Raw genomic sequence first — 136495 nt, 5'->3', positions numbered from 1 at the left:
TCAACCATATTGCAGAACTTCTGCCTATCAGAATTCTTTCATTCCCCGAACTGCATCTCTCTGGAACTCGCTTCCCCAGAGTTGTTTTCCTCCAAATTTCAACCCACAACTGTTCAAGTCTAACTGTTACAGATATTTTATGAACAGAGGACACCAGTAATCTGGTGTATGGATTTTTTTTTTTACCCACTTGTTTTTCCTTCCTCCGTTCTGTTATTTAAAAAAAAATATATATTGGAGTAAGAGGGACAGAGAGGGAGGGGCCAGAGGAAGAAGGGAAGGTGGGTGGAGGGACGGATGATTGTGTTGTTGTGGAGTGATGGAGGGGAGATAGGGTAGAGAGAATGAAATGGGAAGTGGTGGTCACATTATTTTTTTATTTTCTTTCATTCAGGGCATCATACAAATGAGTTACGATTCGGCAGATAAAGTTGCATCTCACATTGTATAGCGGCATCAGATAACAAGCTTTGGATAGGAGGTGATATCAAGGACTGGCTCGTGAGAGAAATATACTGACGTGACAGATCAAATATTAATGCACAGCCATGGAGATTGTGTGGGACCAGATGGTCAACGCGTGAAAGCCAGAGAACGAGAGAACACGGGCCCGCCTCCTCCAGCACAGTAAGGACGAGTGGAAGCTGTTCAGACGAGACCAGCAAACCATCAGCAACATTGTTTCCCCGGTGCCGCGAAGCCTTCGTGAGGTTTTTAAGGCATGAAGCCACTGGACTACTTACTAAGGCTTTCTTGGTTGCTTTGGCTTGACCACTGTCGGTAAACATTGACGTAGACTTATTTTGGGAGTTTGGGTAGGATTTTATTTCATTTTCTCTCTAGTGAGAGATATCGTTATCATACTTACCATGAGCACAAACCAAATTTATTTACCTTTTATGCACAATTATTTTAAATAGGCTTTTTCATATAGAGATGTCATTAAATAATTATTGAATTGACATGATGGTGACTGTATAGAGGGAGTGTATACCGAAAGGATGATTATATTTACTGTGGACAGCCATGTCAAAGGTTGCATACTATATAATATTTAGTTCCAAAAATTAATTAAACACACATTATGGAAGTCAAAGCCATCCAGATTCCAATCTGCTTCTGAAGTCAAAATACACGGATAAACACAAATATATGGCTCCGTATTAATGTCTGATACGTCACGTCAGTATATTTCTCGCACGAGCCAGCCCTTGATATCACCACCTATCTAAAGCTTGTTATCTGAAGCCGCTATACAAGGTGTGATGCAGCTTTTTCTACCGAATATTAACTCCTTTACATGATGCCCTGAATGAAAGAAAATAGACAAATTATGTAGCCACAACTTCGCATTTCATTCTCCCTCCCCTACCTACCCTCCCTCCCCTTCCTCACTCCACCCCAGCACCATCACTCATCCTCCCACCCACCTTCCCTTCTCTCTCTGGCCCCTCCCTTTCAGCCCCTCTTACTCCAGTGTGACTTGCCGCGCATAAATGAGCCAGTCTGAGGCACGGGGCACAGGAAAACAGGTGATTATTTGTCGCCACGACTATATATATATATATATATATATATATATATATATATATATATATATATATATATATAATACTACCTCCCCCAAACTACCACAACCACCTCCATCAATAGTACTACTACCACTACCATTACTTCCACTACGACTACCACTACTACAACTTCTGTTCCTCCTAGTACTGTAATGTCTTGATGATGATGATAACTATATTAACTACAGCTCTCTAACCGGTCTGTGCCTGTGTTGGTTCATATCCAAGGGATAGTTGGAATTTATTGCTCCCTTCATGCCACTCAGGGATGAGTGAGGCTGGTCAGTTTCGTCTGTAATGCAGGACCAACTTTCCTAGCCCAGGGCTCCTACGTTCCTTATGGGGCAACACAGGTTAAGATGATGTATGTATGTCTGTACATGTGTACGTATTATTATTATTATTTTTATAATTATTATTATTATTATTACTATTATTATTAGTAGTAGTATCATTATTATTATTATTTTTTTTTTCATTATTATTATCATTACAACAGGAACAACAACAACAACAATTACTACCACTACTACTACTACTAATACCACCACCAATACTACCACCACACCCAGTACTACTACTACTACTAATACCACCACCAATACTACCACCACACCCAGTACTACTACTACTACTAATACCACCACCAATACTACCACCACACCCAGTACTACTACTACTGCCACTACCACACCAACTACTACTAATACCACCACCACCACACCAACAAATACTACTACCACCACCACCACACCAACCACTACTACCACCACCACCACACTAACTACTACTACCACCACCACCACCACCACCACCAACTACTACTACCAACACCACCACCACCACCACACCAACTACTACTACTACCACCACCATCACACCAACTACTACTACTACCACCACACCAACTACTACTACCACCACCACACCAACTACTACCACCACCATCACACCAACTACTACTACCACCACCACCACACCAACTACTGCTACTACCACCACCACACCAACTACTACTACTACCACCACCACCACCACACCAACTACAACTACTACTACCACCACCACCACACCAACTACTACTACTACTACTACCACCAACACCACCACACCAACTACCACCACCACCACCACCACCACCACCACCACACCAACTACCACCACCACCACCACCACCATACCAACTACTACTACCACCACCACCACCACCACCACACCTACTACCACCACCACCACCACCACACCTACTACCACCACCACCACCACCACACCTACTACCACCACCACCACCACCACACCTACTACCACCACCACCACCACCACCACCACCACCACCACACCAACTACTACCACCATCACCACACCAACTACTACCACCATCACCACCACCACACCAACTACCACCACCACCACCACCACCACACCAACTACTACTACCACCACCACCACCACCACACCAACTACTACTACCACCACCACCACCACCACCACCACCACGCCAACTACTACTACCACCACCACCAACACCACCACCACCACACCAACTACTACTACCACCACCACCACCACCACACCAACTACTACTACTACCACCACCACCACCACCACCACGCCAACTACTACTACCACCACCACCAACACCACCACCACCACACCAACTACTACTACCACCACCACCACCACACCAACTAGTACTACTACCACCACCATCATCACACCAACTACTACTACTGTCACCACCATCACCACACCAACTAGTACTACCACCACCATCACCACACCAACTAGTACTACCACCACCATCACCACACCAACTAGTACTACCACCACCACCACCACACCAATTAGTACTACCACCACCATCACCACACCAACTACTACTACTACTACTACTACCACCACCACACCAACTAGTACTACTACCACCACCATCACCACACCAACTAGTACTACCACCACCATCACCACACCAACTAGTACTACCACCACCATCACCACACCAACTAGTACTACCACCACCATCACCACACCAACTAGTACTACCACCACCACTACCACACCAACTACTACTACTACTACTACTACCACCACCACCACCACCACACCAACTACTACTACTACCACCACCATCACACCAACTACTACTACTACTATTACCACCACCACACTAACTACTACTACCACCACCACACCAGCTACTACTACTACTACTTCCACCACCACACCAACTACTACTACTACTACTACTACTACTACTACTACCACCACTCCAACTACTACTACTACTACTACTACTTCCACCACCACACCAACTACTACTACTACTACTACCACCACCACCACACCAACTACTACTACCACCACTCCAACTACTACTACTTCCACCACCGCACCAACTACTACTACTACTACTACTACTACCACCACTCCAACTACTACTACTACTACTACTTTCACCACCCCGCCAACTACTACTACTACTTCTACTACTACCACCACCACCACCACTACTACTACAATCCTGCGTCAAGTTACATAAAGCCACTATAATCTATTGGGTCAGTAAATTTACCTAACTTCTAACTCTCCATAAAAATATACAAAGTGGTCCGTGCATACTAAAACACAGCCGGGGATGTCTGATGTGCTGCGGGCACGGCTGAGTCTGCTGGTGTGGGCATGGGTGTGGCAGTGGGAGTATGTGAATATGATGTAGGATAGATGCTGATAACGCTGAATGGACCGTCCCCGCAACACAAAAGAAATAGCTGGGCGGATCTGAAGTGGAGCATATGAACATTCTCTCTCTCTCTCTCTCTCTCTCTCTCTCTCTCTCTCATACATCAAGATTCAAGACCCTTCCATCCTGCCCCACTCAATCACGTGCTCAGATTTAATTTCACATCAGCTACATGGCCAGTCGCTACGTCAGTGCATGCTTACCCCTCCTAACACTCACCGACCCTCTACACAGCCGTGAGTAGAGTGTGTGTGTGTGTGTGTGTGTGTGTGTGTGTGTGTGTGTGTGTGTGTGTGTGTGTGTGTGTTTTACATTCACGCAATCAGTAAATTATTTCATACCGCAACCTAATACTTGTCATTGCAAGCTGCACTCTGTAATGTGGGATGCAGGCTAATCCCACGTAACAACCATGTGTTCTATAAGTATCAGATACAAAATTAGTGACTTTGTCTTACCATTCCTAGCACCTTTACCTCAGCGACTTATTTTGCGCAGTGCATTTAAATAATTTCTTACAATTTAACTACCCACTACCGACATAATTTGTAGCCTAAATGTATAGGAGGATACTGTGGTGTAAAAAGCAGGATAAATAGCAAAGCAAAAGGTGTTACCATGCCTTCTATGCCACTTACAAAACAGCCCAGAGCTTCTTAAAAAAAAAAAAAAAAAAGTGCAACACAGGCTCTTTTTTGTTTATACAGAATTGCCTCTCTCTCTCTCTCTCTCTCTCTCTCTCTCTCTACGTGTGTGTGTGTGTGTGTGTGTGTGTGTGTGTGTGTGTGTGTGTGTATTTTAAGCGATTTAACGAAACTTAGTGGAAAGGTTGACAGATACGGTAGGCCTCATAGACACCAACTGTTTTTTAGAGCATTGTGTCAAAGTAGAGTATCACGGGCTAGCAAGATCAACTTATATATTTTTTATATAATTTCGAACAAACTTTGGGAAATAATTGACAGCAGGGTAAGAATGAAGTGATTAGACTCGAACAATCAGTGTAAGGGGCAGATCACAAGACAAGGTGTGACCCGTGTGAGAGTTTAGCATTACTTAAAACAGTTCTAATCCGGACCTGGAGCGGTGGCATCTTCGTCGTGGGTCTACCCCCCAGAGGCTGTCGAAGAGAAGAGGAGGACCAAACCACCGCAAACCTCCCCGGCCCCTCACGGGGCTCGAGTACCTGGGAGTGGCTTCGGTCGCCCAGGCAAGTACCACATCTCCCTACACAACACACACAACAACACCGTTTTTTCTACACCGAGAAATGTCTCCCCGGCTGTCATTTCTCGACGACTTCTTCTAGCCGGGGACATTGAGAGCAATCCAGGACCCACCAACAAATACATATGTCCAACATGCTCAAAACCTATCACGTCGAGCCAACAAAGGGTTCAGTTCAGTGCAACTCCTGCAAGAACTGGACCCATTACACCTGCACAACACCTGCATCCAGAAAACACTACACAAACACCTGGACCTTCTCCTTATGCTCCTTCCCCACACCCATCAACCCCCCTTCCAATCCTACCCCTACTTCCTTCACACCTCCACAGCCAAACCCACCGACCCGTCCCACACCATCCACTCCCCCAACTCCTCCCACTCCAAGCCATCCTAATCCACCTCAACCCTTACCTTCATCACAACCTCCTCCTACCCCTTCCCCTACAACCACACCACCTCCCCCCTGTGCTGCAGCAGCCAACACACATCGCACACACAACATAAACATCCTTCAGTTAAACATAGATGGGATAAACACCAAAAAACATGAACTCACACAATTCATCAAACAACAGAACATACACATTGCCATCTTACAAGAAACAAAACTACACAGAGCACAGAAAACACCGACATTTCATAACTTCACCACCATTCGACAAGACCAGGCCGATGGCGGTGGCGGTGGACTCATCACCCTGGTACACAAATCCATCAACTTTGCAGATACAAGTGCACACACAAAGTCACTTCTCCCCCCCATGACACCACAACAGAAATACAATCAATTAAAATACGCACTGGTAACAAATCACACAACAATAGCTAACACATACATTCCCCCCCAATCGTCCCCCACAGTACCACACAATTACTCTCCACAAATACACCACATCACTAACATACCCAACATCATCCTGGGTGGTGATTTCAACGCCAAGTCGTCGGCCTGGCATGTCAACAACCCTGACAGACAAAGGGCTGGTACTACAATCCCAGATAGATCATCTTTTCATACTAAACAGTCTAGACCAACATACCCATATCCCACACCAAGCCCTCTTCCTCCCATCATCTCCAGACATCACCTTCTGCTCCCCAAACCTCGACCCCACTACATCATGGAGAGTGGTCAAAACCCTAGGTTCTGATCACCTCCCAATCATCACCACCACCAAAGTCAAAATCACCCCAGCTGGCCACAAACACACATACACTAATTATAAGAGAGCCAACTGGGAGGCCTTTATAACTGAAACAGAACAACATCTCGAAACACTAAACAGTACACCCATCACAAACATCAACACCGCTGTGCACACTCTCAATAGAATCATACAAAATGCAGACAAAAGACACATCCCTAGAGGCAACAGAAAGAGACACAACCCCAACTTCACACCAGAAATTCAAGGCCTCATCAGACAACGGGACACACTGCGACACTCCCCAACACCCCATACACAAGACACCAGACAACAAATACAAGAACTCAACACTCAGATAAACAATGAAATATCAGAACAGCAAACACTAAACTGGAAAAATTACCTCCAAACACTCGACCACAAAACAAACATCAGCAAATTCTACAAAACACTAAACAGCATCACACTTTCCAACAGCAACACCACACAATCGCACGCTGCCATCACAACAACAGACACCATACCCTCAAGCAAACAACAAGCAAACACTCTCATCAATCACTTTCCACAAGTCAGCCATCTAAACCCCCATCCCGAAGACCGACGTATCATCCGACGTAAGAGACAGTTCTCACAGACCCAGACTACGCACCTTTCACTTACAACCAGACGAAGCACATCATTAACAACCTCAAGCACTCATCTGCCTGTGGACGAGACAACACAAGCAACATTCACCTTAAACACCTAGGACCACAAGGTATACAAGCACTCACCAACATATCAAACTACAGCTACTCACACAATATAATACCCAACATCTGGAAGCATGGCAACATCATCACCATCCCTAAACCCAACAAAGACCCAACGTTACCCTCCTCACATCGCCCCATCACACTCCTCTGCACCCCTCCAAAGTCACTGAACGACTGGTACTACAACTAGTCACACCTCACATTCCCTAGCCCAGTCACAACATGGCTTTAGGCCACTACACTCCACAAACACCCTTCTTACAGACCTTACACAGAGAGTTTTCGATGGCATGAATTCAGCTAGGCCACCACACAGAACACTCCTAATCACACTAGACATTAGCAAAGCTTTTGATGCCATCCCCCGCCACAACCTCACAAACAAAATACTCAACACAAACATACACAATAACACAAAAAGATGGCTGGCAAACTACTTAGCAGGCAGATGTGCACACGTAGCATTTGCTGGTCAGTGTTCTAACATCAGAAACTTCACAAACGGCGTCCCCCAAGGATCTGTTTTGTCCCCTACACTCTTTAAACCTATACATGCACGATGTACCCACACCCCACACACCACAGATACACATAGCTTCCTATGCAGATGATATAACACTTACATGTACACACCAAAACGCAAACACAGCTGCACACATCATTCAAGCTTACCTCAACACACTACACGAATGGTTCACCACAAACAGGCTCAAAATAGCCCCAGCCAAATTTACAGTGACTCTTCTCACAAACTGGACAGCAGAACACAGTCACATCCCACACCTCACCATAAACAACACTCCCCTACCCCCCCCCCAAAATCCTTGGTGTAACATACATCAATGTCATTTAAACAACACATCACAAACATTAAAAATAAAATAACACCAAGACTCAATGCTTTGAGGTCACTTGCCCATACAACATTCGGACACAACAAAGAAACCACCACCACAGTATACGAACAATACATACGTTCAGTGATGAATTATGCAAGCCCTGCCTGGGCTTCTAACCTCACCAAAACACTACAACACTCTACAGACCATACAGAACAAGGCCCTAAAAATAATCACAGGCTGCACAGCTACTACGCCCACAGACCACCTACATCAAGAAACCAAAGTCCTCAAAGTCAAGCATCACCTAGACATGAGAGGCATCCAGTTTCTTGCCGCAGCCTCCACAAACCCACAACATCCACTACATTAAATGGCAGCACATCCACCCACACCAAGGAACATCAAAACAACACCCTGCACACGATACCATACACAAATGCTGTCATCTCTCCCCCCTCGCCCACCTCAGACCAGCTTCCAGAAGCATATCCACATTCAGATCACTCGCCGCTCCATTCAATCACTTAAAGACAACACACAGCTGCATGGACGGCCTCCTGACATCCACCCTTCTGAATCCTATCTTCCTCGTGAGGACAGGGTCCACCTGGCCAGGCTGAGATGTGGGCATCATCCAGCCCTCTTAAGCTACCAGAAGAGACTGGATGACTCCGTTGCTGATTCATGTCCAGGATGCAACACAGCACCCCATGCTATTAAGCACATTATGGAAGACTGCATTGCACACAATCACCTACGCCAACAACACAACATACACTCTTTGAGAGCTCTGTGGGAAAGCCCAGTCTAGGCCATGGCCTTCCTAAGGGACTCGGGGCAGTTAGGCCAGACTGCCTAGGGAACAACAACTACTACTACTACTACAGTTCTAATCCAGTTTTAGCCAACTTGGTGGATGGGTTGACAACCGGCTAAGGAGGAGGCTTATTGCTTTTGAGAACAACAGGTCAAAGGTCAAGGAAGAACAAAAGGAAGAACAGAGAGATACAGTTTTGAGAACAATCAATCAAAGGTCAAGGTCACAGGAAAAGGTCAAAGCTCGAGCCACGTATCTGTAAGTGAATAAAATAAGTGAAACAGTTTTGATCTTATTTGGATCCAGCTTGGTGGATGAGTTGGGGATCACCCTGGAGTGTGATCTAGTGTTCTTGAGCGAGACAGGTGTCAAATACCCGCGACAAGATCAGCTTAAACAGAGTCTGTCTGATATCAGCTAAACCTTGTGGAAGTCTTCAGGTAAATACAAAAAGAGTGAAAGAGAAATTTATTTTTGAATGCAGTGAAACGGCGAGATAGCAGCGAAAGATTACATTTCAAGATCACTGGTAAAAGTCAGCTCAAACATTACTGATCTTATCTGAACGAACGTTAGTGGAATTATTAAAAGGTTAGGAGAGAATGAAGTAAACTGATTTTGAGAGTAATCTGCCGAAGGTCAGGGTCACAGGGAAAAGTCAAATAATTCCGTCAAATCAGTTGGTGGACGCGAGTGCTGAACTCTGTGACAGCTCTTATTGTTACTATTATTATTATTATTATTAATTATTATTATTATTATATTATTATTATTATTATTATTATTATTATTGTCATCATAACCATCATCATCATTATCTAATCCTGTGTTCCCCCATGAGAACCGCAAAAGCCCGGGGCTAGGCAAATTGGTCCTAACATTTAAGATGAGGGTGACCAGCCGCACTCATCCCTGGGTGGCATTACATGAGCAATAAACCCCAACCACCCCTTGGATAGAAATCTTCACCGACTCAATTCGATTGGAGGGCCTTAATTACCTACTAACTACCAGGCGCCATAATTTGGTTATATGGTTACCACCCAGCGTGGTAAATGGTTTCCTGGTGTACAGGAAACCATTTAGCTCTTCACTCAGTATAGAGCCACCTGTAGACAGAAGGAAGAGGAAACAAAGAAGGAAGGAAGGAAAGAAAGAAGAAAGAAAAGGGCAGTCGCTCGAGCGCAGCACTGCACTGAGTGGATGGTGAGCTCCCCCACCTGTTGTTGTTGTTGTTAATAATAATAATAATAATAATAATAATAATAATAATAACAAATAATAATAATAATAACAATATTATTATTATCATTTTTATTATTATTATTATTATTATTATTATTGTCCCCCCCCCCTGTGGCGGGGGGGAGGACAATCTGGCCGCACTATGGAGTGGTACTACTACTCTGCGGCCAGGTTGTGTTAGGAAGAATACTGCCACCGTATTCCCTGCGTGTCATAAAAGGCGACTAAAAGGGGCGGGGTGAGGGGACTAGGGACCCCCTCCTCTGGTTTTTAGTTCCTAAAAAGAGACAGGCCAGAGAAAGGGATGGGGGATGGAGTTACCCCCGTACCCTGAAGATTGGGTCTATGAATGTGCGTGGATGTAGTACGACTGAGGCTAAAAGGGAGGAGATTGGGAGAATGTTTGTGAGAAGAAAGTTGAATGTGTTAGCTTTGAGTGAAACAAAAATGAAAGTTTAAGATGAGTGTAAGTTTGGAAGTGTGAATGGAAGATTGTCAGGTGTCGATAGAGGAAGGGCAACAGAAGGTGTGGCCTTGTTAGTGAGTCCGGAAGTACAGCAGTGTGTGATTGAATGGAAGGAGGTGTCATCGAGACTGATGTGGGTGAAAGCGAAATTTGAACGTGAGTTGTGGGTGTTTGTGAGTGCATGTGGGCCTGGTAGTGAAAGTGATGAAGATAGGGAGTCTTTTTGGAATGATGTTGATGAGTGCCTGCAGAGTTTTGGAGCGAATGTAAATGTGGTAATGATGGGAGATCTGAATGCTAGAGTGGGAAATGTAGCAGTTGAAGGTGTATTTGGTATGCATGATCTGCCTGGAAGAAATGAAAGTGGGGGACGAATGATAGGCATGTGTGTTGAGTGAGAAATGGTGATTGGAAATACCTTGTTGAAGAAGAAAGATATTTATAAGTATACATGGGTGAGACAGGAGGGTGGAAGGGTTGTTGATAGAGCATTGATGGACTATATGGTTGTGTCCAGGGATGTAATACGAAGATTGTTCGATGTGAGAGTTCTGAGAGGGGAGGGTGGAGGTAGGTCTGACCACTACTTGGTGGAGGGAAACTTAGCAGTAGGTATGAGATAGGTGAGGGCTAGGAGAGTTAGGTGTGGCAGGGAGGTTTTGAAAGTGAGTAAGTTGGATAAAAGAGAGAAAATGATAGAGTATCAGGAAAAATTGAAAGATGGGTGGAACACAGTGAATGATCAGGAAAATGGCAGTGTGGAGGAGGAATGGCAGTTGTTTAAGAGTGCTGTGGTGGGGCATGCGGAAGAGGTGTGTGGTGTGAGACGAGTGGGTGGTGGTGTAAAAGGAAGTGAATGGTGGTGCGAGGAAATTAGTATGGCTGTGGCTAAGAGACGTTGTTACGGAACAGAGAAAGATAATGTAAACTTTAAGTAAGAATACTAAAAATCACTACTGTCCCGCAAAGTTCCAGGTTCAAAACAAAAGAGTTAGGTAAAATTACAAGTTAAAGTTTAATGCTCAAACTAACAACTAAACATTCAGGACTCATAAGGATAATGTAATGGCAAAAAACAGGTTAAATATATGGTTAACTGCAATAGCCTCTATTAACACGAAATTAGCAAGAGTAAATTTATCTAAGTCAGCCCTGATAAAATGAGAAAACCGGATAATACTCAGTGAATGCAAGATATATTATTACAGATACAAAATATTATCAATAATGGCTGACACTTAAAACACATGAATCACAAAAACCTCACCATGCCCACGAACCAACACCCCACGCTACATAGCACAATAAAAAAAATGTAACAACACTTATACTCAAATTACACAGCAGCTAGATGGTTGGATACTTCCTGAGCACTCACAATAATAACAACTGTACAGGGGAGGACAGAGATGCAATTAATGCAGAGACTGAGCTCATTATATAGGGGCCGGCAGAGCTTTATACAACTTGTAAGAAGGACGCGCAAATGAAGCCATAGGGGACAAAGAGTTGACAACCCTGCTCTGAACAACAGAAAGAACGACTTACTCTACTATAAGGAGAGAAGGGGGGACTGAGGTAGAACACGCTCTTGATCAAACATGCAGCATACTGTACGTTAGAATTACACAAAGGATGATGAAATCATAGGCTATGTAACACCTCCCCACAAAGAAAAAGAAATTTACAAAGGAAATTTCTTATTACTCTAAAACAATCTGTCTAAAGTCTAGATAAGCAATCAGCAATAACATTTTCTTTCCCCTTGACATGTTGTATGCCCAATGAATACTCCTGAAGAAGTAGACTCCATCTTGTCAATCTCTGATTTTTATCTTTAAACTTACTAAGGAATTTCAGTGGGTTATGATCGGTATAAATGACTATGGGGTCAAAACCAGAACACAAATAAAATGAAAAATGCTGTAAACCCAAAATCAAAGCCAAAAGCTCTTTCTCAATAGTTGAGTAGTTCTTTTGAGGTGGAGTGAACTTCTTACTGTAATAAGATACAGGGTGTTCAATACCCTGATCATCCTCTTGCAGCAAAACAGCCCCAGCTCCTGTATCACTTGCATCAACAGCCATCTTAAAAGGCTTAGCAAAATTTGGAGTAGCGATTACTGGCTGACTTAATAGGATAGCTTTAAGTTTGCTGAAAGAGGATTCACAGTTATCGGTCCAGACAAATTTAACTCCCTTTTCCAGTAGGTCTGTAAGTGGTGATACAAGAATTGAAAAGTTAAGAACAAATCTCCTGTAATAACCCACCATTCCCAAAAATCTTCGTAGCTCTTTCCTACTTTTAGGTCTGGGAAGATCACTTATAACCTGAACCTTAGCTCCTGGTTGTACAACGTGTCCATCACCAGTTACGTACCCAAGGTACTGAACTTTAGCTTGACCAAACTCACACTTTGATAAATTAGCTACAAGATTAGCCTGAACCAAACGCTCAAGAAATTTACTGACATGGCATAGGTGATCTTTCCAGTTGTCACTGAAGATTAATACATCATCAATATAAACAACACACCCTGCCAAACCCTCTGTTACAACATTCATGAGCTTCTGAAATGTGGCTGGTGCATTCTTCATACCATATGGCATTACAGAACATGCAAAAGTCTTTCTTAGTGTTACAAAACATGAGATATCCCTAGCACGTTCAGTCATAGGTACTTGCCAGTATCCCTTTAACAAATCAAACTTACTTATGTACCTAGCCTTTCCGATCTTGTCTATGCAATCTTCCACGCGAGGGACAGGGTAAGTGTCTGTTTTGGTTATCTGATTAACACGTCTGTAGTCAATGCAAAGCCGCTGTGACCCACCTGGCTTAAGGACTAGAGTGACAGGAGAACTCCACTCGCTCTGACAGGGCTCAATCATCTTGTGGTCCAACAGGTAGCCAAGCTCCTTCTGGATGAGAGGAACTTTCACTGGGTTCACACGGTAAGGAGGCAGTTTAATTGGCTTTGTGTCTCCAACATCGACATCATGCATCAACACAGTGGTTCTTCCTGGAGTGGCATGGAACACTTGCGGGTACTCCTGCAGTAATGCCGAAAACTCCTGCCTTTCCTTGGGAGGTAGATGAGAAAGCTTAGTCTGGAGATCATTCATGATATCAGGATTCTTCCCCAAACTATCATTCAGGCTCATACTGCATGGGAGAGCTTCACTTGCAGACTCGGGTGGAACAGCTACAGTGCAGACTGGGTTATTTTCGTCCCGCCTGTGATATAACTTTAGCATGTTGATGTGGCAAAGTTCCTTGTTCTTTCTATGATCTGGTGTGGCGATGACATAGTTGACATCACTGAGTTTCTTCTCCACGAAATAAGGACCACTAAACTTGGTTTGAAGAGGTTGCCCATGCACCGGTAGCAGAATCAAAACCTGATCTCCTGGCTGAAAGTGGCGTAACCTGGACTTCTTATCATACCTAGTCTTCATCTTCTCCTGAGCAGCTCCTAAATTCTCTCTCGGCAGCTGTAAAGCAGTGGACAGCCGTTCTTTGAACTTCATCACATACTCCAGCAGGTTGACGTCATCTTCCTCCGACAGCCAGCATTCCTTGAGTAACTTAAGGGGTCCTCTTACTTCATTGCCAGACAGTAGTTCAAAAGGTGAGAAGCCCAGTGATTCATTTGGAAATTCTCTTGCGGCAAATACAACGAATGGAAGACCTTTATTCCAGTCTTTCTGATGTTCCAAACAGTATTTCTTGAGCATCGATTTGAGTGTTTGATGATACCTCTCCAACGCTTCTTGAGTCTGGGGATGGTAAGCTGAAGACGTGATCTGGGTGATGCCCAACTCTTTCAAAGACTGCTTGAAAACATTTGACATGAAATTACTTCCCCGGTCTGACTGTACCTCCTTGGGCAGACCAAACTTTGTGAAGAACCCTAGCATTTCCTTAACCACGTTCTTTGCTGAGATATTTCTAAGTGGAATGGCTTCAGGATAATGAGTAGCCATATCAATCAGGGTCAACACATAAGAAAATCCTGAAGAAGTCTTAGGAAGAGGGCCCACAATATCCACCAACACACGGGTGAATGGCGCCTCAAAAGGAGGAATGGGAACTAGAGGTGCAACCTTTTCGGTCTGATTAAACTTCCCCACAACTTGACAAGTGTGACAAGACTTACAATACCAGGAAACATCCCTGAAGATACCTGGCCAGTAGAAGTGTTTCAAAATGCGTGCCACAGTCTTCCTCACTCCTAGGTGTCCTGCCAAACTGGAATCATGAGCCACTCTAATGATATCCTGCCTACAAACACGAGGGATGACAACTTGATGTACAACCTCCCATTCACAGTCGGCTGATGCTGTTGGGGGTCTCCACTTCCTCATAAGTACTCCTGATTTTATATAATAACAAGTAGAAGCACCAGCTGACTCTTCCTCACTGTAAGCAGAGTTAGCTAGACCTTTCAACTCAGGGTCAGCAACCTGCAACTCAACCAACTCTTGACGAGACAAATTATCAACACTATGGGGTACTGCCTCATCTGGTGAGTGGTCCAAATTAGCAAGAAAAGTGTCAGCTAGGATAACATCATCATCATCATTATCCTCCAAGTCACCAGTAACTTTAGACTTAGCCCTAGTGACAGCACATGCAGAGAACACATCAGGGACATCACAATCCTGAGTCGCAGCCACTGGCTCACTAGACAACTGAGGAGCTGGACACACTTGACTTCCACCAATATCATTTCTAAGTAAGAAAGTTACACCTGACATTGGGAGTGTCTCAACCAACCCAACCATAACGGAACCATTAACAAAACCAGACTCTAAATTCACTCTGCACAGAGGGACAGAGAAGTAATTATTCCCTACACCTTGTAAGATTACAGTTTCATCAGAGGAATTAACATTAGAGCCTAGAACACTGGTCAGCATAAGGGATTGGCAAGCACCTGTATCACGATATATTTTAACTGATTTCCTGTCATTACTGTCCAGAGGACTGACAAAACCATCAGACAGGAAATTAGCACATGAGCTCTTGAGAGTGTCACCCACGTTACTGCTCAAAAGAGAAGCTCCATCATGAGAATTTAATTTACCCCTCAAAGTAGGTTCAGTTAACTCGGTTAAAGAATTGTGGGAACTCTCAAGGGTGGACACTAGACCAATTGACTGAATATTTAAAGACTCCTTTTTGTTCACATCACGCTGTCTCCTGAAACATTTCTCCGTTGTATGACCAAGCTTACTACAATAAGTACATTTACTTTTCTGAAATCTAGAGGTGGAGCTGGTATTTACTTCCTGAGAAACATCATCTTTATTCTCTTTCCTGCTACCCGTACTCTGAGTAGAGGCAGCGTACTTACTCTCAGCTTTCCTTTTTTCTTTAGAATATCTCTTGTGAGTGAGAACATATTCATCAGCTAAAACTGCAGCATCAGACAAATTATCTATTCTTCTCTCATGAAGATATAGGCTTACATCATTATTAATACACCTTTTGAAGTCCTCCAGCAAAATCATCTGCTTAAATTTATCAAAATCAGAATCCACATTCTCAGAATTTAACCACTGCTCTAACAGATCTTTGATTTTTGCATACTCAACACGGGATTGCTTATCTTGCTTATAAGTTGTCCTAAATTTTACTCTATAGGCTTCAGGAACAAGCTCATAGGCCTTAAGAATCAAGCTCTTAACTACATCATAATTATCAGATTGATCCTGAGGCAAAGATGCATAAGTTACTTGAGCTTTACCGGTGAGAACAGTTTGAAGGAGTACTGGCCAATACTTTTTGGGCCAATTAAAACCTGTAGCTACCCTCTCAAACAACTGAAAATCCTTTGTTAAATCAGATTCATTAAAAGGAGGGACAAGTTTAACATTTTTAGCCACATCAAAATCATCAGAGCTAGATGATCCAGTTCCACCTTGTTTCATGCGATACTCATGGTCTGCCTGAATCCTAGCAAGTTCAATTTGTGCCTGAGCCTGTACCTGTGCCTCCTGAATACGAGCCTGAGATTCAGCCTCCTTAGCATTTGCCTGAAATTCAGCCTCCTTAGCACGAGCCTCCTGCAGGGCTAGCTGTAACTTAGCTATTTCAATCTGCGTTTGCTCATTTGGAGGAGTTACATTAAACAAGCTTTCATTAATCATGTCGACAATTTGATCTTTAGAATGATGAGAAAGAACAACAATTCCGAATTGTTGAGGAACAAGCTTAAGTTCATTCTTTGTTCTGTTTTCTACATCACACACTGTTTGCACATTTGACAAAAAATCTTTGGCTTCATCAAGCATAGTAATAGTAGACATCATGAATAAATCACAGTCACAAAATACCAAGCAATATCCTTATGATAATATCCTGAATATCCTGATAAGAGGTCGCCAAATTTATGTTACGGAACAGAGAAAGATAATGTACACTTTAAGTGAGAATACTAAAAATCACTACTGTCCCGCAAAGTTCCAGGTTCAAAACAAAAGAGTTAGGTAAAATTACAAGTTAAAGTTTAATGCTCAAACTAACAACTAAACATTCAGGACTCATAAGGATAATGTAATGGCAAAAAACAGGTTAAATATTTGGTTAACTGCAATAGCCTCTATTAACACGAAATTAGCAAGAGTAAATTTATCTAAGTCAGCCCTGATAAAATGAGAAAACCGGATAATGCTCCGTTAATGCAAGATATATTATTACAGATACAAAATATTATCAATAATGGCTGACACTTAAAACACATGAATCACAAAAACCTCACCATGCCCACGAACCAACACCCCACGCTACACAGCACAAGAAAAAAATGTAACAACACTTATACTCAAATTACACAGCAGCTAGATGGTTGAAGACTTCCTGAGCACTCACAATATTAACAACTGTACAGGGGAGGACAGAGATGTGAACAAAATGAGGAGTAGATCTAAGTGGCAATTAATGCAGAGACTGAGCTCATTATATAGGGGCCGGCAGAGCTTGATACAACTTGTAAGAAGGACGCGCAAATGAAGCCATAGGGGACAAAGAGTTGACAATCCTGCTCTGAACAACAGAAAGAACGACTTACTCTACTATAAGGGTAGAAGGAGGGAGTGAGGTAGAACACGCTCGTGATCAAACATGCAGCATACTGTACGTTAGAATTACACAAAGGATGATGAAATCATAGGCTATGTAACAACGTGCATATGAAGTGTGGCTGCAGAGGAAGGATGAGGTGTCATATGAAAGGTATAAGGAAAAGAGGAATAGGGCAAGAAGCGTGAATCTAAAGTGGCAACAAATGAGAGGTCGGGTAGGAGATTGACTGAGAATTTTCAACAGAATAAAAAAATGTTTTGGAAAGAAGTGAAAAGGGTGTGAAAGGAAGAGTCTGGGCAGGAAGAGTGAGTAAAAGCAGAGGATGGAATGATGTTAACTGGGATGGATGCAGTAAGGAAGAGATGGAAGGAGTACTGTATTCTGAAACACTGTTAAATGTAGAGGAGGAAAGGGAGGTTGAGACTGTGGCGGATGGAAGGGTGCAAAGAATAAATATGTTGGGAGAGTTGGATGATTCTTTGATCACGGAGGAGGAAGTGCAAGAGGCAGTGAAGGAGATGAAAACCAGGAAAGCTGCAGGTACGGATGGGTGTGCTGTGGAATGCCTGAAAGGTGGTGGAGTGACTACTGTTGACTGGTTAGTAAGATTGTTGAATGTGTGCTTTGTGAAAGGTATGGTGCCAGTTGACTGGGCAAGTGCTTGTGTGGTCCCGTTGTATAAAGGCAAGGGTGATAAGTATGAATGCACCACCTTTAGGGGTATAAGTCTGCTGAGTGTTGTAGTTAAGGTGTATGGCAGAGTGTTAATTAAGAAAGTTAGAGAGGGTAAAGAGGGAGTGATTGGTGATGAGCAGTGTGGCTTTAGGAGAGGGAGGGGATGCATGAATCCGGTGTTTGCTCTGAGACAGGTGTGTGAAAAGTATTTAGCAAAAGGTAAGGATGTGTTTTGGGTGTTCATGGATTTAGAGAAAGCATATGATAGAATTGATAGAGAGACTTTGTGGACTGTTTTAAGATTGTATGGACTTGATGGTAGGTTACTAAAAGGAGTGAAAAGATTTATGTAAATAGTAAAGAGTGTGTAAGATGGGAAATACTGTGAGTGATTGGTTTCCCGTGAGAGTGGGGCTTTTTTTTTTTTTTTTTTTTTTTATGTGACCGACTCTGAGCATAGGCTTCACAGCCTGATTTCAAGGCCCAGTAGTCCTCCTACGTACCGCACACCTCTGCATGTCACCACTTCGGTGCTAACACCCATCGTCCATACTGAATACATGCTAGGGCTGTCTCATACAGGACTGATGTATTGGTATTAGCGGGGGTATTTTTATGACATGTCGGCGGGTCTTCTGGTAGATCAGTAAAGTCTGATTTTATGAAATTCAAATCCTTAAACTGTTCCCTGCCTCAGCGGGATTTGAACCCGGGTCCGTCAGGACTGCAGGCCAACTCTCTACCGATTGAGCCACCGGGCTACGGCAAGGATGTGTGATGCCGCTTTGGTTGTTTAATAATTTTATGGATATTACTGTAAGGGAGGTGAATGCAGGAGTGCTAGGTGGAGGTCTGAGTCTGGTGAATGTTGATGGTAGAGAGTGGAATCTGAAGCAGTTGCTGTTTGCAGATGATACTGCACTGGTGGCTGATTCAGAGGAGAGATTGAGACAGCTGGTAGAGGAGTTTGGAAGGGTGTGTGAAAGGAGGAAATTGAATGTAAATGAGAATAAGAGTAAAGTGATGCAGTATACGAGGTTGGTAGATGGTAGGAGGATGAATATAATTTTGAATGGTGAGTTGCTTGAGGAGGTAGAGTGTTTTAAGTATTGAGGGTCACATGTTGCTGTGGATGGAAGAATAGATGCAGAAGTGAAGTTTAGAATGAATGAGGTAGGAAAGGTGCTGCCAGGAATGGAAAAACTTTTTAGATGTCATTCGCTTAGAATGGATGTAAAGAGAAGGCTGTATGAGGGTGTTGTGGTACCAACTGCATTATATGGGGCTGAAACATGGAATATGGGTGTAGTAGAGAGGAAAAGTTTGAATGTAAAGGAGATGAGGTGTTTGAGGAGTAAGTGTGGAGTGACGCGTATGGATCGAGTGAGAAAAGATGAAGTGTGAAGGAGAACTGGAGTTGTTCGGGAGATGGCTGATCGAGTTGAGCAGAGGGTGTTGCGATGGTTTGGGCATATGGAGAGAATGGATATTGAGTGATGGATGAAAAAGATAATTAGATCTGATGTGAGAGGTGTAGGGCTGAGAGGAAGACCACGAATAGGATGGATGGACAATGTGAAGGGAGCATTGGATGCGAGAGGGATGTCTGTAGAGCAAGGAAGAGTGGCTGTGCGTGATAGAAATGAATGGAGAAAAATTGTGAATGAATAAATGATGACGCAGCCCAGAGGGGATATTCTCCTGCATTTGTCTGATCAGCTGATCAGGTCAGGCGTGGGTAAGGGGATGGGTTTATCATGATGTGGCAGGGGTAAACCAGCTCTGCTGTCGGGCCCTGTTGCGGATGTCACTGATTGCACTGCGCAGTTGACCCTTGTGCGATGTGGTGTGGTGAGGATCTGTCCCTTCTCCCTTTTGGGGCTTAGATGCGAATGAATGTGTTAGTGGATGAGTAAATTGGGTGTGTCGTCCTGTCTCGGCTACCTCCCTATCCTTGGGGGAAGCAGCCTAGGTATATAGATAGATTTATTATTATTATTTTTATTATTATTATTATTATTAACCCCCTCCTCCTCCTCCTCCTCCTCCTCCTCCTCGTAGTAGTAGTAATAGCAGTAGCAGTAGTACTAGTAGTTGTAGCTAGTAGATGTGTTATTATTATTATATCTAACCTCATTAACGCAACCTAGCCTAACCTCACCTAACCTAACGTAATCTAACCCGACCTAACCTCACTAACACAATCTAACCTAACCTGACCTAAACTAACCTAATCTAACATCACCTAACCCACTAACGCAACCTAATCTGACCTAACCTCACTAACGAAACCTAATCTAATCTCACCTAAGCTAACTTAACCTAACCTCACTAACAACTTAATCTAACCTCACCTAAGCTAACCTGACCTAACCAAACAACCTAACCTAACCTGACCTAACCTCACTAACGCCACCTAACCTAACCTGACCTAACCTCACTAACGCAACCCAATCTAATCTCACCTAACGTTTCTGTCCATTCTGCAGCCTGTGCAAAAACAAGACCAATAGGGATGAACAAGCAACGCCTTCTATCTGGCCATGAGACCGAACTCCTGACCAATGAAGAGTTACGGAAGATCAACGAAGACCTGGTGATGCACAAAAGTGGTTTGGTCCGAATCCTGCCCGACGGCTGGTTGTACCCGGCCATTACCACACGATATCTGGACCGGATCTACAACATGGAGGTACCCTAACACATTTTCCTTAGCCATTTAATTCCCACGTCACAGCTCAGTGTTATAGGGATTGTCATACTCCAAGACACGAGGTGGAGATATGTGCTGCCTTGGAGATTCGGTAACGTATCTTCTTTAGCGATTTGTTTTCCATGATCCAGCTGCCCTTACACAACGATAATACTGATACGAATATTGATGAGGAGGATTACTGCAGCTGAGAATAATGTGAAGGACGATGAATAACTAATGACGATGATGGCAGTGCTAACGGTAATAATAAAATGAAGATAATGAAAAATTTGCTGATGATAATGATGATGATAGTGATGATGATGATGATAATGATAATGATGATGATAATGATAATGATGACGATGATGATAGTGAAGTTTATGTTATTAGTTATGACGATGACTATGATGACAGAGATGATGATGGTGGCGATGGTATTAAAGTTCATATTATTAATGATGATAATGATGATGATAATGATGATGATGATGATCATGACAGTAAAGTTTATATTAATAATAATGAAGATGATGGTGATGATGATGATGATGATGACAGTAAAGTTTATATTAATAATGATGATGATGATGATGACAATAAAGTTTAGATTATTAATAATGATGATGATGATGACAGTAAAGTTTATATTATTAATAATAATGATAATGATGATGATGATGATGATGATGATGATGATGACAGTAAGCTTATATTATTCATGTTGATGATGATGATGATGACGGAAGTTTGGAGGGTGAAGTGCTTGAAAGGGTACAACAAGGAAGAAAGGTTGCTGGTTCCTTGAAGGCAGTGACAAGCAACAGGGAACTGAGCACGGAAATGAAAAAGTTACTACATGACAGTATTGTGATACCAACTCTAACGTATGGAAGTGAAGCTTGGACGTTGTTGGAAGGACACATGTCAAGAGTGAGAGCAGTGGAAATGAGTTATTTGAGAGGAGCCTGTGGAGTCACATGGAGGGGCAGACTGACAAATGAGGATGTGAAGGAGCATTGTGGTATGGATGTGGATGTGATAGGAAGCGTTAGGAGATACACACTGAGGTAGTTTGAGAGGAGTAGGCTGTAGCACCAGTCGAGCAGGGCAGTACTCCCGAGGTGGATGGAAAGCTGATGACAGGGAGTGCTGGAGCTCCCGTTTCATCAGCCCTCAGGACTAGTTCCTGACCATCCCCCTTTGCTGAACTTTTTCAGTGTCTCAGTTACACAGAGAGTAGGCCAGCATGCTCTCCAGTACAAATTTCTCTAACTATCTTCACCAAACTACATGCACAGTACACACAACACTTCCTATTCAAAATTTACCAAAAATGGCGCCGTTTTATCAAGCCTCGGAGTCCCCAGGGGGGGGGACCATAAATGCCCCCACCATCTGCCCCTCTCCCGGTGACGACTCAAGGTGCCTGGAACCACTGTCTGACTCTCTTCTTCTTCATTTCTGCAACATTCGCGGCCTTTCCTCTAACTTTCGCTCTGTTCAGCACCACCTCTCCTCCTCTAAACCTCATCTTCTTTTTCTGACGGAGACTCAGCTGTCTGAGGCAACTGACAGCAAACCCTTTTCTGTATCCTCCTACTTTCTCTATACTCATTTCAAAGCCAAAGGTGGCTGTTGTGTATATATACGCAACAACTTATCTTGCTCTCGTGTTCCTGAACTTGATTCTTCTGAATTCTCCACACTCTGGCTTCAGCTTTCCTGTCATTCTCTGACTAAATATATCTGTGCTGTTTACTTATCCCCTAATTCTACCATCAAAAATTCTTCGACTATCTTACTTCTACGATGGAACACATTCTATCCATTTCTCCTTTCTCTGAAATCTCCATTCTTGGAGATTTCAATGTTCACCACCATCTTTGGCTCTCCTCTCCTTTCACGGATCCACCTGGTGGACAAGCCTACATCTTTTCTATCCTTAATGACCTAGAGCAGCTTGTACAGCACCCTACCCGTATCCCTGACCACCTTGGAGAGAGCTCCAACATACTTGACCTCTTCCTCACAACTAATCCTGCTTACTCTGTTAATCTTTTCTCTCCGTTGGGCTCCTCCAATCACAACCTTATTACCTTAACCCGTCCTATCACTCCGGTACGGCCTGTGGACCCTCCAGGGAAACGTCGTCTGTGGCATTTTGGAGCCACGGACTGGGAGGCCCTCAGGCAGTACTTCTTTGATTTTCCCTGGAATGATTATTGCTTCCATGGCCGTGAGCCATCTGAGTGTGCCTTGCGCATTACGGAGGTTATTCTCTCGGGCATGGAAGCATACATTCCTTTCTCATATCCTTTGACTAACGCAAGAAAGCCTTGGTTTAATCACGCTTGTTCTAATGCTGTCCGCAACAAGGAGAGGGCCTACAAAAGGTACCGGAGCCAACCCACCCCTGAATCACATCATCTTTATGTTTCTGCCCGGAATCGTGCTAAGTCTGTTCTTCACTCTACTAAAAATAATTTCATCCATACTAAATGCTCTCAACTCTCCAACTCGAATTCTTCCCGCTCCTTCTGGCATCTTGCCAAAAATCTTTCTAACAACTTTACCTCATCATCCTTCCCTCCTCTTTTCTACTCTGATGGTTCTGTAGCTATTTCTTCTACTGATAAAGCAGATCTCTTCACACAGACTTTCTCCTCCAATTCTACCTTAGACGATTCTGGTGCTGTTCCTCCATCACTTCCCCCCTCTGACTTCCTCATGGCTGACATTAAAATTTCTTCAGTTGATGTATTTTCTGCCATCACTGGCCTCAGTACTAACAAGGCATATGGGCCTGATGGGGTCCCTCCTGTTGTTCTCAAGAACTGTGCTTCTGTGCTTACACCCTGCCTAGGCAAACTCTTTTGCCTTTGTCTTTCAACTTGTACCTTTCCTTCTTGCTGGAAGTTTGCTCTCATTCAGCCAGTCCCAAAGAAGGGTGACCACTCCCAACCCTCCAACTATCGTCCAATTGCTTTAACGTCCTGTATTTCAAAAGTTTTCGAGTCAATTCTTAATAGAAAAATTTTAAGGCGTCTTTCCTATCACAACCTTCTTTCCGATCGTCAGTATGGGTTCCGTCAGGGACGCTCCACTGGCGATCTTCTCACCTACCTTTCAGACTCCTGGTCATCCTCCTTTCGGGACTTTGGCGAAAGCTTTGCCATTGCACTTGACATCTCAAAGGCTTTCGATCGAGTCTGGCATAAATCTTTAATTTCCAAACTGCCCTGCTACGGTTTCTATCCCTCTGTCTGTGCCTTCATCGCTAGCTTCCTTTCTGGTCGTTCTATAGCCGCCGTTGTAGACGGCCATCGTTCTTCTCCTAGATCTATCAACAGTGGTGTTCCTCAGGGCTCTGTCCTATCACCAACTCTCTTCCGATTATTCATCAATGATCTTCTAAGCTGTACATCTAACCCTATCCACTTATACGCTGATGACTCCACCCTTCACCTTTCCATTCGGTTCCCACAACCCCCATCTCAACATTTACTTCAACAAACAAGGGATGAGGCTATGGCACACCTAATGTCTGACTTGGCTCGTATCTCTGACTGGGGTAAAAATAATATGGTTGTCTTTAATGCATCTAAGACTCAGTTCTTACACCTATCAACCCGACAAAATCTTCCACAGGTATACCCACTAATGTTTAATAACATTCAGCTTAATCCTGCATCATCCTTGAACATGCTTGGGGTTTCATTTACTTGGGACTTATCTTGGAAAGATCATATTACATCTCTTGTAAAATCTGCTTCCAAGAGATTGGGTGTGCTAAGCCGACTCCGCTCTTTCTTTACCCCTGCGCAATTGTTGACTCTATACAGGGGTTTTTATCCGCCCCTGTGTGGAGTACAACTCTCATGTGTGGGGAGGCTCCCCACATACAGCTCTTCTCAATAGGGTGGAGTCAAAGTCTTTTCGTCACATTAACTCTCCTCCTCTTACTGACTCCCTTCAACCTCTGTCTCTTCGCCGCACTGTTGCATCTTTATCTCTTTTCTATCGCTACTTTAATGGTCACTGCTCCTCTGAACTGTCTGCTTGCATTCCTCCACCTCTACGACGGGCGCGTAGCACCCGTCTGGCAGCAAACTCTCATCCTTTTTCTGTCCAACTCTCTAATGCAAGAGTTAACCGTTACTCCCAGTCTTTCATTTATGCAACAGGTCAGCTCTGGAACTGTCTCCCTCTGTCTGTATTTCCTGCTGCCTATGATCTCCAGTCTTTCAAACGCAGTGTGTCCAGGCATCTCAAAATGATCGGATCTTGAATTTGGCTCTATATTGTATTTTGTTTTTCTCTTGGAGGGAACTGTTACTGCGGGCTCATGGCCTTTGGTTCCTTCTTCCTCGCATTAAAAAAAAAAAAATGTGGAGAGGATGGAGAGTGAGAGACTGACGAGGAGAGTGTATGAGAGTGAGGTGGAGGGGGAGAGAGGGAGGGGAAGGCCAAGGATGAGATGGAGGGATGGAGTGGAAAGATATATGAGAGAGGGGGGTGTGAATTGAGAGCGGGGCAGTGAAATGGCGGGGGACAGAGTGACGTGGAGGTGATTTGTTTGTGGCCATCTCGTATTATTCAGACGTCTGGCAATAGATAAATAGATAGATAGATGACATACACGTAGCCACTGGGGGGGCAGGGGCGGCAGTCTGCCCCCCCTGGGAAAATTTGGGGGAAATTCTGAAATTTTTTTTTGGCATAGTTCTTGTATGACAATACAGTATTCCTAACTTTTCCACTTGTATATTAAACAGTAGTATCTATTTAAAAAAATATTTATGTGGGAGCAATAATTTCCTTTGAAATCGAAAGCTAGACTAAATATAATAAAACCCTGGAGAAAAAATGACCATTTATAACTTAACAGTTTCCCTTATCACCTTAGATTATGTGGTTAATATTTGAGCTCAAATGATGTTTTGCAACTTGAATGCTGATGAGGTGTAAAAATGGCCTTGCTGTCCCCTCAGCCACATCCTGTCACCCTGCAGCCATATCCTCTCACCCTGTAGCCAGTTGCAAACAAACACTTCACAATTATTGTTACAAACAAACAAGCAGAATTTTTGAAGACTGCATGAAGTCATTTTGGTCACCTCAGACTACATTTTAGAAGGTAAGCAGATATAAATATGTGTGCCGGGGGCCTCGTTTGAGTGGGGCACAGGGGGACATGTCCCTCCTCCCCCCACTTTTTGGAGTCTGGGGGACAGAGTATCTTTTGTCTCCTCCCACTTTTCTAGGTGAGAATTTTCGGGAGGAATAGCTTTACGCCGTGTTTCTTTTTTTCCTTAATGGAAAAATCCTTTGTATGCAGTACGATACAGTTCAGGTGATATGAAAATCATTCCCTGCTGAGCAGGGCAGTTCGAGTTGTCGCCTCAGTCAAGGAGGTTAATCCCACCAGATGTATTTACTTAGGTCAGTCTTGACGTATGCACCACCCCTGATGCCTAAGCCAATGAGAATCAAACTAAAAGAATAAGTAGTAGAAAACAGAATTTCTATTGGCTAACACAACAGCAGTAGTACAAAACAAAATACAGAATACGGCAGAGAATTTTAATTTATGCAAATGTGCTAGGTGGAGAGAGAGAGAGAGAGAGAGAGAGAGAGAGAGAGAGAGAGAGAGAGAACGCAAAAGAAAATAGAGAAAAGCGATACGAATGTGGGAAAGTGTGAGTGTTCGGGACACGCACGCCAGAATTCGAGTTTTCATTGGCCTATCCATTCCGTCATTTTTCTTCCAGCAGCCAATCAAAATACAAGGTTTATTTCCGACTATAGACATTATATGGACGCCATTGCCTTTCGTATGGTAGGTGCTGTGCCGATGTGTGGTATATTTCATCATAATTTCGTAGATTATTACTCAAAATAACTGTACTTCCTTATATGTACAGAGAGATAAAGACAGCAGGTAAATGATGCACTAAGAGTATAGTGTTGACATTGCTTTATTCAGTACTAAAATTGCACAAGAAATTTGGGGTACCGAGAAAAAAAAAAATTGTTTTGAGGTAGAACGGAGGGAAGTCATCATGCATGTATCGATAATAATACCATCTACGAGAGTGACCATGATGACCAATGACACTAGTGACAAGGAGATGTCTTTGCTGTGGAAACTCCAGTGCCTTCTAATTTATTAACTGGCGTTTCCTTTCTCTCTCTAATGAAAGAGTAGACCTCTGGCAACATTATGTACTGAGTGTCTTACATACCTCTCCTCTGAAAGGATTATTAGCTATTAAAGTTACTCCAAGAAAGCTATGAATATGTGGTGAAAAGATAGTTTTTCTTTAAGACATTGGAACAAATGCGACAGTAATGATGTTAATTTATTTCTGATGACATAAAACATAAAATGTAGGAAGACTTGTGGTGACAGATATTGTGGGAAAATATTCCAAGTGTTTGCCCCCCCTTGGCAAAAATCCTGGATACGCCACTGATAGATGATGACAGTAAAGTTTATATTATTAATGATGATGGTGATTTTGATAATGATGATGATGATGATGATGATGATGATGACAGTAAAGCTTATATTATTAATGATGATGATGTGGTGATGCTGATGATGCTGATGCTGATGATGATGATGATGATGACAGTAAAGCTTATATTATTAATGATGATGATGATGATGATGATGATGATGATGATTTTCCAGCTCCGGCCAGACGACGTGTTCGTCAGTACGTTCCCCAAAAGCGGCACAACGTGGATGCAGGAAATTCTTTGGGTCATGTTAAGGAACCCGGATCTGGACCCCAATAACGAGGAGATGAAGGAGAAGCTGTGGGTCCGCTCAGTGGATGTTGGGTATTTATCTAGTTATGTGTGTGTGTGTGTGTGTGTGTGTGTGTGTGTGTGTGTGTGTGTGTGTGAATATTCAGGCTATATCTTTCTCCGTATCGGACTAATATAGAGCTGCCTCTGTGTGTGTGTGTGTGTGTGTGTGTGTGTGTGTGTGTGTGTGTGTGTGTGAATATTCCGGTTATATCTTTCTCTTTATCGGCCTGATTGTGTGTGTGTGTGTGTGTGTGTGTGTGTGTGTGTGTGTGTGTGTGTGTGTGTGAGAGAGAGAGAGAGAGAGAGAGAGAGAGAGAGAGAGAGAGAGAAACAATCTTATGGGCTTTTGACCTTTGTTTCCTTCTTCCTCGCATTAAAAAAAAAAAAAAGGTACATCATTCAGCAAGCACTTGATATTGTGTTAAAAGTATTTTCTCAGGGAAGTGAGTCATAGGAACCCGAGCGCTAACATATCTATCAAACTATCTACTGTATCTACAGTACAGTCAGATGCCTTAATCCCTGCACTTCACCATCAGGCTGTCCTCCCTCTGACCTACACCTTTGCAATTCCAGTTTTGGTATGCACTTGGACAACAACAAACTAGCTAAAACGGACCTGAAGTCGATCGCAGAGAAATTCAGCAGAGTCTGTCCTGGGAAGAAAGAGGAGGACGGTATGGGGATTCAGATAGTGGAGAGTCAGCCCTCGCCAAGAGTGATTAAATCGCACTTCCCTCTGGAGCTGCACAACAAGGACCTGCTCAAGAAATGCAAGGTTGGAGAGAGAGAGAGAGAGAGAGAGAGAGAGAGAGAGAGAGATGCAAATAAGTGAAAGGGTCTCACTGTTAGCCACTGATATTCTTCACATTACACCTCCCTGTCATCTATACTAATGACGCTAATTGTGTGGAACTATAAACAATACAGATAACGTACAAGGGAACGTGAAGGTGTAATATGCAAAATAAGTCGCCAAGGGAGAGGTGTTACGAAGAGCACACAGAGTAAACACACCTGCACCCTTCAGTCCTAAATTTTGACCGTGCCTTGTGACCCTGACCGATGCCTGATTATTCTTGAAAATCGAATAATTATTTTTTCCCTAACCCTCAACCTTCTCGCCAAGTCGTTTCTAACCTGTCTACGTTGACCTTCCCCTTTGTCCTTTCCCTATGACCTGTTGTCTCAAAATCGAATAATGTCATTCTTGGCTGACCCTTATTCATTCCACCAAATTCGGCCGAAATTGAATAAAATGTTTGAGTAATAGAGCCGGGTTAAGTTAGGTCAGGTTAGGTTAAGATATATAATTTTATTCTGTGACTAACTTTTTTGTTCTTAAAATATCTATCTATCTATATACCTAGGCTGCTTCCCCCACGGAAAGGGAGGTAGCCGAGACAGGACGACACACTCCCCATTTATTCATCCATTCAGACACATTCATTCGCATCTTAGCCCCAAAGGGGAGAAGGGACAGATCCTCTCCGCACCACATGGCACAAGGGTCAATTGCACAGTGCAATCAGTGACATCCGCAGCAGGGCCCGACAGCAGAGCTGATTTACCCCTGCCACATCATAATAGACCCATCCCCTTACCTGCACTTGACCTGACTAGCTGATCAGACCAAATGCGGTAGAATATCCCCTTAGGGCTGCGTCATCATTTATTCATTCACAATTTCTTTCCATTTATTTCTGTTATGCACAGCCACTCTTCCTTGCTCAACAGACATCCCTCTCACATCCAACGCTCTCTTCACGCTGTCCATCCATCCTATTTGTGGTCTCCCTCTCACCCTTACACCTCTCACATCAGATCTAGTTATCTTTTTCACCAATCGCTCATTATCCATTCTCTCCATATGCCCAAACCATCGCAACACTCTCTGCTCAACTCGATCAGGCATCTCCCGAACAACTCCAGTTCTCCTTCGCACTTCATCATTTCTCACTCGATCCATATGCGTCACTCCACACATACTCCTCAGACACCTCATCTCCATTACATTCAAAGTTTTCCTCTCTATTACACCCATATTCCATGTTTCAGCCTCATATAACGCAGTCGGTACCACAACACCCTCATACAGCCTTCTCTTTACATCCATTCTAAGCAAACAACATCTAAACATCTTTTTCATTACTCCCAGCACCTTTCCTCCTTCATTCATTCTAAACTTCACTTCTGCATCTATTCCTCCATCCACAGCAACATGTGACCCTAAATATTTAAAGCACTCTACCTCCTCAAGCAACTCACCATTCAAAACTATATTCATCCTCCTACCATCTACCAACCTCATACACTTCATCACTTTAATCTTATTCTCATTTACTTTCAATTTCCTACTTTCGCTCACCCTTCCAAACTCCTCTCCCAACACTCTCAATCTCTCCTCTGAATCAGCCACCAGTGCAGTATCATCTGCAAACAGCAGCTGCTTCAGATTCCACTCTCCACCATCAACATTCACCAGACTCAGACCTTCACTGAAAACTCTTGCATTCACCTCCCTTACAGCACCATCCATATAAATATAAAACAACCAAGGCGACATCACACATCCCTGTCGCAGCCCCACTCTCACAGGAAACCAATCAGCCACTGCATTTCCCACTCTTACACACGCTTTACTGTTTACATACAAACTCTTCACCCCTTTTAGTAACCTACCATCAAGTCCAAACAGTCTTAAAAGAATCTACAAAGCCTCCCTATCAATTTTATCATACGCTTTCTCTAAATCCATAAATGTCCAAAACACATCCTTGCCTTTCGCTAAATACTTTTCACACACTTGTCTCACAGTGCACACCTAATCCACGCATCCTCTCCCTCTCCTAAAGCCACACTGCTCATCACCAATCACTCCCTCTGTACCCTCTCTAACTCTCATAATTAACACTCTACCATACACCTTACAACACTAAGAGACTTATACCCCTAAAGCTAGTACATTCATATTTATCACCCTTGCCTTTATACAACGGGACCACACAAGCACTTGCCCAGCCAATTGGCACCATAACTTTCACAAAGCACACATTCAACAATCTTACTAACCAGTCAACAATAGTCACTCCACCACCCTTCAGGCATTCCACAGCACACCCATCCATACCTGCAGCTTTCTCTCTTTTCATCTCCTGTACTGCCTTCTCCACTTCCTCCTTCGAGATCAAAGAATCATTCAACTCTCCCAACACATTTATTTCTTGCACCCTTCCATCCGCCACAATCTCAGCCACCCTTTCCTCCTCTACATTTAACAATCTTTCAAAATACTCTGCCCATCTCTTCCTTACTGCATCCATCTCAATTAACATCCTTCCATCCTCTGCTTTTACTCCTTCTTCCTTCCTAGACTCTCCCTTTCGCACCCTTTTCACCTCCTTCCAAAACATTTTCTTATTCTGTTGATAATTCTCAGTCAGCCGCCTGCCCCACCTCTCATCTGCTGCCACTTTAGCATCACGCACAGCCCTTCTCGCCCTATTCCTCTTTTCCTTATACCTCTCATATGACACCTCATCCTTCCTTTGCAGCCACACTTCATATGCACGTCTCTTCTCAGCCACAGCCATACATACTTCCTCGCACCACCATTCACTTCCTTTTTCTTACACCACCACCCACACGTCTCACACCACACACCTCCTCTGCATGCCCCACCACAGCACTCTTAAACTACTGCCATTCCCCCTCCACACTGCCATTTTCCTAATCATTCACTGCGTTCCACTCATCTTTCAATTTCTCCTGATACCCTATTATTTCCTCTCTTTTATCCAACTCACTCACTTTCCAAACTTCCCTGCCACACCTAACCCTCCTAGCTCTCACCCATCTCTTACCTACTCTTAACTTTCCCTCCACCACGTAGTTGTCAGACATACCTCCACCCTCCCCTCTTAAGACTCTCACATCCAACAATCATCCTATTACATTCCTGGACACAGCCACATAGTCCATCAAAGCTCTATCAACAACCCTTCCACCCTCCTGTCTCACCCATGTATACCTATAAATATCTTTCTTCTCAAACAGGGTATTTCCAATCACCATCTCTCGCTCAACACACATCGCTATCATTCGTTCCTCATTTTCATTTATTCCAGGCACTCCATGCATACCAACTACACCTTCAACTGCTACATTTCCCACTCTAGCATTCAGATCTCCCATCATTACCACATTCACATTTGCTCCAAAACTCTGCAGACACTCACCAACATCATTCCAGAAAGACTCCCTCTCTTCCTCATCCCTTTCACTACCAGGCCCATATGCACTCACAAACACCCACAACTCACATTCAAATTTCGCTTTCACCCACATCAGTCCCGATGACACCTCCTTCCATTCAGTCACACACTGCAGTACTTCCGGACTCACTAACAAGGCCACACGTTCTCTTGCCCTTCCTCTATCAACACCTGACAATCCTCCATTCATACTTCCAAACATAGACTCACCCTTCCCCTTCATCTTCGTTTCACTCAAAGCTAACACATCCATTTCTACCTGTCTCTTAGTCCTTCCAACAACATTAGCTTTATCGGAGTGAAGCTTATTACTTGACCTTGCTTTTTATCCTTGGCCTTTGTACTATTGTTCTATAAAGCAACAGGTCAGCACCAATGCTTATCCTCAACCATTGCACTAAATTACTGTATGTTCACATAAATTAAAAACTGTTAGAATTATATTGTTCACACACACACACACACACACACACACACACACACACACACACACACACACACACACACACACACACACACACACACCGAGCAGTAAAGTACACTCGATCGTAAGGGTGTAATGAAAACAATGATGATGAAACCAATAGCAACAACAACAACAACAACAACGACAATAATAATAATAATAATAATAATAATAATAATAATAACTACAGCATTGGAAAATTGTCAAAGGACAATTTTGATAAAGAAAAACTCTCCTCAGACATTGTCTACAAGAAGCTGAGCTTTAATGGGATCTTGAGGTCAAGGTGCACATCACCTTAGGTCATCAAGATCTATAAGTCCACCAAGTTTGGTGGTTGTAGCTTTATTCTTTCATGTAAAATCAGGTAATTTCTCTGTCCTCCGGGGTGGTCAAAAATTTGGACCATAGGCGATCTGCAGAATAATGATCTGAACTGGACTATATTAAGCACTGTGTTCTGGCCGTGTCAAATGTATAAGCCATTAAAAATTTCAGCCCCTTTAACTTATGTGGTTCTTTAGTTTTAGGTTCACTTTTTTTTTTTCCCCTGATCCTATCCGGGTTCCACTGGAAGGATCTGGATGATATCTGATCAGATGAAGCGGCCAACCAGTACTATGATATGGTACAAAATAAAGGCTGTAACTCTAACGGTATGCGAATGACAGCGACTTAGATCTTCCCTTGAATAATAATAATATTGACAAAAACAAGAAAACTTCCCATAGGGATGTGGAAAGTTTTTAATAATAACAATGGCTTGGACAAGGAGGGGAAGAGAAGGAAGAAGACGATGATGATGATGATGATGAATTGATGAGAATTATGATGATTGAGGATGAAGATGGACTGACGATGGTAATGATGTTACAGGTAGTCTACGTGGCCAGGAACCCCAAGGACATGGTGGTATCCTCCTACCACTTCTTACGTGTGGTCAAGGGTAGAAACTATCAAGGATCACTCGAGAAGTTGGCCAGGGGAGTGATGAGAGGACAAAGTAAGTAGAGAATACAGTACAGAGGTTATAGTACAGATATTACAGTACAGAGATTACATTACAGTGATTTGTTATAGTACAGAGGTTATTGTACACAAATACAGTACAGAGTACACAGACTGTAGTATAGAGATTATAGTACACTGAACTCCAGGTGACATGCTTTCTAATTTACCTTATCTTCTATCAGGGCGACATGCTCTCTAATCCCCTTGCTTCTATCAGGGTGACAAGCTCTAAATTTACCTTATCATCTATGAGGGTGACATGCTCTCTAATCCCTTGCTTCTATCAGGGTGACATGCTCTAAATTTACCTTATCATCTATGAGGGTGACATGCTCTCTAATTTATCCTTGCTTCTATCAGGGTGACATGCTCTCTAATTTACCCTTGCATCTGTCAGGGTCACATCTATCTATCTATCTATCTATTGCCAGACTCCGTAATCCCATACGGGGTGGCCACAATCAAATCGCCTCCACGTCGCCCTGTCCTCCGCCATTTCACTGCCCTGCTCCCAACTCACACCCCCCTCTCTCATATACCTCTCCACTCCATCCCTCCATCTCATCCTTGGCTTCTATCTCCCCATCGCCCCCTCAACCTCACTCACATACACTCTACTCGTCAGTCTCTCACCCTCCATCCTCTCCACATGGCCAAAAAAAACTCAGCGTGTTTCTCGTAACGATTCCTATCACATCCCCATCCACACCACAACGCTCCTTGACATCCTCATTTGTCAGCCTGTCTCTCCATGTGACTCAACATTCTCCTTTCAAATAACTTTTTCCATTGCTGTCACTCTTGACTTGTGTCCTTCCAACAACGTCCAAGCTTCACTCCCATACGTTACAGTTGGTATCACAATACTGTCATGTAGTAACTTTTTCACTTCCATGCTCACTTTGTTGTTTCTTATCACTACTTTCAAGGAATCAGCAACCTTTCTTCCCTGCTGTACCCTTTCAAGCACTTCGCCCTCCAAATTTCCATCCTTACTCTTCACACTACTCAAGTACTTAAACGTACTCACATTTTCCATTTCCTCCTCATCCAGCCTCACTGTACATTCACTGACTGCATTTCTCTCGAAGACCGTAAGTTTACTCTTCCCTACATTCACCTTTAGATTCTGTTTCTTACACACTCTCCTGAACTCATCCACCAAGCCTTGCAGCTCCCCTTCGTCTTCACTGAACAACACAGTATCATCTGCAAAGAACAGTACAGGGAGTTTCCAAACACTGCCCTCTGTCATTAGGGCCACTCCTGTAATGACAGGATTTACAATCCCACCACTATTGTTCATCAGTGTGACGCCAGTTATTTAATCTCCCACCGGTTATTGGTTCTGTTCAACTTACCCATTGATAATACAAATGGTACTTGACTTAGTCTCCCCTCCGTGATTGATAGAATATTCACTTCAGTAAAACAGAAGGGGGAGGGGTGGTGTTTTGACTTGGTATGATAAAGGTTAATTGTTTAAGATAGTTTTGGTAGCATTTGTAGTTTTTGGCCGAGTCGAGATTAAGTCAGTACCTCGCGTGGTCGTCGTTCCCAAAGCGGAGGAATCTTGAATTGGAAGGGGAGTGAGTTAGGCATGAGAGGACATAATTCCCTTGATTGGGTATTAAAAAAAAAAAAAAAAAATGACCTATACTTTACTCTACTTTAATAATTCTATACTGGCTTTCAACAGACATTTTTAATTACATGACCTTTAGTCATATGGAAAAGGGTTATAAATTAAAACCAAGGTTTGGGCGACCATCATACAATATTGTCACCAAGCTAAACAATTGGAATATTCAAGTGGTTTCTGAGGGCATCATACCTCACTCTTTAATGTCGGTTATTCTTGGGTTCGTCAATAGCCTCAAGACTGGGACATTTATGGGTTTGGGTTGTCTTTTCGAGCTGGCATAGCCTCGACCCAAGAAAAATAATCACTCGTGTTCTATTTCGTCCGTGTAGTATAACCTCATCATGCAGTTCACTATAATTCACAAACACTATCAATTCATAATTATTAATAGTTCATAATCATCATTAATGCATAATCACCAAGAATACATAATCACTCGGGCTTGTTTAGCCTCGAGGAACAACTCAAAATCACATTTTTGCTCACAACCACTAAGTTCCCTTCAACGCTCCTAATTATCTAACATATTAATATAAGAGAAAGAAAACGGTTAATGAGTTTGAATTTCGCCTTTCCGTTACATGATCACATCACTTTTCAAATTTCTATTCCTTATCTACAAAAAAAAAAAGTTCACCTGATAGATCAATAATACCATTTCTACTACATTCAGTTTATAAAATACTTCATGAGTAGTGTAAGTGTGTATGTAAGACGAGTCTATGGGCAATACCACGAGATGGCCTCGTGCACACTCCGACGTCACGGTGTCTGGGGACTGAACCAACGTCTGTTACACACGATGTCTGAGCAGCGAGTGTCTACGTTAAGCTTTTAACAACATTACTTCATATGGTTCACGCCTGTCATAAAAAGGACATTGTATAAACTTGAAGTGGAGTTATATATATATGACTTGTGGACGAGCGGTTGTTATACTTGAGTAACTTTGTAAGTAGATAATCTTCTTTCCCATTTGCCGTGCAATGACAGGAGAGGTAAAGAATAGTATGGGACTATATTTATTTGTCTTGGAAATATTAACAAGCCTCTCACTCACGAGTGAGTATGAGTAGAGTCCCTGTCTCCCTGTCTCGCTCTCTCTGTCTCTCTCTCAAGTTGCTAAGCCCTTCTCCCTGCGACCTGTCTGTTCTATGGCTAGCTTCCTTCTGAGCTCTCTTTCCTAAATTCTGGTGTAGCAGAAGTCGTATCACGTGTGTTCCCTGTGATTGGAAAGTTCTAGAAGCCTGTGTGTGAGTATGTGTGTATGTGTGTGTATGGTCACTAGGTGCTGTCGTGTGCCTATAAAGCATTCCTTGAGTTAAGAGTGTGTAAGCATGTTTAGCATTGCTCGATTCTTGCAGACATAGTACCTTCTCATCATCCGACCTCCTGCTTCTGTCTGTCTCTCTATCTATCTATTTATCTATCTATCATGATTTGTAAATATAATATAGAGTCCTAACATATGCTCGGTACACGCCACTGGAGGTCCTCCGACAGCAATCATCATTGACATATGCTAATCTATTAGTATATAATATTGATTATAATATTGTATACATATAATATTTATAGTAAATAGTGATTATTCAGTAATATTACATTTTAAACAAGTTGTATACATTTTGTGAGATGTGTATGTATAACAGACATACGCATATAATTGTGCAATGGTAATCCTGCTAGGTTATACATTACATATTGAGTTATCACTTTAGTAATGTCTAATATTTCACCTAACTTGTATGATGATACTGGTAATACAGAATTGTAGTATAGTTGTATGACTTATAACATTGTACTAACATTGTGGTAATACATAATTGTAACATTTTATGAATTGTTACAAAATATTGTGGTAATGCATAATTGTGTTGGCTTTATAATTGTAGTTACATTTTGTTAATGCAACTGTTACATAAGTGTCTTGGCCTTATAATTGTAGTTAAAGTTACATAAAAGTTACATCTTGTTAATGCAACTGTTACATAAATGGTACATATTGTTTGTAGTTACATAATTGTAGTTAAAGTTACATAAAAGTTACATCTTGTTAATGCAACTGTTACATAAATTGGTACATATTGTTTGTAGTTACATAATTGTAGCAAGTGTAACATAATGCAATCGTTTGTCGTTACATAATTGTTACATATCGTTTGTAGTTACATAATTGTAGTTAAAGTTACATAAAAGTTACATCTTGTTAATGCAACTGTTACATAAATGGTACATATTGTTTGTAGTATTGTTTGTAGTTACATAATTGTAGCAAGTGTAACATAATGCAATCGTTTGTCATTACATAATTATAATATGGAGTTACATAATTGTTACATATCGTTTGTAGTTACATAATTGTAGCAAGTGTAACATAATGCAATCGTTTGTCGTTACATAATTGTATTATGGAGTTACATAATTGTTACATATCGTTTGTAGTTACATAATTGTAATAACTGCAGTCCTGACATATGAATCCGGTCATGCTGCGGTCGATGATAGTGATGATGTGACATGCCACTGGCTCGTGGAGACAACAATCTGCTTTTTGTTTCACTTATAGAAGGAGTTTATGTGATGATGTGCCATGCCACTTGCTTGTGGGGACAACAATTTGCTTTTTTGTTTGTAGTTTATGTGGTATTTTGGCATATGTAGTAACACTTACACTTATTTTCATTTGTATGTTATGTGATCTTACTCTATTTCTCTCCTTTTTCTTTCTTTCTTTCTTTCTTTTTTTTTTTTTGTATGTATTGATTTTCTATAGTTTGTTTTTCTTCGCTTGTGTACGCTTTTTCTATGTTGTTCATGGTTGCATAATTACTGGCTAATTTTCTTGGGATACTTTTTTTTAAGTTTAGTTTATATTGCACAGGTATTACTGAAAATGATATTATATAGCCCCATATTTTGTTATTTTATATAAAAAATATATACACTATATACAGTATTAACTATATACACTGACTTGTTGTTCACTTGTACTTATCGTGGCCAATATATGTGTCAGCACTGTGTGGAACATTGGGTCTGGTTAGTACTTGGATGGGTGACCACCTGGGAACACCAGATGCTGTTGGCATCCCTACGTGTCAAGTGGGGTTGGTGGAGGATTAGTGCCCCTCCCTGTAAAACAATTAACTCTAAGCCGTTGGCCACCCCGTTTGGGATACATGGCGTCTGGCAATGAATGAATGAAAAAAACTGTGTGGAAATCACTGTCTTCACGATTGTGTTGAAGATGTTCATTCTTGCTAACGTCATTTGTGTTGGCCATTTTTTTTTTCTCTGGTTTTCCTTGTAACTTAATTTATATGATTCCACTAGGTAGTTTTAATTAATAAATGTTTAATGCAGTTCTTTTAATAGCTCACTGAGTAACTGTGATGGTATATTTTCTTTATCACTCTGTAGATATAATAATGTATAGCTGTATGTATGAAACACGTATTTTATGTAGGTATAAATGGTAACACTCGTTGGCAGTAAATAAATGTTATAATAAATGAATGAATATATACAGTGTAGAATATTTATTGTTGGTGGTTATTTAGTGTTTGAGTTATGCAGATAACTGAAGTAAGTACGTGTATTTAAGCTGTAACTATACAGCACGTTTTATATGTTTGTGCAGAAGCTTACTGTCTATCACTGTGTATTGTATAAATGAAGTAACTATGTAACTCACTAATTTTTACCGTGGTGGGAATGGTGTTAGTGATGGTGCAGGTGGTGTGTTGACTGACGTGGCGTCTTTTTAGCAAGCACGCATGATGACGTCGACTTCCCACACTGGTAGCTGTGGTGAGTGAATGAGTAGCGATGAGTAACTTGAGTGAAGACGAGTGAGTAGGATGAGTTATGAGTCGTGTCTCACTCTTCGTTGGTTTGTTCCGTTTTTCTTCCTCGAGGTATTCGTGGTCCTTTTTTCTTGTGATTTACTCCTTGTAGGATGAAGACTGCCGCTACTTGTAGGTGCGTGTAGAAGATTATACAGACGACTCGTAGAGTTGTTACTTGTAGCTGATTGTAGATGGTTGTAGTTCGTTGGTTTGTCGTAGAAATTTCAAGATTGTTTGTATCAGTACTTTGTTAAACTACTGGCAAGACGTCGTGTGATCACTTCTACATCAGCGTGATGATCGTGGAGACGGAGGGGGCTGGTTGGAGAGAATACTGTCAGGAGCTGGTTGAGTTGTTGGTTGTGAGAGGTATTTTTTTGTTTTCAATCTTGATATTTTGTAGGAATTCACTGTTGATTCGTAGACGAGGTTCGTATACGTTCGCTGCTGCCAAATGTCATAAAAGACTTTGTATGTTACTTGTTGAGAAGTTTTATATATTAGACTTGTGGACAAGCGGTTGTTATACTTGAGTAGCTTTGTAAGTAGATAATCTTCTTTCCCATTTGCCGTGCAATGACAGGAGAGGTAAAGAATAGTATGGGACTATATTTATTTGTCTTGGAAATATTAACAAGTCTCTCACTCACGAGTGAGTATGAGTAGAGTCCCTGTCTCCCTGTCTCGCTCTCTCTGTCTCTCTCTCAAGTTGCTAAGCCCTTCTCCCTGCGACCTGTCTGTTCTATGGCTAGCTTCCTTCTGAGCTCTCTTTCCTAAATTCTGGTGTAGCAGAAGTCGTATCACGTGTGTTCCCTGTGATTGGAAAGTTCTAGGAGTGTGTGTGTGAGTATGTGTGTGTATGGTCACTAGGCGATGCCGTGTGCCTATAAAGCATTCCTTGAGTTAAGAGTATGTAAGCATGTTTAGCATTGCTCGATTCTTGCAGACACAGTACCTTCTCATCATCCGACCTCCTGCTTCTATCTGTCTCTCTATCTATCTATTTATCTAGCTATCTATTATGATTTGTAAATATAATATGGAGTCCTAACACGCCATGTAAGGATTAAACAAGAAAAAGGGGGGGGGGAAGGAGGAATGTGGACAGCTCACCTGAACCAACGTCTGTTATACACGATGTCTGAGCAGCGAGTGTAGCATTGTCAGGCACCAAGGGACGCCACTGCTAGATCAAATGAGATTGTGTTTTTGCAATATGGTGGGTTATAATTCTTTCACTATTTATATAGTAGTGTACTGTACACATGACGTTAGGACTTTTGATTGAATTGGGGAAAATTTGGGATTCAATCCTTACTTAATTTAAATACTGAACTTATCACTATCCCGCCTTGAGTTTGGGGTAGCTTATGCCATCTAGTGACGGCTAAGGCAAGCGGGACTATTAGATCCTCACAAACGACATTATTTTGGCATTTTTGACTATTGATCTTACATATTTGGGTTCTAGCAGCTTCATTAGTAAGCATTTCACAACTAGGATACAGAAAGAATTGTATACCCATCATTACTCTGTTTAAGGTTTAAACTTGGCGCCCTACAACGACGCACAAACAAGGAGAAAGGCCGCACACATCTGTGATTCATTACTCTATGAGACAGAGGAATTTCCCATAGCTCAACCCTCATAATTACATCACCCATGCATAGATACAGAGATGTATACATATAAGTATAAAGTTAACCCTACATTAATCATTAACATATGAATTACTACTTAGGACAGGAATTTATAGACTAGTATTCAGGTTACACCCTATCTAACTTAGAAATTACAGTATCTCTAAACACATACATGAATACTAAATTTGTGGCACTACACGGCTCCCACATTCGGAAAACAAATTTTACCCAAGACAATCATCTATGACATGTGCATGGATGGAATGTTGTTACTCCTATAACTGCTTTGAACACTTTGAATTGGAATACCTTTCCCCACAATCGGTGGCACCTGTCGGTCCACATTAAACACCTGATGCGTACCTCGGAAGGTCGCTTATTCACTTCATTAGGAGGTATGATCACTCCTTACACGTGATGTTATGAGGGAATTTATGCCCCAGTCAGCCTCAGGTTTTGGAGGATAGCTTGTCGCTCACTTGAGCTTGACAGGGTCTCTCGAGAGTGAGATCACCACGGGAGGCGCTTCCTTCCACTCTTCCATTCGCATTCGCATTCACTCTGTTCTGTTGTTTCCAGCTTTCCGCCCGCAAAGATGAGCACTCATTTCATGTCCTGAAGACTCCACTACCTCACAAACCGTGCTAACTATAAGGTGAGGGGATTAATTACTCCCCTCGAAGTAAGGCACTTCCCGGCTTCAACCAGAACTCTTTTCTTTCTTTTTTCCTTTTTATTCCCTCTCCTCGGGGATGAGTTCACCCGGAACATAACTTTAAGCAGTTATGTTTCACAACATTCGTCTCATACACTTATCTATACTTTTCCAGCTAACTCTCCTCTATGAGCCTCCGAGGGGCATTCCTCACTCGCGGTGGTAATCGCTCATCTTCGGTCTCAGGGGCGAGCTCCTGTTGCAACGGTTCTAAAAGCCATTCCTCGGTTCCGTAATATGGTTTTACCTTTTCAGCAGCCCTTTGTATTCTTTTGCCACTAAATACATTTTCAATGATATAAACACTTCCATCTAGCAGCACTTCAATCACTTTATACGAGCCGTCCCATTTGGCATTCAGTTTCCTACAGGTACCCGGCTGCATGGTCTCTTTTTTCGCCCACACCAAGCTATTGACTCCAACCTTCTGCGCTCTCTTCTGCCTGTTGGCCACCTCCCGGTATCGCTTGGTCATTTTCTGGTGGGTACTTTTGATAAGCGTGTGTGCTATCGATAGGTCATCCTCCACTGCGTCCACAGAAGGCAATAAGGTACCAATGAGGCGAGGGAGATGGCGTGAGAAGAAGGCATAATAGGGCTGTTGTCCCGTGCTTGAGTGCACTGCTTGATTTATGACAGTTTGGCACGACTGGAGCAGCTAAGGCCAATGCAAGGGGTGTCCATTGCAGAGGGATGCTAGAATACTTTTCATAGTCCTATGCATCCTTTCAGTGGTGGAATTTCCCTAGGGATAATAAAGGGTGACATAGAACAAGTCCACCTGGTTCCTCCGGCAGAATTTCTTGAACTCTCCACTCGTGAACTCTCTGCCGTTGTCCAGGACGATACCTCGTGGCGTCCCAAAGTCGGTGAAGTATTGCCCAAGACAGTGTATGATGTGTTGTGTATGTTTGTCTCTGAGTGGATAATATTTCACAAACCTACTGTAGTGATCTATGACAGTAAGGGCATATCGGTAGCCCTGAGCTCCAGCAACCATATCGGTCAAGTCGATCCCGATACGTTCCAATGGTTTACTTACAGGCGGGAAACCTTTCCAAGGTTGCTGCAGCCCAGTTTCACCTTTGAATCTTTGACAAGTGGGACACTGTTTCACATACTCGCATACATCTACTTTTAGATTTGGCCAATAGAATAGTTCTGCTTTTTTAATAGATTTTTTCTGACCTAGATGCCCTGAGATTTCATGAGTGTGTTTTATAGCTTCTTTTGTTAATGACTTAGGAATCACCAAACAATATTGGATGCTACCACCATTTGTTTCCTGAGCAAAATATAATAGTTCGTCAATCAACGCAAACTGGCTCAACATGGCTTTCGGTAGTCTTTTAGTAGGGAGCTTCTCACTACGCAAGTACTTAGCTAACTCATCCCACATGGGTTCTTCTCGCTGCTTATCTCTCATTTCGTCTTGGCTAAATCCAAGCCAGTTGGTTTCTGACTGGTGGAATATCACTCTGACAGGTCTAGAAAGCTGATCGGCGACTACATTATATTTACCCTTGACATATTGCACATTGTAGTCGTACTCACGCATTTCGAGAATCCATCGGTTCATACGTGGGGATTTGGTTTTTCGCTTAAAAATGCTGGTAAGCGGTTGATGGTCTGTCAAGATAGTAAAGTGGGAACCCCACAAGTAATGGTGGAAGTTGCGGCATGTGAGAATGACTGCCAATGCTTCTTTGTCAGTTGCGGAATATTTTCTCTCGCAAGGATTGAGCTTTTTGGAAAAGTAACCAATAGGTAAGTTGGAGTTGTCTGGTTGTATCTGGCTCAATACGCCACCAATATGGGTGTTGCTCGCGTCGGTGGTTACTATGAATGGTCGAGTCACTTTGGCTCTTACCAATACTGGCGCATTCACTAAGCTCGACTTCAATTGATCAAACGTGGATTGGCACTCATCTGACCATTCGAACGCTACTCCGGATCTTGTTAAGTTAGTAAGGGGAGCTGCTATTTTTACGAACGAAGGTACGTGTTTTCGTTAGAACCCGCACATCCCAAGGAATCTCCGGACTTCTTTTACTTTTGTGGGTCTTTTCGTTTTGTTGATAGCCTCTATGTTTTTTGGGTCCGGCGTACTCCCTGCCGCTGAGATTTTATGGCCAAGAAAATTTACACCTTTTAACCCAAAAGTACATTTGCTTAAATTTAGCTTGGCCCCATTCTGTGTGAGTAAAGTGAATAGTTGCTGTAAGCGACTCAACAACATGGGGAAGTCATCAGCCCAAATTATTAAATCGTCCAAATAATTCTTTACCCAGTCTTGCTTCAACAATGGAGTAAAAATGTCTTGCATTCGTCAGGAAAATATGGCTGGCGAACATTTTAGTCCGAATGGTAAGCGCCTAAATCTGTAAAGTGTGACTCCATCACTGAATGTGGTTAAATCACGGCTCTCCTCGTCCAACATGATTTGAAAATATGCCTCACGCATATCAAGAGTCACATAGTAATTATGACCTGTGGCCTGCTCGACTAATTCTTCTAGTCTGGGCACTGGATAGATATCCGTGGCTAGATGTTGATTCACGTGGCGATAATCTAAACACATGCGCTTGCTGCTGTCCGGCTTGTTAACTAATACAATAGGAGATAACCAGGCAGCTGTTGATCTTTCAATAATTTCTCTCTCTTCCATGTCTTGCAACATTTCAGCAATCACCTGTTTAGCTTGTTCAGGATATCGATAGATCGGTCCACGGCTGGGCTGTGGATCTGCTACTTTAATGTGAACGGGGGGACCGCTAATGGTTCCTATAGTGGCCGCAGCGAGAAATGAACGCCAGGGTGTGGTCAGGGGCCTGACCGGGATTCCCCCAGTCTTGCCACGTCTCCACATGTCACCAGCCCGCTCTCCATCCTCGCCCCTTACTCGCACTCTCTCTCTCTCTCTCTCTCTCTCTCTCTCTCTGAAAAATAGTGTACTTCCGAATTTTTTTTCTCTCTCTCTGAAAAGTAGGTAGGTAGGTAGGTAGGAAGGTAGGTAGGTAAGTTGGTAGGTAGGGAAGTAGGTAGATAGATAGATAGATAGATAGAGGTAGCAACACACACACACACACACACACACACACACACACACTTCCGGTTTTTTTTTTTCCTCTCTCTCTCTCTGAAAAGTAGTGTATTTCCGAAATTATTTTAGCATTCATCTGATGGTGGTAATCACCATCATTTTTTGCTTGAAACACCAGCTCACCATTATTGATGAAACCGTCTGCTGTTCCAGCATGGAGAATAATCAGTCGTGCTCCTTTTCCTGTGGGCGGCTTAACTCCTGCTGCTCCTTGAGATGAAGTATCAGTCCAGCACTTTCCAACTGTGTAGTTTTGGTTCACCCAAGTTTCATCAAGGTAAACAAAGGTGTGGCCGGACTGTTTAAGCTGCCGCATTTCTCTTAAAAATCTTGACCGAGCTGCAGCGACATCAGTTCTTTCCATAAGGAATCTTCGGCCATCAACCTTTGCAAATCTGAATCCTGTTTTGAGCAGGACCTTGCGAAGGGAAGTTTCGCTACCACAGTAGCCGATTTTTTCACTGAGCTCTTCTTTTATTTTGTACACAGTTGGAATTTCTTTCCTCTCATATAACCCCAAGACAGTTCTTCTCAATACACACTTGTCAAAGTCATCAAAACCTGTAACAGGTTCAGCACGAATCTTCTTTGGTGAGGTGAACGTGGGTTTCTGTGGTGCAGCTTGAGATGAAGAACAAATTCTTCTGACTGTTGATTCGCTTGTCTTGGTGGCCATAGCTGTGCATGCAACTGCTTTTGAGAGTGGCATTAAAGGTGCTCCATTTTCCTTTTCTTCTAAGAAGAACCTGCTTACGTTGTAGATAAGAGCCTTAGCTTGGCTGTGATGGTGGCCATATGGCGAGCTTGAAACAGGAGAACGATCCATAGCGAGACTGTACTTGTCTGAGGGCAGGTCAGTTCTGGTGAGTGTATAATTATAATCAGGCGGAGGTATCGGCAAGGCCGCACTCCCCCGCTCATATGCCACATTTAGGAGGGGGGGGAAACCTTTATACAGAAAACTCTCCTTGATTTTTACCTCAGTGGTGGTGTGGAACAAAAGTCATAATAATTTCATAATTAGTTTCGGAAATACACCAGTTTATATAGAAACCGAGGGAGAAAGAGAAAGCCAGAGACACAGGATAAGGATCATGGAGCGGGGCTGCAGCGGTGGCCGATGGTCGGTGACATGTGGATATGGCTACAGTGGGGGAATCCCCGGTCATCCCGCCTGCCCCACCACAGCGTTCATTTCTCGCTGCGGCTACTATAGTTCTCCTTTTTCCAAAATGAAGAGGGGATCGTGTTGCAGAATTACGTTAGCTAGTTCTTCTTGTTGAGCTAAAGCTAAGTGAGGCCATGTCTGTTCGTCAATTAGCTTTTGGAGTCGTTGAACACGAGTTCCACTTTCATCAGTTCGATCACTGGTAGGGATCAGGTCATTATGAATTTTGGTAACTTAGCTGACTGTACTTACAGGAGGGTCGTCAATAATTTCATATGAGCCTAGAATGGTACCTATCCGAAACAGTTTATCTTGTTTGGCTCTATTATTGAGGGGTAAATAGACTAAGCCCTCTGAATTCACTTATAATATGTAAGGGTGACTATTATGACTGAAACGCACTTGTGGGTAGAACAGTAAAGTGGTTTTAGGCTCCTCACTGACTGGCACGGCTATGAATTTGGTTTGGTATGGGGTGAGTCTCTCTACTGTTACGAGATTAATCTGCTTCAACTGTTGAGGGTTCCTGACGGCTCTGATAGGTGTGGCCTGGACTCGCTCAACTTTTCCTTTCTGCCGTGGAACATAGTTTACGACGTACGGGGCTCCTCCCCACATCAGCGCTCATTGCGCGCCATTCCAGATCAACGGAGATTGTCCGAGGACATCACATCCCAACAACATTTCAGTGGTCAAGTAGGTGTTCGGGACGACTGGACACCACTGTTGATGAACTTTCTCATCTCCCACTCTGATATCTACTTTGACCATACCCAGGATACGGAGTGGCGCTCCTGTGACTCCCTGTAATCTCGGTGGATTTCTCCTCATGTTCATTTCTGTTCCTAACCGCTTCATGGTGGCCTCTTTAAGTAAGGTATATCCACTCCCTGTATCAATTACAGCTTCCACTACCTTATTATTCACCCTGACGCTTATTGTGGGTAATGTTATGCCTGCGGTCAGTCAAATAAACTGATGGGGGAACTTTGGTTGACAGTCTGCCTCGCATTTGGGCTGGGTGGGTGAAATCTGTTATTGCTCCGCGTCACTCCGCTGTGGTTTATGCGACCTGGGCAATCATTACTGCCTCTACGACATCCCAACCTACGGCAATCAAAACAGTGGCCTGGTGGTGGTTTTGCCCAACATTCTTGCAACGTGTGTGAACTCTTCAGACAATAACTACAGTATTTTCGCCTCGGTGTTACAGGAGTAGATTGTTTTTGGTTGAGTTGTTCTAAATTTGTTTTCAAAGCCCTTAATTGAGCTCTCAATTCAGTCACTTCCTTGTCTGACTCGGGTTGACAGTTATCATGGGATGGTCTAAGTGGAGTATCAGCTACATTTGTTTTTGAGGGATCTTCACTTTTATTGTCCCTATCCCTCATTGCATTAACTTGGGTGGTGTACCTCTCTTCGAGAAGCTGCCTCTCATTTTCGATCCTGTCAATGAATTTACGGAGTGGATATCCGTCAAGGTAACCTTCCAATTTTTCCCTAGACTCGAGCGGAAGACCATACCACAGTTTCTTCTTAATTCATTTATCTCGCGAGGGAAACTTTTCTTTTGGAAACTTTGTTTCGAGAGCCGCATGCTTGCACATGAACCTATGTACGAACGCCTGGGGTGATTCTTCCCAGTCATAAGTCATGCTCTCTAGCTCTTGCCAGGCTCAATCTACACTCAACTCGATGGTAAACTCCGCGCTCAAATTTTTTTTTAGCTCGGGCCATGACAGTGCAAAATGTTTCTTTTGGTAATTATGAATGAAAGTGGCCAATTCGGAACCCATTCGACTTTTGGCAACCTGGATTCTGATTGCATTACTGGTATCAATTTGTTCAACCGCCTCACAAAACATTTCGAGGCGAGATGTGGCTTCTATCCCTTGAAGTTGATTTAATTCCAAAATTGGAATATCGTGTGGTTTTGTGAGAGAGAGCCGTGAATTCATAATGTGTGAACAAGGGGTCGAGTGTGAAGGCAACGTTCTATTTGTAGTACCGAATTGTTCCTCCGCCTCATCCAATGGAATGGTTACATGATCTCTCCCCGCTTGTGATGGACGATCAGCCTCCGGCTGTGATTGAGCAAACAATTGTCCATACAGAGACATGGTGACCCTAATTTTCTTCTACTCTTACTCAAAAAAGAAAATTAAATTTTGAAATGTTTTCTCTCTTTACCTTTGAGCAGGTCTAATCACTTCCATCGTCTATGTAGGACTCGATAATTCTGACAAATTTGGCATCTACTTGCTCTCTCACTGCACCTCTCCAGTGTACTCCATCCGCTAGGTTATAACTATAGTAAGCCTTGTTAAATTGCAGGTGTTGATTCGGTAAGCTTCGGCGAATTTTCTTATTGATCGAGTTCCTTACTGTTTTATAGTCCTCAGATGAAATAGGAGCACTTGCTCCCTGGTACACTCTTGGTTCTACTTGACAAACAGTCACCCTGGCGTGGCATTGTTTCTCCAGCTCCCTGGTAACAGCCTTTATTCTATGAAAAATTTCTTGAGGGGTGGTATTTTGGTCAATATCGTTACTTCCAATCCACAAAAATACAAGGTCACATTCCCACTCCAATACTGAATTTAACCGAGAGTCCTGAAAGAAATTCCTAACCTTGCCTCCACTTGCCCGAAAGATTCTAATCTCTACGTCCTGAGCATAGAGTTGCGGAGGTATTTGGGAATGACCTGCTACCCTTAACATTCTCACTCTCTTTGCTAGTCATTTCCCTTCACTTTCTCACCAACGCCACTAATTGGGGAACGATGAATATCCCACCGCTATTGCCACCAGTGTAATGACAGGATTTTTTTCTTATCCCACCACTATTGTTCATCAGTGTGACGCCAGTTATTTAATCTCCCATCAGTTATTGGTTCTGTTCAACTTACCCATTGATAATACAAATGGTACTCGACTTAGTCTCCCCTCCGTGATTGATAGAAAATCACTTCAGTAAAGCAGAAGGGGGAGGGGTGGTGTTTTGACTTGGTATGATAAAGGTTAATTGTTTAAGATAGTTTTGGTAGCGTTTGTAGTTTTTGGCCGAGGCGAGATTAAGTCAGTACCACGCGTGGTCGTCGTTCCCAAAGCGGAGGAATCTTGAATTGGAAGGGGAGTGAGTTAGGCATGAGAGGACATAATTCCCTTGATTGGGTATAAAAAATAAAAAAAAATGACCTATACTTTACTCTACTTTAATAATTCTATACTGGCTTTCAACAGACATTTTTAATTACATGACCTTTAGTCATATGGAAAAGGGTTGTAAATTAAAACCAAGGTTTGGGCGACCATCATACAATATTGTCACCAAGCTAAACAATTGGAATATTCAAGTGGTTTCTGAGGACATCATACCTCACTCTTTAATGTCGGTTATTCTTGGGTTCGTCAATAGCCTCAAGACTGGGACATTTATGGGTTTGGGTTGTCTTTTCGAGCTGGCATAGCCTCGACCCAAGAAAAATAATCACTCGTGTTCTATTTCGTCCGTGTAGTATAACCTCATCATGCAGTTCACTATAATTCACAAACACTATCAATTCATAATTATTAATAGTTCATAATCATCATTAATGCATAATCACCAAGAATACATAATCACTCGGGCTTGTTTAGCCTCGAGGAACAACTCAAAATCACATTTTTGCTCACAACCACTAAGTTCCCTTCAACGCTCCTAATTATCTAACATATTAATATAAGTGAAAGAAAACGGTTAATGAGTTTGAATTTCGCCTTTCCGTTACATGATCACATCACTTTTCAAATTTCTGTTCCATTTCTACAAAAAAAAAAGTTCACCTGATAGATCAATAATACCATTTCTACTACATTCAGTTTATAAAATACTTCATGAGTAGTGTAAGTGTGTATGTAAGACGAGTCTATGGGCAATACCACGAGATGGCCTCGTGCACACTCCGACGTCACGGTGTCTGGGGACAGAACCAACGTCTGTTACACACGATGTCTGAGCAGCAGTGTCTACGTTAAGCTTTTAACAACATTACTTCATATGGTTCACGCCAAGTAAGGATTAAACAAGAAAAAAGGGGGGGGGAAGGAGGAATGTGGACAGCTCACCTGAACCAACGTCTGTTATACACGATGTCTGAGCAGCGAGTGTAGCATTGTCGGGCACCAAGGGACGCCACTGCTAGATCAAATGAGATTGTGTTTTTGCAATATGGTGGGTTTTAATTCTCTTCACTATTTATATAGTAGTGTACACATGACGTTAGGACTTTTGATTGAATTGGGGAAAATTTGGGATTCAATCCTTACTTAATTTAAACACTGAACTTACCACTATCCCGCCTTGAGTTTGGGGTAGCTTATGCCATCTAGTGACGGCTAAGGCAAGCGGGACTATTTGATCCTCACAAATGACATTATTTTGGCTTTTTTGACTTAATCTTACATATTTGGGTTCTAGCAGCTTCATTAGTAAGCATTTCACAACTAGGATACAGAAAGAATTGTATACCATTCATTACTCTGTTTAAGGTTTAAACTTGGCGCCCTACAACGACGCACAAAGAAGGAGAAAGGCCGCACGCATCTGTAATTCATTACTCTATGAGACGGAGGAATTTCCCATAGCTCAACACTCACAATTACATCACCCATGCATAGATACAGAGATGTATACATATAAAAATAAAGTTAACCCTACATCAATCATTAACATATGAATTACCACTTAGGACAGGAATTTATAGACTAGTATTCAGATTACACCCTATCTAACTTAGAAATTACAGTACCTCTAAACACATACATGAATACTAAATTTGTGGCACTACACTCCAACATCCACTGCCCTACCTTGTACCTTTTATAACCCCATTAGGGTTGCCATACGTCCGGATTTTCCCGGACCTGTCCGGCATTTAGGTGTCAAAATCTTCGTCCGGGAGGAATTTTAAAAATTCTCCAGAAGTCTGGAAGTTCAGCTTCAATCACTTTTTTTTTTTTTTTTTCAAAAAATATACCATTACATTCTTATGACGAGAGAGAGAGAAATGGAGATATGAATTCCCCGAGCTAGGCAACTAAGGCCATATAGCCCCGCTGGGTTACAGGAGGGCGCTACCCCTCCCGGCAACGGTAGCCCGGGCGAGGCTCGAACTTGCGATCTCCCGATCACAAGCTCAGCGCGCTACCACTGTGCTACCGCGCCCCCAGAGAGAGAGAGAGAGAGAGACGCTCCTTGTTTTCGTCAGCTGTTAAGTGTTGCCAACTTGGCTGGTTTAGTGCTAGCAGCTGCTGAAATGTCCCGCCTTTGCCTGTTGTTCAGCCACGCTTTTTTTTTTTTTTTTTTTTTTTTTCCATGGTGCTCTTATAGCCATAAAATACATGGTAAAAACACAAAACAACTATTGGCATAGTGTTTCATTTTTACACTGTAGCATTTGTTATTCTTATGATCTTATCCTGCATTAAAGGCGCTTTAGCATTTTTCAGTCATAATCTAGCCAATTCTGTACTTTGCCTGTTTTTCATTATATTGTAAAACGATTAAAGATTGTGATATATATATATATATATATATATATATATAATATAATATAGTAGAATATTATATTATATCCAAATTTCATAACGTCAAAGGCCCAAAGTGTGTTGGGGGGGGGTAGCATGGGTTTCAGCGGAGGCGTCCGGTATTTTGACATTTCAGATAATGCAACCCTAAACCACATCCATGTACAGATTAAACAACCATGAAGACGTGACACATCCCTGTTTCAACCCAACCTTCAAATAGATAAATTCACTCAGTTCACTGCCCACACGCATTACTGCCTTAGCACCCTCATACATATTCTTCACGGCCTTCATCAACTTCCCATCTACTTCATATATTCTTAATACTTTCCAGTCCTTGTCTATCCACCCTGACATATGCTTTCTCCAAATCCATGAAGGCCGCATACAGTTTCTTTCCCTTCTCTTGAAACTTTTCCACTCAAGATCTAAGAATGAATATCTGATCTACACAACCTCTGCCCTTCGTAAAACCTCCCTGTTCTTCTCCAACTAATTCCTCTGTTATTTCCCTTACTCTGTCGATAAGTGCCTTACCATAATACTTTTCCTATTACACTGAGAAGACAAATGACCCTATGATTACCACACACTTCTTTTTCCCCTTTCCCCTTGTACAGTCAGCCTAAGAAGTGACGGAAGAGTATCCAGAAGTTTTCAGTCATCGATAATGTAAGCTACATGTTCGTCCTTATATCTCAGCACACACACCAAAAAGCCAGTCAGGAGACAGGACGTGTGTGTTGGGCATTCCCCAGGTCCTGTCCTCCCCACTTACTCTTTTTTAATCAGCTCATACACCACTGACCGGGCTAATGTATGGCCCGGCCTGCACTATATGTGCAGGGAATCTTTCAACAACAACAACCTTATATCTTTACAAGGTGATACCTATTCTGTAAAACTGTTACAGAAAACAACAAATAAATGAAAAATGTACCGGTATATTTCAAAACTATAGTAAGCAGTTCGTTTATTACGATAATAAAAAATCCTAAACGGAACTAATTGAATTTTCAGAAGTATCGCTCAGGGACAGTCAGGAATAATTTACGGAGTTCATATCTACTAGGGTAAAACGCAGTAATTTTTTAGTAGCGTAATACTAAAAAGAAAAGCAGTTTAATAATTAATTAAAATCAGTCATTATTATTTATATAATAATTTCCGTTACAACACTAAGGAATAATTTAGTCATTTCCGATTTTGTTGTATCCATGGACGACGACAGAAAGTGGGAATGCGGCGTAAGTTAGTAAGCTATATTAAATGGTTCGATCAATATGCACGGAAGGAAACAGCCTTTACTCACAGACATGCAGTTATTACACTGCATCTGGCCAGTTTTTCATTAAGAAAATTATCTTGATTTTTTAAGATAAGCCAGAGGACTAACTATCTATCTATCTATTGCCAGACGCCATAATCCCGTACGGGATGGCCATTTGACTCTGAGTTATTTGTTTTACAGGGAGGGGCACTAACCCTCCACCAACCCACTTGATATGTAGGGAGAGAGGACTATCAATGAATACAAAATAAGGAAAACCTCGAAAATTTGCCGCGAGGCTGAGCTCCTTGGAGAAAGACAAACTTGTCATAGCCTAGTATCCTCAGTGTCTAAACATTTTACAGGAGAAAGAAAATGCAGATGTTCGTGCTTAAAAATATAGCGCCTTGGGAGCCACCCGGCTTTACAGTCGATGTCACATGGCTCCCAGCACCAAAGGCCAAGGCGCCGGAGGCGGAGGTCCACCACTTGTTTCGTAACATCATTGTTCGTCACTTGGAGTCCCATCAATTGTACACCGACGGCTCCAAGTCGAGTGAATGTGTGGGTGCAAGTGTGTGGTCGACTGAATGTGCCCTCAGGTATCGGTTGCCGGCTCATACATCTGTGTTTACTTCAGAACTTTTTGTTATTGACAAAGCCATAGACTATGCTCTCAATTCTAGGCATGACTCATTTGTCATATTTTCAGATTCAAAATCAGCCCTTCAGGCAATTGCATCTTGCACTACGGACTCTCATGAGATCCAGGGCCGCATCGTTAATAAGTTGCATTCATGCAACGAGTCATTCACGCTGATCTGGGTGCCTGGTCATTGTCGTATCTACGGCAATGAGCAGGCTGACTTACTTGCAAAGTCGGCTGTGGAGCTCGAGGAGACTTGGGACGTTCCTCGTGATCTACGGTCGAGTCTATCTCTCGGAAAGAAATCAATAAATCTTCTGTGGCAAGGTCAGTGGACCAGACTAAATATTCCAACTTGTAAGCCGTACCTGGGCGACTGGGACACTGCCAACCGTCCCAGTCGCCTAGAAGAAAAAGTGTTGGCACGGTTACGGCTTAATGCCACCATTGTAACCCACATAAAACCATATATGGAAAGACGCTTCCCACCGCACTGTGACATCTGTAATGCGGTGTTATCTATCAGTCATATCATCCTGCGCTGTCGGCGATTTATTCGTGAACGCGCTTCACTTATAAATTACTGCGGCGCAGCAGACGTCCCCTTCACCCTTTCCACTATCCTGGCTGATGGGGACATTGTTATGACTGATAAATTGCTGGTTTTCTTGAGAGAGACCGGACTGATCAGAGTGATGTGACTTTTTTACTGTGTGGTTATGGTTTTTATCAACGGTAAATATGTATATATTGTAATATTAATTAGGGTTGACAGTTGACATATTTTAAATAGTTCCTCCTCCCACCGATCTATTTCTAATATAGATGTCCCCTACATTAAGCCAAGTTCCTCGCCTGACAGTCACCAGATGATGAGTGCAAGTGTGCAATATAGGAAGGTATTGGGCACTTGCAGTCGATGGTGGTCTGCTGGGCGAGGTTCTTCAATTTTTATACAAATTATGTAAATACATTATATTATCTTGCTTCAGTTATTCTAATTAGGGACGACAGCTGACGTATATGGAAATGTTCCTGACTCGTCTGGTTCCCTTTCATATATTGATGTCCCCTATATTAGGTTGTGCCTCGACTGACAGTCATCAGGTGATGAGTGCAGGTATGTAATGTAGAAAGGCATTACATATCTGCAGTCGATGGTGTTCTGTTAGTCGAGGTATTTTTACCATTAGTGTAGGTCTAGTTATTTGTCTCTTAGGATTTAGTATAGGTTAGTGATTTGTCTGTTAGGTGGTTAGTTTTAGGGTCTTTAAATTAGGTATTTTGTTTATAAGTAATATAAGGTTAAAAATATAAAAAATAAATAAAAATAATAAAAATAAAACTACAAAAAAATAATAAAATAAAAATTATTATATATATATGTACGTGTGCATGAAAGTGTGTATGTTCATATGCATGGATGTGTGTATGTATGTATGTATGTATATATATATATGTTTGTATATATATGTATATATGTGTCAATATATATACATATATATATCTGCCTTAATGACCAGAGGCTCCGGCCTCAATGGTCGATAGCAAAAAAAAAAAAAAAAAAAAAAAAAAAAAAAGCAGATGTTCATAAACAAATAACTGAGTTCAAAACTTTCGTATCAGCGTTTTCAGTTTAGCTGGACACAGAAGTTTGTTTTAAAAGAATACTAGAGACTGAGCAAAAAGTATATGTTTATTGCAGTGCAAGAGTGTAAACTCATGTTTTGGTCCTCTTCACTGCCTAGTGTATGAGAAAAAGGTAAAATCTCATTTCTTCTTCCAATCTGAAATAATTTTGCATGCATTATGAACAAAGTTGCAAATTATTATAAGCGAGGGGAAGACAAGGAAAAAAAGGCAGAATGGTCTTGCTGCTACCGATGCGGTCAAGTATCATAACTAAGAAAAACTTCATTGTTGCGGCAAGCTTATTATTGCTGTATCATCACCATAGCATTTGAAAATAAAGGTAACGTATTGCAGTCACATGAGTTTTAACTGGTCTTCGAAGCTAGAGCATCTGTATTGAAATCCTGGGAAGCAAATACACAATGAACTGGGGTTATGGTGCATGCCGCGCTCAGACTAATACATTACACATTCATCCAAATCGGGAGAAGTATCTGACGGTTAACTTCTAATATATCACTGCCTCACGTTATTCGTTTTACATACTTCTTAGAGTGATATATATATTTTTTATATGACGTAATGGAGCCACAGAAGTTTTACCAAGTATTCACAAAGTTTTCATTGAACGTATATCAGTGCAGAGTGACCGAAGCAATCTGAAACTCTGCCATCACTTCTTGGGGGCGATTGTACAAGGGAATAATTATACCTGACTTCCAATCCTCCGGGACTCTACCTTCCTCCCAGGCCAATCTGCTCATCTTCCACATCCATTCTACTACTATCTCTCCCCCATGCTTCAGCATTTCACCACACACTCCATCAATTCCTGGGATTTTCCCCATTTTGACTTTCTTCATTGCTTCCACTACTTCCATCCTACTGATTTCCTGATTTCTTCCTGTCTTCACACCTACCTCCTTCCCCCAGCCATTCCCCAGCCACTTACACTCGCACTAGTTTCATTCTCTGTGTTCAACAATCCTTAAAGTGTTCTCTCCATCTGCTCACTTTTTCTCCCTTCTCCACTAGTAATCTATTATTTTATCTTTCACTCATCTACAGACTTCATTGCCACCCTGTCTAACTCTCTTTACTTCTTTCCAGAACATTTTCTTAGAGTCCCTCCACTTTACACTCAGATTCCTTCCAAATTCCTCATCCACTCTCTTCTTACTCACTCTTACTAATCATTTCACCTCTTCTTTTCTACATTTAACTCTCTCTTTCTTCTGTCAACTTCTTCCACGCCCCTATTTCTCATCCATTCATTATATGCTTTCTTCTTTTGTGCCACAGCCTGTCTCTCCCCTTCATTCCACCATGCTGTTCCTTGCACCGCCTTTTGTTCTCTCTTCATCCCACACACCACATCACATGCTGCACATATTTCTTTTGTGAAATCTTGCACACACCTTCCACGTCCCCCATCTACTCCTGTTCATATTCACCCAATCGTTCCTCCATTTCTCTCTTATATTCTGCCTTTTTCTCATCCTCTTGTAACCTTTCCACTCTCCTTCCATCTACTCCTTCCTCCCGTCCTTTCCTTCCTCTATTTCTCCATTTTACTTGGACCTTGAATCTGACCACCACCAAGTGGTGGTCAGAAAGTCCACTTCCCAAACCTCTATAAGCTTTTGCCTCCATTACACACCTTCGCATCCTTTCATCCACACATGCATAATCAATCATTGCCTTCCTTTTATTCAGTTCACCACCCACCCTTCTCATCATTCGCCACATATACTTGTGGATCATTTTGTGCCTGAAGAGGATATTGGCTATCACCAACCCTCTCCTGGCACAAATGTCCACTAAAGTACTGCCATTCTTATCTACCTCAGCAGGTACACCCCACTCACCAACTATTCCATCCACCTTCACATTCCCTACTTTACCATTCATATCACCGATCAAAAACACTCTCTCATTCCTTTCAAACTTTTCTATGCTCACTTGCACATTTGTCCAGATCTCTTCTCTCATTCTGCTTGCACGATCTTGCGTTGGCACATACACGCAAACAATCGGCCACATTTGTCGTCCAACTTTCAATCTTACCCACACAATCCTTGAGCCTACTGATCCATACTCTCTTATATTCTCCTTCCATCTATTACTCACAACAATACACACTCCTTCTTTTGCCCTCTCATTCCCACCTACTCCTGCACAAATACCCCATCCATACTCCTATTCTCTCACACTCTCACCTCGCTATTTAGTTTCAGTTAATCCACATACATCCACTTTCACACCCTCAAGCACCTGGACAATCACTCTCTCTTTCACTTCATCATTTGCACCCCTTACATTCCACGTCGCCATCCGTATCATGTCCTTTGTTCGGTCCTTAGTCGTCGTCTTTTGGACAGCCCTGGTCCGAGGCTTCTTGTTCGGATGGACCATACTTTGATGACTAAGGAACGGACAAAGGACATTCTTAGGGTGGGAACATGGAATGTGAGAGGAGTGAATGATGCAGTGAAAGAGAGAGAGATTGTTCAGGTGCTTGAGGATGCAAAAGTGGATATATGTGGATTGACTGAAACTAAATGAAAAGGTGAAAGGGTGAGAGAATGGCAATATGGTTTAGGTATATGTGCGGGAGTCAATGAGAATGAGTGGGCAAGAGATGGAGTATGTCTGATGATAAGCAAGAAATGGAAGGAGAATATAAGAGAGTATGGAACAGTGGGTGCAAGGATTGTATGGGTGAGGATGAAAATAGGTATACAAGCGTGGGTAATTGTATGTGTGTATGCCCCGACAGAGGATCGAGTGGCAAGAGTGAAAGATGAGTTTTGGGCGAGAGTAGAAGCATGTATGGACAAGTTTGAGAGGAGCGAGAGAGTGCTGTTGATTGGAGATATGAATGGCAAAGTTGGGAATGTACAAGTGGTTGGTCAGTGGGGTGTGCCAGCTGAAGTAGATGGGAATGGTAGTGCTTTGGTGGACATCTGTGCTTGTAAGGGGTTGGCAATAGCCAACACCTACTTTTGTCATAAGATGATCCACCGGTATACATGGAGAGTAATGAGGAGGATGGATGGTGAACTTGTTGAACGAAAGGCAATGATAGACTACGTGTGTGTGGATGAGCAAATGAGAAGACAAGTGTTGGATGCAAGAGTGTGGAGAGAGTGGGGGAATGGAGTCTCGGACCATCACTTAGTGATGGCCAAGATAGAGATGCAAAGAAAGTGGTTGAGGAGACGAAGGGGAAGACAGGAGGAAGCAGCTCCTGTGAGAAGAGTGGAGAAATGACAGAGTATAAGAGCGTAGTGGAAGAAAGATTGGGAAGGTATGAGCTAGAGCATATGGAAGGGGTGGAAGACGTATGTAAGATATTCACGGAAGAGATAGGCGCGGCGTGTGAGGCGGTTTGTGGAGTGAGGAGGAGATGCAAGGGTGTGCAAGGGACAGCATGGTGGAATGATGAGGTGAAACGAACTGTGGAACAAAAGAAGATGACATAATGAATGGTTGGCGAGTAGAGGTAGGGGAGAAGATGAGAGAGAGAAGAGAGAGGTATATGTGAGCAGGAGAAGGGAGGTAAGAGACTGGTGAAGGAGAGTAAGAAGAAAGTGGATGAAGAGTTTGGGAGGAATCTGAGTGTGAAATGGAGGGAGAGTAAGAAATTGTATTGGAAGGAGGTAAAGAAAGTAAGGCAGTGTGAAAGGGGAAATAGTAGGGGAGTGAAAGATAGGAATAATAGATTGTTGGTGGAGAAGAGAGAGAAATTGAGATGGAAGGAGCACTTTGAGGATTTGTTGAATGTAGAGAGTGAGAGTAGTGCGAGTATAAGTGGTTGGGGAATGGCTGGGAGAAGAAGAGATGAGAGGAGGGAGGAAGAGATCAGTAGGGCGGAAGTAGTGGAAGCGATGAAGAAGATTAAGTTGGGAAAGGCCCCAGGAATTGATGGAGTGTGTGGTGAAATGCTTAGGTATGGGGGTGAGATTGTTGTGGAGTTGATATGGAAGTTGTGTAGATTGGCCTGGGAAGAGGGAAGGGCTCCAGAGGACTGGAAATCAGGTATAATTATTCCTTTATACAAAGGAAAAGGGGAGAGAGAAGTATGTGGTAATCATAGAGGTATTTGCCTTCTTAGTGTGACTGGTAAAATATATGGTAGAATACTCATTGATAGGGTTAGGCATATGACAGAGGAGCTAGTTGGAGAAGAACAAGGGGGATTTAGGAAGGGAAAAGGGTGTGTAGATCAGATACTTGTTCTAAGATGTTTAGTGGAGAAGTATCTAGGGAAGGGAAGGAAAGTGAATGCTGCCTTCATGGACTTGAAGAAAGCTTATGACAGAATAGATAGGCAAGGTATGTGGAAGGTATTAAGAATATATGGAGTGGAGGGGAAATTGTTGAGTGCTGTGAAGAGTATGTACGAGGGAGCTAGGGCTACGGTGCGAGTGGATGGTGAGCTGAGTGAGTTCTTTGATCTCAATGTGGGACTGAAACAGGGTTGTGTGATGTCTCCATGGCTGTTTAATATATACATGGATGGGGTTGTAAAGGAGGTGCAAGGTAGGGCAGTGGATGTGGGGGTGGCTCTAATGAATGAGGATGAGATTTGGAAGCTTCCGGTGTTGCTGTTTGCTGATGATACAGTATTGTTGAGTGAAGATGAATGGGAGTTGAGGTTTGGTGAATGAATTTGGGACAGTGTTTAGGAGGAGGAATCTGAAAGTTAATGTAAACAAAAGTAAAGTTATGGTGTTTAAGAGGAATGATGTCACAGAGTGTGCAGTGAGGTTGGATGGTGAGGATATGGAGAATGTGAGTGCATTCAAGTACTTGGGTAGTATGATGAGTAAGGATGGAACTTTGGGGGATGAAGTGCGTGAAAGGGTACAGCAGGGAAGGAAGGTTGTTGGTACATTGAAAGCAGTGAAGAGAAATAGGGAGGTGAGTATGGAAGTTAAGAAGTCACTGCATGATTGTATTGTGATCCCTACCCTGACGTATGTAAGCGAGGCGTGGACCTTGCAAGAGGGGAACAAGTCAAGAGTGAGAGAAGTGGAAATGAGTTACTTGAGAGGAGCATGTGGAGTGACGTGGAGGGACAGGTTGACGAATGAAGAAGTGAAGGAACGTTGTGGGGTGGATGTGGATGTGGTTGAGAAGATTAGGAGAAATACACTGAGGTGGTTTGGACATGTGAAGAGAATGAAGAATGAAAGACTGACTAAGAGGGTGTATGTAGGTGAGGTGGAGGGAGAGAGAGGGAGGAGCAGACCGAGGATGAGGTGGAGCGATGGAGTTGAGAGGTATATGAGGGAGGGGGGGGTGAGTTGGGGGGAGGGTAGTCAAATGGTGGGTGACAGAGCGACTTGGAGGCGTTTTGTCTGCGGCCACCCTTTGCGGGATTAGGGCGTCGGGCTAAAGATAGATAGATAGATAGATAGTTTCCCGGGGAGGTGCGCTAACCCTCCGCCAACCCACTTGCTGTCACATAGGGAACACGTGTCGGTTTGTTATAAGGATACCACCCAGCGTTGTAAATGCTTTCCTGGATTACAGGAAATCATTTACAACGCTACTCGATGTAGAGCTACCCTAAAACAGAGTACCACTACACTAAGTGGGTGGATGCTGGACGTCTCCACCTACCAAGACGCCCCCACCTACCATGTTCTCCATTTTTTTCTTGCTTTTATCAGAGTTCCATGTTCTCAAATTTACCCTTGTTTCTGTCAGAGTGACGTGTTCTCTAATTTAAGTTTCTTTCCATCAGGGCGACGTGTTCTATAATTTACCCTTGCCTTTATCAGGGCGACGTGTTCTATAATTTACCCTTGCCTTTATCAGGGCCACGTGTTCTCTAATTTACCCTTGCCTTTATCAGGGAGACGTGTTCTCTAATTTACCCTTGCCTTTATCAGGGCCACGTGTTCTCTAATTTACCCTTGCCTTTATCAGGGCCACGTGTTCTCTAATTTACCCTTGCCTTTATCAGAGTGACGTGTTCTCTAATTTACCCTTGCCTTTATCAGGGCGACGTGTTCTCTAATTTACCCTTGCCTTTATCAGGGCGACGTGTTCTCTAATTTACCCTTGCCTTTATCAGGGCGACGTGTTCTCTAATTTACCCTTGCTTCTGTGGGACGACATTAGTTAACTTCAAAAAGGACTCGCATACTGAAGGGGTTAATTTAGGATGCATTTAACTCGTCCTGTTCCAACAATCTCTCTTAACCTGATAGAAAATCATAAGGTGATAACAAGAAATACATTTTTAAAAGAGTTCCTTGGATGAATGGATTAGAAGAGGTGTTATCTATGGGGTTTGGGAGGTCTCCCCCCCTGCACCTCCTCAGACTCTCTGCCCCTACTAGCCCCCCATATAAAATTTCTAATTATTTGATGTGCAACAATGTGCGATACTGTGCCGTATACTTTGTGGGAGTTTACAAAGAACCCAGTTATCATTATTTATAGAATAATAGGAATATGTGAAATTTGTAGTAGCCTGGGATCAGATTTTCAGACATAATTACGATAGATTTCTTGGTTACGAGGAAAATTATTTGAAGATAAGGAGGTTTATACAATGTTAATTCTCTAGTTCTTCTTTCAAAAACAATTCTAAGTTAATTCTATATTACGACAGGGAATCAACTGTAAGTATGCTCAAGAATCACAAGAATCACATCCCTGTTTCGTTAGTTAGCTCAGTGATCAACTTACTATGGATGATAACTTTTCGTCAACTTTCAGGGGAGAGAATAAAGGTATTACATTTGAGTACTGTACTGTAATGATAAGTACATTATTCTGTACAATCGCAAAGCGTAAATGTTCTATTTTTAAGTGGAGAAACACTGCAAATTCTCCTCTTCACACATTTACGTTGCCTTATCATTTTAATCTCAACTGATAAGCATTTCCTTTTAAGAGCTAATAATATAATCACATAAGATTATCAGCGAATTGTGGGTGACTCAGATTTTACTCTTTTGTGCTCTCACTTCTCATGCCTGTGTTCAGCCAAACGAGTACTTTCAATATAAACATTCACCTTAAGAGTACACAGAGCTTTTAGTACAGTAGTGATGTACGGCTTAAATGGAGTCAACACAAATTGTAAACACTGAACACCACCCTCCTCAGAATAGAGCTTGGCCAACCTCCTTCATCCTTCCCCCCTTCCCCTCTCCCTCCCCCTCCCCCATCCCTCCCCTGGTGTGAAGATCTCGGTACAGCCGTGAGCAAAAAGTTCGTCAGGAATCTTCTGTCTTGCCTTCCATATCTCTCCTTCCTCACCAGACGACACACAGTATCTCTTCTCTTCATACTAATTTATTACGTGCTTCATATTACAGTCGAGTCAAATACTTCATTTATCAGCTTCCACTGACACATCAAGTCGGCGAACTCTTGGTCTTGGCTGTATATCACGGGGGTTTGGAACTTTAATATCAAAGGCGATTTTCGTGATGTAAAAAAAAAATACGATCATGATTTCATCAATGATGTACTTGTATTTATTTCACGTATGTATGTATGTATGTATTGTTACGGAACAGAGAAAGATAATGTACACTTGAAGTGAGAATACTAAAAATCACTACTGTCCCGTAAAGTTCCAGGTTCAAAACAAAAGAGTTAGGTAAAATTACAAGTTAAAGTTTAATGATCAAACTAACAACAAAACATTCAGGACTCATAAGGATAATGTAATGGCAAAAAACAGGTTAAATATATGGTTAACTGCAATAGCCTCTATTAACACGAAATTAGCATGAGTAAATTTATCTAAGTCAGCCCTGATAAAATGAGAAAACACTGGATAATGCTCAGTTAACGCAAGATATATTATTACAGATACAAAATATTATTACCACTGGCTGACAACATGAATCACAAAAACTTTACTAGGCCCACGAATCAACACCCTATGCTATACAGTACAAGAACAAAATGTAATAACACTTTTACTCAAATTACACAGCTGCTAGATGGTTGGAGACTTCCTGAGCACTCACAATAATAACAACTGTACAGGGGAGGACAGAGATGTGAGCAAAATGAGGAGTAGATCTAAGTGGCAATTAATGTAGAGACTGAGCTCATTATATAGGGGCCGGCAGAGCTTGATACAACTTGTAAGACGGACGCGCAGATGAAGCCATAGGGGACAAAGAGTTGACAATCCTGCTCTGAACAACAGAAAGAACGACTTACTCTACTATAAGGGGAGAAGGGGGGAGTGAGGTAGAACACGCTCTTGATCAAACATGCAGCATACTGTACGTTAGAATTACACAAAGGATGATGAAATCATAAGCTATGTAACACCTCCCCACAAAGAAAAAGAAATTTACAAAGGAAATTTCTTATTACTCTAAAACAATCTGTCTAAAGTCTAGATAAGCAATCTGCAATAACATTTTCTTTCCCCTTGACATGTTGTATGTCTAATGAATACTCCTGAAGAAGTAGACTCCATCTTGCCAATCTCTGATTTTTATCTTTAAACTTACTAAGGAATTTCAGTGGGTTATGATCGGTATAAATGACTATGGGGTCAAAACCAGAACACAAATAAAATGAAAAATGCTGTAAACCCAAAATCAAGGCCAAAAGCTCTTTCTCAATAGTTGAGTAGTTCTTTTGAGGTGAAGTGAACTTCTTACTGTAATAAGATACAGGGTGTTCAATACCCTGATCATCCTCTTGCAGCAAAACAGCCCCAGCTCCTGTATCACTTGCATCAACAGCCATCTTAAAAGGCTTAGCAAATTTGGAGTAGCGAGCACTGGCTGACTTAATAGGATAGCTTTAAGTTTGCTGAAAGCGGATTCACAGTTATCGGTCCAGACAAATTTAACTCCCTTTTTCAGTAGGTCTGTAAGTGGTGATACAAGAATTGAAAAGTTAAGAACAAATCTCCTGTAATAACCTACCATTCCCAAAAATCTTTGTAGCTCTTTCCTACTTTTAGGTCTGGGAAAATCACTTATAACCTGAACCTTAGCTCCTGGTGGTGCAACATGTCCATCACCAATTACGTACCCAAGGTACTGAACTTTAGCTTGACCAAACTCACACTTTGATAAATTAGCTACAAGATTAGCCTGAACCAAACGCTCAAGAAATTTACTGACATGGCATAGGTGATCTTTCCAGCTGTCACTGAAGATTAATACATCATCAATATAAACAACACACCCTACCAAACCCTCTGTTACAACATTCATGAGCTTCTGAAATGTGGCTGGTGCATTCTTCATACCATATGGCATTACAGAACATGCAAAAGTCTTTCCTAGTGTTACAAAACATGAGATATCCCTAGCACGTTCAGTCATAGGTACTTGCCAGTATCCCTTTAACAAATCAAACTTACTTATGTACCTAGCCTTTCCGATCTTGTCTATGCAATCTTCCACGCGAGGGAGAGGGTAAGTGTCTGTTTTGGTTATCTGATTAACACGTCTATAGTCGATGCAAAGCCGCTGTGACCCACCAGGCTTAGGGACTAGAGTGACAGGAGAACTCCACTCACTCTGGCAGGGCTCAATCATCTTGTGGTCCAACAGGTAGCCAAGCTCCTTCTGGATGAGAGGAACTTTCACTGAGTTCACACGGTAAGGAGGCTATTTAATTGGCTTTGCGTCTCCAATATCAACATCATGCATCAACACAGTGGTTCTTCCTGGAGTGGCACGGAACACTTGCGGGTACTCCTGCAGTAATGCCGAAAACTCCTGCCTTTCCTCGGGAGGTAGATGAGAAAGCTTAGTCTGGAGATCATTCATGATATCAGGATTCTTCCCCAAACTATCACTCACGCACATGATGCATGGGAGAACTTCACTTGCAGACTCGGGTGGAACAGCTACAGTACAGACTTGGTTATTTTCGTCCCGCCTGTGATATAACTTTAGCATGTTGATGTGACAAAGTTGCTTGTTCTTTCTACGATCTGGTGTGGCGATGACATAGTTGACATCACTGAGTTTCTTCTCCACGAAATAAGGACCACTAAACTTCGCTTGAAGAGGTTGCCCATGCACTGGTAGCAGAATCAAAACCTGATCTCCTGGCTGAAAGTGGCGTAACCTGGACTTCTTATCATACCAAGTCTTCATCTTCTCCTGAGCAGCTCTTAAATTCTCTCTCGCCAGCTGTAAAGCAGTGGACAGCCGTTCTTTGAACTTCATCACATACTCCAGCAGGTTGACGTCATCTTCCTCTGACAGCCAGCATTCCTTGAGTAGCTTAAGGGGTCCTCTTACTTCATGGCCAAACAGTAGTTCAAAAGGTGAGAAGCCCAGTGATTCATTTGGAGATTCTCTTGCGGCAAATACAACGAATGGAAGACCTTTATCCCAGTCTTTCTGATGTTCCAAACAGTATTTCTTGAGCATCGATTTGAGTGTTTGATGATATCTCTCCAACGCTCCTTGGGTCTGGGGATGGTAAGCTGAAGACGTGATCTGGGTGATGCCCAACTCTTTCAGAGACTGTTTGAAAACATTTGACATGAAATTACTTCCCAGGTCTGACTGTACCTCCTTGGGCAGACCAAACTTTGTGAAGAACCCTAGCATTTCCTTAACCACGTTCTTTGCTGAGATATTTCTAAGTGGAATGGCTTCAGGATAACGAGTAGCCATATCAATCAGGGTCAACACATAAGAAAATCCTGAAGAAGTCTTAGGAAGAGGGCCCACAATATCCACCAACACACGAGTGAATGGCGCCTCAAAAGGAGGAATGGGAACTAGAGGTGCAACCTTTTCGGTCTGTTTACACTTCCCCACAACTTGACAGGTGTGACAAGACTTACAATACCAGGAAACATCCCTGAAGATACCTGGCCAGTAGAAGTGTTTCAAAATGCATGCCACAGTCTTCCTCACTCCAAGGTGTCCTGCCAAACTGGAATCATGAGCCACTCTAATGATATTCTGCCTACAAACACGAGGGATGACAACTTGATGTACAACCTCCCATTCACAGTCGGCTGATGCTGTTGGGGGTCTCCACTTCCTCATAAGTACTCCTGACTTTATATAATAACAAGTAGAAGCACCGGCTGACTCTTCCTCACTGCAAGCAGAGTTAGCTAGACCTTTCAACTCAGGGTCAGCAACCTGCAGCTCAACCAACTCTTGACGAGACAAATTATCAACACTACGGGGTACTGCCTCATCTGGTGAGTGGTCCAAATTAGCAAGAAAAGTGTCAGCTAGGATAACATCATCATCATCATTATCCTAAGTCACCAGTAACTTTAGACTTAGCCCTAGTGACAGCACATGCAGGGAACACATCAGGGACATCACAATCCAGGGCTGCAGCCACTGGCTCACTAGACAACTGAGGAGCTGGACACACTTGACTTCCACCAATATCATTTCCAAGTAAGAAAGTTACACCTGACATTGGGAGTGTCTCAACCAACCCAACCATAACGGAACCATTAACAAAACCAGACTCTAAATTCACTCTGCACAGAGGGACAGAGAAGTAATTATTCCCTACACCTTGTAAGATTAAAGTTTCATCAGAGGAATTAACATTAGAGCCTAGAACACTGGTCAGCATAAGGGATTGGCAAGCACCTGTATCACGATATATTTTAACTGATTTCCTGTCATTACTGTCCAGAGGACTGACAAAACCATCAGACAGGAAATTAGCACATGAACTCTTGAGAGTGTCACCCACGTTACTGCTCAAAAGAGGAGCTTCATCATGAGAATTTAATTTACCCCTCAAAGCAGGTTCAGTTAACTCAGTTAAAGAATTGTGGGAACTCTCAAGGGTGGACACTAGACCAATTGACTGAATATTTAAAGACTCCTTTTTGTTCACATCACGCTGTCTCCTGAAACATTTCTCTGTAGTATGACCAAGCTTACTACAATAAGTACATTTACTTCTCTGAAATCTAGAGGTGAAGCTGGTATTTACTTCCTGAGATACATCATCTTCATTCTCTTTCCTGTTACCTGTACTCTGAGTAGAGGCAACGTACTTACTCTTAGCTTTCCTTTTTTCTTTAGAATATCTCTTGTGAGTGAGAACATATTCATCAGCTAAAACTGTAGCATCAAACAAATTATCTATTCTTTTCTCATCAAGATATAGGCTTACATCATTATTAATACACCTTTTGAAGTCCTCCAGCAAAATCATCTGCTTAAATTTGTCAAAATCAGAATCCACATTCTTAGAATTTAACCACTGCTCTAACAGATCTTCTTTGATTTTTGCATACTCAACATGGGATTGCTTATCTTGCTTATAAGTTGTCCTAAATTTTACTCTATAGGCTTCAGGAACAAGCTCATAGGCCTTAAGAATCAAGCACTTAACTACATCATAATTATCAGATTGATCCTGAGGCAAAGATGCATAAGTTACTTGAGCTTTACCGGTGAGAACAGTTTGAAGGAGTACTGGCCAATACTCTTTGGGCCAATTAAAACCTGTAGCTACCCTCTCAAACAACTGAAAATACTTTGTTAAATCAGATTCATTAAAAGGAGGGACAAGTTTAACATTTTTAGCCACATCAAAATCATCAGAGCTAGATGATCCAGTTCCACCTTGTTTCATGCGATACTCATGGTCTGCCTGAATCCTAGCAAGTTCAATTTGTGCCTGAGCCTCCTGAATACGAGCATTTGCCTGAAATTCAGCCTCCTTAGCACGAGCCTCCTGCAGGGCTAGCTGTAACTTAGCTAATTCAATCTCCGTTTGCTCATTTGGAGGAGTTACATTAAACAAGCTTTCATTAATCATGTCAACAATTTGATCTTTAAAATGATGAGAGCGAACAGCAATTCCCAATTGTTGAGCAACAAGCTTAAGTTCATTCTTTGTTCTGTTTTCTACATCACACACTGTTTGCACATTTGACAAAAAATCTTTGGCTTCATCAAGCGTAGTAATAGTAGACATCATGAATAAATCACAATCACAAAATATCAAGCAATATCCTTATGATAATATCCTGAATATCCTGAGAAGAGGTCGCCAAGTTTATGTTACGGAACAGAGAAAGATAATGTACACTTTAAGTGAGAATACTAAAAATCACTACTGTCCCGTAAAGTTCCAGGTTCAAAACAAAAGAGTTAGGTAAAATTACAAGTTAAAGTTTAATGCTCAAACTAACAACAAAACATTCAGGACTCATAAGGATAATGTAATGGCAAAAAACAGGTTAAATATATGGTTAACTGCAATAGCCTCTATTAACACGAAGTTAGCATGAGTAAATTTATCTGTCAGCCCTGATAAAATGAGAAAACACTGGATAATGCTCAGTTAACGCAAGATATATTATTACAGATACAAAATATTATTACCACTGGCTGACAACATGAATCACAAAAACTTTACTAGGCCCACGAATCAACACCCTATGCTATACAGTACAAGAACAAAATGTAATAACACTTATATTCAAATTACACAGCTGCTAGATGGTTGGAGACTTCCTGAGCACTCACAAAAATAACAACTGTACAGGGGAGGACAGAGATGTGAGCAAAATGAGGAGTAGATCTAAGTGGCAATTAATGTAGAGACTGAGCTCATTATATAGGGGCCGGCAGAGCTTGATACAACTTGTAAGAAGGACGCGAAAATGAAGCCATAGGGGACAAAGAGTTGACAATCCTGCTCTGAACAACAGAAAGAACGACTTACTCTACTATAAGAGGAGAAGGGGGGAGTGAGGTAGAACACGCTCGTGATCAAACATGCAGCATACTGTACGTTAGAATTACACAAAGGATGATGAAATCATAGGCTATGTAACAGTATGTATGTATGTGTTTGTCTGTATGTATGGTATGGATGTATGTACCGGGTATGCATTCACTCATTTTCTGTTGTCGTGGAACTAGTGTTATATTGTCCTTATTAATTTACTGTATTTAAGTATGTGTGAGTATACGTTTATATGCATGTATGTATGTATGTAGCCTTCGTTTGTTTGTATATGGGTATTTATGTATCTATTTGTTTATTAATTGTCAACATCCTTTATTATCTGTCCTGGTGGTGGTAGTCCCATACTGCCCGTACTGGCCGCACGTGCTACAAGCCTGGAGGCAGAGAGACAACCCCAACCTTTACTTCACCACCTACGAGGACATGAAGGACGACATCATGGGGCAGCTGCGGAACATCAACAAATTCCTCGGCAAAAACTTGACGGAGGAACAACTCAAGATGGTGAGTAGGAGACACTCGTGGCTAGGAGGCTACCTCAACATCTCTTCCTTGCCGGTTTATTCCTGAGTCTGCTCCGTTACTGTATTCTAGAAGGTGAATAGGAGAAACTCGTATGGTTAGGAAGCTTACTCAACACCTCTTCCTTTCAAGTTTATTCCTGAGTCTGCTCCTTTACTATATTCTTGTGTATTATTCATGTAATCTAGGTCGACGTTAAAATGATACAAGAAGTAAAAAAAGAGGGTATGAATGGATAGTTTAGAAAATAAATCGATAAGGAAGAGGTGCTAAGACGCCTCCTTACCCGACGAGAATACCGACCCCTGTTACTAAAAACTGAGTCCGCCAAGGTGTAAGGAAGCCACTTATGACTGACGGTCACTGATGGAACACGTGTAGTTGTTAGGTGGGATTAGCCTGCATCCCACATTATACACTGCAGTCAGCAAGGATACGTAAATCTCAAAATTCTACCATTATCACATTCTCTCTCTCTCTCTCTCTCTCTCTCTCTCTCTCTCTCTCTCTCTCTCTCTCTCTCTTTCTCTCTCTCTCTCTCTCCACATGAGAGTCAACGGATTCATTCTGGATGGCGTTGTAACTGGTTCTGGAGACTTGATGACACAACTTCCTTCACGATGTATTCCCAACACAACACCTCGACATCATCTTACAACCTACTGATGTCAACGATACTAACAGATACGGAAAACATACACAAGAATCTTAAACCATAATCGTCCAGATAAATAACTGAGGAATAAGTGCTACGAAGCTTGATACTTCTCCCATCTACGTAATTTCTTTCTCAGTGTCTCTGGATCCTGACTCAACCGATCACTGGACAGGGGAAAAAAAAAAATGAAGACTATGATAATGATATATGGTGATGGTATTGGTGATGATGATGATGACCATGGTGATGATATCATCACCATCATCATCGTTATGTTTAGTCATTATTATTATTATTATTATTATTATTATTATATGATTGTAGCATATGCACCGTGTGAGGACAGGAGTGAGAGAGAGAGATTTTGGGATGAGCTGGATGAAGTAGTGGGAGAAATGCCCAGGAGCTACAAGGTGATCATAATGGGGGATATGAATGGAAGAGTAGGCACTGGTCCTGAGGATGACATAATGGGTTGTTATGGAGTACCAGGAGAAAATGATAATAGGAAGTGACTAAAGGATATGTGTCAGGAGAGGAGGTTGTGCATTTGTAACTCGTATTTCAAACACAAAGATGCACATAAATATACAAGGTATAGAGGAAACAGGGATCGTGTTGAAAGAAGCCTGATTGATTACATGCTCGTAGAGAGGTCGATGATGGGAAAGGTTGCTGATACGAAGGCCGTGAGAGGACGATGTGGAGGTCTGTCAGAGTATCTGATTGTGGTATGCAAGATCAAGCTGAGAAGAGTGCTGTGGATGAGGAGGGAGAGTAGCAGTCAGGGAGAAAGACTGGAAGTTGAGAAGCTGAGGATCAAAGAAATGGCAGATGATTAATGGACCAAAATTGAGGAGGAGTTAGAATCAGTGAACTGGAATGAAATGAATCTGGACAGCTGGTGGAATGCATGTAAGGATTGCTTGGTTAGAAATGCTAAAGTGGTGTGTGGTGTGGCAAGAGTAACAACAAAAAAGAAAGGTACGGCATGGTGGGATGAGGAGGTTAAGAGAGCGGTAGAGGAAAAGAAGAAGTGGCTAAAGTGGTTACAGGATAGGGGTTCAGTTGAAATAATAACTGAGTATATTGAGAGCAAGAAGCACGTAAAGAGCCTAGTGAAGAGGAAAAAGAAGAGGTAAATGATGATTTGGGAAGAAAAATGAATGCAAATTACTCTGAAAATGGGAAGTTATTCTGGAAAGAGGTGCGGAAATGTAGAAGTGAAAGCGGAAAGAAATGTGATGGTGTGAAGGATTCAGGTGGTAGATTATTAATCCATGTAGATGAAGTAAGGACCAGATGGACAGAATATTTTGAAAGCCTGATGAATCGGAATAGAGAGAGCAGAGCGGCTGTAAACATGATTGGTTTGGGACGGGTGTGGCGAAGGAATGCAGTGCCAGGAGACGTGACACTCCCACTGGTGAAGAGTGCAGTGAAGCGGCTGCAAAATGGGAGAGCAGCTGGGGTTGATGAGGTGTATAAGTGTAGTGGAGAGAGTGGAATGAAGTGCTTGTTGGAGATAATTATGTAAGAAGGTATGGATGAGTGAAACTGTGCCTGCAGAGTGGGAAAAGGTTGTGATTGTACCCCTGTACAAAAATAAAAGTGAGCGAAGTGAGTGCAAGAATTATCATGGCATAAGTTTATTGAGTGTGGTAGGAAAGGTATATGAAAGAAATTTTATAAAGTAAGAGTGATATCAGAAGTCTTAGTGAGTGATGAACAGGGTGGATTAAGGAGTGGCAGAGGATGTGTGGATCAAGTATTTGCAGTGAGACAGATAGCAGAGAAGGCTTGTGAGAAGGACCATAAGGTGTTTATGACAATCATGGATCTGGAAAAAGCATGCGACAAAGTAGACAGAGAGGGATTGTGGAAAGTTTTGCGCATGTATGGTGTAAATGGTAAGCTCCTAAGTGCTGTCAAGAGTTTTTATGATGGTAGCGAAGCGTGTGTAAGGGTTAATGGACATCTAAGAGAATGGTTCACGATCAGTGTGGGTGTGCAACAAGGTTGTGTGATGTCCCCATGGTTGTTCAATATATATATGGATGGGGTGATGAGAGAAGGAAAAACACGAGTAATGGAGAGAGGGATGGCGTTGGTAATGAATCGTGATGAATATCTCAAATTTGTTATATGCTGATGATGCAGTACTGTTGGGAAGTACCGGACAAGAACTTGGCAGGCTAGTGCAGAGTTTTACTGATGTCTGTGAGCGTCGTGCCTTGAGAGTAAATGCAGAGAAGAGTAAAGTGATGGTTACTGAGAGAGAAGTGACTCCCAGTGGGATGTTACAGTGAATGGAGAGAGACTGGAATTGGTGAGAGAGTTCAAATACCCGGGTATAGTGATAGAAAAGAGAAGAAAATGAGCAAAAGAAGTTGAAAGTAGAGTGACACAAGGAAGAAAGGTAGCAGGTGCAATGAAGGCCTTGATAAGACACAGAGGCCTGAGTGTTGCAGCTGTACAAGGCTTACATAAGGGAGTGTTAGTGCCAACATATGGGTGTGAGACTATGGTGTGGCATGAAAATGAAAAGTCAAGAGTAAGAGCAGTGGAGATGGGACTGTTGAGGAATGTATGTGGAGCACAGAGGGTGGATAGGATATGAAATAATGTGATTCGTGAAAGGTGTGAAGTGAGGAAGTCTGTGGACACCAGAATCGAAGAGAGTGTACTGAGATGGTATAGTCATGCGGAGAGAATGGATAATAATAGAGTGGTGAAAAAGGTATATCTAAGCGAATTTGAAGGAGAGAGGAGGCAAGGCAGGCCAAGGAGAAGGTGGAGAGATACGGTGGATGAGTGTATGAGGAAGAGAGGTTTGGAAGTCGGTGAGGATAGGGAACTGACAAGAGATAGAACTAACTGGATGAATGTTGTGAGGGGAAGTGCATGATCAGGGATTAATGGCGCCCCTTTTTAATGTGATAGCGTCCGGATTGACTCAATCGGATATGTTTATGTGAAGCTACAGAATGTAATGAATGTTTTTGGTGTATCTGATAGAGCCAGGATTCCGGGGGCTTGAATGATGAGTGAATGGAAACGTGGCCCATTAGACTGGGCAAATTTGGGCTGTCTGGACATTGATACTCCTCACCCTGTCCTTGGGTGGGTAGGGGGGATTTCAAGAATACTCCTCCAGTATCCCTGCTTGTCGTACGAGGCGACTAAAAGGGTTGGTGGTGGGTTAGTGCCCCACCCCATAAAAAGAGCTAACTAAAAAAGCAAATAAAGCACCTCGGACCAGGATGGACTATACATTGACGACTAAGGAATGGACAAAGGACATTCTGAGGGTGGGGACATGGAATGTGAGAGGAGTGAATGATGAAGTGAAAAAGAGAGATTGTGCAGGTGCTTGAGGTTGCAAGAGTGGATATATGTGGATTGACTGAAACTAAATGAAAAGGTGAAAGGGTGAGAGAATGGAAATACGGTTTAGGAATATGTGCAAGAGTTAATGAGAATGAGAGGGCAAGAGATGGAGTATGTCTGATGATAAGTAAGAAGTTGAAGGAGAATATAAGAGAGTATGGAACAGTGGGTGCAAGGATTGTATGGGTGAGGATGAAAGTAGGTATACAAGCGTGGGCGACTGTGTGTGCGTATGCGTCGACAGAGGACCGAGTGGAGAGTAAAAGATGAGTTTTGGGCGAGTGTAGAAAGATGTATGGGCAAGTTTGAGAGAAGCGAGAGAGTTCTGTTGATTGGAGACATGAATGGCAAAGTTGGGAATGTACAAGTGGATGGAGTGGTTGGTCAGTGGGGTGTGCCAGCTGAAGTAGATGGGAATGGTAGTGCTTTGGTGGACATCTGTGCTGGTAAGGGGTTAGCAATAGCTAACACCTACTTTCGGCATAAGATGATCCACCGGTATACATGGAGAGTAATGAGGAGGATGGATGGTGAACTTGTTGAACGAAAGGCAATGGTAGACTATGTGTGTGTGGATGAGCGAATGAGAAGACAAGTGGTGGATGCAAGAGTGTGGAGAGGGTGGGGGAATGGAATCTCGGACCATCACTTAGTGATGGCCAAGGTAAGGCTGCAAAGAAAATGGTTGAAAAGACGACGGGAAAGACAGGAGGAAACAGCTCCTGTGAGAAGAGGGGAGAAATTGTTAAACAGTGAGAAAATGGCAGAGTATAAGAGCATAGTGGAAGAAAGATTGGGAAGGTATGAGTTAGGGCAGATGGAAGGGGTGGAAGACGTACGTAAGATATTCACGGAAGAGATAGGCGCAGCATGTGAGGTGGTTTGTGGGGTGAGGAGAAGATGCAGGGGTGTGCAAGGGACAGCATGGTGGAATGATGAGATGAAACTAGCTGTGGAACAAAAGAAGGCATATAGTGAATGGCTAGCAAGTAGAGGTAGGGGAGAAGATGAGAGAGAGAAGAGAGAGGTATATGTGAGCAGGAGAAGGGAGGTAAGAGACTGGTGAAGGAGAGTAAGAAGAAAGTGGATGAAGAGTTTGGGAGGAGTCTGAGTGTGAAATGGAGGGAGAGTAAGAAATTGTTTTGGAAGGAGGTAAAGAAAGTAAGGCAGTGTGAAAGGGGTAATAGCAGGGGAGTGAAAGATAGGAATAATAGATTGTTGGTGGAGAAGAGAGAGAAATTGAGGAGATGGAAGGAGCACTTTGAGGATTTCTTGAATGTAGAGAGTGAGAGCAGTGCGAGTATAAGTGGGTGGGGAATGACTGGGAGAAGGAGAGATGAGAGGAGGAAGGAAGAGATTAGTAGGGCAGAAATAGTGGAAGCAATGAAGAAGATCAAGATGGGAAAGGTCCCAGGAATTCATGGAGTGTGTGGTGAAATGCTGAGGTATAGGGGTGAGATTGTAGTAGAGTGGATATGGAACTTATGTAAATTGGCTTGGGAAGAGGGAAGGGTTCCCGAGGACTGGAAATTATGTATAATAATTCCTTTATACAAAGGGAAAGGGGAGAGAGAAGTATATGGTAACCAAAGAATGATGGAACACATTCTATCCATTTCTCCTTTCTCTGAAATCTCCATTTTAGGAGATTTCAATGTTCACACCACCTTTGGCTCTCCTATCCTTTCACTGATCCACCTGGTGAACAAGCCTACATCTTTTCTATCCTTAATGACCTAGAGCAGCTTGTACAGCACCCTACCCATATCCCAGACGGCCTTGGAGAGAGCTCCAACATACCTGACATCTTCCTTACAACTAATCCTTCTGCTTACACTGTTAATCTTTTCTCTCCGTTGGGCTCCTCCGATCACAACCTTATCACCTTAACCTGTCCTACCACTCCGATACGGCCTGTGGACCCTCCAGGGAAACGTCGTCTGTGGCATTTTGGAGCCACGGATTGGGAGGCCCTCAAGCAGCACTTCTTTGATTTTCCCTAGAATTATTATTGCTTCCATGGCCGGGAACCATCTGCGTGTGCCTTGTGCATTACGGAGGTTATTCTCTCGGGCATGGAAGCATATATTCCTTTCTCATATCCTTTGACTAATGCACGAAAGCCTTGGTTTAATCACGCTTGTTCTAATGCTGTCCCCAACAAGGAGAGGGCCTACAAGAGGTAACGGAGCCAACCCACCCCTAAATCACATTATCTTTATGTTTCTGCCCGGAATCGTGCTAAGTCTGTTCTTTGTTTTGCTAAAAATAATTTCATCCATACTAAGTGCTCTCAACTCTCCAACTTGAATTCTTCCCGCTCCTTCTGGCACCTTTTGCCAAAAACCTTTCAAACAACTCTACCTCATCATCCTTCCCTCCTCTTTTCTACTCTGATGGTTCTGTAGCTATTTCTTCTACTGATAAAGCAGATCTCTTCACACAGACTTACTCCTCCAATTCCACCTTAGACGATTCCGGTGCTGTTCCTCCATCACTTCCCCCCTCTGACTTCCTCATGGCTGACTTTAAAAATTCTTCAGCTGATGTACTGTATTTTCTGCCATCACTGGCCTCAATACCAGCAAGGCATATGGGCCTGATGGAGTCCCTCCTGTTGTTCTCAAGAACTGTGCTTCTGTGCTTACACCCTGCCTAGGCAAACTCTTTCGCCTTTGTCTGTCAACTTGTACCTTTCCTTCTTGCTGGAAGTTTGCTCTCATTTAGCCAGTCTCAAAGAAGGATGACCATTCCCAACCCTCCAACTATCATCCAATTGCTTTAACGTCCTGTATTTCAAAAGTTTTCGAGTCAATTCTCAATAGAAAAATTTAAGGCATCTTTCCTGTCACAACCTTCTTTCTGATCGTCAGTACGGGTTCCGTCAGGGACGCTCCAATGCCAATCTTCTCACCTACCTTTCAGACTCTGGTGAATGCTTTGCCATTGCATTTGACATCCCAAAGGCTTTCGATAGAGTCTGGCATAAATCTTTAATTTCCAAACTGCCCTCTTACAGTTTCTATCCTTCTATCTGTTCCTTCGTCGCTAGCTTCCTTTCTGGTCGTTCTATAGCCGCTGTTGTAGACGGCCACTGTTCTTCTCCTAGATCTATCAACAGTGGTGTTCCTCAGGGCTTTGTCCTATCACCAACTCTCTTCGTTTTATTCATCAATGACCTTCTAGGTTGTACATCTAACCCTATCCACTCATACGCTGATGACTCCACCCTTCACCTCTCCGTTCGGTTCCCGCAACGCCCATCTCAGCAGTTACTTCAACAAACAAGGGATGAGGCTATGGCACACCTCATGTCTGACTTGGCTCGTATCTCTGACTGGGGTAAAAATAATCTTGTTGTTTTTAATGCATCTAAGACTCAGTTCTTACACCTATCAACCCAACAAAATCTTCCACAGGTATACCCACTAATGTTTAATAAAATTCAGCTTCATCCTGCATCATCCTTGAACATGCTTGGGGTTTCATTTACTAGGGACTTATCTTGGAAAGATCATATTACATCTCTTGTAAAATCTGCTTCCAAGAGATTAGGTGTGCTAAGCCAACTCCGTTCTTTCCTTACCCTTGCACAATTGTTTACTCCATACAGGGGTTTTATCCGCCCCTGTGTGGAGTACAACTCTCATGTGTGGGGTGGCTCCCCACATACAGCTCTTCTCAATAGGGTGGAGTCAAAGGCTTTTCGTCTCATTAACTCTCCTCCTCTTACTTACTCCCTTCAACATCCGTCTCTTCACCGCACTGTTGCATCTTTATCTCTTTTCTATCACTGCTTTAATTGTCACTGCTCCTATGAACTGTCTGCTTGCATTCCTCCACCTTTACGACGGGCGCGTAGCACCTGTCTAGCAGCAAACTCTCATCCCTTTTCTGTCCAACTCTCTAATGCAAGAGGTAACCGTTACTCCCAGTCCTTCATTTATGCAATAGGTCAACTCTGGAACTGTCTCCCTCTGTCTGTATTTCCTGCTGCCTGTGATCTCCAGTCTTTCAAACGCAATGTGTCCAGGCATCTCGAAATGATTAGATCTTGAATTTGGCTCTCTATTGTATTTTGTTTTTTTTCTTGGAGGGAACTGTTATTGCTGGCTCATGGCCTTTGGTTCCTTCTTCCTCGCATAAAAAAATAAGGGGTATTTCCCTTCTTAGTGTGAATGAAAAAATATATGGTAGAATACTCATTGATAGGGTTAGGCACATAACAGAGGAGCTACTGGAGAAGAACAAGGGGGATTTAGGAAGGGAAAAGGGTGTGTAGATCAGATATTTGTTCTAAGATGTTTAGTGGAGAAGTACCTAGAGAAGGGAAAGAAAGTGTATGCTGCCTTCATGGACTTGGAGAAAGCTTATGACAGAATAGATAGAGAAGGTATGTGGAAGATACTGAGAATATATGGAGTGGAGGGGAAATTGTTTGAGTGCTGTGAAGAGTATGTACGAAGGAGCTAGGGCACCGGTGCGAGTGGATGGTGTGCTGAGTGAGTTCTTTGATCTCAGTGTGAGACTGAAACAGGGTTATGTGATGTCTCCATGGCTGTTTGATATATACATGGATGGGGTTGTAAAGGAGGGGCAAGGTAGGGCAGTGGATGTGGGGGTGGCTCTAATGAATGAGAGTGAGATTTGGAAGATTCCGGTGCTGTTGTTTGCTGATGATACAGTATTGTTGAGAGAAGATGAATGGGAGTTGCAAGGTTTGGTGAATGAATTTGGGACAGTGTGTAGGAAGAGGAATCTGAAAGTTAATGTAAACAAGAGTTAAGTTATGGTGTTTGAGAGAAATGAAGTCACAGAATGCACGGTGAGGTTGGATGGCGAGAATATGGAGAATGTGAGTGCATTCAAGTACTTGGGGAGTGTGATGAGTAAGGATGGAACTCTGGGGGATGAAGTGCGTGAAAGAGTACAGCAGGGAAGGAAGGTTGTTTGTTCACTGAAAGCAGTGATGAGAAATAGGGAGGTGAGTATGGAAGTTAAAGTCACTGCATGATAGTATTGTGATCCCTACCCTGACGTATGGAAGCGAGGCATGGACCTTGCAAGAAGGGAACAAGTCAAGAGTGAGAGCAGTGGAAATGAGTTACTTGAGAGAAGCATGTGGAGTGACATGGAGGGACAGGTTGACGAATGAAGAAGTGAAGGAACGTTGTGGGGTGGATGTGGATGTGGTTGAGAAGATAAAGAGAAATACACTGAGGTGGTTTGGACATGTGGAGAGAATGGAGAATGAAAGACTGACTAAGAGGGTGTATGTAGGTGAGGTGGAGGGAGGGAGAGGGAGGGGAAGACCGAGGATGAGGTGGAGGGATGGAGTTGAGAGGTATATGAGGGAGAGGGGGAGTGAGTTGGGGGGAGGGTAGTCAAATGGTGGGTGACTGAGCGACTTGGAGGAGTTTTGTCTGTGGCCACCCTTTGCGGGATTAGGGCGTTGGGCTATAGATAGATAGATAGATAGATAGATTATTATTATTATTATTATTATTATTATTATTATTATTATAGATAAATTAGTAGTAGTAGTAGCAGTATAGTAGTGGTAACTATTATTATCGATAATATTACCATTCTTCTGCTTATTACTTTTATTATTATTATTATTATTATTATTATTATTATTATTATTGTTATTATTATTATTATTTTTATTATTATCATTTTTTACTTCCTTCTGCATTCCGCAGATTGCCGAGTTCACCAGCTTCTCGTCTATGAAAACCCGCGGGGAACCGATTGACAAAGCGTTCTACAACGAGGATGTGTGGAAGAAGCAGGGTGGCATGTTTAGGAAAGGTGAGAGATAGATAGATAGATAGATAGATAGAGAGAGAGAGAGAGAATATGAACACTTTTTTCTTTATTCCAGGGATAAAGGGCGACTGGAAGAACCACTTCTCTCCAGAACTGAACCAAGAGATGGACCAATGGATCAGGGACAACGTGAAGGACACTGGCCTTAATTTCAAGTTTGGAGATTAGTGAGCTATTTGTATAGAGGTGTATTAAGTGACTACTGAGCTTTGGTAACGCCCATTCCTTACCTATTTTTTCTACACGTTTTAATTCATTGTCCTCCTCTGTATAAGTGACACAAACTTTGTCTATATAAAGGTGAAATAAATAACACACGAGGCAATGTTAAGGTTTGATATGCCAAATCCATGGCTAAGGCAGAGGTGCTACCAAGCCTCCTTTGCCACATATGATATGGGCTTCACTAAGATACAAGTTTTAGTGTGTTCTTACTACCTCCAGACGATTTTATTCAGCTTAGGAGAGCACCGTAGCAGTGAGGAGGTTAATGAAGCTGAATCCAACCCCTCCACTTCCAAAGGTCTCTTGTACCAGACACCACAGATCAGGCCTGGCACACTTGTAGGAGATAACTGCGATGTGCGTCCTCTCGATGTTTGGGGTAGCTGGCTTGCCGATGATCATTGTGTCGCTTGCTGGTATTTCGCTCATTTCCCTCTCCTCCCTTATTCACTCATAGCACACTTGTATATTGGTATACCTTCACAAACTGTGTATTAATGAGTAGCTTGGAGGTTAAATAAAGTCTGGTGTAACAAAATAATCTTTGACTATTCAAACACTGTTATACAGTCAGGTACAAAGGGTTACGCAGTATAAGTCTGAGTGCTATATGAGTACGTCTTACTATCCCCACTCCCTGGCTATTACTGCCGGCTCTAAGCTCACAGTGGGGCGTGGGAATGAAGCTGACGGTGCATCGAATGTTCGATGCTGATGCCTGTGAGGCAAGCTATGTGATGCTAAGTTGCTATGTGAATCTTTAGACATGCTAAAAGTAAGTCTGACGTAAGTTATGATATATATACATATACACTGCAGGTAGATAAAGTAACAGGTAATGAAAAATATAGTTAATAATTATATATGAAAGCAAAAATATGGATACAACTTGTACACTCTTCTAAGCCTAATGAAATTGTCTGAAGCTGGTAAGAATTAATTGATAAGGGGTTGATGAAAACTTAAGGTGCCAAACCACACACGCTGATATCCCTGTAGAGTTTTTTCCTTCTCCTCTCTACTTTTTTTCTTTTTCCTTTTTCTTCGGTGCCAGCCAACAACATGCCCAACATTTTTTTTCTCTACACACTGCTTCGCTTCACCTCCCACGTGGGAAAAAAAAGTCTTGATGATTATGATGATGATTTAGTTGTAGTTCTTTGATAACAATGTATGCATTAAGCTAGGCTTTACTCCTCTTTTTTTAGCTGATATAATTCTGGACTGCTTCACTTCGACATTATCCCTGCATTGGCCATGGTTGCCAGAGTCGTAACCAGTTTTATGGTGTAAGTTAAAAGACAAAGAACGTTAGATATACTGATTGCTATCCCGATGCAACATCAATTAAAAGGCGCTGGAGTGGGACGCCTTCACGTGGTGGCACTGGTTTAATCGAGTGGCTCCACTGGCCGGTTAGGTAAACGTTCCTCAGCTCTTTCTCTTTCCCCTGAAAGAAGGATGATGGACTGCAGAGAACAATTTCAGCCTGCAGTCCACAGGGTTCATGTTCAGCTGAGTCCTGGGCCACAACAATAACAACAACGTCGGCCTAATACCGTCTGTATGTTTTCATCTGACACACGCGGCCACTTCCACAGCTTGAATATTATGTCATGGTTATGTGATATCAGATGAGCTTTAGTTATGAGGCGAGAATAAGTCTCCTTGGTTACTAGTCAAATTTATCCTCCAATCTGATTACACCTGGCCCATCAGGTGAACACAAACCAACTATAACATGCAGACATTTAAGCCCTGACTATATTACATACGGATGTCACACACTGTGGCACTGGAATGTTCATCTGATGCACAATGTACTCTGTATATAGATCACTATACTGTGTAACATGTAAATACAAATACCGGTATAGTCTCAACACTGAAGTTTTATTATTATTATAATTACCATTAAACCCGTACTTTAATTCTGGCACTAGCAGGGGTACCCGGCGTTGCCCAGGTATATAGCTATGCATACCAACAGATCCCCAGACCCGCAGAGCACACCCCCTTAGCATGGGCAGCCCACGGGGGTCATGCCCTGCCTAAAACCTGATTCAGGCGGAGTTATACCACTTTGCAGTGTTGTGTTCCTTGCTAAAAATATATCATACCACCACTATCATCACGGCCACTATAATTCCTACCATTATCACCACATCTACTATTATAGCTACCACTATCGTCACTACATTCCTCATCTTTCCCCCACTATCATCATTAAATTCCTCATCTTCCTCCCACTATCATCACTACCACTATCACTACTACCGGTACTACTATCATCATTACAACTATCATCACTACTACTGTTATCACTACCACTATCATCACTACGTTCCTCATCATCCCTTCACTGTCATCATTATCACTATCACCTTCACTGTCATCATTATCACTATCACCACTAATAGTATTGCCACAACCACTATCATCACTACATTCACCATCCCCCACTATCATCACTACCACACCGGTAATACTGTTATCACTTACAGTGTCATTACTACATTTCTCATCATCCCCCACTATTATCACTGCCACTGTCACCACTACTACTATTATCACCACCACTGTCATCACTATTGTCAGGTCAGACACTGTTCTGCTACTGGTACCATGTAATCCAGTACTACCTGTTTCATGGTCGGATCGTCGGCAAATAAACCGGCATCGCCACTGGTCTAGGCCAGTGAGGAGGGTGACTAGACACCCTACAGGATGACAAGCAAGACCTGTCAAAGGGCGGATGACCAATTTATGCCAACGACCATCTAGTAGGGTGGGTGGAGCTGGTTAGCCTTGGTTGACAGTCCACCTGGGAGAAGGAAAACTCTGAGGTAAGACCTGGATAGCCAAAGTCAGGGATTCCACACCCCTGTCCATAGGCTACTGGTGAGCCCTCTCCTGACTTGGGAGGTTGGGGTGGGGTTTGTGTCCCCTCCCTGCAAAAAACAACCCCACGTGAAATAAGAAAATGAAGAGGGATAGGGGTCAGTGCTTACTGCCTGATCCTGACCCAGTTTTGCCGGGAGGTCCTCCCTCGGGCGCCGGCCTGGTAGGGCTTTTTGGGTCCTGTCATGCTGGTGCTCATCATGATGGTTCCTGGGTGCAGCCTACAGACCCCAGTGACCGAATGATGGGGGGGAACCCCATAGCTCCAACCCTCCTTTTGATTCGCGTCATGGTGGTGCAAAGGACGCGCAAGCCCTAGGCTCTAAGCACGGGTTTAACCTTCGGAAGGTACTGCGGGTGGGGGCTTGAAACGTTCTAAGCCTTTCAAAGGATGATCGACTGTCTTTGTTGTCATGAGAGTTGGGGCGATTGGGAGGGTCGGCATAGCTGCACTCTCTGAAGTGAGGCAAACCAGGCATGGTGAGATCAATAGTGATGGTTACACATACTACTGGTCTGGCTGTGATGATGGTACCAATCTTAGGGGTGTTGCTGTGGCAGCTGCAGCTCACTTTGTCTCTTGTGTCAACAGGGTTACTCCGATTGGTAAGCATATAATGCTGGTGAGACTGATGCACTCCTTGGGTTTCATCTCTTTTATTGCAGTGTATGCTCCAACTGAGATGAGTGACCTTGAAGAGAAGCTATTCTACACCAAACTTGACCCTGTTGTGGAACAGTGCCCCGCAAGATATACACTCCCGGTCCTGGGCGGGTTTAATGCAGTTACTGGTACTGACAGGGAGGGCTTCAGGGATTGTGTAGGTCCCCATGGCCCAGAAATCAGAAACTCCAATAGTTCTTACTTCTGGATGTTGCAAAATCCCATAAGTTAAGATTTGGTGGATCCTGGTTCCAGTGGCCAAATCTTCACCACTGGATTTGTTATCCCAATACCGGAGGGGTTGCTGAGGAAATTGATCCCATTCTTGTTAGTACTTGCTGGAGGATCCTTCGGAATTGCAGGTTTATCAGGAGTGCAGAATTCTCTGCTAGTGATCACAGACTTGTTGTTGCTACAGTACTTTAAGGCTACAAATAAAAAACTGAGAGATTCTCAAGATGCCACCTAAAAAGGTTCCATCTTGAGAAAATCAGTGATAAGGAGTGTGCATATGAGTATGCAGTGGCAGTCTCAAATCGATTTGAAGTGTTCAGCGCTGTTGAGCATCCTGTTAAATGATGGGATACCTTTAAGCGTGCTACCCTGGCAGCAGCTAATGAGTGTACTGGAGACTGCCCGAGATCAAGGAGGGGATTCATCTCATGGGGCATGCTGACCACAACTGAGGAGCATCGTGCTGCCAGACTGGCTGAGGATCAGGAACAGCAGACTTCTGTCTCAACGGGCATGAGTTTTACTGAAAAGGGACAAGGAGGGGTATGTCAAGAAAATCACTGAGGAGGTGGAAGGCTGAATTCATGCAAATAACCTTCGACCCGCCTACAGAGCCCTGAAGAAGCTCCACGCATGACCCACCTCTCAGACTAACTGTTCAGACAGCAGAGGGATGGCTCATGTCGAGGGCAAACGAGTATAGGGCTCGTTGGGCTGAGTACTTTGAGCAGGTGTACATGGCCGAACCTCTCAGTGGAGAGCTTCTGTTGGCTGATGTACAACTACTGATGCTGTCCCACCAACTGACGAAGCTGTACCTTCTCTAGATGAAATCAAGAAGGCAGTGGCTAGGTTGAAAGGTGGTAGAGCATCAGGTGTTTGTGACATCCCAGCAGAATTGATCAAAGCTAGGGGTGCAGCCATGATCAAGAGGTTACATGCAGTCATGGAAACCATTTGGCAGACTGATATCATTCCTTCTGACTGGACAAAGGGCTTGGTCACCCCTACCTAAAAAGGAAAAGGAAACCAGCATGACTGTAGTAACTACTGGGATACTACAATGCTTAGTGTGCCAGGTAAAATTCTTGCTCACATTCTCGTTGTGCATATCTGGGACCATCTGCTAAAGTTCCAGAGGTCTGAGAAATCTGGATTCACACCTAAGAAGTCTACAGTACTGTTGACCATATCCTAGCTCTTCGAGTGCTTGTGGAATGCTGTCTTGATTTACGACAAGGTCTGCAAGCAGCATATTTGGATCTCAAGAATTCTTTTGACTCTGTAAATTGGAAGGTACTATGGGTGCAGTGTCATAATTTTAAATGTTAGAATAAGCTAGTATTGTAAATGTAATCTTAGGTAATAAATTATTATAAATATAGTCTGTACAAGTCATAATTTTACCGTTAAGTTCTATATTTAGGTCTAGTCTTACCTGATATTCATAATGTGAACATTATTCTGATATTGACAGTACTAAATCAAGCATTGATATGAATATGATTAATTGTTTATCCATAGTGAACCAGCCGTTATTAACAAAGAAGTATAACCGCGAAAGTTTAGTAGAAATTAAAAATCGCGAATGTCTTTCTGCGTATTGTAATCTAGAGATTTATATGCTGAAGTTAATAATAGTCCCCTTTTGAAGTATGCAGTGGTGAATTGAGAGTGTCTGCAGTAAAACTGTTGAAGGTAATCATTAGTGAAGCACGAAATTCATGTTACTGAGTCGTGTTTACAGTCACGTAGGCATAGGAAGCTCGCACGTCACACGGGCAATAAAAGTGTTCTGATTCCTAACTGATTTGGCTTCGTTAAGATTAAAGTTCCCGTACGCTTATTACAAAAATTTTAAACATCGTAAGTCATTTATCTACGTATGTTAATTGGAACCGTATCTTTGTATTCTTTGAAGATCCTAGAGAGTCGATAATAGTATAAAGTAATCAGTTAAAGTTTTAGCCGATTCCCGAATATTGTCTGTAATGCTTATAGAAAGCGAGGGAAACCGCGCCATGCAATGAGACCGGCCCTTCTCTCCGCCATTGCAGGTTAGTGTCGAACTCTCATCCTCCCCCTCTCCTTTTTTCTCCCTCGTGTAATAAGTCCTCATATTCGAAAGTTAAATAAGTCATATTTTCCCCTGATCTCTCTTGTACTGATTAAATGAGACCAGCACTTCTCTCCGTCATTGCAGATCGTCCCTTTCAAGCTACTGCCAAAACACCTCACACACTCACATCCCCTCCCTTTTTTTACCTAGTTCATGTATCCTAAATAACAAATATATCAGCTGGTCCATTTTGTTTACACTCCATTTTGATTACAGTTTATTTTATCACTTCCTATAATATTTGTGACTTTACTGTATATAATTCTGGATTTACACGAGTTTAATCTTAAGAGAGTGTCTTAGTATTCTTTGAATCTTCCCGCGAGTCCAACTGTGACCACGGGATTAATGTATGTGTATCTGTAGTCTTTCAATATTAACTTACCTTGTAAAGATTAAAATCTCCAGTGATGTAGATCCTCATTATTATCTCGTTTGGGTTTATTCACAGTGAAGAGTAATGTGTCTCAGTTCTTAATGCTTAGTAAATCTTAGGTTAAGTAATTTTGAATTCGAGTTTTACTATCCTTTAACCCACCGCGTGCCAGCCACTCCTAGCCATAAGTGTCACCCCTGTGCTGGTCAATTTTTTTTTTTTTTTTTTTTTTTTTTTTTGCTAAAATGATAGATTTTGATGTGAAAAAAAAAAACGAATATGACCATATAAAAACTCACCGGAGGCTTGAAGTGCGTTTTTCTTAGTCTCTCTGGCCGCCCGCAGGTGTGAGCAGGCGGGGAATCCCCAGCGGCGATTAGAGAAAACCCGTTTTCTATGCAAGGTAAACTCAGGTATTCTTGCCAACGTGACTCAGGGAAGGTATAGGAATGGTCTTAACACTTTTCTGTCCACTTCTCACTCACAAAACAAAAAAAATCTTATTATTTCATAAAGAAATCATGTTTTTTGGGGGAAAAAATCACTTACTCATGCGACACTGTACGTATCACTGTGAATGCATTGTCTTGCAGTTACGAGAAAATATGCATAACTTGACTTCACAATGTACAGCCCTTTCACTTACAGTAAATTACTTACAACATGCCTTCAGTATACACAGACATTACCAGAGTATTTTTGATCCTCTCGCTGTGAATATATCGTCAAACATGAGAAATATACATAAAACTTTACTCCACAACGTTCAGTCCTGACACTGACGAGAAAATATTTACATGTCATCACTGTATGCAGTACTTATAATAACACTTCCTGAGCGTCTTTTTTCGTATTTACAACACCTTTTGAGCGTCTTTTTATCGCTCATCATTACCACACTATTGTTTCTTAATAGTTAGCGAGAGTGTGGTACTCCTCGAAGCATGGGTATACGCACAGTCCTACATCACACTCGGCACACACATACCTTGAGTTCTTCCTCTGAGTACGTGGCCTTACAGTGCTGTTTGCACGCATGTGACACCTCCGCTGGGGATTCTGATGTGTTGCACTTGGAGGGACGATTTTGGGGAAGTGTCTAGAGGTGAGGTGGAGAGGTGTGGCGGCGGTGTGGCGGTGGCGAGCAGCACTTCCATCTTCCCCATATTCCCCCACTCACCGGCTTGCGAATATAGTCCTCGAATGTCTCTTGGATGCCAGTGGTCTGTGCGTGGAGATAGTGAGCATTGAGGGCGGTGATGTCGAGGAGATGGAAGAATAACTTTTTATACCACTTCATCGTGGGCATGGCAAGTCAACACTGGAAATCATGGCGTTTGATTGATCCACCTGTCGCATATTCACGTTGTACGCCAAGACAGGTTCTGGTTTCCAGACGTGGCACCGCCCTTCTGCCCTGTAATCTATACTGTCTGTGTGGTGTACAAGAGGCCAATGAACACATGAGAGGAGGAATACTTCGCAGTTGTGGTGCCATGCTGTTGCGAGGATATTATGTGCTTTGTAAAAAAAAACTCATTTTTCCGAAGCTTCCTCCCCACCTTCACCATGCGCCAACAGTTCTTCTTTACAGTGCAGCACAGACCAGTTTCGTGCAGGTGAAGGTACCTGGCGAGAAGGGGGCTTGTGTACCAATTATTGAGGTACAAGACGTGCCCACGATGAATGTATTCCTCGATCATTGTTTTTACCACAGCCCCTGAGAGTTCCAAACTTCTATCTCCTGTGATGTCCGTCTGAACACCTGCGTAAAGGACTATGTCCTGCACATACCCAGTCTTACAGTTGCACATCACGAAGATTTTGAAGCCAAACCTGTGTCTTTTGCGCGGATTTACTGACGAAAAGCAATATTACCTCTTCATAGCACTAGACTCTCGTCTATGACGAGGTCTCGGTATGGAGAGAAGGAGGTACGGCATTTCTCTTGAAGGTGATCAAAAACCAGATGTATCCTCCTCATCCTGTCCATGTTGTTTGCGTTAGCAGGGTCAAGGGTGTCAAAAAAATGAAGGCGGCTCAGGATGTCCTGAAAACGATTCCTTCCCATCACCTTCCCAAATATGGTGTCACCAATACTGGATCCACAGTCCAATATGAGGGAAGCTGATTTTTTTTCAATATCCCCATAAAAAGCACAAGTCCTAGGAACACATACATTTCACCCAGGGTCATATCAGGTTCAAACAATCGGCTATGTCGTGTCTGTGTTGTTCCCCCATGTTCAAATGCAGCAAAGGCGTTGGTCAGGGCCACAATCTTCAAAACAAACTCCACAGGAAAGTAGTTCCTGAAAAAGTCAAGCCTACTGGAGGTTTGAAGTTCAGGGACACTACACCCGGCCTCATTATCGTGGGTGAACAGGTGAATGTGGGGGACAAAGTCACTACCGTCCTCCCACTCCCACTTCGTTTCCTCATCATCATCATCATCACCTCCGTGTTCCTCGGGCTGTGGAGAAGCATGGGGAAGTGTGGGGAATGGGGGAAGAGTTTCACGTGAGGTGCTGGGTGTGGGGAAGGCGGGAAGACTTTGTCCTGAGGTGCTGGGCTGAGCTGGGTCACAGGGAGGTAAGGGAGAGTGCAGACAAGATGAGGCACTCTCCCCCGACAATGGAACTTTCCCAAATCTTCCACGTTTCCTCCTCACACTTTCCTCCCGACGTGGTGAAATTCTTTGCCTCCCCAACCACCCCTTAACTGCAGGACTACCTTCTTTCTCCCTTTCCTCCTCATCGTCGTGATGTGAAAGGCGATGACGTGCAGGTGGCCTCCTACCACATGTTGCCCTAGTGTAGCCCACATACCTGGATTTTCTAGGTGAGGGAATTTCGTCATCGCTACTACTTTCCTTCTCAGGCTGGATGTAGTCCTTATCCTGCATGTCGTCATCCTCCAGATCACTTTCCCCAGTGTAGGGAACCCTCAGGAGGTCCTGAATCTCCTCCTCAGAGAGACTGCAGCGAGACATCACTGCATTGTATGACTGACACAAACAGAGTGAGGCAGAGCGAGTGTGAGACGGAAGCGTTTGGGTGTATGGGTCAGGCCGCCTGAGGACAGATAGAGGAAGGGTTGCCCTACAAACACACTTTTTTTTGCATGCCTAGCTTGAAAATTGCGGTCACAATGAATTTTTGAAATCAAGACCGTTTTAAAACGACACTGGCACTGAGCGCGCAATTACGTCAGACCGTTTTAAAATGGCACTGGCGCAGGGCGGGTTAAGGAGTGGTAGACGAGATTGAGTGGCCCGCAAGGTGTGCTAATATCTAACTACTCATGCCCTCTCAGATAAGTTCATGCTACCACATTCCCCATAAACTCTCCAAAAGTTTCACACTACCACATATCCCATAAACCCTCTAAGATCACGCTACCCATTTTCCATAATCTCTAAAATTTCCCAGCATTACACTGGTGGTTTTCTATTATCTCCTTCATTACACTGGGGTCATTTATTGATGACTAAAATTTCTTGCATTACACTGGTGACTAAATTTTCCTGCATTACAGGGAACTTTTGTGACTTCATGGGATCCCCGCAGGGATAATCTGACTGATTGCTGGCTTGTACTCAAACACTGAGAGTGCTGCCAAGTGTGGAAGGGGAACATTCAACTTCTTCCCAGTAAGTTCTGGTGTAAGACAGGGATGTGTCCTTGTCCCCACACTTTTTAACACATGTATGGATTGGGTACTGGACCGGGCTGTGAGTTGAAGTCGCTGTGGGGTATCAATTGGCAATTTCAGGGTTACTGACCTTGACTTTGTTGATGGTTCAGTTATCCTAGCGGAGTCGCTGGAGATACAACTGAGTGCCCTCGAGGAATTTCATGAGAATGTGAAGCCGCTGGGATTAAAGGTTTTCTGAGCCAAGACCAAGGTCAAGGCATTTGGCGGCTTCCTGGTTGAAGCAGTTCAGTCTGTTCAAGCATGTGGTGAGGATATAGAAGTCTTGGAAAGATTCACTTGTCTTGGTAGTGTGGTCTGCAACAATGGTAGATCAGACAGTGAGATCTCTCGTCGCATTGGTCTGGCTTACGGGGTTATGGATTTACTCAATTTGGGTATTTGGTACTGTTGCTGTTTGTGTAGAAGGACAAAAGTTAACATCTTCAGGGCGCTTGTGCTCTCTGTCATACTTTACGGCTGTGAGACATGGACACTAAACAGTGACTTGAAGCAGCAAATTGACTCCTTTGATACTAAATGTGTCACAGGATCATGGGATATCCCTGGTTCAACCAAGGCGAGTAACAAGCAACTACTCTGTGAGATTGAATCGAGGCCTATTACCCACATAATACATCAACGTCAACTCCAGCTGTATGGGCATGTGGCCCTGAGGCTGATCTTGCTCACAGGGTGATCTCTGAACGATTTAACCCAGGGTGGAGGAGGACAAGGGGAAGGCCACATAACTCAGGGCTGGAGCAGGTCGATCACTCCTGTCGGAAGATACGTAGAGGGGGAAGAGTCGCTGCCTGGAGGGTCACACTGAGGGACCCGTGTGGGTGGAGTCGGAGGGTCAGTGAGGTTATGCTCTAAGACATGTTTGCCCCTTCTTGACAGATTAATATCGTCACTACATTCCCCACTATTATCACTATCACTACCACTATCACCACAACTATTATTACCACTACCACTATAATCACTACAGTCCTCACTTCTCCACACTATCACAACTACCACTATCAGCACTACTACTATTATCACTACCATTATCACTATCGTCATCCCCATACTGCTCATCCTCTCCACACTATCACCAGTACCACTATCACCACTACTGCTATCATCACTACCACTGGCATCACTACATTCATCTTCCTCAGTATCATCACAACCACTATCACCACTACTATTATTATCACTACCACTATCATCACTGCATCCCTCATCTTCTCCCACTATCATCAGTCACACTATCACCACTACATTCCTTGTCTTTCCTCCCTTTTTCTATTAACTTCTTATCATTTCTTACCAGTTCTCTTATAATGTCTCTTTCATTCACTTCAGCTGATATGAGACACACCACCCACCCACCTCCTCTACACCGCCCTCCCACCTCCTGTACACCACCCTCCCACCCACACCACCCACCCACCTACACCACCCACCAACCTACACCATCCACCCACCTACATTACCCACCCACTCATGCCACCCACCCACCTACACCACCCACCAACCTACACCATCCACCCACCTACATCACCCACCTACACATACCACCCACCCACTCACCTACACCACCCACTCACCTACACCACCCACCCACCTACACCATCCTTCCACCTACACCACCCACCCACCTACATCACCCTCCCATTCACACGACCCACCAGGCTACACCATCCACCCACCTACGTCACCCACGCACCTACACCACCCACCCACCTACATAACCCACTCACCAACGTCACCCACCCATCTACATCACCCACCCACCTACATCACCCACCCATCTACATGACTCTCCCTCTTACATCACCCTCCCACCTATACCACCCACTCACCTACACCACCCACCCGCCTACACCACCCACCCACCTACATCACCCACGCACTGAAACCACCCACTCACCTACATCACCCTCCCATTCACACGACCCACCCACATACACTACCCACCCATCTACATCATCCACCCACCTAAATCACCCACCCACCTGCACCACCCACCCACCTACATCACCCACTCACCTACACCACCCACCCACCTACATCACCCACCCACCAACACCACCCACCCACCTACATCACCCACCCACCAACACCACCCTCCCACCTACATCACCCACCCACCTACATCACCCATCCACCTGCACCACCCACCCACCTGAATCACCCACCCACCTACACCACCCACCCACCAACACCACCCACCCACCTACACCACCCCCTCACCTACACCACCCACCCACCTACATCACCCACCCACCTACATCACCCACCCACCTACACCACCCTACACCACCCACCCACCTACATCATCCATCCACCTACACCACCCACCCACCTACATCATCCATCCACCTACACCACCCCCCACCTACATCACCCACCCACCTACACCACCCACCCACCTACACCACCCACCCATCTATATCACCCACCCACCTACATCACCCACCCACCTACACCACCCTTCCACCTACACCACCCACCCACCTATATCACCCACCCACCTACACCACCCACCCGCCTATATCACCCACCCACCTACACCACCCTCCCACATGCACCACCCTCCCACATACACCACCCAGCCACCTATATCACCCACCCACCTACACCACCCTCCCACTTACACCACCCTCCCACATACACCACCCTCCCACATACACCACCCAGCCACCTATATCACCCACCACCTACACCACCCTCCCACTTACACCATCCACCTACACCACCCACCCACCTACACCACCCTCCCACTTACACCACCCACCCACCTACATGACTCTCCCACTTACATCACCCTCCCACCTACTGTATATCACCCTTCCACCTACATCACCCTCCCACCTACACCACCCACCTTCCTACACCATTCTCCCACCTACATCACTCTCCCACATACACCATCCACCCACATACACCACCCACTCACTTACACCACCCACCCACCTGCACCACTCACTCACCTACACCAGCCACCAACACACACCACCAACCCACTTCTACCACCCACCCACATACACCCTCCACCCACCTACACCACCCAACCATCCTATACCAAACCCACACACCTTCACCACCCACCCACATACACCCTCCACCCACCTACACCACCCAACCATCCTATACCAAACCCACACACCTTCACCACCCACCCACATACACCCTCCACCCACCTACACCACCCAACCATCCTATACCAAACCCACACACCTTCACCACCCACCCACATACACCCTCCACCCACCTACACCACCCAACCATCCTATACCAAACCCACACACCTTCACCACCCACCCACATACACCCTCCACCCACCTACACCACCCACCCACTTACACCACCCAACAGACCTACATCACCCACATACCTTCACCACCCATCCACATACACCCTCCAAACACCTACAACACCCACTCACTTACACCAGCCACTCTAGTAACCCCTGCCATTTAATATTAAGTTTCGATTCCGGGAGAGGAGGGTGTAGCCCCCCCCCACCCTCCACTCCGTCAAGGTGTAAATAGGAAACGTCAGTCTTCGTGGTTATATCCTGCCTAAAACCTAATCGGGGTGAAGGTTTACCTTTGGACAAATTTTTTTTTTCTCTTAAAAAGAAAAAACTATGACATGATACTGAGCACACACACACACACACACACACACACACACACACACACACACACACACACACACACACACACACACACACACACACACACACTTCACTTTACTGTATATAAGACAGATGTTAAAAACCTCCATCTAGGGGCCGCATACGCGGTGGCACAGGAGGCTTGGTAGTACTTTTTCTTTAGCGATTTGTTTTGCATACTACGCCTTACTATTCTTTTGTAATATATTAATATCGTACTAATATCTACGTGGTTTGCATACGTAACATACAAGAGGGTACTCACGTGTAGTATACAGAATGAATCGCTTGGGAAAAAGGGATACGAAATCTCCAATGCCACTTAGAATGTGATCAGTAGTTTCTGTTTATATCCTTACCCTGGGGTGGAGGAGGGTCATTATCTGTCTATCTGTCTATGATTAACTACCTATTGTAATGCTATCACCAGCGATGTCGACCTAGCCTACCTGTTGGGGTCGAGTACACTCACGGGTCCGTTCGTGGTCTGTCTCACTGCTTCCATAGTCGACCTGCCTCTGCCGCTCAACCAGGCAAACGATCGGCCCAACTACTACAGTTAAACAAGCTTTCTCACCCATTTTCTCCTTCTCTGGCGTCATGGCCCTGCCTGCAGCTGATTGGCCCAACGTGTGGTGTGGAGTGTTTGTGCTTGGCTGTAGGAAGTGATATGAGGGTTATTTGTGTTTGCGTTCGTCGGAGGGACTTTGATGCATGGTCGTGAAGAGGGTAGACGTGTTTTTCTCTGCGCTCTTCTCTAGTTTTCAGGGCTGCCTTACCGGCATTAGCTTCTTTTTTTTCACCCTTCTGGTGACGTTTAGGTTTAGCTAGTACTCAGTTACCTCCCCTCCCTGTTAAGTCTTGAACAGTAGGTGTCTGTTCAAATAAACTGAGTTTACCTTTGCTTATCGCCCACGGAGGGTCCCCCCCACTGATCGCTCTGGGGCGTGAAGAAACACGGTCGGGCCTCCCTGGAGTGGTTTGAGAGGGCAACCTCAGACTTAGGTGTGTGGTCCCCGGTTGTTTGTCCCTTGCTTGTTTTCTCCCCTTCTTCCCACTTCCCCCGCTAGGGGGGAGTGGTACTATGGAGGACGCCGCTACTGCCTCCCCCCCCCTCAGGGGGGGAGGTAGTCCTGACCGACCCCTGACTGATCAACGGACTGACAGGCCCCAGACAGAACGGCCCCAGACTCGATTGCCTCTGGACATAAGTGTAAATAATGCTGAATTTGTTCTCATCCATGCTCTTGGTTCCACTCCCTTGAGCAGTCTCAATCCCTTCATGATTAAGAAGGTTATTGATGGCTGTGCTGGGGAGGTGGAACAAGTCAAAAAACTTGCGAACGGAGACCTCCTTGTAAAGATTTGCAATTCTTCCCAGGTTAAGGACTTGCTGAAGCTGCGCAAGTTTCATATTTATGATGTCGAAGCCAAGATCCCAACTTCCATGAATTCCTGCAAGGGTGTCATCACTTGCAGGGATCTCATGGTGATGAGTGAGGAAGAGATCATAGAGGAACTTGCTCAGCAAGATGTAATCGATGCCCACTTCATAACAAGATATTCGGAAGGTGTCAAGACGAAGACAGCAACCATTGTTTTGACTTTCGGTAAAGTGTCACTGCCTAGCCAAGTAAAAATTGGTTATGAAATTGTTCATGTGCGGCCATATATTCCCAACCCTTTCCGTTGCTTGAAATGCCAGATGTATGGGCATGGTTCAAAGACTTGTCGGGCTTCCCAGCCAGTGTGTGGCAAGTGTGCAAGCCAGGGTCATGATGCGGAACAATGCACATCTGAGACGGTCTGTTGCTTCCACTGCAAGGGCGCTCACTCCACTTCCTCTAGGGATTGTCCCAAGTGGAAGGAGGAGAAGGAGGTCTGCACAGTGAAGGCAACGGAGGGCATTTCCTACTACGAAGCTAGGAAAAAGTGAAGGAGTTGCATGCAACTCCCACGCCGAATAGGTCCTATGCTTCGGCGGTAATGTCCCGTCCTGTGATGTGCTCTGTAGAGACCCAGACTGACCCTGTCTTTCTCCCTCCTGCCACTCACAGTACCTCTCCATCTCGACCTCCTGTCCGCTCCAACTCTCTCACTGACATCCCTAAGGCTTCAACGTACTCTCAGGCTGCTGCTGCCTCTCCATCAGTACTGCCTAAAGTGAAACCCGACAAGTCTAGTAAAAGTAACATGACCACCCTCACAAAGTCTCGTCCTCACGTTCTTCCAGTTCCCACTCCAGCGAGGGAGAGGAAGGTTAGCTCTTCCTCGGGGGGTCAGGGAACCTCGTAATTGACGATAATATGGAGGTTTCCGTGAACAAGCACCGGGATAGGTCCCCCGGTAGTCGTCGCCTGCCGGCGGGAGACAAAAAAAGACAAAGCACACTGGCCCCCAACGAAAATCTTAAACCGTCGCTTTCACTGTATTACAGTGGAATTGTAGAGGTATTGGGAATAAGTTACACAATATAGCAATCTTGCTTTCTATACACAGGCCAGACGTTGTTTGTTTACAGGAGACGCGCCTGGAGGATCACCCTGATCCTCCACAGTTCAAACACTACCACTCGTATAGAAGATATGAAGGTCACAGAGTTGCCATTTACACCCACAAATCACACCCACAAACGGAAGTGATTCTAAATTCTACTCTGGAAGCGGTCGCGTGCAGAGTAAAATTTAATAACACGTATCTGTCTATTTGCTCTCTGTACTGTCCTCCACATGGCCCCATTGATAGTGATGCTTTAAATTCACTAGTGGAACATCTGCCTGGAAATAAGTTAGTGTTGGGCGATTTTAACGCCCATCACTATCAATGGGGTAGCTTGAGGATTGATGGTCGTGGGGAGCAAGTAGCCGACCTAATACTACAGTCCAACCTCTGTCTTCTGAACGATGGTAGAGCGACTCGTGTAGATGATCGTACTGGTAACTTTTCGGCCATTGACTTATCTTTGGCCTCCCCTGGTATACATCAAGATCTCTCATGGGATCCTTACGACGACTCCTTGGGAAGTGATCATTTACCCATCTGTCTTTCTTATACACGCGACATCATTTCGGACCCTCCACCTCCAAAATTTAACTATAAGAAAGCAGATTGGGGATCCTTCTCAAGGATCGCCAATTTAGATATATCTGGGGAGACCATAGATGTTAAGGTCGAAAATATAACCCAATCCATATTACACGCAGCTGAGGCTGCTATTCCCAAGACTTCTACAGTTCATGCGAAGCATAGAGCACATTGGTGGACGCCGGATTGCCGACAAGCTTTAAGAAAACGCAATAGGAGATACAGGATTTTTGATAGTCAGCCCACTGAGGAAAATTTTATTGCATACAAACAGGCACGGGCTGAGGCAAGGAGAATAATAAGAAGGGCTAAACGTGACTCCTGGCAGTCCTTTGTGTCCACGGTGACTCGTACAACACCATTACATAAAGTCTGGTCCACTATCAGATTATTAAATAATAAACGCCCATACTTCCCTGTCACCACCTTGCAGGTTAATAATAACATCTATGACGAGCCCGTGGACGTTGCTAACATCCTCGCCAGGAGTTTTTCTCATGTAAGTAGCTCAGCCAATTATGACCCGCGTTTCCAACATCATAAACGCACGGCTGAGCTACAGATATTAGACTTTGCCACAGAAGACGTAGACTCCCCGTACAACCAAGAGTTTACGCTAGATGAACTGCTCCTTGCCCTTAAATCCTGTAAAGACACCAGCCCTGGACCAGACACCATCACGTACGGTATGATCCAGCATCTTAATCAGGACAACCTGATTAAGATGTTAGCATTGTACAATGAGATTTGGGCGTCTCGAACGTTCCCAAACTCATGGCACTTTGCGCACGTCATACCGATACCCAAAGAGGCTGCTCGTCTTATGAATCCCACTTCATTTCGTCCTATTGTGTTGACTTCTTGTCTATGTAAGGTCATGGAACGTATGGTTAACAATAGGCTTCTTTTTGTTTTAGAGTCGAAGAATTTGTTAAATGATCAACAATGTGGCTTCCGTAAATACAGAAGTTCACTAGATCATTTAATGAATTTGGAGCATTGTATTGCAGAGGCATTTGCCAATAAAGAATTCATGATAGGGGTGTTCTTGGACATCCATAAAGCCTATGACATGACATGGCGACACGGTATACTAATGAAGCTCTATGCTTATGGTTTAAGAGGAAATTTGCCTGTTTTTATTTCAAATTTCTTAAGGGACAGAACTTTCTCTGTCAAATTGCCCCGTAACGTAACATCGGATATATTTATCCAGGAAAACGGGGTGCCGCAGGGAAGTGTGCTTAGTCCTACCTTATTTAGTATTATGATCAATGATATTCTGTCATCAGCTCCCATCCCGAGGAATCTTAAATACTCACTCTACGCTGACGATTGTGCAATATGGCACTCTTCCCGTAATGCACAATTTTCGGCTGGGCGGATTCAAGCAGCCCTTGACTCCGTCCACCAATGGGCCTTGCAGTGGGGATTTAAGTTTTCCGTCCGTAAGTGTGCCGCTATAGTTTTCACTAATCGTAACGTACCTAATTTGTGCTTAACTTTGGATAATCAGGCGGTACCTTTTCAAAATTCTGTAAAATTTTTAGGAATACATTTTGATCGTAGAATGAATTTTAAACTTCACGTTAATACTTTGCTTGCTCGTTGTGATAAACCGTTAAATGTCCTCAAGTACCTAGCGGGTACTACCTGGGGTGCCGACAGAAAATCTTTATTAATGGTGTATAAGTCCCTTATTCGATCGAAGCTAGACTATGGCGCACAGGTGTATGGCTCGGCATCCGATGCCACTCTGATAGGATTGGATGTGTTACAGAATAAATGTTTGCGAATGTGTCTTGGAGCTGTCCGGTGTACCCGTGTAGCTCGTATGGAAGTGGAGGCGAATGTGCCTCCCCTCCGTATTCGCCGTGACCACCTGGCGTTGTCCTACGGCATAAGGACATTAAGAAAAAGTAATATCGGCAATGTGGCCTGTACCCCCCTGCGTCAATACCACCACCTTCTGCGGGGGGTGCGTCGGCCACTTGCCACTCGCCTCCACTTACTGACTCAGGAGCTTGATGTGGACCCCAGTGACTGTGACAAGTTGGTGCTTAAAAATATAGAGCCTTGGGAGCCACCCGGCTTTACAGTCGATGTTACATGGCTCCCAGCACCAAAGGCCAAGGCGCCGGAGGCGGAGGTCCACCACTTGTTTCGTAACATCATTGTTCGTCACTTGGGGTCCCATCAATTGTACACCGACGGCTCCAAGTCGAGTGAATGTGTGGGTGCAAGTGTGTGGTCGACTGAATGTGCCCTCAGGTATCGGTTGCCGACTCATACATCTGTGTTTACTTCAGAACTTTTTGCTATTGACAAAGCCATAGACTATGCTCTCAATTCTAGACACGACTCATTTGTCATATTTTCAGATTCAAAATCAGCTCTTCAGGCAATTGCATCTTGCACTACGGACTCTCACGAGATCCAGGGCCGCATCGTTAATAAGTTGCATTCATGCAACAAGTCATTCACGCTGATCTGGGTGCCTGGTCATTGTCGTATCTACGGCAATGAGCAGGCTGACTTACTTGCAAAGTCGGCTGTAGAGCTCGAGGAGACTTGGGACGTTCCTCGTGATCTACGGTCGAGTCTATCTCTCGGAAAGAAATCAATAAATCTTCTGTGGCAAGGTCAGTGGACCAGACTAAATATTCCAACTTGTAAGCCGTACCTGGGCGACTGGGACACTGCCAACCGTCCCAGTCGCCTAGAAGAAAAAGTGTTGGCACGGCTACGGCTGAATGCCACTATTGTAACCCACATAAAACCATATATGGAAAGACGCTTCCCACCGCACTGTGACATCTGTAATGCGGTGTTATCTATTAGTCATATCATCCTGCGCTGTCGGCGATTTATTCGTGAACGCGCTTCACTTATAAATTACTGCGGCGCAGTAGACGTCCCCTTCACCCTTTCCACCATCCTGGGTGATGGGGACATTGTTATGACTGATAAATTGATGGCTTTCTTGAGAGAGACCGGACTGATCAGAGTGATGTGACTTTTTACTGAGTGGTTATGGTTTTTATGAAGAGTAAATATGTATATATTGCAATATTAATTAGGGTTGACAGTTGACATATTTTAAATAGTTCCTCCTCCCACCGATCTATTTCTAATATAGATGTCCCCTACATTAAGCCAAGTTCCTCGCCTGACAGTCACCAGATGATGAGTGCAAGTGTGCAATATAGGAAGGTATTGGGCACTTGCAGTCGATGGTGGTCTGCTGGGCGAGGTTCTTCACTTTTTGTACAAATTATGTAAATACATTATATTATCTTGCTTAAGTTGTTCTAATTAGGGACGACAGCTGACGTATATGGAAATGTTCCTGACTCGTCTGGTTCCCTTTCATATATTGATGTCCCCTATATTAGGTTATGCCCCGACTGACAGTCACCAGGTGATGAGTGCAGGTATGTAATGTAGAAAGGCATTACATATCTGTAGTCGATGGTGTTCTGTTAGTCGAGGTATTTTTACCATTAGTGTAGGTCTAGCTATTTGTCTCTGTAGGATTTAGTATAGGTTAGCGATTTGTCTGTTAGGTGATTAGTTTTAGGGTCTTTAGATTAGTTTTCCTTTATAATATAAGGTATAAAAAATAAAAAACCAAGAAAAAATTAAAAAAAAAAAAAATACAAAAAAAAATAAATAAATAAGATTAAAATTATTATATATATATGTACGTTTGCATGAAAGTGTGTCTGTATGTATGCATGGAAGAGTGTGTGTGTGTGTGTATGTATGTATGTATATATATATATATAGATGTTTGTATATATATGTATATATGTTTAAATGTATATACATATATATATAACTGGCCTTAATAACCAGGGGCTTCGGCCCCAATGGTTGATAGGCCGGGAAAAAAAAAAAAAAAAAAAAAAAAAAAAAATTGCGTTCGTCAGTGTTGAATTCCAGCTGGAAGAGGAAGGACAAGAGTTTGTGTGGGGTATTTTTAGACATCCTCTGACTACGTGTTCCCTGTCGCTTCTTTCTATGGGCTGAGAATATTTATATTTACTAGTAACAACCTAAGGGACTCTACCTAGTAGTGCGTGCCTAAATAGTGTAATATAATGCAACAAATATTGTGTAGAAGTGTTGGAGTGTGGTAAAGGTATATATATATCTGTATCTTATGATGGGATGAGGGATGATTAAGGTTGAAATGTAACTTATTGTTATTTACGCTTGTTATTTCTTAATTGACTGTGTATCTTGCATTAGTAAATACTGAGTAATTGGTTAGTACTATATTTATTTTCACTTATCAGTTAACTATTATTGGATTGTTCACTTTGCACTAAAGTCCTGTAATGAACCTGATTGTTTGGTGTTTCCTTCCCATTTTATTGCTGATGTTTCTTTCCCCTTTATTATGGATACCTCTTTCGGTACGCATAATATTAACAATTTGAGTACTCCGTTTGGTGTCCATACTTAACTTATCACGCCCGCTGTGTGGATTATCTTGTAACGTTGCTAGGCAGTTGTAGCGATCATGACAAGTTAGCTGACTACCTCCCAACCAGGATCTTTGGTCCTTGTGATAATAAACAGAGAAGATGCACAAAATTTCCTCACCACTACTAACCTCTCCCCAGGAGATTTAGCCAAGCTAACTAAAAATGAGCTCCTTATTTTAGCTGAGCACATGGACCTCAATCCTGATCCATCGTGGAATAAGTATCCCCTGCTAAGTCTCTTAAACAAAACTTTTTGACGTAGATCCTCCTCATTTAACAGAACCCGAACGTGTACAAGGTGAAAATGAGGAAGTGAGTAAGAGAAAAGAACAAAAGACAATTCCGGGGACTGGCAAGGAGTTCATACCCTTGAGCGTGTTTCAGGGGGGCGCGGTAGCACAGTGGTAGCGCGCTGGACTTGTGATCGGGGGATTGTAAGTTCGAGCCTCACCCGGGCTGCGGTGCCAGGAGGGGTAGCTCCCTCCTGTAACCCTAGCGGGGCTATATAGTCCAATACAGGGCTTAGCTCGGGGGAACCCCATTTCTCCCATTTGAGCGTGTTTCAGTGCCTCTTGATCCTACTTTTGCCCATCCAGGTTTAACAGCTGAACAGTGGTTAGGACTAGAAAGGGAACGATTAAGACTCGATCATGAGTATGGGATGTCACAGCTGTCAGTGTTGTAGCTCTAGTTCCCATGTTCCACGTAGTTCTAATTACCATTTTAAAATGTTGCTTGTTTTTGATCAAGAGAAAGTGGATGAATTTTTCATACTATTTGAGGAACTAGCTCAGGGTATGAATTGGCCAAAGCATGACTGGATCTACATTATCCAAGGTGTTTTGGAAGGTAAGGCACGCACCACTTACATTTTTCTTAGTAAAGATGAGAGGAAAGATTATGATGTAGTGAAAAGGGCCATTGTCAGTTCTTACCACCTTAGGCCTGAAGCTTACCGTTTAAAGTTCCGTCAAGCTCATAAACGAAATGATGAGACACATGTTGAATTTCTAACTAGAAAGACTATTGCCTTTAATCACTGGCTTAAGAACCAGGAAGTGGCTACTTTTGAGTCTCTTAGGAACTTAATTCTGGTTAAAGATTTCCTGCGAACTATTGAGCATCAGGTGGCCCAGTATTTAAAGGAGCGACAGGTCTTTGATATAGCAGAAATAGCTACTATGGCTGATGATTCTAATTTGAATGTTAGACCATACCAGAGGAAGTCAAATGAAAGATCCAGTGACACCCAACACAAGTTTTATAGATTCAACAAAGATTCTAGAGATGCCAAATACAGTGGCAATGGTGTTAATACCAGTAATGTAAGAAACGAGTCCTTCCCTCCCAGATGGAATCCTGCTCAGCACACTCTTCCTAGCCGCAGTCCAAACACTCGAAATATCAATAGGAGTGATTCAAATAAAAAGATAGGGTGTGATTATTGTGGAAAGGATGGGCACACTCCTAGCCGGTGTTGGAAAAGGATAAGAGATGTGCGTGCTCATTCTGTTAATGTGGTCCATACGTCTGTAAATGAAACCAGTCAAGGAGACGGTTATGGTCTTGGTGGCGAGTTGGCTGAAAGCGCTACTGTAGTCTCTGAAGCAAGACCTGCTATGAGTTGTAGTGTTGCTGATGCTGCCTTGGGGCAGTATTGTGTTCATGTCACATGGAACTGTGACCATTAATGAGCAGTCTTATCCTGTCAAAGTACCTAGAGACACTGGTACCTCCCAATCTTTAATGATAAATCCAGGTAAAAAGACTATACCTTCTACTCGCCATATTTTGTTACAGGGCGTTGTGGGGGAGTGTGTGACAGTTCCTATGACAGAGGTACGGCTTGACTGTAACGTCGCTAAAGGTGTGTTTTCAGTAGGTCTGGTTGACAAACTACCAGTGCCAGGGGTACACTTCTTGCTGGGGAATGACATTCCAGGAGGTAAAGTTAATGTCACCCCTATCATATCAGTTTCTCCTGTAGAGGATCCACAAACTTTCATGCTAGAAAGTATGGTACCAGAGGCGTTACCCAGCCTGTGCAGTCACCCGATCCATGGCACAAAGTCCGCAACCGCCTAACAGGCCAACTAACCTTCATGACCAACCTCTTTACACACAGAAAGATGTGGAGGAGGTGGATTGTGACGCAGGAGAGATACCAACTAATGTTAATTTGTGTGACACCTTTATGAATCTCTTAAACGACACTAGTATTGAGACGGAATCCTCATCTCATAGTTTAGCTGACTTACAGAAAGCAGACTGAGTGTGTGAGGCCGAGTGCTATGGCTGCGAGTGAGGAGGAATGTGAGGAAAAGTCAAGCGAGTGCTACTTTGTAAAAGATGTTGTTATGGAGGCTTTGAAGACTACGTGACCTCCCTGTGGATGATGGTGCATATGATTTACTCCAAGTGGTGGCTCCTAAAGTGTTGCAGCATGAGGTCATGAAAGTGGCACATAACCTTCCTCTAGCAGGTCCTATGGGAGTAAGGAAAACGCTAGAGAGAGTCAGAGCACATTTTTATTGGCCAGGAATGTGTGCAGATGTATCCAAATTTTGCCGCACATGCCATGTTTGCCAGACAGTTGGGAAACCTAACAAGACCATTCCTCCCAGCCCTTTAGTTCCTTTGCCAATCCTTGAAGCCCCATTTACTAGAGTTAATAGACATAGCAGGACCTCTTCATGGAACTTCTCAAGGGCACGGTTATTTAACTATAATGGACATGGCTATACGATGCCCAGAAGCCATTCCTATTGGTACAACTAATGCCCCTGTCATTGTCAGAGAATTGCTTAAATTCTTCTCTAAGTTTGAATTCCCGAAAGAGGTCCAGAGTGACCAGGGTACAAACTTCATGTCAAAGATTTTCAAACAGTCCCTTAAGGAATTAGGGGTTCAGCAGATTATCTCTAGTGCTTACCATCCCCAAAAGCCAAGGTGCTTTTAACATCCAGGGCAAAGAAAATTTCTTGCTTTGTGGTCAGTGATAAAGTGTATCAGTGTAACGTCATGCCGTATGGCAAGAAGAACGCTCCAGCCACCTTTCAAAGACTCATGAATAGGGTGGTAGAAGGAATTCCAGGTTGTCTTGTTTACATAGACAATGTAATAGTTTACAGTAATAATTAGGATAACCATTTAAGACAACTTGCGCTGTTGTTGCAGAGGCTGTATGATGCCACCCTAGTAGTGAATTTGTCCAAATGTGAATAAGTCAAAAGTAGAGTATTTAGGCTACATAATTGGACAGGGTGAAGTAGTTCCTCCTTCAGCTAAAGTTCAGGCTATTGACAAATTTCCCACTCCTAGGTCAAAGAACGACGTGCAAAGATACCTAGGGATGATAGGGTATTATAGGAGGTTCATTGTTAACTTTGCCAGTGTTACAGCCCCATTGACAGATCTTTTGAAGAAAACCACCAAATTCACTTGGAATAATGAATGTGAAAAAGCCTTTCAGGTCACTAAACAAATATTATCTAATTTTCCTGTCCTTTTGGCTCCTGATTTCACCAAACCCTTCAAGATAGCTGTTGATGCCAGTAACGTGGGAGCCGGGGCCGTTCTACTTCAAGAGGACGACGACAACGTAGACCATCCAGTAATCTACGTCGGTAAAAAATAACCAATATCAAACTAACTACAGCACCATTGAGAAAGAACTGCTAGCTTTAATTCTTGCTTTGCAACATTTTTCTGTTTATATTCAATCATCCAAAGGTCCTTTTATAGTTTATACTGATCATCAACCACTCAAGTTCCTAAATAAATTCAAAGAAAAAAATCCAAGATTAACAAGATGGAGTTTGTACTTGCAGGAATTTAATCTTCATATCAAACATGTTAAGGGAATTAATAATGTCTTAGCAGATAGTTTATCTAGAGCAGTAGGTTGTGTGCAGAATATTCCTCCGTCATATTCTTCTAGGGGTGGAGGTTAATGGTACCACCATCGATGTCTACCTAGCCTACCTGTTGGGGTCGAGTACACTCACGGGTCCGTTCGTGGTCTGTCTCACTGCTTCCATAGTCGACCTGCCTCTGCCGCTCAACCAGGCAAACTATCGGCCCAACTACTACAGTTAAACAAGCTTTCTCACTCATTTTCTCCTTCTCTGGCGTCATGGCCCTGCCTGCAGCTGATTGGCCCAACGTGTGGTGTGGAGTGTTTGTGCTTGGCTGTAGGAAGTGATATGAGGGTTATTTGTGTTTGCGTTCGTCAGTGTTGAATTCCAGCTGGAAGAGGAAGGACAAGAGTTTGTGTGGGGTATTTTTAGACATCCTCTGACTACGTGTTCCCTGTCGCTTCTTTCTATGGGCTGAGAATATTTATATTTACTAGTAACAACCTAAGGGACTCGACCTAGACCTAGTAGTGCGTGCCTAAATAGTGTAATATAATGTAACAAATATTGTGTAGAAGTGTTGGAGTGTGGTAAAGGTATATATATATATCTGTATCTTAAGATGGGATGAGGGATGATTAAGGTTGAAATGTAACTTATTGTTATTTACGCTTGTTATTTCTTAATTGACTGTGTATCTTGCATTAGTAAATACTGAGTAATTGGTTAGTACTATATTTATTTTCACTTATCAGTTAACTATTATTGGATTGTTCACTTTGCACTAAAGTCCTGTAATGAACCTGATTGTTTGGTGTTTCCTTCCCATTTTATTGCTGATGTTTCTTTCCTCTTTATTATGGATACCTCTTTCGGTATGCTTAATATTAACAATTTGAGTACTCCGTTTGGTGTCCATACTTAACTTATCACGCCCGCTGTGTGGATTATCTTGTAACGTTGCTAGGCAGTTGTAGCGATCGTTACACTATCTATATCTACCCATCCATCATTCTACCTCTCTATCTATCCTCAGACGCCGTAATTCAGTAAGGAGTAACCTGGACCTTCTTTCAGCTAAGGATTACTTTCGTAACACATCCTCTTTACCGAATTATTCTGTACATCACACGTCAGTATCCTTCTGTATATTACTGATGCACACCTTATATTACCAAATTAAAACAACGGAAAAAATATGGAAAGAACATAGATGTAGGCAAAAATAAATCACCAAGGAAGAGGTGCTACGAAGCCTGCATAACACTTAGAATCCAACTCACCTGGGTTGGTATTCTGAAATCTAAAGGTGGATTCCTTCTTATAATTGTGATGTTATCCCATGAAGGGCAGGTAAAGGTGAGGGCAAACCTCTCTCTCTCTCTCTCTCTCTCTCTCTCCCAGATATGTCTATGATCTCTTCGCCTTTACAACCACCAGCCACAAGTGTTACCATATCGTAATTTATCGTCAGGGCAATTATACACACACATAAACATCTTCACAAAGATGAACGAACACACAGCGGAAAAGTCTAACCATCTGAAAACACCCACAAGAAGAGGTGGGGTTCTCACTGTATTTCACCAGTTGTCAAGTTTCTTCAGACATAACTGGGAATATATCTCGATTCTTTGACTTTTCTTACATATACTTTTAAAAATATGGAAGAATGATTTATATCTCCATTTCTCCCTGGTAATAGTCTTCAATTCCTCTTTGCTGTGCTCTATGCTCTATCATGAAATTATATGTTTCAGCGATGGAGGAGGATGTGTGAAGTGCAAATGTGACTTAGTGTGTTGTGATGGAAGGCCTTTGTGTGTGTGGTATGCTGTAAAACTAAAAACGGGTGATATGTGAAGAGAAATGGATGATTAGTAATGCCACCTTTAGCCTTTGATTCCTTCTTCGGGTTAAAACACACACACACACACACACACACACACACACACACACACACACACTGTTACATAGCCTATGATTTCATCATCCTTTGTGTAATTTTAACGCACAGTTGCTGCATGTTTGATCACGAGCGTGTTCTGCCTCAGTCCCCCCCTTCTACCGTTATAGTAGAGTAAGTCGTTCTCTCTGTTGTCCAGAGCGGGATTGTGAACTCTATTTCCCCATGGCTTTCATTTGCGCGTCCTCTTACAAGTTGTATCAGGCTCTGCCGGCCCTTATATAATGAGCTCAGTCTCTGCATCATTGCCACTTAGATCTGCTCCTCATTTTGTTCACATCTCTGTCCTCCCCTGTACAGATATTATTATTGTGAGTGCTCAAGAAATCTCCAACCATCTAGCAGCTGTGTGTAATTTGAGTATAACTGTTGTTGCATTTTTTCTTGTACTGTATAGCATAAGTTTAATTTGTAGGCCTAGTGAAGTTTTTGTAATTCATGTAGGGTTCTTTATGTCAGTCATTTTTGATAATAGTTTGTATCTGTAATTATTTATCTGGCATTCACTGAGTATTATCTGGTATCTCATTTTATCAGGGCTGACTTAGATAAATTTACTCTTGCTAATTTCGTGTTAATAGAGGCTATTGCAGTTAACCATATATTTAACCTGTTTATTTGCCATTACATTATCTTTATGAGTCCTGAATGTTTTGTTGTTAGTTTGTGCATTAAACTTTAACTTGTAATTTTACCTAACTCTTTTGTTTTGAACCTGGAACTTTACGGGACAGTAGTGACTCTTCGTATTCTCACGTAAAGTGTACATTATCTTTCTCTGTTCCGTAACATAAATTTGGCGACCTCTTATCAGGATATTCAGGATATTATCATAAGGATATTGCTTGATATTTTGTGACTGTTACTTATTCATGATGGCTACTATTACTACACTTGATGAAGCCAAAGATTTTTTGTCAAATGTGCAAACAGTGTGTGATATAGAAAACAGAACAAAGAATGAACTTAAGCTTGTTGCTCAACAATTGGGAATTGCAGTTCACTCTCATCATTCTAAAGATCAAATTGTTGGCATGATTAATAAGAGCTTGTTTAATGTAACTCCTCCAAATGAGCAAACGCAGATTGAATTAGCTAAGTTACAGCTAGCCCTGCAGGAGGCTTGTGCTAAGGAGGCGGAGTCTCGTGTAAAGGAGGCTGAATTTCAAGCACGTGCCAAGGAGGCTGAGTCTCAGGCTAAGGAGGCGGAATCTCAGGTTCGGATTCAGGAGGCACAGATACAGGCACAAGTTGAACTTGCTAGGATTCAGGCAGACCATGAGTATCGCATGAAACAAGGTGGAACTGGATCATCTAGCTCTGATGATTTTGATGTGGCTAAAAATGTTAAACTTGTCCCTCCTTTTAATGAATCTGATTTAACAAAGTATTTTCAGTTGTTTGAGAGGGTAGCTACAGGTTTTAATTGGCCTAAGGAGTATTGGACAATACTCCTTCAAACTGTTCTCACCGGTAAAGCTCAAGTAACTTATGCATCTTTGCCTCAGGATCAGTCTGATAATTATGATGTAGTTAAGAGCTTGATTCTTAAGGCCTATGAGCTTGTTCCTGAAGCTTATAGAGTAAAATTTAGGACAACTTACAAGCAAGATAAGCAATCCCATGTTGAGTATGCAAAAATCAAAGAAGATCTGTTAGAGCAGTGGTTAAATTCTAAGAATGTGGATTCTGATTTTGGTAAATTTAAGCAGATGATTTTGCTGGAGGATTTCAAAAGGTGTATTAGTAAAGATGTAAGCCTATATCTTGATGAGAAAAGAATAGATAATTTGTCTGATGCTGCAGTTTTAGCTGATGAGTATGTTCTCACTCACAAGAGATATTTTAGAGGAAAAAGGAAAGCTGAGAGTCAGTACGTTGCCTCTACTCAGAGTACAGGTAACAGGAAAGAGAATAAGGATGATGTTTCTCAGGAAGTAAATACCAGCTTCACCTCTAGATTTCAGAAAAGTAAATGTACTTATTGTAGTAAGCTTGGTCATACTACGGAGAGATGTTTCAGGAGACAGCGTGATGTGAACAAAAAGGAGTCTTTAAATATTCAGTCAATTGGTCTAGTGTCCACTCTTGAGAGTTCCCAGAATTCTTTAACTGAGTTAACTGAACCTGCTTTGAGGGGTAACTTAAATTCTCATGATGGAGCTCCTCTTTTGAGCAGTAACGTGGGTGACACTCTCAAGAGTTCATGTGCTAATTTCCTGTCTGATGGTTTTGTCAGTCCTCTGGACAGTAATGACAGGAAATCAGTTAAAATATATCGTGATACAGGTGCTTGCCAATCCCTTATGCTGACCAGTGTTCTAGGCTCTAATGTTAATTCCTCTGATGAAACTGTAATCTTACAAGGTGTAGGGAATAATTACTTCTCTGTCCCTCTGTGCAGAGTGAATTTAGAGTCTGGTTTTGTTAATGGTTCCGTTATGGTTGGGTTGGTCGAGACACTCCCAATGTCAGGTGTAACTTTCTTACTTGGAAATGATATTGGTGGAAGTCAAGTGTGTCCAGCTCCTCAGTTGTCTAGTGAGCCAGTGGCTGCGTCCCAGGATTGTGATGTCCCTGATGTGTTCCCTGCATGTGCTGTCACTAGGGCTAAGTCTAAAGTTACTGGTGATTTAGAGGATAATGATGATGATGATGTTATCCTAGCTGACACTTTTCTTGCTAATTTGGACCACTCACCAGATGAGGCAGTACCCCGTAGTGTTGATAATTTGTCTCGTCAAGAGTTGGTTGAGTTGCAGGTTGCTGACCCTGAGTTGAAAGGTCTAGCTAACTCTGCTTGCAGTGAGGAAGAGTCAGCTGGTGCTTCTACTTGTTATTATGTAAAGTCAGGAGTACTTATGAGGAAGTGGAGACCCCCAACAGCATCAGCCGACTGTGAATGGGAGGTTGTACATCAAGTTGTCATCCCTCGTGTTTGTAGGCAGGATATCATTAGAGTGGCTCATGATTCCAGTTTGGCAGGACACCTTGGAGCGAGGAAGACTGTGGCACGCATTTTGAAACACTTCTACTGGCCAGGTATCTTCAGGGATGTTTCCTGGTATTGTAAGTCTTGTCACACCTGTCAAGTTGTGGGGAAGTGTAATCAGACCGAAAAGGTTGCACCTCTAGTTCCCATTCCTCCTTTTGAGGCGCCTTTCACCCGTGTTTTGGTGGATATTGTGGGCCCTCTTCCTAAGACTTCTTCAGGATTTTCTTATGTGTTGACCATGATTGATATGGCTACTCGTTATCCTGAAGCCATTCCACTTAGAAACATCTCAGCAAAGAACGTGGTTAAGGAAATGCTAGGGTTCTTCACAAAGTTTGGTCTGCCCAAGGAGGTACAGTCAGACCGGGGAAGTAATTTCATGTCAAACGTTTTCAAGCAGTCTCTGAAAGAGTTGGGCATCACCCAGATCACGTCTTCAGCTTACCATCCCCAGACCCAAGGAGCGTTGGAGAGATATCATCAAACACTCAAATCGATGCTCAAGAAATACTGTTTGGAACATCAGAAAGACTGGGATAAAGGTCTTCCATTCGTTGTGTTTGCTGCAAGAGAATCTCCAAATGAATCACTGGGCTTCTCACCTTTTGAACTACTGTTTGGCCATGAAGTAAGAGGACCCCTTAAGCTACTCAAGGAATGCTGGCTGTCGGAGGAAGATGACGTCAACCTGCTGGAGTATGTGATGAATTTCAAAGAACGGCTGTCCACTGCTTTACAGCTGGCGAGAGAGAATTTAGGAGCTGCTCAGGAGAAGATGAAGACTTGGTATGATAAGAAGTCCAGGTTACGCCACTTTCAGCCAGGAGATCAGGTTTTGATTCTGCTACCAGTTCATGGGCAACCTCTTCAAGCCAAGTTTAGTGGCCCTTATTTCGTGGAGAAGAAACTCAGTGATGTCAACTATGTCATCGCCACACCAGATCGTAGAAAGAGCAAGCAACTATGTCACATCAACATGCTAAAGTTATATCACAGGCGGGACGAAAATAATCCAGTCTGCACTGTAGCTGTTCCACCCGAGTCTGCAAGTGAAGCTCTCCCATGCAGTATGAGCCTGAGTGATAGTTTGGGGAAGAATCCTGATATCATGAATGATCTCCAGACTAAGCTTTCTCATCTACCACCTAAGGAAAGGCAGGAGTTTTCGGCATTACTGCAGGAGTACCCGCAAGTGTTCCGTGCCACTCCAGGAAGAACCACCGTGTTGATGCATGATGTCGATGTTGAAGACGCAAAGCCAATTAAATTGCCTCCTTACCGTGTGAACCCAGTGAAAGTTCCTCTCATCCAGAAGGAGCTTGGCTACCTGTTGGACCACAAGATGATTGAGCCCTGTCAGAGCGAGTGGAGTTCTCCTGTCACTTTGGTCCCTAAGCCAGGTGGGTCACAGCGGCTTTGCATCGACTACAGACGTGTTAATCAGATAACTAATACAGACACTTACCCTCTCCCTCGTGTGGAAGATTGCATAGACAAGATCGGAAAGGCTAGGTACATAAGTAGGTTTGATTTGTTAAAGGGATACTGGCAAGTACCTATGACTGAACGTGCTAGGGAGATCTCATGTTTTGTACTATTAGGAAAGACATTTGCATGTTCTGTAATGCCATGTACAGATTGTTTTAGAGTAATAAGAAATTTCCTTTGTAAATTTCTTTTTTCTTTGTGGGGAGGTGTTACATAGCCTATGATTTCATCATCCTTTGTGTAATTTTAACGCGCAGTTGCTGCATGTTTGATCACGAGCGTGTTCTGCCTCAGTCCCCCCCTTCTACCGTTATAGTAGAGTAAGTCGTTCTCTCTGTTGTCCAGAGCGGGATTGTGAACTCTATTTCCCCATGGCTTTCATTTGCGCGTCCTCTTACAAGTTGTATCAGGCTCTGCCGGCCCTTATATAATGAGCTCAGTCTCTGCATCATTGCCACTTAGATCTGCTCCTCATTTTGTTCACATCTCTGTCCTCCCCTGTACAGATATTATTATTGTGAGTGCTCAAGAAATCTCCAACCATCTAGCAGCTGTGTGTAATTTGAGTATAACTGTTGTTGCATTTTTTCTTGTACTGTATAGCATAAGTTTAATTTGTAGGCCTAGTGAAGTTTTTGTAATTCATGTAGGGTTCTTTGTCAGTCATTTTTGATAATAGTTTGTATCTGTAATTATTTATCTGGCATTCACTGAGTATTATCTGGTATCTCATTTTATCAGGGCTGACTTAGATAAATTTACTCTTGCTAATTTCGTGTTAATAGAGGCTATTGCAGTTAACCATATATTTAACCTGTTTATTTGCCATTACATTATCTTTATGAGTCCTGAATGTTTTGTTGTTAGTTTGTGCATTAAACTTTAACTTGTAATTTTACCTAACTCTTTTGTTTTGAACCTGGAACTTTACGGGACAGTAGTGACTCTTCGTATTCTCACGTAAAGTGTACATTATCTTTCTCTGTTCCGTAACAACACACACACACACACACACACACACACACACACACACACCGCTCGCTGGTGCAGTGGTAACGTTCTCGCTTGCCAACTGGTGGACGGGAGTTCGCGCCTCGCTCAGGTTGCGAAAAGTTTCACTGACGAAGTGGGTGGTTACTGTCCCCCTTGAGCAAGGAGACGGGTGTGTGATTGTGTGAAGGTCACAGCCTTGCCCTTAGATCGGACTATATGAGCTCTCAGCTCCCCTCCGGGAGGGTAAAAGCTAACGATCACGACCATCAAGTGATCCTGACCGACCCGGTGAATTACACATTATGCCAAAGTCTCACTCCCACCCACACTCGCCTATTCTCTCTCTCTCTCTCTCTCTCGGTATAAACAAACTGCCCGCCCATGACAGGCGTGTACAAACCGGCCGCTACAGTACATACATACGTACATACATAATTCACTGCATACTTATTCACTATGGCCGTACTGAAAATTGTACATCCGAGAGAGAGAGAGAGAGAGAGCATGGAGGTGGATCCGACCTGGAGTTGACACTATAATCACATTTCTCAGTCTTGAAGTCTCTCTCTCTCTCTCTCTCTCTCTCTCTCTCTCTCTCTCTCTCTCTCTCTCTCTCTCTCTCACACACACACACACACACACACACACACACATTATCACAACCCTGGTCCTGTGCGTTGATTCTTGTTGCCACCACTGATACCTAACCCATGCAACAATCTGCAACCTACACGCAGCTGTGCAACACTGGGGACACTGCATGGTGGTGTTGCTATGGTGACGGGTGGTGGAGGGGGAGAAAGAGTGCAGGGGAGGGGGGAGGGGAGAGAGGAGGAACAGAGGTGGGGGGGGAGGAAAGAGAGAGAGTGATGGGGAAAGAAAGGGAAAAAAGAGAGGAAAAGAGGGATGGGATAAGGAGAGAGAGATTTGCAACATTTGGCTCACTGCAAGACTCTGCTTCCGTTCTGATCAGTGATGGAGGGAGGAGGTGGGGAAGACCGGGAGGAAGGAAGGTAAGCTGGAAGGGAGGGGGAGGGAGGAAGAAGAGGGAGGGAGGGAGGAGAGGAAGGAAGAGGGAGGGAGGGAGCAAGGGGGGCAATGAAGAGGAGCAGGAGGGAGATGAGAGAGTGCAGGTACGAGGGAGGGGGAAGGAAGGGAGAGAAATGGAGGTAGGGAGGAAAGGTAGGGAGGAAAAGAGAGGGTAGAGGTAGACGAGGAAGAAGGGAGTAGATAGGGGGGAGTGGAGGAGAAATGAAAGAAGAAAGAGAGAGGAGGAAGGAGGGGGAGGAGAGGGAAGGATTGGAGACCCGGAAGAGAAGAAAATTGGGAGTCTTAGGGTTATAATTCAAGTAGCTCTGAGATTTCTTAACACTTTTGCTCTTGCGATTTATTCTGCCCATTCCACTTAAATGTCCCCAATAATATCGAAAAACACTCTCTCTCTCTCTCTCTCTCTCTCTCTCTCTCTCTCTCTCTGTTTTAATGAAATATGATTTAGGCATCCCTTGCGCCCGTTTTCTTTGTTGCTGCACTAGTAGAAAACGAAAGATATATATGACTGACTAAACCATTTTTTTTTTTTACTTACAAAGACGCCCTGTGGTCTAGCGGGTTAAGGCGCTCTAACTGAATGTTTGCTGGGGTAACATCTTCTCATAATGCCACTCAGGGATCAACGACTGGTTACTGGATTAAGAAGCCTAACCACGGGACCCTACGCTCAAAAGAGGAACGAAGGATTACTATGGGTATGAGGTTGTGTCTATCTATCTGTGTATCTATCTATCTATCTATCTATCTATCGCCAGACGCCTTAACCACGTAAGGGGTGGCCACAAACAAATGACCTTCATGTCACGCTGTGCTGTGCTGTCTGGCTGCCTTCTCTCCAACTCACCCCCTCCTTCCCCTACCAAATACCTCTCCACCCCATTACTCCATCTCATTCTTGGTCTCCCCCTCCCCCTCTTCTTCCTTTCCTCCACCTCACTCACATACACTCTCCTAGTCAGTCTCTCAGTCTCCTTCGTCTCCACATTATGTCTTAAGGTAACAGCTACGGCAATTTTGCTCTCTTAATCATGAGGTGGTTTTTACGCAAGAGAGAATGAATAAGTCGCTGAGGAAAAGGTGTTACGGAGCCTCCTTACTAGAACATGTACAGACTTTCGTAAGTACCTCTAAGAATCTTGCGTCTCTCTCTCTCTCTCTGTGTGTGTGTGTGTGTGTGTGTGTGTGTGTGTGTGTGTCTGTGTGTCTGTCTCTCTCTCTCTCTCTCTCTCTCTCTCTCTCTCTCTCTCTCTCTCTCTCAGCTACCAGTGAGTCACCAGGGGTTCTCAAACACACTTACGATCGAATTCCTGTCGTAACTAAGATATTTTTTATACAGGAAGTACTAGACAAGGGAAGATATCATTTTCACTGCTTTCCCTGATCGTCCTGTAGGAAATAATGATAACCTATTGTAATTTTCGCTTCGTAAGGCGGAGATGGTATATTTTGGGACAAGTTAGAGACAGGGGTAGGCAGATATATTTTAGGACAGGAGACAGAGGCAGATATATCCCTTTAGGATAGCAGACAGAGGCAGATGGATATTTTACTGACAGCAGACAGAGGCAGATATAATTTTACAAGATCCATTGACTCAGACCATGACAGATATATTTTAGGACAGCAGACAGAGTCAGATATATTTTAGGGCAGGAGACAGAGGAATGTTGGACAGCCTCCTTGCCCTTCCTGCAATTCAAAATCCCTCTGACGACAGGAAATGGTTCGTGTGTTTGTGCAGCCCGATCCTGGTTTGTAGGAAGTTATCGTTATCATCATCATCGTTGTAATGATTCTCCTTCTCCTCGTCCTCGTCCTCCTCTTTTTCCTCCTCCTCCTTCTCCTTCTCCTCCTCCTCCTCCTCCTCCTCCTCCTCATCATCATCATCATCATCACCATCATACCTCTTTTCCACTTGCAGGTGGGGTGAGGCAGGGTCCAGACAGTGGGAAAAGGAAAAGAATATGATAATGGGAGATGTAAACAGCAGCTCAACCAGTGAAATGGGCTACACACTCATTCACTCACCATTCAAGCCCCTAGAATCCTGGCCTCACCTCACAGATATACCTTTCCATACACCAAAGGACCATCAGGCAATATTTTAACTTGGTGTACCACTTCTATGTGATAAACCAAAATACAGTACCAATAATATTCTCCACTACAGCCACCTTTACTGTTGTCATCAAGATACTGTGATTTATATGTACTAGCATGATTATATACTAATTTCTTTATGCCCCTACCGAGGGGATGGTGGAAGATAGGGATGGTGTATGGGCAAAGTAGTGGATGATGGTGGTTCAGTAGTGTGTGTGTGTGTGTGTGTGTGTGTGTGTGTGTGTGTGTGTGTGTGTGTGTGTGTGTGTGTGTGTGTGTGTTGGCAGTGGCTGGGAGCATCAAGAGAACCATAGTTTCTTCACCTAAACTTGGCCTAGATTTTCATCTTTTTTGCAGCGTATTTGGCGGAGCTCAGTGGCAGAAAATGATAGTGTTGTGCATAAGCAGTACATTCGTTCCACACCACTTCTTCGTGATTAGCACACATAGTGTTATTTTACTGTCGCACCTCATCACTCAAGCTACAGAAACGGCGATTTTAGTCCAAGTGAAAATGAACAAAGTATATCGCGAGTTTTCATAATTGTTATACGTTGATAGTGTAAGGATTCTTCTCTGCGGGTCGTCGCTTCTTCTGCTGCTGCTGCTTCTTCTGCTCCTCCCGCTGCTGCTGGTGCTCGTACCTGTGAAGCACCTCCTCCAACTCCTCCTTGATGCTCTCCTCCACGTCCCTACTGCTAGAGGAAGCAGGACCTCGAGCCCTCCCGTCCTCCCCCTTGAACATCACACGGTCGCACTCCGCCTCACTCAGTTCCCGCGAATCTGAGAAGGCCGAGGGTGGGTGCAGGAGTCGAGGAGGAGTGAGAGTTGAAGTATCACTCGAGGAAAACTCACTCCGGGCTCTGTGGATGGATAGATACCTGCCTTAACACACCTTAACACCACCACACCTAAATACTTAACACCATATTCATCTGCTATGCTCCTTTCACCTTAACTTGGCCCAGATTTTCGTTCTTTTGCAACTTATTTCACGTAGTTAAGTGAGTGAAAAGCACAATGCAACGGCTACACATACTTTCCCTAGCACTTCTTCGTGACTAGATTACATGTTAGTGTTAATCTCTTGTTACAGTCCAATACTTACAATCAAGGGATGAGATTTTTAGGTCTAGTCATGGAGAAAAGGCACTGACTATGGGAAATTATTATTATTATTAATATTATTATTATTATTATTATTATTATTATTATTTATTATTATTATCGTTATTATTATTTTATTATTATTATTATTATTATTATTTTTATTATTTAATATTTCCCCTCGATATTAAGATTAAATAATGCTTCAGGTTAACAGACAGAGATTATAATTTCTTAACGTACCTCGACTGCCCAACCACTGCCCGGTCCGCCGTGTGGACAACAAAGCAGGTGTGCCAGGTAGTGGCCACAGCTCTCGCCGGGAACTGATGGATCTGGTAACGCTGCTAAAGAAGCGAGGGATTTACGCTCGCCAGGTCATTGCCACTCGTGTCGACGGGGCATTAGTTATATTTTTTTCTTTAAGGTTATTAGGTCCAAAATGGAAATGCTAAAAAAAGAAAAGAAATGTAATTCTGTGAGGCCAGCAAGAGGCGTGACAGGTTACCTAAGTAGTGTGGTAGATGGAAGGCAGAAGTGGATGATGGCTAAAGTCTCCTCTTTTTCAATACTTTTTTTTTCTCCTCCTCTTATCTTATGCTCTTTTTTATTCTTCTCATTTTAATACTCTTTTAAATCCTCCTCCTTTTTGTTACTTTCTTCCAACTCTTTTTTTACCCTCCTCCTTTCTCATACTCTTTCTAACCACCTGCCAGTGTTACCACGCCACTACCACCTGCCAGTGTTACCACGCCACTAACCACCTGCCAGTGTTACCACGCCACTACCACCTGCCAGTGTTACCACGCCACTACCACCTGCCAGTGTTACCACGCCACTAACCACCTGCCAGTGTTACCACGCCACTACCACCTGCCAGTGTTACCACGCCACTACCACCTGCCAGTGTTACCACGCCACTACCACCTGCCAGTGTTACCACGCCACTAACCACCTGCCAGTGTTACCACGCCACTACCACCTGCCAGTGTTACCACGCCACTAACCACCTGCCAGTGTTACCACGCCACTAACCACCTGCCAGTGTTACCACGCCACTAACCACCTGCCAGTGTTACCACGCCACTACCACCTGCCAGTGTTACCACGCCACTAACCACCTGCCAGTGTTACCACGCCACTACCACCTGCCAGTGTTACCACGCCACTAACCACCTGCCAGTGTTACCACGCCACTAACCACCTGCCAGTGTTACCACGCCACTAACCACCTGCCAGTGTTACCACGCCACTACCACCTGCCAGTGTTACCACGCCACTAACCACCTGCCAGTGTTACCACGCCACTACCCACCTGCCAGTGTTACCACGCCACTAACCACCTGCCAGTGTTACCACGCCACTAACCACCTGCCAGTGTTACCACGCCACTAACCACCTGCCAGTGTTACCACGCCACTAACCACCTGCCAGTGTTACCACGCCACTACCACCTGCCAGTGTTACCACGCCACTACCACCTGCCAGTGTTACCACGCCACTAACCACCTGCCAGTGTTACCACGCCACTAACCACCTGCCAGTGTTACCACGCCACTAACCACCTGCCAGTGTTACCACGCCACTAACCACCTGCCAGTGTTACCACGCCACTAACCACCTGCCAGTGTTACCACGCCACTAACCACCTGCCAGTGTTACCACGCCACTAACCACCTGCCAGTGTTACCACGCCACTAACCACCTGCCAGTGTTACCACGCCACTAACCACCTGCCAGTGTTACCACGCCACTAACCACCTGCCAGTGTTACCACGCCACTAACCACCTGCCAGTGTTACCACGCCACTAACCACCTGCCAGTGTTACCACGCCACTAACCACCTGCCAGTGTTACCACGCCACTAACCACCTGCCAGTGTTACCACGCCACTAACCACCTGCCAGTGTTACCACGCCACTAACCACCTGCCAGTGTTACCACGCCACTAACCACCTGCCAGTGTTACCACGCCACTAACCACCTGCCAGTGTTACCACGCCACTAACCACCTGCCAGTGTTACCACGCCACTAACCACCTGCCAGTGTTACCACGCCACTAACCACCTGCCAGTGTTACCACGCCACTAACCACCTGCCAGTGTTACCACGCCACTACCACCTGCCAGTGTTACCACGCCACTAACCACCTGCCAGTGTTACCACGCCACTAACCACCTGCCAGTGTTACCACGCCACTAACCACCTGCCAGTGTTACCACGCCACTAACCACCTGCCAGTGTTACCACGCCACTAACCACCTGCCAGTGTTACCACGCCACTACCACCTGCCAGTGTTACCACGCCACTAACCACCTGCCAGTGTTACCACGCCACTAACCACCTGCCAGTGTTACCACGCCACTAACCACCTGCCAGTGTTACCACGCCACTAACCACCTGCCAGTGTTACCACGCCACTAACCACCTGCCAGTGTTACCACGCCACTAACCACCTGCCAGTGTTACCACGCCACTAACCACCTGCCAGTGTTACCACGCCACTAACCACCTGCCAGTGTTACCACGCCACTAACCACCTGCCAGTGTTACCACGCCACTACCACCTGCCAGTGTTACCACGCCACTAACCACCTGCCAGTGTTACCACGCCACTAACCACCTGCCAGTGTTACCACGCCACTAACCACCTGCCAGTGTGACCACGCCACTAACCACCTGCCAGTGTGACCACGCCACTAACCACCTGCCAGTGTGACCACGCCACTAACCACCTGCCAGTGTGACCACGCCACTAACCACCTGCCAGTGTGACCACGCCACTAACCACCTGCCAGTGTGACCACGCCACTAACCACCTGCCAGTGTTACCACGCCACTAACCACCTGCCAGTGTTACCACGCCACTAACCACCTGCCAGTGTTACCACGCCACTAACCACCTGCCAGTGTGACCACGCCACTAACCACCTGCCAGTGTGACCACGCCACTAACCACCTGCCAGTGTTACCACGCCACTAACCACCTGCCAGTGTTACCACGCCACTAATCACCTGCCAGTGTGACCACGCCACTAACCACCTGCCAGTGTGACCACGCCACTAACCACCTGCCAGTGTTACCACGCCACTAACCACCTGCCAGTGTTACCACGCCACTAACCACCTGCCAGTGTTACCACGCCACTACCACCTGCCAGTGTTACCACGCCACTACCACCTGCCAGTGTTACCACGCCACTAACCACCTGCCAGTGTTACCACGCCACTACCACCTGCCAGTGTTACCACGCCACTACCATCTGCCACTGTTACCACGCCACTCCCACCTGCCAGTGTGACCACGCCACTAACCACCTGCCAGTGTGACCACGCCACTAACCACCTGCCAGTGTGACCACGCCACTAACCACCTGCCAGTGTTACCACGCCACTAACCACCTGCCAGTGTTACCACGCCACTAACCACCTGCCAGTGTTACCACGCCACTAACCACCTGCCAGTGTGACCACGCCACTAACCACCTGCCAGTGTTACCACGCCACTAACCACCTGCCAGTGTTACCACGCCACTAACCACCTGCCAGTGTTACCACGCCACTAACCACCTGCCAGTGTTACCACGCCACTACCACCTGCCAGTGTTACCACGCCACTAACCACCTGCCAGTGTTACCACGCCACTAACCACCTGCCAGTGTTACCACGCCACTAACCACCTGCCAGTGTTACCACGCCACTAACCACCTGCCAGTGTTACCACGCCACTACCACCTGCCAGTGTTACCACGCCACTACCACCTGCCAGTGTTACCACGCCACTACCACCTGCCAGTGTTACCACGCCACTAACCACCTGCCAGTGTGACCACGCCACTAACCACCTGCCAGTGTTACCACGCCACTAACCACCTGCCAGTGTTACCACGCCACTAACCACCTGCCAGTGTTACCACGCCACTAACCACCTGCCAGTGTTACCACGCCACTAACCACCTGCCAGTGTTACCACGCCACTACCACCTGCCAGTGTGACCACGCCACTAACCACCTGCCAGTGTTACCACGCCACTAACCACCTGCCAGTGTTACCACGCCACTAACCACCTGCCAGTGTTACCACGCCACTAACCACCTGCCAGTGTGACCACGCCACTAACCACCTGCCAGTGTTACCACGCCACTAACCACCTGCCAGTGTTACCACGCCACTAACCACCTGCCAGTGTGACCACGCCACTAACCACCTGCCAGTGTTACCACGCCACTAACCACCTGCCAGTGTGACCACGCCACTAACCACCTGCCAGTGTTACCACGCCACTAACCACCTGCCAGTGTTACCACGCCACTAACCACCTGCCAGTGTGACCACGCCACTAACCACCTGCCAGTGTTACCACGCCACTAACCACCTGCCAGTGTTACCACGCCACTAACCACCTGCCAGTGTTACCACGCCACTAACCACCTGCCAGTGTTACCACGCCACTAACCACCTGCCAGTGTTACCACGCCACTAACCACCTGCCAGTGTTACCACGCCACTACCACCTGCCAGTGTTACCACGCCACTAACCACCTGCCAGTGTTACCACGCCACTAACCACCTGCCAGTGTTACCACGCCACTAACCACCTGCCAGTGTTACCACGCCACTAACCACCTGCCAGTGTTACCACGCCACTAACCACCTGCCAGTGTTACCACGCCACTAACCACCTGCCAGTGTTACCACGCCACTAACCACCTGCCAGTGTTACCACGCCACTAACCACCTGCCAGTGTTACCACGCCACTAACCACCTGCCAGTGTTACCACGCCACTAACCACCTGCCAGTGTTACCACGCCACTAACCACCTGCCAGTGTTACCACGCCACTAACCACCTGCCAGTGTTACCACGCCACTACCACCTGCCAGTGTTACCACGCCACTAACCACCTGCCAGTGTTACCACGCCACTAACCACCTGCCAGTGTTACCATGCCACTAACCACCTGCCAGTGTTACCACGCCACTACCACCTGCCAGTGTTACCACGCCACTAACCACCTGCCAGTGTTACCACGCCACTAACCACCTGCCAGTGTTACCACGCCACTAACCACCTGCCAGTGTTACCACGCCACTAACCACCTGCCAGTGTTACCACGCCACTAACCACCTGCCAGTGTTACCACGCCACTAACCACCTGCCAGTGTTACCACGCCACTACCACCTGCCAGTGTTACCACGCCACTACCACCTGCCAGTGTTACCACGCCACTAACCACCTGCCAGTGTTACCACGCCACTACCACCTGCCAGTGTTACCACGCCACTACCACCTGCCAGTGTTACCACGCCACTAACCACCTGCCAGTGTTACCACGCCACTAACCACCTGCCAGTGTTACCACGCCACTACCACCTGCCAGTGTTACCACGCCACTACCACCTGCCAGTGTTACCACGCCACTACCACCTGCCAGTGTTACCACGCCACTACCACCTGCCAGTGTTACCACGCCACTACCACCTGCCAGTGTTACCACGCCACTACCACCTGCCAGTGTTACCACGCCACTACCACCTGCCAGTGTTACCACGCCACTAACCACCTGCCAGTGTTACCACGCCACTAACACCTGCCAGTGTTACCACGCCACTAACCACCTGCCATATGTTGGGCTACAGGGAAGGTGTTGGGGTACTTCCTCAGTCGGCGAGAAGAAGAACCAAGGACTACCGATATATGCAATGTGATTATAGTGTTGCTGTGATTTATTTTTCATTATTATTATTATTATTTTTATTATTATTATTATTATTATTATTATTATTATTTATATTTACTGTTATTGTTTTTCTTGTTGTTGTTGCTGTTATAATTATTATTATTATTATTATTATTATTATTATCCTCATTATTATTTTGATTATATTTTATTATTATTATTATTATTATTATTATTATCCTCATTATTATTTTCATTACTGTTTTATTATTATTATATTATACTATTATTATTATTATTATTATTATTTGAGGTGGGTGGGGGCGCTCACCATCCACTCACTCGATGTAGTGCTGCTCTCTGGTGTCTGCCCTTTCCTCTCCTCCCTCCATTCCTTCCTTCCTCTTCTGTCTTTCTTTCCTTCCTTCTTTCCTTGTCCTTCTGCCTGTGGGTGACTTTACACTCCCTCTTGTGTCTTTCATTCATTCTTTCCTCTTCCTTCTGCCTATGGGTGACTCAACACTGAGTGACAAGCCGAATGGTTTTCTGTACACCAGGAAACCATTTACTACGCTGGGTGGTAACCATACAACCAAATTATGGCGCCTGGTAAATTAGTGGGTAATTACGGCGCTCCAGTCGGATTAAGCCGGTGAAGGTTTATATCCAAGGGATGGTTGGGGTTTATTACCCACGTAATGCCACTCGGGGATGGGTGAGGCTGGTCTCCCTCATCTTAAATGTCAGGACCAACTTGCCTAGCCCCGGGCTCCTATGCTCCTCATGGGGTAACAGGATTCGATGATGGATGGATGGATGGATTATTATTATTATTATTATTATTATTATTATTATTATGATTATTATTATCCGTTATTATTTTCATCATTATTTTTTTATTTCATCATTATTTTTACGTTGTTATTTGCATTTTTATTATTATTATTATTATTATTATTATTATTATTATTATTATTATTATTATCTTTATTTTTTCATTATCATATATTTATTATTATTATTATTATTATTATTATTATTATTATTATTATTATCTTCATTCTTACTTTCATTCTTTCTCTTCTTCTTCTTCCTCCTCTTCTTCTTCTTCTTGTTATTATCATCATTATTTTTATTATTTATTTTTACTTGCCAACGCTCATCGCTGGGGACTCTTTTCTTACAGGAGTTAGTTAAGGCCTTCAATTACCCCTTCAGCACGAGTAGCCTTTCTAAAATTAACTATAATTGCCTATCAGCACCGGGAATTAACTGAGGATAAGTCACCGGTCTGAAAGGGTCAAGGATGAATGGTAATGATACAGGGAGGCTATATTATGGACAATGCCAGGCGGAAGAAGTAGCCCTGGAGTGACAGAGCCTTATGTAGTGTTTTAGCTGCATACCGTAGCTGTGTGGAGGTAAAGCTGGTGTGTCTTACCTCAGATAGCTGTGTAGGCTGTGATGAATGCTAGATGGGTGTTAAACAGGTGTATATACTAATGTTGAGGCTTTTTTTAATGTAAGAAAGAAGGAACCAAAGGCCAGGAGCCCGAGAGATTGTTCCCTCCACGAAAACACAAAATCAAGATAACGGAGAGCCCAATTCAAGATCCGCCCATTTTGAGATGCCTGAACACAATGCGTTTAAAAGACTAGGGGTCATGGGCAGTAGGAATCACAGGCACAGGGAGGCAAATTCCAGAGTTGACCTGTTGCATACATGAAGGACTGGGAGTAACGGTTAACTCTTGCATTAGAGAGTTAGACAGAAAAGGGGTGAGCGTTTGTTGTGTGACGGGTGCTACACGCCTGTCACAGTGGTGAAGGGATTGAAGCAGACAGTTCAGAGAAGCGGTGATCATTGAAGTAGCGATAGAAAGAGATAAAAATGCGACATTGCGGCGAAGAGACAGAGGTTGAAGGGAGCCAGTAAGAGGAGGAGAGTTAATGAGACAAATAGCCTTTGACTCCACCTTGTTGAGAAGAGTTGTATTCTACACATGGGGGGGGAGGGAATAAAACCCCAATATATAGTCAACATCTGTGCAGGGGTAAAGAAGGCACGGAGTTGGCTTAGCACGCCTAATCTCTTGGAAGCAAATTTTACATTAGAGGTAATATGATCTTCCCAAGATAAGTCCCGAGATAATGAAACCCCAAGTATGTTAAGGCGGAATATGTCTGAACTCTACGGCTTTATATACTGTGGTGAGTGCTGAAGATATTCGTAATCACCTCCCTTGCATTAAGTCTAGATTCAATTTTATAATCAGGAATATCTTGTAAGTTTTCATCTTACATTATTTACCATTGCAAAAGAGAAGTGTTGAGGGTGAAAGACATGTACGAGTGCTATAGGCAAAGGTGTTTCTTTGTTACTGTCTGGATTTCACTGAGTTCAGAAATGATTAAACCTAATAACGTCACTGTACAAATAAAGACACCTTGTAAAGCTAAGAAATAAACCAGCTTGGTGGGGAGGGCCACTTTGTTAATATTATCATCATCATCATCATTATCTGGACCTTTCTCACCCAAGGGCAGGGTGAGGAGTAGCAACGTCCAGACAGCACAAGTTTGCCTAATCCAATGGGCCACGCTTCCATTCACTCATCATTCAAGCCCACACAATCTTGGTTCATTCTGATACGCCAAAAAACTTGCGCCACGTTCTGTAGCTTAACATAAACCGATAAAATTAAACTAACACCCAGTCCCATATTATCCCCTTTGAAGTACATAAACCCAGTCTACTGCCTCAGTTAATGTTACATGATTGAAGGACCCCCATTTACCTCTTAGAGATGGAACCCAAGGAAGGCGTGAACTCCTTAAAGGTTGCCTTAAGGCCATGAACACAAAGAGAGTGGCAGGTGCGGGCAGGTGCGTGCGGGAGGTTTTGCATCACTGTAACTCAAAAAAAAGCCACACTGGCAGCGAGTGGGTGTGAACGGGAACACAAACCCACCTGAGGGCAAACTATAAGAGCTGACAGGTAATTTCTCTCACTTTGGACGGTGCGGGCAGTGGTATTTCGACCATACCCTATGTTTGGGATGCATCAAATTCCGAGCATAATGACGAATATTTATTACAATGCAACGGAAGACGACTGGATCAAAAAAGTTATTAGCGTCAGCCTTGTCTGGTCCCTACTCATTCACACCCTCTCGCTTCTCGTGTGGACGCGACCAAAATGCGGAAAAAAAGGATAAGTAGAGGAGGAAAGGCAACTGGAGTGAGGCCGAGGGAGTGGATGAGTGCGTGGCAAGGGGAGGGGGTTAATAGGAAGGTGTGTGTGGCGGGGAGTGGTGGGCTGCAGCAGCCAGGCTCCACCTACATAGTTCAGCCTCCACTACCTGAGACTACCTGGCATGGCAGACAGGCGGCAGCGGGTGAGGCGCCACACGCCCTCCTGCTGCTGCCGCGGCTGCTGCTGCTGCTGCTACCGCTGCCGTTTGCTGCTGATGTTGTTGCTGATAGTAGTGGCGGGGCTGCTGCACGGGGGAGGTGGCGTCGTTACTCTCTGTGCTGGAGTCCTGCCCACCTCCAGGAGTGTCCGCTGCAACAAAGAAAACTTTGATCCAGAATCATAAACAAATTTATGGCCAGTCTCCTGCCATGACTGGGATTTCCTTTCGTATGAAGGAGAAGGAGCACAGAATCTCCCTATGTCTCTTGTCTTTCCTGCAGAAACAAATGTTACAAACGTCAGGAAAATTAACATAGATTACAGTACAACTGTTTTAGAGGGGGAGGCGGTGGCTGAATCGGTAGAGAGGCGGCTTGCAGTCCTGATGGACCCAGGTTCGAATCCCGGCTGGGGCAGGGAACAGTTTAAGGATTTGAATTTCATGAAAGCACACTTTCCTGATCTACCAGATGACCCGCCGACATGTCATAAAAGTACCCCCGCTAATACCAATACACCAGTCCTGTATGAGACAGCCCTAGCATGTATTCAATATGGACGGTGGGTGTTAGTGCCGAAGTGGTGACATGTAGAGAGGAGTATGGTATGTAGGAGGACTACTGGGCCTTGAGAGCAGGCTGTGGAGCCTATGCCCTGAGTCGGACACATAAAAAAAAAAAAAAAAAAAAAAAAAGCAGAAGGGACATGGAAAGGAAAGAACAAAATCCCCCCATTACCCTTGTCCATCCTACAGATACAAATCATAAGTACGACAGGGGTTTGATATATATATATATATATATATATATATATATATATATATATATATATATATATATATATATATATATATATATATATATATATATATATATATATATATATATATTGATTGATTGTGGAGACTGAATATATCCCTTTGTTTGTTCTATAGGGCTGTCACAGTGTCTCTTTCCTCTTAAAATAATCATTCATATAACGAAAGACATTGCAATATGATGTTGTTGTTGCTGTTGCTTTATCCCGGTTCACCTGGCCGAGCTGACCGCAGGTAAGCAGCTGCCCCTGTGGGATGGTGCCACTGTTGATGCTGTGTCTGTGTCGTGGTGGTGTGTTGTGCAGTACTCCATAATGTGGTATGTTGTGTGGGCGTAGTTACAGTACAAGCAGGGCACGTGTCATCTGTGATTGCACCCAGCCTAACTTTAAGCTTGGTAATTGAGGAGGGTTGGGTGATGTCCTGATCTATGCCTATCCAGGTGAACTCGATCAGCTCTATTTAGGATGCCTCTGATGGGTGGATGTTGGGAGGGGGGCGTGAAGTATAGTGATCTGATCAAGGTGTTGCACTGCCCTGTGTGTGAACTGTATATGTAGTTGTTTCTTCATTGCCGGTGTAGGAAATAGAAACGTCTGGAGATGTAAATGTTTTCTAAGAGGGTCTGGAACTGTTTGTGTGGTGACTGTTTTGTGCGTCATGTTGTGTTGTGTGGCTGTCATGTAATAACAGGGGTGCTGTGGATTGGGACAGACTGCTGCATAGAACCGTGTGCCCCTCATATCAGGAAGTCTCTAACAGCGAGGAATTTAGTCTCAAAATATATGTGAGTCGTGGGAGTGGCATTGGCGAGCTCAGTGGTGACGAGAGCTATGTTACGTATGGTTTGCAAGGTGTGGTAGTGGGTGCTAGATAGGAGGGCAGCCAAAAGGGAGAGGACAGGGCGACGTGGAGGTGATTTGTTTATGGCTACCCCTAATGGGATTGAGGTGACTAGCTATAGATAGATGGAAATGATAGATAGAACTGGACTGGTGACAATTTTCTGTGGCCTAACTGAGTCATCATACTGGCTTCTACAGACTCATGAGACTGATTGTCTAGTCTGTAGGCAGAGTTGCAGAAACGGCTTCAGGAGTTTTGCAGGCGATTGTACCTCTGGATCGGCTCTTGGGGCGGTGGTGGCGGCCCCTGGTGTCCTTCCTGGCATCCTCCGGCCACGCCCTCTGCTGGTCCTGGGCGGCGGTGGGGGCATTCTGGGTACCACTGGGCATCGATTTGGGTCCACTCCCGTACTCCCCACCACGACTGCCTCGGCTGATGTACGCGATCTCTGTTACAACAAGACACGGAAGCTTTAGTGCGTTTACTTCAACCTGACAAAGTTATACACAAAATCTGGCATAGCAAGACAGAGACTAATGCGTGTGTGTTTTAATGTGACACAGATATCTGTATATGCAATCTCTGGTATAGCAAGACAGAGACTATAGTGTGTCTTAGATATAACCTACAAATTAGTCTCTTCACCTTAACTTGGCCCAGATTTTCGTTCTACTGGAGCATCTTTCACGTATCTCAGAGGCAGGGTAAGACAGCAGTAAGGCTCTGTCAGGCTCTACATCCTTTTCACAGCATTTCTTCGTAACCAGAGTCAAATCCTAGAGTAAATTTATTGTTACAGCTCAGTAGCAGAATATGACAATGCTATGGCTCTACATACTTTTCAGTGCACTTCTTCGTGATTAGCACCACGCCCTAGTGTTAATCTCTTGCATCAGCTCAGCATTCAAGGTGGAGAGATGGTAATTTTAGGCCAGGTTAAGGTGAAGGGAGTATTGACTAAGTGTTTATGCATCACCAGCTGACTGTTGGGTATCTGCCTCACTCCTGCCTCACCCTGCCTCATCTCTGCCTCACCCCTGCCTCACCCTCACCTGTCTCCTTCTAGTGTGACTCCTGCCTCATCTCTGCCTCACCCCTGCTTCATCCTCACCTGTCTCCTACTAGTGTGACTCCTGCCTGCATCTGTCTCACCCCTGCCTATTCTAGTATGCCTTTTACCCACATCCGCCTTACCTCTCCCTCACCCTCACCTGTTTCCTCGTAGTGTGACACCTGCCTGCATCTCCCTCACGCCTGCCTCTTCTAGTATGCCATTTACCTATATCTGCCTCACCCCTGTTTCACCCCTGTCTCACCCCTGCCTCACCCTAGCCTGTTTCCTTCTGGTGTGACTCCTACCTGCATCTGTCTCACCCCTGCCTCTTCTAGCATTCCATTTACCTATATCTGTCTCACCCCTGCCTCACTCCTGTCTCACCCCTTCCCCATCCTAGCCTGTCTCCTTCTAGTGTGACTCCTGCCTACATCTGCCTTACCGCTGCCTCCCCCCTGCCTCCTTGTAGTGTGACTCCTGCCTACCACTGCCTCACCTGTCTCCTTGTAGTGGGACTGGGACCACTGCCTCACCTGCCTCCTTGTAGTGGGACTGGGACCACTGCCTCACCTGCCTCCTTGTAATGGGACTGCTGCCTATTTCTGCCACACCCTTGCCTCACCTGCCTCCTTGTAGTGGGACTGGGACCGCTGCCTCACCCTTGCCTCTCCTGCTTCCTTGTAGTGGGACTGGGACCGCTGCCTCACCCCTGCCTCACCTGCCTCTATGTACGGAACTGGGACTACTGCCTCACCCCTGCCTCACCTGCCTCTATGTACGGAACTGGGACTACTGCCTCACCCCTGCCTCACCTGCCTCCTTGTAGTGGGACTGGGATCGCTGCCTCACCCCTGCCTCACCTGTCTCCTTGTAGTGGGACTGGGATCGCTGCCTCACCCCTGCCTCACCTGTCTCCTTGTAGTGGGACTGGGACCGCTGCCTGGGGACCTGACCGTAGGCAGCTGGGGACTGCTGGGGCTGGTGGCGGTCACTGGGGGGGGGGGAGTGAAGGGAAACAGCAAGGCAGTCACGAGGGGTCATTGCGTACTGGGACAATTCGTACTCTAAAGTGTCTTCCGAACTACCCACGCTACAAGATGCCAGTACATGGAGAGGGAAAGAAAGAGAGAGAGAGGGAGAGAAAGGGAGGGGGAGAAACGAAGATGACATTGAGGTGAAGGTGAAGACCTGAATGGAAGGACCCACCTATCTTGCCAAAGTTACTTTAAATTTAGGACAGACTATGATTAAGTGCGTGTCAAATAACATCACAAAAAGCCTCTAGTCTTACAGTACAGTGTAGTTACATTTACAGTGTTTATAATTAGATATATTTATAGTTTTAATAATTATATATATTTGTGTACAATCACCAGAGGCTCTGTATTCAGAGACAGGCTTAAAGTTTCATGTAGCATTTTTGAATTTTGAAACTTTGCTTAATAATTTCTCAGTCAGCTAAATATATAGTATATCTCTTGCCCTGTTTGCTGTAAAGAGATCCATCCAATCAAATACAAACAAACGCAGTGCTCTGAGCCTGAAGTCTGCTTGTAAACACATAAATAGAGGGAGAAAGCGTGCATTGCGCCATTTACACTGTTGTTGGCTATTTATTGCTTTTATAAGGAGGGTCGTATATTGCACCCATCTATTTTGTCTGTTGCGGGGACGGCTCAGTCTGCTGGTGTCGTAGGGACATGTGTTTTTGTCTTCTGAAATTGCTAATCAACCATGCAGAGAGTTTAGGTGAAGAGCAGACAATATAAAGTATAAAACTGGTGGAAAGCAGAAAAATAATGCCTGGTAGACGCTGGTAACGCTGATTAAGCCGTACCAGCAACACACGAAACTAGGGACGTGTAAAATATGGACCAGCCTACTCTGTACAAGTATCTGTGTAAAATAACTATGGGATAAAGTCGACTGATTGATATTTAAGGGAATATCTGTGGATGTGATAGGAAGCGTTAGGAGGAACACACTGAGGTGGTTTGGCCATGTGGAGAGGATGGAGAGTGAGAGACTAACGAGGAGAATGTATGTGAGTGAGGTGGAGGGGGATGGAGAGTGAGAAGCTAAAGAGGAGAGTGTATGTGAGTGAGGTGGAGGGGGAGAGAGGAAGGGGGAGGCCAAGGATGAGCTGGAGGGTTGGAGTGCAGAGGTATACAAGAGAGGAGGCTGTGAGCTGGGAGCAGGGCAGTGAATTTGCGGGGGATAGGGCGACATGGAGGCGCTTTGTTTGTGGCCACCCCTTACGGGATTAAGGCATCTGGCAATAGACAGATAGATGAATAGATAGATCTTAAGGCTCTGAAGTATTATCCAGTCTTTCACTTATATTTACTCCAGTCTATCGTCCTCTATATTGTGTATGTAATATGTAAATCCCTATGTAATATAGTCATGGCTTTAAGTCCATTGATCGAGTGTTGCTATACTCTTCTCGCTCAAACATGACCCAGATTATCGTTCTTTTGTAGCTTGTTGCATACAACTTAAGGCACAAAAAGACAATACTGCAACTCTACCTCCTTTCCATAGCACTTTTTTGTGACTAGCATCATATTCTGTTGTTATTCTAGTTTTACACCTCAACATTCAAGATGGAGAGATGGAAATTTTAGGCCAAGTTAGAGTAAAAGGAGTACAGCAGGAGGCATAGGGACATATAGGGATCTGAGACCTCATTCTTTGCTACATTCACTTCAAGGAAACTGTTTCGTGTAATATATTTAATCTCTATGTCATATATAATTTTTTTTCTTTAATGCAAGGAAGAAGGAACCAAAGACTAGGATCCTGCATATTATTCCCTCCAAGAAAAAAAAAACGAAAACAATATAACAGAGCCAAATTCAAGATCCGTTTATTAATGTGTAATGCCTTGAGTGCTATAATGCTGGGCTAAAGTCGACTCCTTAATTATTACCTGAAGGTGGCATAGGGGCATATCTCATAAGGATCCGACGCCTCATCCTGCATCTTGAGAGAGGAGAGAGACCCCCTTGGCTTCTTGGTCGAGGCTGGGGAATACAAGTGACCTTCTCTCGTGAGTTGACAGTTCTTGGTGTTGTCCTTCTCGCCGCTGCCGCCCTTCTGGTCCACACTCCCGCCCTGTCTGCTGGTCAGGGATACGGCTAGTTATGCTGGTTCATCACTATCATCATCATCATCATCATCATCATCATCATCTATATTTTCCTCCTCCTCCTCCTCCTCCTCTTCATCATCATAATCGCAATCATTTTTATCATCATCATCATCATCATCATCATAATGTCCATCACTTTTATCATCATTATCATCATCACCATCATCATCACATTTATCCACCTCCTCCTCATCATCATCATCATTATCATCATCACCATCATCATCACATTTATCCTCCTCCTCCTCCTCATCATCATCATTATTATCATCATGGGGTGAAGCAGGATTCAGAATGCAAGAAAGAAGAAAATACAGTAGAGTGGGAATTAAAACAAAGGCATGAACAGTAAAATGGGCAACACACTAACTCACTCTGCGTTCAAGGCCCAGGAATCCTGACTCAATTTCACATGTTTCCCTATATTTTTTCCCACACTTTGTTTAACTTGATCTAAATCTGCTAACTCTTCATCTAGAAAGCTGAGTAGTAACTAGAGACTGACACAACAAATAGCGCTCGTCACAAAGAATTGGTATGGAAAAGATGTACAGCAGAAGGTCTGTTATCTCTGCCACTGAGCTACGCGAAATAAGCTGCCAAAGGACGAAAATAGAAAAAAAGAACTGTTCAAAGCGAATATATTTTGATTTTGACAGCCATAACACCGCGACTTATATGGCATCGATGACAAAACAGACTGCTAGAAAAGGGAAGGAATTATGTAGCGATGAGAAGCAGGAGAAATATACAGCAGGAGTGAGGCGACAAAGGAATCTTGCTAAAAATTAATGAGCTCTCACGGGAGAATGATCGCCATCACTTCTCTGCCGGTTGTGGCAATGGGAAGTGCCACATGAAATAATTTTACATGTTACCAATATGACGAATACAATGCAAGGCTGTGCACGAACTCTCGTCGGCTAAGGAAGCTCCCTACCACCTTTTCCTAAGCAATTTAGTTTGCTTATTACACCTTACTGTACTGTTCAGTTAAAATAAACCCTTTCAATATCGCCGCACTCTGCATAAATATCGTACAAAAGGATATAAACCAATCATATCCAAAAATAAATCGCTAGGGAGGAGGTGCTAGGGAGTTTCTTTACACTATGAGAATACGAGCTTCTGTGGACGAAGATACGGCCTGATGAAGGCGGAAGAAAGTGACAGAGAAGGAAGGACACAATACTGATAAGCGACTGAAGGTGACTGTTGGCCCGTTAATTCCCTCTGTCTCTCTGTTCTTCTGTTTACGGAGCCTTTCTTCTAGACGGTGTGTGTGTGTGTGTGTGTGTGTGTGTGTGTGTGTGTGTGTGTGTGTGTGTGTGTGTGTGTGTGTGTGTGTGTGTGTGTGTGTGTGTGTTTTGATTTTTTATTGGTTTTCTTTGACCATTTGTTATGTCACTTGTACAGTGATGCTTGAGTATTGTGGGTTTGGAAAATAATGACTTTCATTTCTCCTTCTCCTTCTCCTTTTCCTTCCTCCTCCTCCTCCTCCTCCTCCTCCTCCTCCTCCTCTGTGCACTGTACATCCACACTGTGCACTGTACAGTCCCTTTTTGTCTATAATACACCCCATCTTATATATTTTCCAATTTCCCCAATGCAAAGAAAGCAATATAAGCACAGATTAGGATCTGCACAGATAACCCTGAGTTAACGGTCACTACTCTTACTTTCGACCTGTGATGGGCTGTGGATCACTGAGGGTCCCTGTTAGACAAGTGACCACCATCGGGATATTTTAAATGTACCAGGGGTCACTGCTTCAGGAGGAGACTTGTGTACTTGTCCCACACGGGAAAGTTCTTCGTCTCAGTGGAGTGAACGGAGCTAGAGCCTGATTGACTGCTGCCTACCTTAAAGCGCCAGGTAAGGTTGCCGCACCACCCTTAAACATCCAGACTGTGCACTGTGTAGTTTCCACGTTATGTCTACAGACTTCCCATTAACTCAATGTACCGATTTATAATGTCATGCCGTGACTATCAGTTGATTTGATTAATTTCTCTTTCAGGTTACTCAGTCGGGTAGCTTATAGATAAAATATTATAGAATGTGACTTTTCTTTCCAGTATTACCTGTGAAATTTCCATGTCAGTTTTTCTATGCTGCATGGTGGTTTTTCTCACTTTTTCCTGGAGGGTTTGGGGGTGGGGGGAGCCTTCTTGCTTTACTATCCTTATCCTTCAGCATGTAGAGTTAGATCTTGTAGTCATAGCTTTCTCTGTAACAAGCAGCCTCGAAAGGACTATAAGGTCTGTTGCTGTTTGCCTTCCTTTGTAATCCTATGTAATGCTCCTCCTCCTCTTCCTCCTCCTCCTCCTCCTCCTTCTTCTTTTTCTTCTTCTTCTTCTTCTCTTCCTCCTCCTCCTCCTCCTCCTCCTCCTCCTCCTCCTCCTCCTCTTCTTCTTCTTCTTCTTCTTCTTCTCCTTCTCCTTCGTCTTCTTCATCTTCTTTTTCTTCTTCTTCTTCTTAATTATTATTATTATTATTATTATTATTATTATTATTATTATTATTATTATTATTATTATTATTATTGTTGTTGTTGTTATCAATCATTATTTTTATTTTATATCAATTATTATTTTACTCATGCTCATTCTCGGCTGAAGAAATTGTGCCCCGTCCCTTGGGTGGCCTTGGGGATGTCTTAACACCTCTTCCATTGCTGTTTATTCTGCAGCTTACACCTCAAGCTATGTCTATAATAAACAATAAACATCACCTAAAAGGAATGTCAAGGTGTAAGATGCAAAATAAGTGGACTAAATCGCTATGGAAGAGGCGATACGGAGCCCCCTGTGTCACTTACAATACCGTACTGTCAAAAATATATATCTACAGTATACCCAAAAGCCATGACCTACATCCATATCTACAGTATAACCAAGAAACCAAGACCCCGACTCATATCTACAGTATACTCAAAAGCCAACACATACACTCATATCTACAGTATACTCAAAAGCCAACACATACACTCATATCTACAGTATACCCAAAAGCCAACACACATACACGCATATCTACAGTATGCCCCAAAACCAAGGCCCCAACGTACCTGTAACCGCCGTATTTTCTCCTCCTGACGGCGACGCAGACACAGATGATGAATGCCGTGGCGAGGAGCAGGGCACTGACCACCCCCGCCACGATGTGTGCGTCCAGCCAGGCGTCCACACTCCTGGCCACACTAGGGGGCACCTCCTGCACCGACTCCGCCGTGATGAAGCCTGGGGAATACGCGCTTTTGAGTCGAGGGGCAGATCCAGCTGTTATCAGAAAAGATGGGGGGGGAGGTATTTTCCATTCCTTGTCCATAGACTGCATCCATTTAAATTTTCTAGTGACAGTTAATTATATATGCATCACCACAAGCTATTTAAAATCCTTAATGAACGAAGCTTTATTCACGAGGTCGGATTCATACGACTGGAGCTTCGGAACATGTATTGCTGCTTTTCATCCAATAGTTCTTTATCCTTGTTAGAGAGAGAGAGGGGAGGGGGAGAGACTACACATCTTGGTCTCCATCACTGTCCTTGTTGACAACCAAATTCAACTTTTCTTTTTCATTTTTTTCTGATGAAACTCTGCCACTCCCACAACATGAGCCTTATTTATAAAGCAGGGATGAGTCTCCTTGGTTACTATACTATTTTCACTTCAGTTTGGCCAAAAATTGCCGTCTCACCATCTTGAAAGCCGAACTGTAACGATAAATTAAGCCCAGAATGCTATGACGTTAGTCCTGAAGAAATGCTGTGGAAAATATGTACACCTGTAGCTCTCTCTCTCTCTCTCTCTCTCTCTCTCTCTCACTGGGCAACGTGAAAATCAGCTACAATGAAAAAAAGCATCCGGGAGCCGAATGCTAAACGCCAGCGAGAATATGCTGTTGGCCAAGTAACAAGCTACTTACATCCCAAATGTGAAGAAAATTCGCACAACTCTATGGAATTCAGTCACCGCGTTTCACAAAAAGCCAGTCCATATTAAATGAAAGAAAAGCATTCGGGAGTCGAATGCTAATGGCCCGCCAGAATATACTGTTGGCAAAGTTACACGCCTGACCCCCCGGGGGGGGGCGGATGGCGACGCCCTCCCTGGGGGGCGCCACTCTCAGGGTGCCCTGGGGCCGCGCTCCCCCTAGGGGACACAAGGGGATGGCAGTCCCCCCGGGGTAGGCCGGAAAGATTTGGGCCTTATCTTGATACCCTGAGGGTTTCATGTTGATAGCTTAAGCCATTCATGAGAAATAATGGTGTTAAAGGCGAGCGATAAAAACTAGCTGACCTTTGGCAGCCATTTTGGCAGTGGCGTACCTGAGGGGGGGGGGGAGGCTGTTTGAAACTGCCCCCCGGGCCCGCAATTGAGGGTGGCCTCAAAAAGCCTTAAAAATTTATAAGCTTTTTAATTAATATTTAAAAATATATATATTTATCATCCCTTTCCTTGGGGGAAGCAGCCTAGGTATATAGATAGATAGATAGATCATCCCGACAATCCCGGCTGAGATAATAGATAAGTTTTGAGAATTAGGGGGGCTAGGATCTTTGCGGGGGGGCCCCCCCTCCAGGAGGGGGGCCCCGCAAAGAACCTAGCCCCCCGGGCCTCCAAATCTCTAGGTACGGCCCTGCATTTCTGTGACCTTGACCTTGACCCCGAGTGCCCATTTTCGAACTCGTCCAAGATTTGGGCCATATATTGATACCCTGATGATTTCATGATGATAACTCAAGCCGTTCATGAGATATAATGGGAACTGATACACACACACACACACACACACACACACACACACACATGCACAGACGTGGGCAAAAACATTTTCCCCCCTGCTTGGTAAAGGCGGGAGATAAAAAGTAAAAAATCAGGACCAGCTTAGCTAACGATAAATAAACCATAATATCCAGCCTTCAGTCTGACAGTGCTTTGCCACTACATAAACTTCAAGGGGTTAGGGATATTCTCAGGTTAACACACACACACACACACACACACACACACACACACACACACAATTGTCTGTCAAATATGCCTACACCGGTGAATTTGCAGTACCGGACAATCAAGGTTATTCTGATTATATTTTTTGTCTAAGCTCGCCTGACCTAACAACCCAGGTCTAATCAAACTAACCTAACTAATCAAGGGCAATCAATCTAACCTCAGTCAACTATGCAAACAGAGACTAACTGTTCGAAACTGCAGTAATTACCCTCGAAGCTCACCTCCCTCGAAGCTCACCTCCCTCGAAGCTCACCTCCC

General features: G+C 43.7%; 2 protein-coding genes across 2 annotated transcripts in view; one reads left to right on the top strand and one right to left on the bottom strand.

The window, feature by feature from the left end:
• Positions 1-21097: 21097 nt before the first annotated feature.
• LOC145409511 (sulfotransferase 1E1-like) lies at positions 21098-79384 on the top strand. The gene is made up of 7 exons (XM_080279903.1): positions 21098-21274; positions 27978-28129; positions 28676-28877; positions 33716-33842; positions 69152-69318; positions 79090-79198; positions 79272-79384. Exons 1-7 carry the CDS (start codon positions 21098-21100, stop codon positions 79382-79384), a joined length of 1047 nt encoding a protein of 348 aa, XP_080136029.1.
• Positions 79385-115682: 36298 nt separating this feature from the next.
• LOC145409510 (cell adhesion molecule Dscam2-like) overlaps positions 115683-136495 on the bottom strand; it is a 62780-nt gene continuing 41967 nt past the window's right edge. The window contains exons 27-32 of the mRNA XM_080279900.1: positions 134286-134457; positions 130994-131185; positions 128970-129151; positions 127279-127455; positions 125302-125494; positions 115683-115998 (exon numbers count right to left, since the gene is read on the bottom strand). Of these exons, the coding sequence (XP_080136026.1) occupies positions 115683-115998; positions 125302-125494; positions 127279-127455; positions 128970-129151; positions 130994-131185; positions 134286-134457 (1232 nt within the window). The remainder of the gene's footprint in view (positions 115999-125301; positions 125495-127278; positions 127456-128969; positions 129152-130993; positions 131186-134285; positions 134458-136495) is intronic.

The sequence above is a fragment of the Coenobita brevimanus genome, chromosome 81, assembly GCF_032717465.1.
Source record: "Coenobita brevimanus isolate Jiangsu-jjx chromosome 81, ASM3271746v2, whole genome shotgun sequence".
Lineage (NCBI taxonomy): Eukaryota > Metazoa > Arthropoda > Malacostraca > Decapoda > Coenobitidae > Coenobita > Coenobita brevimanus.
The sequence above is the reverse complement of the archived record's forward strand: the minus strand, read 5'-3'. Positions and strand labels throughout refer to the sequence as shown.

Coding starts and splice junctions, on each gene's coding strand:
- LOC145409511 (XM_080279903.1), top strand. CDS start 21,098: ATGAACAAGCAACGCCTTCTATCTGGCCATGAGACCGAACTCCTGACC. Junction 21,275..27,977: donor ACCGGATCTACAACATGGAG/GTACCCTAACAC, acceptor ATGATTTTCCAG/CTCCGGCCAGACGACGTGTT. Junction 69,319..79,089: donor CGGAGGAACAACTCAAGATG/GTGAGTAGGAGA, acceptor TGCATTCCGCAG/ATTGCCGAGTTCACCAGCTT.